General features: G+C 33.7%; 16 protein-coding genes across 29 annotated transcripts in view; 6 read left to right on the plus strand and 10 right to left on the minus strand.

Annotated features, from left to right (window-relative positions):
- The first annotated feature begins 385 nt into the window (after positions 1-385).
- LOC125839412 (transcription factor GTE4-like) lies at positions 386-6,549 on the plus strand. Its single transcript, XM_049518396.1, has 5 exons — positions 386-2,784; positions 2,904-2,949; positions 3,045-3,149; positions 3,270-3,343; positions 6,138-6,549. The coding sequence occupies exons 1-4, from the start codon at positions 769-771 to the stop codon at positions 3,329-3,331; spliced, it is 2,229 nt and encodes a 742-aa protein (XP_049374353.1). The 5' UTR covers positions 386-768; the 3' UTR covers positions 3,332-3,343; positions 6,138-6,549.
- Positions 6,550-6,994: 445 nt separating this feature from the next.
- LOC125839330 (malate dehydrogenase 1, mitochondrial) lies at positions 6,995-10,197 on the minus strand. Its single transcript, XM_049518331.1, has 7 exons — positions 9,816-10,197; positions 9,116-9,289; positions 8,838-9,006; positions 8,661-8,722; positions 8,379-8,500; positions 7,994-8,111; positions 6,995-7,398 (listed from the first exon to the last, which is right to left on the minus strand). The coding sequence occupies exons 1-7, from the start codon at positions 10,068-10,070 to the stop codon at positions 7,258-7,260; spliced, it is 1,041 nt and encodes a 346-aa protein (XP_049374288.1). The 5' UTR covers positions 10,071-10,197; the 3' UTR covers positions 6,995-7,257.
- A 770-nt stretch (positions 10,198-10,967) lies between these two features.
- LOC125807068 (uncharacterized) lies at positions 10,968-16,478 on the minus strand. Of its 2 annotated transcripts, XM_049486838.1 has the most exons (6): positions 16,344-16,478; positions 14,553-14,740; positions 12,970-14,371; positions 12,730-12,834; positions 11,629-11,777; positions 10,968-11,547 (listed from the first exon to the last, which is right to left on the minus strand). In XM_049486838.1, the coding sequence occupies exons 2-6, from the start codon at positions 14,640-14,642 to the stop codon at positions 11,347-11,349; spliced, it is 1,947 nt and encodes a 648-aa protein (XP_049342795.1). In that variant the 5' UTR covers positions 14,643-14,740; positions 16,344-16,478; the 3' UTR covers positions 10,968-11,346. The 2 variants fall into 2 exon arrangements, with proteins under 2 accessions (XP_049342795.1, XP_049342786.1); XM_049486829.1 differs by lacking the exon at positions 16,344-16,478 and having other exon boundaries at positions 14,553-14,856.
- A 4,624-nt stretch (positions 16,479-21,102) lies between these two features.
- On the minus strand, positions 21,103-22,065 carry LOC125807963 (UBP1-associated protein 2C-like). The gene has a single exon (XM_049487727.1). The coding sequence runs from the start codon at positions 22,063-22,065 to the stop codon at positions 21,103-21,105; it is 963 nt and encodes a 320-aa protein (XP_049343684.1).
- A 5,034-nt stretch (positions 22,066-27,099) lies between these two features.
- Positions 27,100-29,200, plus strand: LOC125840333 (ABC transporter G family member 10-like). The gene has a single exon (XM_049519297.1). The coding sequence runs from the start codon at positions 27,265-27,267 to the stop codon at positions 29,125-29,127; it is 1,863 nt and encodes a 620-aa protein (XP_049375254.1). The 5' UTR covers positions 27,100-27,264; the 3' UTR covers positions 29,128-29,200.
- Positions 29,201-29,664: 464 nt separating this feature from the next.
- Positions 29,665-33,850, minus strand: LOC125807215 (cold-responsive protein kinase 1-like). The gene is made up of 7 exons (XM_049486942.1): positions 33,766-33,850; positions 32,682-32,826; positions 32,114-32,229; positions 31,823-32,033; positions 31,495-31,732; positions 31,012-31,162; positions 29,665-30,332 (listed from the first exon to the last, which is right to left on the minus strand). Exons 2-7 carry the CDS (start codon positions 32,752-32,754, stop codon positions 29,964-29,966), a joined length of 1,158 nt encoding a protein of 385 aa, XP_049342899.1. The 5' UTR covers positions 32,755-32,826; positions 33,766-33,850; the 3' UTR covers positions 29,665-29,963.
- A 5,455-nt stretch (positions 33,851-39,305) lies between these two features.
- Positions 39,306-43,544, minus strand: LOC125840760 (protein DJ-1 homolog B). Its single transcript, XM_049519736.1, has 8 exons — positions 43,344-43,544; positions 43,028-43,228; positions 42,121-42,270; positions 41,836-42,018; positions 40,989-41,069; positions 40,239-40,439; positions 40,022-40,162; positions 39,306-39,688 (listed from the first exon to the last, which is right to left on the minus strand). The coding sequence occupies exons 1-8, from the start codon at positions 43,512-43,514 to the stop codon at positions 39,491-39,493; spliced, it is 1,326 nt and encodes a 441-aa protein (XP_049375693.1). The 5' UTR covers positions 43,515-43,544; the 3' UTR covers positions 39,306-39,490.
- A 7,728-nt stretch (positions 43,545-51,272) lies between these two features.
- On the plus strand, positions 51,273-61,776 carry LOC125840466 (increased DNA methylation 1). Of its 2 annotated transcripts, XM_049519471.1 has the most exons (10): positions 51,273-51,395; positions 52,525-54,107; positions 54,288-55,069; positions 57,820-57,940; positions 58,235-58,317; positions 58,816-59,057; positions 59,567-59,653; positions 60,597-60,696; positions 61,005-61,206; positions 61,304-61,776. In XM_049519471.1, exons 2-10 carry the CDS (start codon positions 52,682-52,684, stop codon positions 61,720-61,722), a joined length of 3,462 nt encoding a protein of 1,153 aa, XP_049375428.1. In that variant the 5' UTR covers positions 51,273-51,395; positions 52,525-52,681; the 3' UTR covers positions 61,723-61,776. The 2 variants fall into 2 exon arrangements, with proteins under 2 accessions (XP_049375428.1, XP_049375421.1); XM_049519464.1 differs by having other exon boundaries at positions 52,525-55,069.
- Positions 61,777-62,237: 461 nt separating this feature from the next.
- LOC125840674 (probable beta-1,3-galactosyltransferase 14) lies at positions 62,238-68,493 on the plus strand. The gene is made up of 7 exons (XM_049519648.1): positions 62,238-62,710; positions 63,934-64,086; positions 64,170-64,252; positions 64,370-64,469; positions 66,928-67,041; positions 67,543-67,685; positions 68,243-68,493. Exons 1-7 carry the CDS (start codon positions 62,343-62,345, stop codon positions 68,332-68,334), a joined length of 1,053 nt encoding a protein of 350 aa, XP_049375605.1. The 5' UTR covers positions 62,238-62,342; the 3' UTR covers positions 68,335-68,493.
- An 18,753-nt stretch (positions 68,494-87,246) lies between these two features.
- LOC125840507 (TPR repeat-containing thioredoxin TTL1) lies at positions 87,247-91,169 on the plus strand. Its single transcript, XM_049519480.1, has 7 exons — positions 87,247-88,419; positions 89,274-89,469; positions 89,559-89,740; positions 89,817-90,150; positions 90,270-90,474; positions 90,558-90,664; positions 90,765-91,169. The coding sequence occupies exons 1-7, from the start codon at positions 87,497-87,499 to the stop codon at positions 90,915-90,917; spliced, it is 2,100 nt and encodes a 699-aa protein (XP_049375437.1). The 5' UTR covers positions 87,247-87,496; the 3' UTR covers positions 90,918-91,169.
- A 9,435-nt stretch (positions 91,170-100,604) lies between these two features.
- LOC125840661 (ubiquitin-conjugating enzyme E2 36-like) lies at positions 100,605-106,104 on the minus strand. Of its 2 annotated transcripts, XM_049519642.1 has the most exons (9): positions 105,923-106,104; positions 105,729-105,756; positions 105,413-105,499; positions 104,544-104,602; positions 101,403-101,444; positions 101,243-101,316; positions 101,004-101,101; positions 100,790-100,870; positions 100,605-100,687 (listed from the first exon to the last, which is right to left on the minus strand). In XM_049519642.1, exons 1-8 carry the CDS (start codon positions 105,956-105,958, stop codon positions 100,833-100,835), a joined length of 462 nt encoding a protein of 153 aa, XP_049375599.1. In that variant the 5' UTR covers positions 105,959-106,104; the 3' UTR covers positions 100,605-100,687; positions 100,790-100,832. The 2 variants fall into 2 exon arrangements, with proteins under 2 accessions (XP_049375599.1, XP_049375596.1); XM_049519639.1 differs by having other exon boundaries at positions 100,605-100,870.
- Positions 106,105-108,541: 2,437 nt separating this feature from the next.
- Positions 108,542-109,374, minus strand: LOC125840655 (anther-specific protein LAT52-like). The gene is made up of 2 exons (XM_049519634.1): positions 109,154-109,374; positions 108,542-109,076 (listed from the first exon to the last, which is right to left on the minus strand). Exons 1-2 carry the CDS (start codon positions 109,305-109,307, stop codon positions 108,721-108,723), a joined length of 510 nt encoding a protein of 169 aa, XP_049375591.1. The 5' UTR covers positions 109,308-109,374; the 3' UTR covers positions 108,542-108,720.
- A 1,104-nt stretch (positions 109,375-110,478) lies between these two features.
- On the plus strand, positions 110,479-114,977 carry LOC125840622 (uncharacterized). 2 transcript variants are annotated; one of them, XM_049519589.1, is made up of 6 exons: positions 110,479-111,028; positions 113,170-113,320; positions 113,439-113,723; positions 113,807-113,978; positions 114,312-114,390; positions 114,474-114,977. In XM_049519589.1, exons 1-6 carry the CDS (start codon positions 110,499-110,501, stop codon positions 114,664-114,666), a joined length of 1,410 nt encoding a protein of 469 aa, XP_049375546.1. In that variant the 5' UTR covers positions 110,479-110,498; the 3' UTR covers positions 114,667-114,977. The 2 variants fall into 2 exon arrangements, with proteins under 2 accessions (XP_049375546.1, XP_049375555.1); XM_049519598.1 differs by lacking the exon at positions 110,479-111,028 and adding an exon at positions 111,725-112,316.
- A 96-nt stretch (positions 114,978-115,073) lies between these two features.
- LOC125840517 (dol-P-Man:Man(6)GlcNAc(2)-PP-Dol alpha-1,2-mannosyltransferase) lies at positions 115,074-120,044 on the minus strand. 2 transcript variants are annotated; one of them, XM_049519491.1, is made up of 10 exons: positions 119,672-120,044; positions 118,973-119,060; positions 118,690-118,849; positions 118,202-118,419; positions 117,569-117,864; positions 116,892-117,006; positions 116,674-116,812; positions 115,754-115,950; positions 115,554-115,643; positions 115,074-115,471 (listed from the first exon to the last, which is right to left on the minus strand). In XM_049519491.1, the coding sequence occupies exons 1-10, from the start codon at positions 119,944-119,946 to the stop codon at positions 115,340-115,342; spliced, it is 1,710 nt and encodes a 569-aa protein (XP_049375448.1). In that variant the 5' UTR covers positions 119,947-120,044; the 3' UTR covers positions 115,074-115,339. The 2 variants fall into 2 exon arrangements, with proteins under 2 accessions (XP_049375448.1, XP_049375457.1); XM_049519500.1 differs by having other exon boundaries at positions 118,690-118,844; positions 118,968-119,060.
- Positions 120,045-120,808: 764 nt separating this feature from the next.
- On the minus strand, positions 120,809-126,924 carry LOC125840486 (phosphoenolpyruvate carboxylase-like). Of its 2 annotated transcripts, none has more exons than XM_049519474.1 (11): positions 126,751-126,924; positions 126,346-126,549; positions 125,219-125,610; positions 124,957-125,041; positions 124,252-124,474; positions 123,917-124,020; positions 123,728-123,815; positions 123,304-123,458; positions 121,898-122,896; positions 121,395-121,781; positions 120,809-121,296 (listed from the first exon to the last, which is right to left on the minus strand). In XM_049519474.1, the coding sequence occupies exons 2-11, from the start codon at positions 126,511-126,513 to the stop codon at positions 121,003-121,005; spliced, it is 2,895 nt and encodes a 964-aa protein (XP_049375431.1). In that variant the 5' UTR covers positions 126,514-126,549; positions 126,751-126,924; the 3' UTR covers positions 120,809-121,002. The 2 variants fall into 2 exon arrangements, with proteins under 2 accessions (XP_049375431.1, XP_049375429.1); XM_049519472.1 differs by having other exon boundaries at positions 126,346-126,533; positions 126,751-126,833.
- Positions 126,925-131,230: 4,306 nt separating this feature from the next.
- Positions 131,231-141,646, minus strand: part of LOC125840531 (cytochrome P450 CYP72A219-like) — a 61,095-nt gene continuing 50,679 nt past the window's right edge. For 4 of the 8 annotated variants that reach the window (XM_049519547.1, XM_049519542.1, XM_049519524.1 and 1 more), the window contains exons 4-6: positions 133,105-133,247; positions 132,454-132,838; positions 131,231-131,987 (exon numbers count right to left, since the gene is read on the minus strand). In XM_049519547.1, the coding sequence (XP_049375504.1) occupies positions 131,562-131,987; positions 132,454-132,838; positions 133,105-133,247 (954 nt within the window). In that variant the 3' untranslated portion in view covers positions 131,231-131,561. Of the gene's footprint in view, positions 131,988-132,453; positions 132,839-133,104; positions 133,350-134,087; positions 134,306-135,021; positions 135,394-136,090; positions 136,624-137,602; positions 137,988-138,204; positions 138,348-140,004; positions 140,273-141,646 lie in introns of those variants that run through there. The other 4 variants (XM_049519555.1, XM_049519537.1, XM_049519529.1 and 1 more) reach the window with 4 other exon arrangements.

Below are 141,646 nucleotides of genomic sequence, written 5' to 3' on the forward strand. Positions count from 1 at the left end.
AGAAGTTACTTCTGATAGACCCTCAACTCAAGGGAAAAATTGTCCAAAACAGACTAATATGATAGTTGAAGTACAAGACAAACATACTTCGAAAGATTAAAAATTAAAACTAAGCTGTCAGTATGACAGATAACGCCGCAACACATTGCTACCTACTAACCAACCTTCTATCTTAATTTATGTCCTCCATAACCTCCGATTTAAAATCATATTTTCAGTAAATTAGAACTGCTTCATATCCTATCTAATCACTTAATCCCAAAACTTCTTCATAAAAAATAATACGTATATATATTATTATTTTTAATGCATCGTACCAGACAACACGAGTACATACCAAGTAGTTAAAAGAAAAGTAGGTGAGTAGAGTTCGGATCGAGGACACTTTCTCTCAATTGCTTTTCCTCTTTTTCCCCGAAAAAAATAAAATCTCCAATCTCACTCCCCAAATTCACAAAATCCTCAAAATTTAGTTTTCTTATTTTCTCAATAGATCCTTTTAACTTTTCGAAATTTTTGTTTTTGTCTCTCTGTTCGGAAAAACCCTAGTTCCCTACTTCTTCCATTTTCCCTGAAAATATCGATTCCGATCCAGCTAAGGTTTCCAGTTTTTCCTTTCAAATTCATGGGGTTTTAGGGTTTTAGGAGGAAAGTTTCAATTTTTTGGCTTTTCCAATCCCAGTTGTTGTGTTTTGTGTTTCGCTTGTTTTAGGGTTAGGGTTTAGTTTCTTCATCCCTTTTGGTTGTTGTTGGGTTGTGATTACATGTATGGATTCAGATGCAAACGATTTGAATTCAAGAAATAGGTTGCGTTGGGGCGATAATTACAAAGTTTATACCCGGAAGCGCCGTAGAACCCTAGAGAATACTAGTACTGACGTTGCTCCGGCCGCCACAGCCACCGTTAGCTCTACCGCAGCTGCACCGGAGGTTACCTCGAACAGCGGGAGGGATACGAACGAGAATGATGAGGTGCCGGAGCCGTCTTTGCAAACCCAATCGCGGGATTGTTCGGCTCTTAAAGGTGGGACAGGGGGTGAGCAAGTAGCTGTGAGTAATGGTGGGGAAGTGCGGGAATTGACGGAAGATTCATGTGGTAGAGATGAACCTAGAGATGGAGGTGTCGGACCACTGGTGGAGCATAGAGATGGGGAATCGGCTGAGGGTTCATGTGGTAGAGATGTACCTGAAGTTGGCCGGGGCATTGACACTGGTGCAGCGGTGGTGGTGTCTAGTGGTGGAGAAGTCCCAGAAGGCAGCAGCGGAAGTCAGCCAGCAATGCAGAATCATAGAAATGAACCACAAAGTGACAATCTTGAAATGGAGAATGGGTATGGTAAGCCGGTTATTTCAAGAATTAAAGATAGAATTAGGATTAATTTAACTGGAGTGAGGTCCCGCGATGAGATTAGAGAGCTCGGTATGAGCCTAGAGAGTGAGCTTGATCAAGTTAGGGGCTTGGTAAAGCAGCTTGAAGCTAAACAGCTTCAGCTGACAACATATAGGACTAGTATAAATGGTGGTAATATTAATGCTGGTAGTGTTACTACTTTCCCTGGTAGTATTACTACTGTCCCTGGTGGTTCTATTAGCTCTTACAGTCATCCACAGTATATGGATGATGGTGTGATCAAGAATAGGTCTTTAGCGCGAATGAATTCAGAGGTGCGTTCTGCTGGGCACATTGGATCAAGACCATTCCAGCGACCTAATTTTCTGATTGTGGAAAACAGCAATGGTTCTACTGACTTTGTGGAGAAGGAGAAGAGGACCCCAAAGGCTAATCAGTTTTACAGGAATTCCGAGTTCCTCCTTGGTAAGGATAGACTGCCACCTGAAAGCAATAAAAGACTGAAGACTAATGGCTCTGGGAAGAAGCACAGTGCCAATTCAGAGAATGGGTTTGGGCTTGATAAGCATAGACTTCAGGTTTTTAGGAATTGTAGCAGCTTGCTTCAGAGGTTAATGAAACACAAGCACGGTTGGGTGTTTAATGAGCCAGTGAACGTGAAATCACTTGGGCTACATGATTATCATGACATCATTAAGCATCCTATGGATTTGGGCACCATTAAGACTAGGTTATCTGAGGATTGGTACAAGTCTCCAATGGAATTTGCGGAGGATGTACGACTTGTCTTTCGTAATGCCATGACTTATAATCCTAGAGGGCAAGATGTACATGTTATGGCTGAACAGTTATCAGAGATTTTCGAAGAGAGATGGGCAGTTATAGAGGCTGAGTACAATTCAGATTGGAGGTACCAAACGTATCATGATGTTGGTGCTCCCACTCCCACCTCAAGAATGACCTCTTATGCTCCTCCTTTTCTCCACACCCCAGTGTCTTCTCGTTCTCTTGCTCCACATGCCCGTCAACTGCATCCTTTGGATAGATCTGAGTCAATGACTAGGCCGGTTAATCCCAAGATGAAGACTTCAAATGTAGCTCATGTTACTAGGACACCAGTTCCTAAGAAACCGAAGGCAAAAGATCTCAATAAGAGAGACATGACGTATGAGGAAAAGCAGAAGCTTAGCACTAATCTTCAGAATTTACCTTCAGAAAAGCTTGATGCAATTGTTCAGATAATTAAGAAGAGGAACACTGCACTTAGTCAAGACAACGATGAGATTGAAGTAGATATAGATAGTGTTGATGCAGAAACACTCTGGGAGCTTGATAGATTTGTAACAAATTTCAAAAAGAGTTTTAGCAAGTACAAGAGAAAAGCTGAACTTCTTCGAGCCAGGGAAGGAGCTGCTCAGACTGCTCGAAATGTGGTGAGCTTTGTTCTCTAATGTATCCTTCTCTTATCCCCTCCCCCCCACCCCCCACCCCCCAAGTACTCATTGTGTGTTTGTCTGGTTGAGATTCTTAATGTGTGAAAATTACATTGCAGAACCCTACATCAATGGTTGCTGATGCACTGAAAGAAAATGGAACTGGTAAGTGTCTCATAGGAGGAATTGTTGCCTCGGATAGGTTTCAAAGATGCATTGGGTGAAAAATACTTATTGTTCCTGCTGTCATGTATGAGTAGGTGAAAAAGATACAACTCCTGCTACCCTTGAAGGTGGAAGACCGGTGGATAGTGCAAGTAGCAGCTCAAGTAGTTCCAGCAGTGATTCAGGCTCATCCTCTAGTGGTAATTATGATCCTCTCCTCCAAGTCTCAATGCTGCACACATAATGATTGTTCATTGTTTAACTAATTTTCAGCAAGTTCTTCTCAGTATCTCTAATTTAATTTGCTACACTATGTGCAGATTCTGATAGTGATAGTTCTTCGGCATCTGGATCAGAGGCGGCGCAATCACCTAGGACATGACAAGCTCTTGATGTGAGTAAGACTGATTTAGCTAGTGCACGTGATCTTTCTATTGTTGTGATGTGAACTTATTTTTTTCCCCGTAGAAGCATCTTTCTTTGTTTTTATTCTTATATTTATTTGAAATGTGAAGTTTGGATTCTGTGCCATGTGCTTTTTTGAGTATGCTGTTTGTGTTAAGTTCTCTTGATTGCTGCAGTTGTTAGGTTGTTATTTGATGAAATGGTATGATTAGGAAAATACTCTTTGGCATTGGTTTGATGGTGTCTGTGATTCCAGTTCTAACTATTTTTGGAAATATGGTTGAGGACTATTACTATGTCTAATATGGTGTTTTGCAAAATAACATATGAGATGAACAGAACCAATAACCACTTGTTTTGATGGAAAAATTTTGTTGGATTGGGAGCATGAGATTCGTTTTGGTAGGAAGTGGAAGTCTGAGAAACTCTTCATTGTGAGGAGCTATGTTGCGCAGACTCTTATTTTTGCTGCCGAACCCGTCTCGACGCGACACTGGTGCGGGCGCGGGTGCGGGGTGCGTGTCGGATTCGGTCAATCCGATCCGGATACTTTGACCAAAGCCAAGAAAAAAAATGGGGAAGAAGAGATCAATTTCATGGCTAGCGAAAGTTGACGACGACGAAGTTGTCACAAGGTCTGGCTGCTCCATGGAAAAGAATAATGAAGAGGCAAAGCTTACAAAAATAGAGAGAGAGCAGGCAGATCTTTTTTCTTGTACAAGAACAGAGAGGAGGCGAAGGGCTCCATGGGAAAGAACAAATAATTCAAAGTTTTTTTCTTGAAAAAGAAGAGAGAGCTTTTTTTCTTGAAAAGTAAAAGAGCAGGCTAGGGTTTCTTGGGAGATGAAAGGGCTTTCTTGGGAGATGAAGGGCAGTACACAGAACTTTAATGAATTGTACTATTATCTAATTTAACTTAGGCTATATATATATATATATATATATATATAAATGATTATTTCTTTTTTATAATAAATAAAAGGAATTATAATTTTTTTAAAATTAATTAGTAACAAGTAATTAATTTATACTTTTAAATTTGTATATCTATAATTGGTATGCTTTTAAGTATACCGTTTTACAAGATATTTATTATTATTATTATTATTATTATTATTATTACTATATTTTATAAAATTGAATAATTTTAGCCGAATCCCTGCACCCGTATCCATACTCGGATTCGCACCCCCGAATCTTAAAATTTAAATTTTGCCGAATCCGACTCTCGGATTCGCATCCGTCTCGGATACCCGCACCCGAGTCCGAGCAACTTAGGTGAGGAGGGGTCATTTTAAGTCACCTTAGATTGGCTTTGATAGAGTAGCTTGACAATGAATGTTACGACTGCATGAGAACCGTAAAATAGTTTGGGTAGGACAGCTTCTTTGTCTGATAGATGTGGAGTTGATGTTATATCCAGTGGTGTAATGAGACAACTTTTCATGACAAGTGGAGAGAGTCTTTTTAGAGTTGCACATTTTCTTTTCTGGTTTCCGACAGCTCTGTTGTGAATGAAGCTGACAGTTTGAAACTTCATTCCTTGTGTGGGCTTATATAGCTGATGATTAACACACTTAGTATTAGGCGTCTCAACTTGGGCTCCATTTTTGTGGTTGCTCAAGTTGTATCAAATTTGTGAAAAATACCAGCCTAGTTTGAACAAGTTGAGCAACACTACTTCTCTCTGCATATCTAATATGGTCAACTGCAACCATTGATTTCAGAACCTGACAAGATCTGATATTGGATTTGTTCAATAAGTTCGATCATTGCATTTAATTCAAACAGATTGGTGATATATGTGAAGAACCAATGCTCACCTACTTTCTTAATAACAAATTAATAAGTTGAATTACCAACCGTACAATTTTATTTAGCAATGTGATTATTTTACCAGATGAAAACATTTATCACTTGAAAACCACTCAAACTTTGTGCTTCTGATCAAGAAAAAAAGAAAATTTTCAGAATTCCTGTTCCATTTTTCGGCTACTGTTTCCAGTTTTGTTATGTTAGAAGACGAGTTGTTCTAATATCCTTTAAACCATCAGTAAATCATGCTTTTTATCACATGAAAGCTCTTGGTTCTAAGGTTCTGCTTTTTACCGTGGTGGTGCATTCACTTTTTGGGCCTTTTCTTTACCGAACCACCATGCAGATTGGCCATTTAAGGAGGGCATTTTCATAGCCATGGTTATCCGTTGCTTCAGTGACTTAGTGAATGTACTGTCAGTATGAAGGAGGTGAATATTATTTAGTAGTTTCAGAGAAAGTTGAATATCGCTTGATCCAAAAAAGGAAGAGGTTATATAACAGCAGCAGATACACCCATTTTCTAGGCCTGTTTCCTTAGGTATACTACTGTACCCAGCAGGACAGCATGTGCAGCAAGTTTCCCCTCCCTAGAACTAAGAATTCCTGCTGTTTTCCTTTATATCGTCTATCCACTCTGTTATTGTGGCTCCCCGCTTGTTTCATGCGCCTAGGGACACCATTTTATAGTGGAAAGAAGGGGAAGTTTTGTTACTTTTTTTGCTTGTAATGCTTCTTTCCCCTTTGAATTTAATGGCTAAACTGCGGCGGAGTAATTATGATGTGGAAGAAGTCAGTGGAGGAACTGTTAGAGTGTTATTTCATTGACTATTTCTTGATTTATTTCCGTTGGTTTGAGGCTCTTTATATTCTATGATTCTTTGCCTTCTATTTTACCGTTGTCATGGTGTTTCTTGCCTATGATGAGAAAGTGTTGTGTAAATTTGTCTATTTTATAATTCTTGCAGGAAATTTTGATTATGAATGCATTGGAGCAGGCGCCTGTTCAAACACTCGTCTGAAAGACGTCTTGTGGCTCTTGCATGATAAGTTTCTTTCAAGAACTTTCAAGTATGGGAGGAAGTCCTAGTGATTCTGGGAGCATGTTAGCTGTTGGCTCTCACATTCTTCTCGTCATAGGTGGTTATGATGGTAGTGTGAGATATTTAACACCTGTTTGTTGAATTAAAATCTTGTGCTGAAAAAATCTATTTTTTCAGTATCATTGTCAACAATTTGGCAGGATCATGCAAGGTCCTGCAGCTGTAACCTGGGTGTACAAAGAGCATAATAGGCTGATGTGTATTGTTTGTTTGCTTTGGGAGTATTTATTGCATTGTAATATCACCATCAGGAATTTAATTGGAAATAACAGTAGGGTGTACATATTTTCTCAATTCTTGTCTGGCGGCAAGTTATTAACTTAGCATCGATGGGAGATTTTCACGATGTATTTCTGTGTTTTGAGCTCTTATAAACGCACTGTTGGCTTGCTGCGTACTTGTGAAGTTGGGTTTCTCCTGGTTCCATGTTTTGTTTCTCGTGCTTGCATTGTAGTCTGCTTAGTTCCAAATTGGGTCCCTCCTGTCATATTCAAAAGTATAACGACAGAAAATGGTTAATGAATTGCAATACAGTAATTGGTCATGAACATTCTTCATTTCAAATCAATTGTCTGTTTCTAACCATAATAGGAAAACGATCCATGTGAGAATAACACCTCCACACTACTTGCATTGTAGTCTGCTTAGTTCCAAATTGGGTCCCTCCTGTCATATTCAAAAGTATAACGACAGAAAATGGTTAATGAATTGCAATACAGTAATTGGTCATGAACATTCTTCATTTCAAATCAATTGTCTGTTTCTAACCATAATAGGAAAACGATCCATGTGAGAATAACACCTCCACACTAAGGCAAATGGCATAGACGCCAGTTTGCCATACATTATTTTGTAGAAATGTTGGGTATATATCGAAAGAGCTAAATCTAAGCCTCCGGCTGCAAGAAACTTGCAAAGGATACAACACAATTGCACAAAAGGATCCAAAACTGTCACTCTAGAAAACTAGACCATAATTTTGTTTTTAGTTCTCTTTGGCAAACTTGATTCCCTTCTCAATGGAGGAGAGCAGCTCTGGCTTCAGAGCCTCAAGTCCTTGCTTCTCATACTCGTTAAGTGGACCCAACCCTAGGACTTCCTCCACTCCATTTTTCCCAAGTCTCACCTACAAGGGTAAAAAAGCAGAGTGACCAAATCAGAATTTGATGGCATGTAAAAGTACAGACTGAGCGAGAATATCATGCAAGCATTACGAAAAGAGTGACCATATGGTGATTATTTTGCTTGACCAAGAAAACATTTGCAGTGAAGAACCTATTAGTCAGTTGATAACAGAAAGTGTCAAATTTAACCCGTGATCTGAACTTAACAAGCTATCTACATTCAGATGCGTGTGCGACTAAGAACAAATAATAACCTAGACTATCAACGTAGTTCTTAAAACATTCGATTTACACTGTTGAAAAGCTACCCATCACCATTCCACAAGAGACACATGCATAATCAAGACTCATGATGTCAAAACTATCTCTGAACACATCCAGATTTTAATTTTCATTCTTAAACAGACCATCCCGTTTCTGGGACCTAAACTTGAACTATATAATTTGTTTTTACCTCGCAATCAAGCAATTTTCATACCCACATGATAAGAGGGCAATGACCAAATGAATCAGACAGTTCAAAGAAAAAAGTTTAGTAACACATCTGTAGTATACATGACCTCGAGTGTCTTTGTAGGATAAGAAAAGTATTATTACCTTGGATGCAAAGAAGGGAAGCTCAGTAACATTGGACTGCACAAAAGCACATTCAACAACATCGGGAACTCCATTCAAACCCTTCAAGCAAGCATCGGCAAAAATAGCCCCAGCATAGCTGCAGACGTAAAATTAACTGCTTAGAAGCAAGTTTGCAAACAGGAAAGGCCAGTAATTAAAGTGGTTTGGGCCAGTAAAAGCCAAAAAAAAACTGTTTTTTTTTTTGTTTCTCCACATCTCTACATCCCTAAATACTTGATTATGGGCAGCATCACAACTTAAGCAGGTATTCGTACCCAGATATAACAAAATCTTGCAATTAAAGTGAAAATCTTTTAGGGAAAAAAATAAATAAATCAAGAAAAACATAAAAGTGGAAACATACGCCATTGAGAGGGTGGCTGAACCCTTTCCAGCCTTGGCCTCCACGACTTCTGTGCCACCATCTTGGGTTCGCTTTGTGAGTGCAACAATTTCCTCATTTGACAGATTTGCCTTTGGAGTGGCCTATATCCAAAATTTAGGGATGAAAACAAGACTCAGTAATGCCACAATATGGAAATCACCAATAACAACCTAAATAATACATACTAAAAAGAGTTCAACCAAAATAATACATACTAAAAAAGAAAAACTTTATAACAAGGGACAAGAAAAGAAAAATTACTTGAGAAAATAATGGGAGGATAGTTATGCCAGCATGACCACCAACTACCGGAAGATTGACCTCTGAACAACGAAGCAAAAAGTAAGTAAAGTAGACAGACATCATTGTATGAATTTACTGTTTAATGTAAAGCGAAACAAAACCAATTCAAACGTAGAATTAGATAAAAGGACGCACCAGCAACATTTACTTTAGCTTTTCCAGCATAAAATGTCTTGGCCCTAACCACATCAAGCATGGTAACTCCAAAGAGCTTCTTTTCATCATAAGTTCCAGCCTTCTTAAACACCTCAGCAGCAATTGGGACAGTGGAATTCACTGGGTTGCTTATCATATTGACCAGAGCCTTTAAGTTGATCAGAACAAGCAGCAGATGAGAGAAGAAATCAAAAACTTTTTCTAGAATCTCCTATATAACCCCCCATAAACAAAGATAATTACACAAGTTTACTCACATTGGGGCAGTACTTAGCAATGGCCGTGCAAAGAGATTTAACAATACCCGCATTAATGTTGAACAGATCATCTCGGGTCATACCAGGCTTTCGGGGCACACCAGCAGGAATGATAACTATATCAGCTCCTTCCAGAGCCTTCCCTAGCTGCTCTTCTCCTGCAAAACCGACAACCTGCAAAGTCCACAAATATATTTACAGATCAGAATTGCAGGGAAGAGAACCACGAACTGGCACAAACACTTTTTAGATAGGTTTAGGACACAAAAGGTAGATGGGCTTCGAATCATTAACTACTGGACACCTCAAACAACATTGTAATCAAATCATCTTGAAATTAAAACAGGCTACTGATGCAAAGAGAAATGGTCTCGTGTTAAACTCTTCATTGCTGATAAACACCTAGTTTTCAGCACAAAACTTTGTACTTGTGTAACTCATTCACGAATCTATGTATATTTATGTGATACACACTCGAAAAGTAGAGTAAATAGTGGAATGAAGTAAGCAACAAACTCGAACTCACTAGTGAAATCGAGTAACGTAAATCGGATTGGAGCTCGAGATTCAGGAGATCAAAAAGCATGTTTACAGAATCAATCAATCTACCAGTTACGTCTTAGTTCCAATTTAGCTAATGCTCATACAAATGAACAAAAATAGGCAGAAAACGAAAGGGAGAGAGAGAGTAGAAAACAACCTCAGATCTGGTGTTGATGTGACTAACATCGGCGGCAACACCGGGAGTGCCGGCGATATCGTAGAGTGAAAGGCTGGATACTAAAGGGTTAAGCTTCATTAGAAGAGATAAAGGCTGTCCAATCCCTCCGGCTGCCCCCAAAACTGCAACTTTCCTCTCTGGTGCGGATCCCGATGCGAATCCACGGCGGGATACATAGGATGCTCCGGCAGTGGAGCTCCGGCGGACGATGGATTTCAACATGGAGGTCCTCATTTCGGAATATACAAAAGAAATGAGGAAAAGGTAAAAGCTACGGCGGAGAAAATAAATTAGGAGTTGTGGTGTGTAACTGTGGGCGCACTATTTATTGGCAACAAAAAAAGCCTGTCAAAACTTTCATTTGTGATTTCGAGGACATCTTATTTCTTTTATCATATTAGATCTCGATTAAATTTGAAACTTCTTATTGAGCAGTGGATCCTTGTATGCAAAACTTGAATTCAAACATGTGATTAAAGACCATTGTTCGTATGTCCAGGGGATGAATCTTGTTTGAAATAAATGGTATGAATTTGTCAAATATTCAATAAGAAATTTCTCAGGTTATAACCAAATTAGTTTTCTCTAAACCTGATTGGTTTTCTCGCGTTCTTTAATTTTCTAGCTAGCAACTACAATAACTATATCTCAATCCCATAATTCAACAAGAAATTGTTCAGTGATCATAAATAATTATTGATTTCTCGGGTTATAACCAAATTGGTTTTCTCGTGTTGTTTAATTTTCTTGCTGGCAACTACAATAACCATGTCTCAATCCCATAATTATAGTTAGTTTTACGCTGATTATCATCTTAATTGATTACACATGTATTGTTGAAAACTTCAAAGAAACATGGTGCTTCTAAGAACAAGAGACAAGCCCCTAGATATGAAAGGTGGAGATCAAAGATTGGTTGGTAGTCAAGTATCATCACACTTTGTGTATCTTGCTACCATGCTTTGATCTTTTTTCTTGTCTGTCGAATCAAAAGACACTATCAAAAACAGTCTCTCCACTTCACAAAGGTAGGGGTTAGGCTTGCGTATTCTTACCCTCCTCATACTCCACTTGTAGGATTACGCTGGGTGTGTAGAAGCAGTAGTAGTAGTATACTGACACAAAGGAGGAGAACAAAACATAACCACTGCATATAGATTGACATTAGAAATCTGGGCACATTGCTTAGAATCAAGAAATAATCCTCAAAACCAGTTGGCTTCTTTGATCATGTCTCCAAAACCTTTATGCTGAGACAATGTCACAAGTGGACAAAAGATATCAAAATGCTCATAACAATTGAGCAGAATGATATTTATCCAAAATTGTTTTCTTAAGCCTTGACAAGCCTGTTAAGGGAAAAATAAGATGTAGTTTCTACCATTTATCTCACAATAAGACTAATGATTAGCTCAATTATGCTAACCGTTATCGCGGAACCTTTACAAAAGAGAGAATTCTCAGCAGAAATTATTATCATGGGGTTGTTTTCACAGGAAAAAAGGCTCATTTACAGGAGCTCCCACTCAGGTTCACAGATGTTGCATGTGGACGATTCCATCGAGTGTAAACATGGTGAAGGAAGAGAAGGCAATTGTGAGAGCTCAACGTGCTGGCTCGTTTCAGCATCCACGTCTGCATACAAAACAGCCAATTGCTCGTATTCCTTTATTCTTCTCTTTCTAGGAGCAAATGCCTCCTGTATCAATTCCTGTAGCATGGCAGATAAAGTTGAACGTTAATTGAGTTCAGGATTTGAAGTAGAAGGGAAGCTTACAAATAGAGACGCTACCTTGTACGACTTATATTTTCTTGGCCTAGAAGAAACGAGATGGTGTAATTTATAGTCAACGAGGGCACAACTTTCCTTGGGTATTTCCTTATCAGTTAGATCAATTGTTTCCATGCCCGGAAGATCAATGGAGCTATCATTCATACATCCTGCAAAAAAACATCAAGCAGTAAGTAGATCTCAGATGAAAAGCAAAGATACAGATGCTCAAATTTGAGAAGCAAGCCATCAATCTGAAGAAAGTAGTATATATGACCATGTATAATTCCATGTTTTTTGCTCTCAACCTATAAACCGCCAATTTTTTTCTAATGGATCCGCATCAATCCTCGCTGTTACATTTCCAAAGAAAGAAAGAAATAATTTATACCTCTGTGAAACAGATCGAAACTTATTCATGGAGACTTGGCAAATACTGATATTAAATCTCAAAATACTACACGTTCTATGAAATGATGAGGATATAACATAAATGAAGTAGCGATGAACTGGTATGATCTTTCCAAAGGAGGTATATCATCCAGAAATCTTCTGTCAATTCTATAAAAGAACGACCCTTTTATTCTTCAACAACAATATACCCAGTGAAATCCCACAACCTTTTTTATTCTTCCATAAGTCTTTATAGTTGAAGCGATACAGTTGATCCAACAATATTCATTTCAGTATACTGAAAAAAAGTAGACAAAGCATTCGAGTCAGTATCATCCCTTCACCCTCAAATTTCCTTTTTCATTTTATTTTTTATATGGGAGGGGAGGAGAGCAAGGAAAATCTGGGACTGATTACTTTTATTTTGATCATATGATGCTGCATTATAGAGCTCAAATTTGCAAACCCACAAATTAAACTGTGAACTCTCCTTCCGGGAAAATGAAATGTTATAGCATCCCTGCAGCACACACAGGCAATCAACTACTACGTAATAAGCATGTATTGCAGCAAAAATCCGAGTTTGCACTCATTTCTCATTATTCTCATCGTTTAATACATGCATCATCATCTCGGCTACATTGCCATAGTTTATTTGTGACTTTGTTAGAAACACATGAATTTCAAAGGAAAGAAAGAAAAAAAAAACAAATTTCCTCCATGTAGTACCTATTTCTGCAGGACATATCAGTTGAGGGCTTGGACAACACTCGAAGTCATTTTGAACTGACCTACCATTTCCAACCAACTCGTGAGAACTCGAGGCATTTACTTCTGCAAAAGGAGAAATCTATTGAAGCAATGGATACAACAGAAAGAAAAAGGAAAGTAGAAACAGAGAGAACAAAAAATTGGACAGTGTTTATCGTTTACTACTAGACCAGAGGGTTGAAAGAGGAATCCACTTACCACTGAAATCTGTCAACGGAGTACTTGAGAGAGCTGGAATGACAGAAACAACATTGTTTGCACTCGCTAAGGAAGTAGACAAGGCAGATGAGTGGCCAGTGGAGATACTTAAATCAGACTCTGCTTCCTGCATACAGTTTCCAATTGAGGAAGTTGACAGGCTTGAAGATTCTTTTAACAGAGAACAGTTTGATATTCCAGAGTCAACATCCATGCTTTTGTTCTCCATAACTCGAGAAAGTACAAGTTCAGATGACTGAAGTGTGCTTGGAGCATCTTTTAATGCCAAGGTCGTACTAGATTCTTCAAATACAAAAGTAACATCACCCAAAAAACTCTTATTCACGGTAGTGGACACCCCAAATCCTGCATCATTTCGTGAAGGAGGTATAACAGATGCAAATGCTGGGGTTTGTGGCAAAGTTTTATCTTCGACAGAACTTGATTCCTTGGATGCAAGTTGATCCTCACTGGTTATATTGTCTTGCAAGTTCGTCGGAGTTATTGAAGCATTGGAAATGCTTTCATCCTCTGGGAAGGTCCTAAGTTCTGTATCATAATTTGAAGTTGGATGCCGTAACTTAGTCATGGTGGAATTTCCTCGACTTTCCCCCATTGAAAATGGTAATGACTTTGATAGAGCCATCTCTCCAAAATAATTTGATTGATCAGCGACTGGTTCCACCTCCCTAGTGATGTTCCGTTGCAAAACCATTTGACTACTTGGTACATTAGAAATACAGTTGATAGCATCAGGAGAACTATCAAACATTTTTTCATTCATAGACGCCGTGAGTCGTGATAAAGACAAAATATCCAAAAATGAACTTGATCCCTTAGCCAGTGGTTGTTCCTCCCCGACCATATCATCTTGTAGTATACTCTGAGAGCTCGATACATCAGAAAAACACTTATCATCATCTGAAAAGCTACAGCACATGGTATCTTTTGAATCTTTGTCAGAACAGGATTCAGATGAAACTCTGTCTTCTGAAGTACTTGGTTCGTCAACTACCAGTGCTTCCTCCCTCGTTATATTCTCTTTAAAAAACTTACATGAGTTCTTACAATTCGCAGTGGCACATTCATTTCCTACAGAAACATCAATTTCTGCTTCTTCAGAAGCTACCACACCATCAAGTTCAGTTGAAGTTGAAGCAGCATGGCTTTCAAGGGAATTTTGATTCTGACATGATTTCTCTGGGATAGGGTTCTGCGTAGTGTTGGCCACTGAACTAGTATGAGTGCCAACGGCGTGCTTTGGCTTCTCATTGACAGCTTGTGCTCCTTTTTTTACATTACTATCCACTGGGATAAGAAAATCTGGCACCACACCAGAGTAAAACTTTTTCATGTTTGCACCAACAGTTTGCACCTGATTCTCAACATACTTAACTGTGTCCTAATATTTAAGAAGTAAGTCAAATTAAAATCCGAACTACTTGTAAGATAGTTACAAAGTTCTGTCCATTCCAACACACTATAAACATATAGATTCCAAGGAAACAAAATAACCAGAGAGAAAGCAGATATACCGAAGTATTGGAAGTAGTAAATGGCCAAAAAGGATCACATTTACATACCTTAGTTACAAATTCATCAACCTCCTGACACACAGCCTCAAACTTGTGGTAGATGTTCCCAACCCAACTTTTGCTTCTGCTTTTCTCCATTGGTGCAATCTATGAATCAATTAGGAGACTATATGCTGATCATACTTCACGATCATTTAAAGACTAGGCAGTGACCTAATCCAAAATAGTAGTGTCACCTGCCAAAATCAATGATCTGCATAAACATCATGATTAAGCATTTTGACACATAACTCAGGAGACATAATTCTAGGCAGCCAAGCACATCACTGAGCAAACCCAATGCAGCTTAATTCAGCTTGCTCAAAAATCTTCAGAAGGCAAAAGTTACAGACATAATTTTAGAAGTTATGGTATCATCTTAAAATCCTTACGGGAAATTTCTTTGCAACACAAGATAAATCAATATCGACTACCTTGGTATCTAAGTACAACAGAAAGCTGGAAACTTCTCAGACTTATCAATTAGAAACCACTTAACAAGTAACCAATCTATAATACCATTAGAAGATAGAGTACAGAGAGATTTCAAGTACAAAAGGGGTACACCACACTACTAAAAATTGAATTAATATCTCGCAAGTCGATGGCCAAATATCAAACTAATAAGAACAAATACTACACACTATTAAGGGATGAATAGATTACAAGTTTGGGGTGTTTGAGTAGGAAAAAAAAAAGAACTAGTCCATACAAACTTAAGAAGCAAAGTGGACAGCAAAGCATTTGTCATGATCAAGCTCTTACAATTACAACAAAGGGACAATATGAACAAAGATTCAATCTTTTCAACAACAACAAAATAATCATTGTAGTCCCGTAAAGTGGAGTCTGGAGAGGGTAGATTGTATGCAGACGTTACCCCTACCTTAGAGGTAGAAAGATTCCATCTTTTAAGGAACACAAAATCTTATGTAAAACAAGACATCAAAGCCAACGAAAAAACATAATCACACATCAAAAACCAATGATCATCACCTTAATGAACTAAATTACAGTAGAAGCCAGTCAACATCATCATCTGATAATTCCCAAAAAAAGGAACTAAACTATCACAAGGTCTCCACTTTAATTTCCATACTAACCTAACAAAAGTAAAAAATTACCCATATCCTCTACTACAGTATACACTAAGAAAAAAGCATCAGATAGAGTACATAGAGATTTCAAGCACAAAGGGGTACACTACACCATTAAAAATCAAATTAATATCGTGCAATTCAATGGCCCAATATCAAACTAATAAGAACACATACTACACACTATTAAGGGATGAATTGATTATGAGTTTGGGGTGTAAGCATTTGTAATGATCAAGCTCTTGAAATAACAAGAAAGGAACAATATGAACAAAGATTCAATCTTTTCAACAACAGCAACATAACCACTTTAATCGTGTGGGGTCTGGAGAGGGTAGAGTGTATACACGGACCTTACCCCTACCGTAAAGGTAGAAAGATCCTATCTTTACAGGAACACAGTATCATATGTAAACAAAACATCAAAGCCAAGGAAAAAACATAATCACACATCAATAATCAATGATCATCAGCTTAATGAACTAAATTACAGTAGAAATCAGTCAACTTCATCATCTGAAAATTCCCAAAAAAAGAACTAAACTATCACAAGTTCTCAACTTTAATTCTGTACCAACCAAACAAACAAAAGAAAAAAAATTACCCATATCCTCTACAAGGGCTTTAGGCCCCAAAAAATAAGGGCTTCTCAAAGAACCAAAAGAAAACCCCAAATTCAGTTGACTCAAATACGAAAACATACCGAAGATGCACAAAGAAGACATAAATTCGACCAAGAGGCAAATATTAAACGAAGAACCAAAAGCACTGAGCAGAAAAGATGAAGGAGATACATACATATAAAAAGAAAAATATTATTAATGGTGACAAGCACCGTATTAACAAAATACTTTTGCTACACTAATTAATAACAGATGAAATCGAATCGGAAGGAAAGAGGTGAGGATACCATCACGGCTCCTTCTGCTTCTCATGTAGCTTGCTCTATGGATTGACTCCTCCACAAAACCTTTACTTAAATGACTTTCTTATTTCTCAATCTTAAACCCCACATTTTTTCGATTTTCGTGTGCTATAATTTACGAATTTTTTGGTGAACCAGAATTACGACCTCATTTTTGTCGTAATTTTTCGTGGACGTTCATTAAGACCTTAACTATGGAGCCAGTTGGCCATCACGATCAAAACGACCCATTTTCAAGGTAAAACGAGCCCCAAAGCAGGTAAACCTCCATTTTACCGATTTTTGTGTGCTATTAATCCATGGATTTTTTGGTGCATGCGCCCGCCGTCCGCTTGGCGATCCGCAGTAGGGGCCTTTGGCCCCCAAGAGCACGTGTCGTTGGCTAAGTCGCCACGCACGAATTAGTAATGCACAGATTAGTAATTGAGTTTGAATTTTTATTGGGATGGTTGTTATTTTCTTTAAGAATAATTTTGATAGTTGTTATTTCTTACTTCAATTATTTGAGGGTAAGTAATTGTCATCTTAATAAATTGATCACTAACAAAATATCAATTGTCAATGAAAAAAAAATAGACCATCTACTTTTAAAATCGAAAAGACGGTAAATGATAATAAAATCGAAAAGACGGTAAACGATAATAAAATCGAATAAACCATCTACGTTTACACATAACAATTGCAACTTGTAGTTTTATTATGAATGCAACTTTATAAATTGTTCAAAATACAAATAATTAGAAAATCATTTTTTTTAAAATATATATATATATATATATATATATATCAACAAATAATACATTCAATTAAGATCACAAATGTCAAGCGGTGATATATTTACATTTTCAATTAGTAAATGTTAAACAACTCGCATTTCAAATATTGTATTGATTTGTGTTGGATTTATCTATCAACAAACAAATTTTTCTAAATAATAAAACTTGTAAGCTAATTTATATAAATAAATTTAGTAGTACAAATATAAAACACAAAATCAAGAAAATAAATAAAATATTCAAAAAGATTTGAGGGGTATTTTTATCTTTATATAGATTAATCACGTGGTATTAATACCATCAAATGAAAAGTATTAGTTATACAATCTCTAATACCTTGTAGTGTATATAACTAATACATGTATTAATCATACATAGGCCAAAAATTCCTATCAAGCATAGTGGTAAATAATACTATACGTAATACGATCCCAATTTCTCTCAATACTCCCTACCAAACGACACCTAAGTAGAATATAAAAAAAAATGTATTTATTGTTACTATTAATTAATTTTTTCTCAATAGTTTGTTGCTAATCTCTTACTAATTATGCACATTGAAATTTCATTATTGTTGTGATTATATATAATTAAACATAGTAGACAATTAAATCTATAGTTACTTTTTATTTCTTAATTTATCTAATTCACTCCAATTTGAATTAACCATGTTTTAATACTGACCTTGTAAGATTGTCTTCAATTCTTTGATATGTTCAACTACACATTTCAAGCTCAAACTAATTAGATTATTAAATAATTAAAAATTAAAAAGATGTGTTCTTAACTTTAAACCTCTTCTAAAAGGTAACAATTACTATAATATTGATTTTGTAATTAAAAAATATTACGAAATATTATATAAGTGAAAAAAATGATGCTTTAACTAACATATTCAATGAAGTGAAGTCTTAATTTTATTTTTAAACACTTTTATGATAATTTTTACGATTTGTGTAACAATTGATTTTATTAAAAAAGTTTTCAAAACTAATCAATAAGAGAAATTTAAATATTTGTCTTGTTATGTAACGTACAATAATTTATATATGTTTATTCTTGTCTTACAATATATTACAAGCAATGTTATATTGTTAATTAAAAAAAAATTAATTATTAAATTATAATTGATTATAATAGGTTTTTTTTTTAGAATTTATGAGAAATTAAATAAACATAATGCTCCTTTTTTTAATTTTGACATCCATACTATTGAAAAAACTAATAAATTAGGAAAAGGGGGTTTTGAGTTGTACAAGAATTTCGCTATATATATTCTTAACGATTCCCAGGAAATTTCAGAATTTTTTTTGGAGTTTTGTGTTCTTATGGAGTAAATGAAAATTTCCAAGCAATTTCCTAATGTTAATAGGAAGTTCACTTTTTGTTTTGTTTATAACTATTGTATTATAAGTAGGTAGTCGATATCTTTTGACTTTTTGGACCACTCATCAACTTATTCCTATTTTGAGATAAATCGAGATACATATGGAAGTAACAATGATTAAGTATAAAAAGTTTATTTATAAATAAATATATTGTATTGTGTATCTTTTTATTTGATATACCATATACATATTGTGTGCAAGTAATTTTTTGAATCTATTCTCAACCTTTATTTTGGTGCAAAATTGTTATTCTCTTTTGTTTTGTTAATTATAAAATCGCCCTCTAATTAATTAGTGGAAATTTCATTGGTACGTTTTCTTAAATTTAAAAAGTAGTACAATAATTTCGAATGATAGATTACAATTTATTGGTAATATGTTAGGAGATTAGATAAGATATGTTTTAACATTTTTCATGCGGGATTTTCAAAATTTTCATATATCTTCATTAACAATAATAATGTACCCAATATAATCACACAAAGTAGGGTTTGAAAAGAATAGTGTGTACATAGACGTTATCACTACATTCGAAGTGAAGATGTTGTTTCCAATAAAACCTCAACTCAAGAAAGAACAATCCAAAGCAATATAGTAGATAAAGAAATAACGAATATAGAGGCAATCATGGCCAAATATGATATGCAATAATCCCGATAAATCATTCTAAACAATAGTCATAACAAGATATAATTATAATTGAAGTGTAAGAAAATCTCAAATAATAACCGAACTCAAAGAACAATGTACTATAAGAGTAATATTATGATTAATAGCACAACTAACATTATAGAAGAATAAGCGAGATAATGCTTAAGTACTATCTTTAGCTGAAAAGAAAAATAATTGTCGTAAATTAATAAATACTTTTTCATTTTTAATTAAAGATCTCGAATTCAAATTCAAGACATGTAATTACTTTAATAAGAAATACTTTACCCTATATTAAAAACTTTTCAAAATAAATTTGAATTAGTTAAATTTCAAAATGATTAGTGAACCCCAAGAAAAAAAAGTTGTTGAAGTCGTTGGTCATCAATATCAATGAGTGTGAACGTGTGCACTTGTGTATCGATAAACTTGACCTACAATTAGTAGATAAACTTTTTTAATAAAACAAAAACATGTGATTATTGAGTTACAACCATGTCAACATTAATGTCCATTTGCTTAAGAATGAAACAAATGTTTATTTAGTGGTATGATTGAACGTATGAATAAAGTCTTTCAGATATATATAAATGATATAAAAATAATCTATATAACAAAATAAGTATCAACATAAGAAAATAATAACATAGACAACAAATGAAATCATCCTTCTACATTTTAGTATTGTTAAAGGTCAGACTTATTCCGAGACCTAGCATTATCGAAGATCAGACTTAAAAAAAAAAAAATCTCACTTTTGATGTTATATACCTTTCTTAGAGTCAACATTGTCCCTTTATCTAATTGGAATAGCTTTTCTAACTCTTTTTTTTTTTTTTTGGTTTATTTCTCCTACTTCACCATAACCACTAATGAGCCCTTGATGTGACCAAATTTAGCAATTCTATCCTTCAAAAGTGACAGATTCGACATGTTTGGTCCTTTTCACCCTCTGTTGACTTGATACATCAATATCACTTTTTTCATCCAGACCCTAATACTTGTACCAAAAAATAAATAAATTGATTTTTAAGTTATTATATAGTGTAGATAATTCTTTACACTATTAGTTCGATTTAACTAGCTATAGCAGGTTATTACTCTATTTTTCATGTTTACAAGAAGGCTTGTTAGTATAAACTACACATATTATTAAAAGTCAAATGAACGTGATGATGTGATTTGTCAAAAATTTATGTATTGACAATTTACATAACTTAAACGTGGAAAAAATTAAGTAATATTCCCTCTATCTGAAATCTTTTGTCACTCTTCGTATTTCATCAAACTACATGAATTTGTTGGATGTATTTTTTTTAGAAGAACATAATATTTTTCATAATAATTTTCAAATATCTAAATTTTAATTTAAAAATCTTAAATCAGTCAAATCGACTCATCTGCTTTGTATAATTACTATGTTGTTGTCTATCAAAAACATTCTCTCCACCTCACAAAGGTAGAGTTTGGTCTAGGCAAACATTTTACCTTACATTAGATATGTTATCGTTGTTGTTTGACTCTTGTGAAGTGAAAAGTGACGAGTATTTTGAGACGATAGGGAATATGAAGCAACAAGATGCTAATGAAAAACATTAATAAATCTTCATAATCAAGATTCTTCTCAACTTTCAAAAAGGAAACTACCTAGCCTAGCTAGTACACTTTAGTTAAATAAAACTATTTCATCTCATATCTACTAGCTAGCAAAATGTGAGCAAATTAAAAGAGTCTTCTTGATGGACCATCAATACCATAATGGTTTGGGCCTTGGAAATTCTGGGCCCAAAGGTTATAATCTGCATATCCCATATTAAAACAAAGCCCAGAGCCCATGTGATTGAGGCCCAGCCCACAATCACATTTATGTCCATACATTTGCCCATTTCCCTGATAAGATTCATACTGAGTACCAACTTGTGACACTTCAGGCCTCGAGCCACAACCATCGAACCTTGATCTTGCATTATTGTAACGGACTTGAAAATCGGGTCCAAAATTGAGATTTAAATTAGGACCAACCCGCGATTTTTTCATCATTGTCCTCGGAATGGCCATTTCACAAGTCAAATAGTATCCATCAACACACTTATTAGGTTCATAAATTGCTGATTTTGCACCTTCAATTGTTTTGTACACGAAAATCGCGTACCCTCTTGATTTTCCTGTTTCCTTAACGAAACCAAATGGACCCTTTTCTATCACACCATAAGACGAGAAGTACTCCAACAATTTACCTGAAAACATGTCCCGTGGCATGTTGGACACGTAAATAGTACGTAAAGACTCGTCCTCTACGACTCTAGTTCTCGATTTAGCAACTTTTGTAACGGTCATTTTACCATCGATCATTTTATATGGCTCTTTCAATGCCATTAGCGCGCTTTTTACATTTTTGAAATTTATAAAACCATACTCTTTGCTTACACCGGATTTATCTATAGCCACGAAAGCCTCTTCGATTTCTCCATAGGGAGAGAAAATTCGATAGAGAGTCTCAGACGTAGTTTGAAACCCGAGACTTCCAATGAAGAGTTTACGATGAGTAAATTCATCGTGGGATGACATAGTTTTAGTCTCCAAAAGTACATTTTGTAGTACCTCGGGGACTAAAACAGAGATGCCTTCAACAATTTTGTTGATTTGGTCATGAGAAAGAGGTTGATTTATCTTTTGTAGGCTCATTTTTTGCTCATTTTTTTTGTTCAAATGAAAATTTAGCCATATTTCTAATGCATTTAGGAAATGCAAACATTTAAGGAAAAATATTCTTGAAAGATCTTTGAGTTTTGAAGTGAAAACAAATTTAAAATTTTGACTCATTTTTTACAAAGTCAAAAGGGAAGTACTTGCGCATTGCAAGATTCGGGGCTCCCAACAAGATTTTTTTCTATTTTCAAGGTCTTAAATTCGAAACATCTGATAAAGACGGAGGATCCTAACCATCCCACCACACGACCCCTGTTTGGTACATTGGTGGGATATTTATTTTTTTCATCCAGTGTCCAATATCCATATTAGAGTCTACAATATTTAAATTCGCGAATTGTAGAACTTATTTCTAGGAATTTGCTCCCAACAAAAAAAAATCATTTCAAAGACTCAAATCCAAAACACCTAATTAAAGACGGAAGATCATAATTCATAACCATTCCACTGCCACCCCTATTTGGTATGTTGATGGGATATCATATGTCAATTGCAGGTCTAGGCAGTCAAAGTTGCAGAATATAATTAATCATATTAACTAGAAAAGCAATTGATTTTACATATAATCGAAAAGCTGATGAATACTTATGAGTTTTTAGGGTTGCTAAGCTGTGCATTGTCAAATCCTAAAAGATCATCCAGATTAGCATTCCAAGAAAAACTTAATTTTGATTAAATTATAAAGTAACAACAATAACAATTACGTTTCAATCTCAAGCCAGTTGGGATCGATTATAAGAATAAATAGTGAATATGTCGCTTCATCTTGAGTCAATGTTAGACCAAATTCAAAAATAAGAAACGAAACGTACTAGTTAGAAGTTCACTATAGTATATTTCTACTAGCATATAAAACTCTGATAAATGAGTTTTGCTCACACTATCGATTTCAAGCCTGAATAAAAGAAAAGAATTATGATAGACTGATAACGAATGTAAAGTTGTCAATTTATGATAAATCCTCGTAACACATTAATCAAGTAATAGTGACAATAAATATTTTTAGAACTTATTTTATTTTTTTGGTTCTTTTCATGCATTTATGGGATTTCAGAAGGGGCAATTTTACTTGCCTTTCCTTGCACTTTCAGTAGCTCAATATATTTGATGCAAATTTTCAGAAAAAGATTCTGCAAGATTAATGGAATTAAATTTAGTTCATAAATGTTATTGTAAAATGTGTTATGTGTGTAGTACTTTCTTTTTTTGCTTGTAATTTGTTGGACATAAGCAAAAACGATTTAAAACCTCATATTCTAAGATTATTTATATTGCCTCTGTAAGTCTGTTTCATTTTATACGACGGTGTTTTAAAAGAAACTACTTCCTTTACTCCATATTACATAATATTTTTAGCTTGAGTACATCTCTTAAAAAAATTATTCTAACTCTAGAAAGTAAAAAAAATATTTCCACAAAATTATGCTTGATTAAGTAGTATCTATTTAATATGATTTCTTCATTACGTAAGATTAACTTATTTAAATAAACATAAAATAGAAAGAAAAATATTAATGTCTTCTTGATTATGTAAAAACATCGTCCATATATAATATAATATAAACCGGAGAGAGTAATAATTATTGCTTTCTACATAACTGCAAGGTTAAATTTGGTAACAAAAATGGAAAACTTACAGAAGTAGACTGTAGGCCTAAAGCAGTCAACATAGCAGTAAATATGATTTGCATATGATAGAAAAAAGCAAACAAATGAAAAATGATCAATTTCGCGTTCACTATATTGCATAATGAGATGATAAAACTACAACGACAAATTCAAAATTTAGACGTTATGAATTAATGATCCAGCCATTTGACGAGCAATATAGTGATTAATTAATAAATAACAAATTGTTATATGTAGTGTAGATAAATGAAGTGTTATGCGGCGATTAACACAATAAAGGAATTATTATTAATACTATAAAGATGAGATTTACTCACAATTTTCTCTTAAATATACTCTAATTCTTGTATTGCTAATAAGTAATACCTATATTCTTATTCCATATTTTATCGCGTATAAATAATTAATACATAAATCCTTCGTAACTCAATGTGAGTGTTATTTGATACCGTCAATTAAGCACTGCAGTAAACTATGCAATAATTATTTTTTCTTATTCGACCAACTAAATAAATATTATAAGTAGTAATTTATGAAAGATTTTAAAACTAAAACTAGCTATACCACATATATAATCAACCAAATAAAATCAAATTTTTCTTAGTTCCTTGGTATGACTTTTTGAGAAGTTACTCATAAGTTACAACGATTCAACAACTAATATAAATGTATTACAGTATAATAAATAATATTTTCTTATATTAATACCCAAAAATAATAATAATCTAGTTTCTGATATATTCAAGTCATTTTGACCATAATCATTGGGCTATATAGAGGTTTTTTTGTTTAAATAACCGTGGTGTTCGGGATAGGATAGATTTCCCTAGTGGCATTTCATGTCTTTGTTGAGAATTGAACTTGAAATCTTATCATTCTCAATCACTTTATTAATCACTAAGTCAGATCTTTAGGTGCGGATCCCTCCATGGTTTTGATATTCATATGTTTCTAACCAGGGGCGGAGCTAGCCTTCTGTTATTCTGTTAGGGAGTTCATCCGAATCCCCTTCAGCGGAAAATATCACTATTTATATATGATTAAAATTATTATTTTTATGTATATATAATAGATGTCGCATCCCCTTCGATTAGTTCGTGTGTTTAGTTCTTCAAATTTTGAAACCCTTTATTAAAAATTCTAGCTCCGCCATTGTTTCTAACTATCTATGCCCTTCCCTTAACAAAGCACATATGTGAGCCTAGATTTGATTACTATTTATCCACTGATACTTGTCAAGACCTAACTATTGAAAAATATTATTGAACCCTATAAGTCCAAGTTGTGACTTTTTTTTATTACTACTCTCTACCTAAAAAAAGTGCAGAAGAATAATATCTGCATTACTATTACTTTGTTTCTTCCAAATTCAAGACAAGTACAACATCTTTTATCTAATACTTGTTTATTGTCATGGTCAATGAGGTGGAGAGAATCATTTCAAATTCTAGCGGAGATAAAAAAAAAAAAAACAATTTATGTGGGTGATAATTGTTTTATATTTGTCAAAGTTTTGATGGATTATAGCAATGTTATGATTTTGAATTTATGAGTTCTTGATTCTAGAAATGACAATTTAATGTGTTATGACTAAATTACTTATAAATATTTAGTAAATCTTTTAATACAAACTTATGGTTCTAGGCCAAAACTACTCCTTTTGTCGAACACATAAGTAGACTTACAACGTTACCTTTATTGGTAGAGAGAATTGTCCGATATTCATGTTGGTTAAATACATGACAAGTGACAACAGATATCGATGAAATAATCGAGGTACGTGCAAGCTAGTTCACGTACCATCGCGATTAATTAAGAAAAATAAATTGTTTACTAGAGGGATGGCTTGCTTGGACACGTCATTATTTTGCTTGGAACAATCTATGAGAGTTGGTTTGGATTATGACGTTTTATTTACTGTTTATGTTATGCTATTATTGCTAAAGCGTGTGGAAAATATGTAGACCTAATTTAGGAATGCATTTTTATTATTATTTTTTTCTTCTCCCCTCTAACAAATTATCATAAGATATTTATGGACAAATTTCATATTAGGACTAACGATTAATCATTATGGAATTATATTAAGATTAACTAAACAAAGCAAACTCATATTAGCAAAATATTCATTTAAGTTGTACCAAGAATATGGTATGATTATTTTAATAATTTGAATATACCTTTCTTTTATGTTTTTATTAATTATTAAATATTGATGGATGAAGAGACACCAAACTATACTAATTAATTTTCACCCATAGTTACACCAAACTATACTAATTTATCATTGTTAACTTATAAAATAAAATGAAAATATGTATTAATAATCTATAATTTCGTGTTAAGAATGTATTAACTACATGTGTCATGTATTAATTACGTTATGTGCATATAAGATTTTAATACACAACGAATGTTGCTCGAACTTTTTAAAACTATAGGATCCGATACGTATTGATTAATCATCATCATTAGTGAAGAGTTTAAACAACATAGCTATTGCATGACACAATTTCCTTACTAGGGAGCAGATATTTTGATTTAATAATTCCTAAACAATTGTGTGATTGTAAATGGATTTAAGTGTCAAAAAGAAAATTCAAAAGGAAGAAAAAAATATTATTCCCTTCGTTCCATTTTATACAACACCTTTTTTTTAGTCCATTCCAAAAAAAAATACTCCTTCCATCCACTTTTATTTGTCATGTTGCGCTTTTTGAAAGTCAATTTGACTTATTTTCAAAGTTAAATTAGATTACATTAATTTAATTTTTTAAATAAAAAATTTAGATATTCAAAAACTATACGAAAAATACTATACATTGCAATTTTTTACATATCAATACGATGAAAAAATATATCCTAAAATGTTAGTCAAAGTTTTTATAGTTTGACTCTAAAAATGGAAAGTATGACAATTAATAGTGGACAGAGGAAGTATCACCTTACTATAATTAGAAATAATTTAACTTTAAAATTCTCTTTTTTATCTAAGTATTGTTTTAGACCACAAGTTTTAAAAGGAACTAATTGAGATGCGTGAAAGCTCACCCAGACCCGGACACCGCGATCATTTAAAAAAGTCTTTTTTTTTTTCTTACCCACCGTGCAAAGCTAAACGATGTCACATAGAATGAGACGGAAGGAATAGAATGGAGACAAGTAGAAAGAATAGAGGTGGCAGGTAGAGAAGAAAGAAAGACTAGTTATGCAATCAAGAAAAGAGGCTGCATGGTCAACAATACAGTTTACCTGCAAGACTAATCACAAAGAAGAAACCTCTTTTTTCTCCTTTATGCTTCAAACACATTAGCTTCAATTCACCAAAAAAAAACTTCATTTTACTTCTAATAATCAACAACAACAACAAACAAGTTTTTGGGGAAGCCAAGAAGTTCAAGAAAGCTCCTTTTAAACACTTAACAACTTTATTTTCTTCCCATACAAATATTACACAAAGGGACTATTATGGTTGGTGTGTTAGCTCATCTTCTCACCTCCCTCTCTAGATTTTGATTCTCTACCCTCTTTTCATCTCATTCTACAATGGAACTTCCGGTCACGACACCGGATTCTGGTGGCAAGAAGAAAGGTTCTTATACTATAGAAACAAAAAATCTTTCTTATGCACTTCCTAGTTTATATGATGAGTTGAGTTGGATTTTTTGCTGCAAGAATCCTAAGAGACCTCAGAAGTTCATCATAAAGGATGTAAATTGTGAAGCAAGGCCAGGAGAGATTACAGCTATTGCTGGTCCTAGTGGGGCTGGAAAAACAACACTGCTAGAGATTCTTGCAGGGAAAATATCACCAACAAAAGTTACTGGAGAGGTACTAGTTAATGGTCATCCTGTGAATGCCAAGTGTTTTCGGAGATTATCCGGTTATGTGACACAAGAAGATGCCCTGTTTCCTCTGCTCACAGTTGAAGAAACACTCATGTATAGTGCTCTTCTGAGGCTACAAGGTGGGAAAAAAGAGGCTGCAAATAGAGTTGGAGTGTTGATCAAGGAGCTTGGTTTGGAACAGGTTACTGGTGCAAGAGTTGGGGGAGGATCAAACAGGGGAATTTCGGGTGGTGAAAGGCGTAGGGTGTCGATTGGAGTTGAGTTAGTACATGATCCTGCTGTGATTCTCATTGATGAGCCAACTTCTGGGCTGGATTCAGCATCAGCACTTCATGTCATATCACTTCTTCAAGTGATGGTAGCTCATCAAGGCAAGACAATTGTCTTGACTATCCATCAACCTGGTTTTCGGATTCTTGAACTGTTTGATCGACTTGTTTTGCTCTCGAATGGGGGTGTACTTCACAATGGCTCGTTGGAGTATCTCGAAGAGAGGATCAAGTTTTCCGGTCTACAGATTCCACCCCACATCAATGTGCTTGAATTTGCTATTGATGTCACAGGCAGCCTTGTCATTCATACTTCAGAAACTCCCAATGTCCATTTCCAAATCAAGGATCATGGCGAAAAGAAGGAAAGTCTAAGGAAAGATGATGAGGGATTTACAGTTTCCAACCACAATGATATGGTAGATAAGTGTCCTTCCTACGCAAATTCCTACGTTGAGGAGATTTCAATACTAGGAGGAAGATTTTGCAAGAACATATTCAGAACCAAGCAACTTTTTGCAACCAGAATAATACAAGCATTGGTAGCAGGCTTTATACTGGGATCAATATTCATGAATGCTGACAACAATCTAGGGCAGGTTGCTTTACAAACAAGACTAGGATTCTTCGCGTTCAGCCTAACATTCTTGCTGTCCACCATGACAGAAGGTTTACCCATTTTCTTACAAGAGAGAACAATCTTTATGAGGGAGACTTCAAGAGGAGCATACAGAGTATCCTCTTATGTTGTGGCAAACACAATTGTCTTTCTTCCATTCCTCTTAATGGTTGGGCTTCTCTACAGTGTCCCGGTTTACTGGCTCGTTGGTCTGAGGGGAAGCATGGATGGGTTCCTCTACTTTGCTATGGTGGTCTGGATAGTTCTCTTAATGTCAAATTCTTTCACTGCATGTTTCAGCGCACTTGTCCCAACCTTCATCATGGGAACATCTATTATAGCTGGCTTGATGGGGTCTTTCTTTCTGTTCTCAGGCTATTTCCTTTCAAAAGAGAAGATACCTAGTTACTGGATCTTCATGCACTACCTAAGTCTGTTTAAGTACCCGTTCGAGTGCTTCTTGATAAATGAGTATGGAGGCAAGGGAGGGAAAAGATGTTTAGAAAGTGAAAGAGGAGAGTGCAAGTTGTTCGCGATTGACTTCTTGAAACAGCAAGACCTCAAAGAATCACTGAAATGGACCAACTTAGCAGTGATGCTGAGTTTCATCTTGGGTTACAGAGTTCTCTGTTATCTAATTTTATGGTGCAGATGTTACAGAACCAGAAACTAGGCTTTTCATTCTTTTGTATTTTTACAGTTTTCATTTGTTCGTTTTCTGATGATTAAATTGATTGGACAAGTACATGTAGTTTACACTGAAGAAGATGTATTAGTCATTGAGGTGAATATTCATTTTTCATGTTCTGAGTTCATATGAAATAAAAGTTTCCAACTGTTATAATTCTGTAAGGATTAGGTCCTATAAACTTTGGTCCAGGAGCAAACCAACAGCATAAGGAGACTCATTTCTTTGTCATTCACTATCCATGTCATCTTATGTCCTTCAGGCTATGTTTGCTAAGACTCTTCAAAAATATTGTCGGATCCTCCACAATAGTACAGTCCAACACAGGTGCAGCACCACTTTTGAAGAATCCGAGCAACATAGCCTTCAGGCATAGGTATAGTTTAGTGTGTACTGCTGGTGACCATGTGAATACTATTGTAAGATAATAAATGATGCTGGTGACCATGTGAATAGTATGGCAAGATAATAAATGATGTGCAAGGAGAAATTGCTCAAGGCATTTGTTCTGTACTTGTACACTAATACTGGAAGTTCCATGGAAGCTTTATGCTTACAAGTTACAAATGATTGCATTTCCAAGATAAATTCTCTCGTGGTACAATTGCGACATGTACTTAAATAGAAAGAAAAAGGAAATAGTCTCAATGAATACCTAATCTAATTATACAAATTCCAGGTCATATGTACAGCTTAGAATATAAATGAAGTGAAAAAGCTTCTAATTCCACACGCTATGGAGCAAAATCCTAAAAAGTAATAAACTCAACAGATATAAGGAAGATAGTCAAGGAAATGTGATTTACCATGATGAGTTTAACTCAGCTTTTACGGTCATCTATTGTCGTAAAAGTCATTGTTCCATGTGTCACTGTTGTGTTCGCAGTTGAAGAAGAGTCAACTTGTTTTCCCGAGCCAGTAGATAGCGAGCCTGATGATGTATTCTTCTGATTCCTGAGACTCACTAGATCTGATAACATGCCTGGCTCAGATATCTCTTCATCATCCACTTGCATCTCACCAGTCAGCAATTTCACCACAGTGGACATGGATGGTCGGCATTTGGGCATGACTTGGGTGCATAAGAGAGACACCTTCAAGAATTTGCAAGCATCATCAACATCGAAGTCATCTCCCAATAATGCATCTACCAATTGAATGAGCTCCCCCTTCTTGAACAGTCTCCATGCCTGCATTTCAAGTTATGAATGTAATACAACTTCCTCTATAACTAATTTCTATCTGAATTCCATTTTCAATGGTTGGATAAATGTTTGCTCCATCAACTGTCAAAATTTCTATTTTCTTTTTGTTCTGTTCTTGAGCAAGCAATTATGATTTTAACATTATATTAATAAGCCCACTTGAGAAAAACAATATACAAACAATGGAATAGATGGGCTTGGGACTATATAAGATGCTTCAACTACATTACTTGCCATTTTAGAAGGTTAGGTTCAAGGATGTTGTCTGCACAAGGGCAAACAAGAATGGGCTTCTTTCATTTTTTGTCTTGTCGACCAAACTTAATTACCGGCACTACCCAACTATACAAAACCTATACATTTGCAGGCTAGTTTGTAAACTAGATCACCCAAAAGCACTGGACTGTATTTATCTCAATAAAAAGAATGTCATAACCATGCAAACATAGTGTCAGGATAATACACTTTCTTAAAGAAATGACCAAATAATTTAACAACCCCTGCTGATCTTCCCATCATGTTCTATGAGCAGTCGAGAATGCAATGGCCATAGATCCCTCATATTTATTAATGTATAGAAACAATTATGTTCTTCTTAGATATTTTCGTTCTGTAGGTAATCGGGATCCAACAGAAACAGAATATGTTAAAAGCAACTCCATACCCGTTCAAGAAGATATTGTTCCTCAATAGGTAAACGCTTGTTTGTGTTGCATCTTCCACTAACGATTTCCAAAAGGAGAATCCCAAAACTGTATACATCTGCTTTCCGTGTCAACTGCCCTCTCATTGCATATTCAGGGGCCAAATAACCTCTACAAATAAATAAGCACGTTAGAATTTATACACAATGATAAACAAGTAAATAATGATATACTATTTCCAGTTTTAGCTGAATGTATCACAAGACTATCAATAGCCTTTCTACATTTTCTTTTACAACATTGCTAGATCAGGAAAAATGGGAGCTCTATAAATAGGAAAAAGATGATGCCAATGAGTCATCATCTTGTTCTTTGGATATTATTAGCCAAAACATTCTCGATTGTTTCTGAATGGCTTACTCATTTTAATTCATAACCCATAATCCACCTAGAGAAATTTGTCTAAGAAGATAAAAGAAAAGCATAAGAATATGTAAACTTACAGTGTTCCTGCCACACGGGTGCTAACATGGGTCAAATCAGCTGGAATAAGCTTAGCAAGACCAAAATCTGAAATTTTTGGGGTCAGGTCTTTGTCGAGAAGAATGTTACTTGCTTTAATGTCTCTATGAACTATATAAGGCTGGACTTCTTCGTGAAGGAATGCAAGTCCTCGTGCAACACCAATGCATATTTTAGTTCGTGTTATCCAGTTAAACTGGAGGCTACTATGTGCACCACCTGTGAGTAAGCAAACATAAGTATACATTGCCACAAGTACAAACCAAAGAATAGTTGAAAATAACAATGACAAAGGACTTCACAACTCACCAAGCAGAGTTTGGGAAAGACTATTGTTTTCCAGGTAGTTATACACCAATATTCTATGATCCCCTTCCGCACAACAACCGTACAACTTCACCAGGTTTTCATGTTCTATATTTGAGATCACCTTTATTTCTGTCAAAAACTCCTTTACACCTTGTTTTGATTCAACAGAAAGTACCTTAATAGCAGCCATTTTTCCATCTCTAAGCCTCCCCTAACAACAGAAACTTAAGTTAGCTTATTTATTGAATGGAATTGCATAATTGAAAAATATTTTTGTAGAGAACAAAATACCTTGTAAACAGAACCAAACCCTCCTTTCCCTATTTTGTTTACAGGGCAAAAATCTTCAGTTGCAGAACGCAATTCCCGGTAGCTGTACACCCTTGCATTCTCAATGGTTGAAATTTCTGCAAAAATTCTAAATCTAGTGAGGAACCTTAACATGTCTTGATTAATAGCAACAACTTGAATCATTTTTATGAAGGTGGTATCCTAACCAGCTTGCGTGCACCTCTATTATTCCACCGAGTACCTGTTACCTCCCACCAACACAGGTACCGGATAACTCTTCCCACCAACGAGGCAGATAAGAAGATGGTGGCACCTAGTGATTTTTGGCCTCAACTGGAATTGAACATGAGACCTCTTGGTTCTCCTCCCATTTCATTGACCACTAGACCACAACAACTTGAATTGTTATTGAGAGATCGTGTATGGGAGAGGCAATGTCCGTCCATGCTTAAGAAGAACAAAGAATCCTAATTGTAACAACATGCTCACATATGCTATACTATCATAGAAGCTGGCAACAATTGCCATAAAGAGAAGTGAAGGTTGAGAAAAAGTTAAATTTTTTAACCTTCATCAATTTCAACTACACGGTTGTGAGGGGGAGATGCCTTCCCTCCTAAGCAGAGACCAAAACAAGTCATTTCACCAGTGTTTTTGTTTCAACAGAAAGAAGGGCAGGTCAACCCACAGAAAAAAGAACTCTGCTGCCAATCCTGTTACATAACAAAACAACATATTAACAACACTTCATTACCAAAATTTAGTTCTAGCGCTGGTTCAGAATGCACATAACGGTACCTAAGGCGTTTGGCCATGAAATTTTTTCACTTTTTCCAAATTTGATCTTCCAATCTCAAATATCATACTTCACTTTTGAAAACAAAAACTATTTTTTTCAAATTTTGCAATAAAACATGGCCAAACGTCCATAAACGCATCGGTGCGCCTGAATTCTACCCCAAAAACGCATTGAATAAGAAGTAATGCGTTTATTTCCTCTATACCAAACCCTAAAAACATTCTCAAACAAGCATAATTTTGAACCTACTGCTCAGACGCTACATTTCATCACTACTAACAATACATCTAACATTGTAACAAAAAGAAGGAGAAATAAACCAAAATTCCAGACACCCATTTCCAAAACTCAACACGACATACCAACAAAACAAACAGAAATCAATTACATCAATAACAATCCAAAGCTTCAAAGAAAAAAGTTCAAAATTTATAGTAAAATTGCAGCACTAGTAAAATGAAACACAATTCCCGTAAAGAGAAATGCCCCTTTTATTACAACAAACACAAAACCAGATCCATGGCTTGAACAGTTACGAAGCTAGCTTTTCGCAGCTGGTTCAAAAAACTTTCAATTACTAAAAAAAAAGGAAAAAATTCAAACTTTTACAGATAAAATAACTGTATGTACTCCAAAATAATCCATTAACTTCTTCTTTTCAGATCCGCCTAAAGAGAAAACACTAACCTGATTGATCAATCAAAAAGCACAAAAAACTCCAAAAGAACTGAAATTTAGCTCGTTTTAAAGGTAAAAAACAGCTAAACTTAGCTCAATTAAAGTAGTGAAATTGCAGGGAAGAGAAGAAAGATGAAAATTTAAGAGAAAAAGGCACAAAATTGAATTTACGTACTTGTTGAAGCAGACAGCAGAAGAAAATGGAAGAGATAAAAAGTTTTTGTTCGACTATTATTGGGAGAGATGAGTTCGGTTGCTTTATTTTTAGACTATATATTAGGGAAGTTTGGTTTACGGATAAAGTCATATCGAGAATAATTATGTCGGAATTAGTTATAGCAAATTATAATTTTACATGAAATAAAAATAATAAATCAAAATTAAACCTAAATAAAGTTTTTATAAGATTATAATCGGGATTAGTTGTCCCTATCCCTTATGAGTATGGTAGTATATTAGTCGGTTCGATTCGATTTTGAAGTTTATCGATTTAACTTATTGATTATCAATTTGTAGAGATGCTAAATCGTTATAGAATCACTAAGATATTGGCTTATCGGTTTTTAGTTTATTGGGTATTGATTTTTTTTCAGTTCGGTTATTGATTTAATTGTTAAGATTTGACACAAAAAGAATTATTGAAAATCTCTTATAAACAAAGTGATAAACCAAATAAATCATGCCCGTGAGTTCACAAATCGCATCTTGCTCAAAAACAAGAATAAAAGAATTTGAAACCGTAGAAATAAAAGTAAGAATCGATATCGGTTAAGAATTGATAATCCGAAACAAAAAAATTAAAACAGTTATCAAAACCACTAAACCAATAACTCATTACTGATAAACTAATAACCTTTTTTTAGTTCGGATTATCGATTTCACTTCGATTTTAAACTGCCATACTTGTGAGAGCTTGTTTGGTTCGGAGATAAAATTATATCGAGATTATAGTTTTGAAATTATAATTTGAAACTATATTCAAAATTAAAGTTGATATTAAATTTATAGTTTATTTGATTGAAAGTATAAATTTGTAGAAACTAAATTTATAGTAATATTTTCAACTAAATAAATTAATAAAATATAGTTTTAATTCCATAATTTAATCCTGAAATATTTCCACTTATTAAATAAAAAACCTTAAAGAGTTGCAGGCCATTGTTGTTGTGTTAGCACGTCATTAGCAATATCTTAGAAATATCCCTCCCTTATTAAAAATAATAATATTAATATTCAATTGTGTCTTTTATTTTTTACGTGGAAAATATGGACAAATGTAAACATCAGTAAAGTCAAAATAATATATTTAATTCAAAAGTAATACTCTACATTTTTATTATAACGAGAATATATTCGCAGCCACTAATGATTTGATTAAAATTTAAAATCAGTGCAATGGACTATTGACTATTCGAATGACTTAGAAAAGTAAATACTTTTATTTGTTGACAAAAGATTTACTTGGATGGGTGTTTGGTTTATTTGAAAAAAACGTGATTTGAAATTAAGTACGTAATAAATTATCAAGAGTCTTTTAAAAATAGTTTATTTGTTTATATAAGGTAATGATAAAGTTAATACATATATTGGACCTTAAACTTGGCTTCAAATTTTAACTTTGACCTTCAACTTTCATAGTGCACAAACAAGCACTTTAACTATCCAACTTTTTAATAAATAAACACGCGATTTTTGGAGCCAAGAGCGTGAAATGCAAACGCTACCACGTGTATTAGTGAGCCACTCAATGGCTGCCAACTAATTAAACACTTTACACGTGCATTTTTTAACTAAAAATAATAATAATTAATTAAGGGTAGAGTTGTCATTTCAACATTTTTTTTTACTGTTGTAGGCCTCAAAAATCACTCCTAACTCGCGCAAAAAACGTGCAAATCACGCGTTTTGCCAGGTAAGACACGCGTGTTTATTTATTAAAAGGTTGGATAGTTAAAGTGTCTGTTTGTGCACTATGAAAGTTAGAGGTCAAAGTTAAAATTTGAAGCCAAGTTTAAGGTCCAATATATGTATTATCCCTATTCTATATTCATCCGTTTTTTTTGTTGTTGAAACCAAGCATAATTTACTAAAAAGGAAAAGAAAAGGACAAATGAATCATTTTTCTGATTTTTTTAATTTTATCTTGCTACTTTATCATGAAAGCATAAATTTAAAATAATAATTTGATGAATATTATTATGTACAATCTCCTATTTATTACACATATTTTTATCTTTCAAGTTAAAAATAATTCAACTCTAATTTTTTTTCTTTTTCCATTTAGATTTGAAAAGTCAGTTTAGACATTGTTTCTTATAAGAAAATTCTACTTTTCACTAATTTGACTAGTGAAAATATTTTAATTATTAATTTTCTATGAGAAATCATTGAATTCTCTTGAACTTTTTAAGTCTACCACCTAATTTATTCTTCTTCGTTTTCAACTAATTCTTTCAACAATTAATTTAGTAATATTATTATCCACTTGCCCCAATATATATTTTTATAATAAAAGAAAAAATATATAGAGGAAAAAGATAAGGTCGGCTGCACCAATCATTATATGATGACAAAATTCTATATACTCTTTCTTTATTTTTTTATTTTATTTTTCATGATGTTTTGTATATTAAAATTTGAATTCACACACACAAAAAAAAGTATAATTCATTGATAAAGTGTTTTCTAATTAACAATAAGGGTAAATTAAAAATTAAAAGAGTAAAATTATTCATTAATTTCATAAAGTAGATAAATATTGTTGGATATTCTAAAATAGTATAATGGACAACTATTATTGAACGGAAGAAGTATCAGACAAATACTAATCATAATTAATCAAAAAAAAAAAAAACACATAGTGACATCTTCCCTCTAATCATTAAGAAGAAGAAAAATACATTAAAGTACTAATTAAGTACTGAGATTGTGCTTTAGTACCGCACGATTGCCACTTTCCTCTACTTTTACATGCTCATAACTCATAAGTAGATTCTGAATTTTAGCATTTTTAAATTATTAATTTTAATTTATAATCTATATAATATTCCTCTTTTTTAATTTATCTCTCTTATTCTGACTTGATACATTGTATAAAAAAAACAATTATTAAATCTTATAGTATTAGATTAAAAAAATTATCAAATATATTGTACTTTTTTTTAAAATACGTCACGAGAAAAGTTACTCATCATGTCAAAATGAAGATTTTTGAAAAAGAAATGCATATTTTTTCCATATAGTTAAACAATTCTGCAGATGTAAAATAACTAAGGCATTTTCCCAATCCTTGAAGAATAATTCAAGATTAAAGTAAGGTTGAGTGAGTCATAAATGAAAGCTTTAATAAATACATTCACACTGAAAATATCTATTTTTTAAAGTATTTTTCTTAATCGATCGTTGACATGATCAACTTTTATCACTCCTTTCATTTTATATAGTTACGTATTATTTATTTTTTATATATTTTTATAAAAAATCATAAATCATAAATATTTTAAACTATTTTATCCATATCTCAACAAAACTAAGTTAATCTTATTTCAAGAACATATATATATATAGTAACACTGACAATTAATATGAGACAGATGGAGTAACTTACAAGTTACAAGTAGTTGAATCAGTTATTTAGCTTCAATAATTCAACCTGACAAACACAAACATGATGTCAACTCAATTAAATTTAACATCATACAAGAAAAGGTTGAATTATTCTATGAACTCAAATCAAACTACAAGAATTCATCTAGCTATTGGAGACTTCTCGAGAAACAACAATAAGAATTCTTTTTATCCTTAATTAAAAGATTCGGATGAATAGAGTCGCATTTGATAGAAAATATTTTATTCACGAGATAAAAAAATTCGACGTGAAGCTGGATCAATAAGAAAAAAAAGGAGAGAGGAAGAGTACACAAGCCTTGTATGCAAATCAAAATTCTAAGTAATCTTCTAATTAATGGAAATTATAATTAGCACATGGGACACTAAGTAAGTTGCTTAAGTATCTAGCTCCCTTTTGTCCAGGTTATCGACCTAAACCACAAGTGGTCATAAATATATTATAACAAAACTTAATAAGAAAATATCTCACGAACTTTATGACGATCAAATTATTATTTTTACTTTGATGGATTTCAACTTCTTCAGCAAATAAAGTCGATTCGGAATATTATACCATGCTCAACCCCAACAAAGTTTTATTCACATGCGATTCGCCCGATATAATTGGCAATGGACATGAGCATGCTTAAACCTTTTTGACACAAGATTGCCTAGTAAACATTTCACTATTTTATCCTCCAAAAAAAGAAAAAGTTTTTTTTTTTTCCTTTTTGGTTCATAAGGCTAATCCACTACTAGATAAAGTTTGGTGGAGTGGTGGAAAAAGTAGTAAATGAGATTCAAGTGCATCCAAATAATTTTAATGTCTTTGGACGTCTAATAAAATATATGTCTATCTCAAGGTATATATATAATTTTTCGAAATTAATGGATGCACGTGCACCCTCACTAGGACACGTGGGTCTGCCTCTGACTCCAAGTGGAAAGATTTTTATATTATTTTTTTAATTTTTCTGTACTACTCAGATTTTTAAAACTCAAATTTAAAATTTCAAAGCATCACTAATAAAATTAGCAGGCGTAAATTAATATAGGAGGGAGGGAATAATTGACTATAGTTGGAGCCAATTTGGAGTCGATAACAGTGAGTTAGGTTGTAGGTAGTGCCATGAAACTACAAAGAAATTCATTAATTGGCACAAATTTTGAAGACTTGGAATAGTCAGGTCTTTTCCTACACTTAAAAAGATGGTAGGGCAAAGGCATTTGTTCATTAAAGAGTCAAGACCTACCAACATGATTGTGGTGCGGTGATGAGAATGTTCAATCCTTAATTAAAGGTTTCAAATTCGAGCCGAGTATAGAGAAAATTTTGTTGAAAGCGTTACTCCTGAATGAGCCATGCAATGCGCAATTCAAATTTAATTAAGATTTCAATATAGGCTTCAGACACACATGACGAAAACCAAATAAAACTAAGAAAGAATCAGGACCTTTTTTGTCAACTCAAATTGATGGAGTGGACCATCACCAAGTGTAATCCCCCATCACAAACCTTTTCGAAAAAACGTGCATTCCAAAATTCCACAGAAGAAGTCAACCATGGCGTTATTTTCAAGCCACAAGCCAACAATACACACACAACATTTAGTTGTAAACCATCAACGAATGTGGTGTAGTAAATGAGACTGTTCCTTCCTCAATTAGAAATCTCGCGTTTGAATTTTGAATATGAATTTCTTTTTATAGAAAGCATTTCACATTAATTGTGTCATCTATTCTCACCCTCCAACATACCTTATTGTCACCTCACTCCCATAGCCCTCATCCCACCACCCCTATCTCCACACCCTATCTCTCGTAATATTTATCTAAATTATATATAAATATTTTTAGGATAATTATTTTTGCTTACTTACCGAATATAAGTAAAAAAATCCACTTATTTTCCTTGAAAGAAAACAAAGAAATATTTTCAATGGAGAACAAGTTCCACAAACCAAACACACCCTAAGTAAAGGCAAAATGAGGGGAAAATATAAGATAAGGAAGCAATCACAACAAACTGAATGTTACACAAAAAATGAGGCTTTTTTGTCATTACCTGAAGATGAATTTAACTATACAATAAAAATAATAATTAAATAACTAACAAAACAAACATTGTATTTAAACTAACAACACAATACAATACGTACGATGAGTAACAACCATCCAAACAAAGTTATAAGTGCACACTGATATAGCAAAGTTTATTATACTACAAGTTTACAACTATGGGTGTGTGTATGATGCTAAAGACGGAACACAGCGGCAAAAAATGTAAATACTTAGAAAATCATCTCCTTTGCTAGCTCTAATGTTTCCTTGTGCCCAATAAACTTATCTGCAATGGCCAGTGCGAACTCCATTGTAGTTCCTGGTCCTCTGCTGGTAACGAGATTTCCATCAACCACCACCCTGTTTTCTGCTTCGCTTGGATCGGAAAGTTTGTTGCACAAGGCTGGAAAGGCAGTAGCCTTTTTACCCTGGATAGCAAGAAATGCATGTCAATTAACAGACCAGAAATAAAGCAGTCAAATGCATAAACAGTGTAATGCAAAGCATGCTATGCTGCAAGACTTGCAACAACAGGCCCCTTGTATATTTAATAATGTAATACTGTTACTTTTTTAAACCTATTAAGATGAATCAATATAGCCTAGCTCAATAAGGTTAAGGCCAATCAAGACCTTTAAGTCGTGGCCTTTTTATCCTGATAAACCAAGGTAATGTACAAATTACAGTACTCGAGGTAATATTCACTTGCTTTAAAATAGTTTTAACTTTCAAAATCGAAGAGCATGAGTATGTCTTCTTACCTTGAGAAGCCCATGGGGCTCTAGGACTAGAGCTGGAGATGCACACATTGCTCCATATGGTTTGCATGACTCCCTCTGCTTTTTCAGCATGTCAACCAACTTTTCTGATTTGGCAAATGTTTCGGCACCACCAAGGCCGCCCTGCATATTCATATATTACAGTAAGACAAGAATTTCAAGGAGCTTTAGAAGCAGAGTTTCAGAGGATTGCACTCACTGGTAGGACAATGAGATCGTACGACTGTTTAGCAGCTTCATCAAGGAGCACATCTGCTACTAGTTTAACTTTTCTGGAAGCAACAATCTCCAATTTATCTTCCAGAGATGCCACAACTACTTGAGCGTTTGCTCGCCGAAGTACATCAATAATAATAGTAGCTTCCATTTCCTCAGAACCATTTGCAATAGGTACAAGAATCTGTCAAACAAGTAACTCTAAATAATTTTGGAAATATTAAGAACTTAATATTTTTTTGACAAGTTATGAACTTGCATATTAACATGGTGGTGATTCAGCTCCAAAACTCAAAAGAACAGTTCATAACATACTATAAGTACAACATATTGCTGTTACTTCATAAGCTAAACATTCTACCTAGACATGGGACACTGCTATTACTTCCAAAGGTAAAAAGACATCTATTAATGATGGTTTGCATAAAAGTTTGCTAACCCTTCACTCTGGGGACATGGTTATACATGGATGTGCATAGAATACCTCATCCTTTGCTTTTTGAGCATATATATTATGACTCACAAAGTTCTCCTACAACATTTGCCAGCTCAACAATGTATGTATCAACATACACATACTTATAAAAAATGTATCAACATACACATGATAGTAGAAGATCTTAATATATGCAAAATCCAAGTGGTCACTTGTAGAGAAATGATTAATATATTATGTACATAAATGATTGTGTAGAGAAACTGACAGAGTTGCACCCCTCAGCCAAAATCTTACCCGTGGCTTACTCGTGAGTGTCCAATTTACTGAATTAAGCTCCGCAAATGCAAATTCTTCACTGTGATTTAGGCGCATCACCTGAATAAGAATAATCTCAAAATTTCATAAATAAATGGCACCGAGCAAATACCAGACCACCAGAACTGCAAAATGAAAACATCTGCAGGTCTCCGATACCAAAGCTAAAAAGAAAAAACTTTGACAGAAATATGGACTATGAACAAACATAAGATTCAATACCAGAAGAAGAACTAGCTAAGAACTAATTTCCACAACTGTACACATAAAAATAATCATCAGGACAAGATAATTAAGTGGGCCAAGATGATATATGATGAGAACAGCTACGAGGCCACAATGTTGCATTCTGCATCTTGATCTTGAATAGAAATCAACAAAGGTGAGACCGGGCTCTGATTTTCAACACTATTTGTCATAACCACTCGACTCTCCTCCAAAAGATCAGATTCTAAGAAGAAGAAGATAGAGATTTTGCTACCCCAACCTTCAGCCAATTATGCATCAGTTGAACACCCGCAGTTCCTCCAGCTACTTGTTCACATAACTATCACATAGAATAGAAACAACCTTCTTTCCTTTTGCAGCATAGTAGGATACATTTTAACATTTCAGTTTAGTTTATCTCCTCCAAAAATAGAATCATACATAGAAGAGACAGGAATATACTTTCTTGTTTCAGCACAAACATGTTAACGTAAGACACGGATGCAAATCCAAGTCTTGAATTTCCCAAATTTTAGGTCTACAACACCATGTCCCACATCATGCCAATACATTGCTTCCACTTTTATGATAAAACGAAGAGATTAGATTGGAAATATACCAGTGGGCCAGAAACTTCATTAGCCTTCTCTTTTCCATACAACTCCTCAACCAATGCAATAGCATACTCGATGGATGTTGCCGGTCCACGACTTGTCACAACTTTCGCATCCTTTTGGACTCTTGACTCAACAGCAATGGCATGAGATGATAGTTCCTCCATATACGATGGATAACACGTTGCCTATAACAGAACAAAGGAAAAACACAATTCTAACTTTCAGTCCCTTCAAAAGAAAAAGAACATACTTGAATTTTAAGCAGGGAAAGAAATGAATGAGCTCACTTTCAGCCCCTTCAAAAGCCCCCATGATCCAAGTGCTACCGCAGGAGCAGCACATATTGCAGCATATAGCTTTCCATTTTCAGCTTGTTTTTTTACAATGCTTTCCAAAATTTTGCAGTTCCCAAGGTTGGCTGCACCAGGTATCCCTCCCTGAAGAATGGTGAAAACATTAACCAAAAAAAGAATCATAACTACAGAAGCTATCGTCATGTGTTCCTGAATGAGACTTGACGAGTATCAAGAAACATTTAAGTATCATACATCATGTTGGCTCAGGAAAAGGGACAGGACATGTAAGAAGAGATCCTTCTTGCAATATTCATCATTTCCAGTTACTAACCAATACAACTATAAAGGATTTACTTGCTTTTCCAATACAAAGATCTGGAAAATGGACAAGAATTGTGTAGGCATCCTCTTTTGCTTCTTTTAGCACGTCTCTTTTAAAATCATTAGAAGTAACAAAGATAATGTAATGCAAAACTGTTAACTCTTTAATTGAATTAACAATTTTCATGGACACACACAAAAATGGACATGATAAAATAATCATCATAGCATCTGCCTTCTTCCACAAGTGATTGCAATGGTCTTGCTAAAACTAAATCACATAATAATGAACATATGCTTCTATAATTCATGAGTAGTTTATACTGACTCTTCCACCAAAATATCAGACAAAAGAACTAACAGACTAGTAATACGAGCAGGCTCAAAAGAGAATGATCCGTGTCCAATCAAACTAAGACACATAAACTAACAGGAGAGACTATAAATTATGCAGGTAAAGCTATTCCAAACTTAACACCGGGAACTAAACAAAAAATTTAGGACAGATTGAACCTGTTCAGCTAACCAATGTTCAATTCAGCAAAGCCTAATTTGTGAGCTTGAACAACAAACATACCGGAAGCGAAATAAGGTCGAACTCAGTATCTACACAATCCGAAATTAGAGCATCAGCAACGATCTTAATCCCATACATTACTTCAATCTGAAGCTGATTCTCAACGGAAGCAACAATAACCTCCGCACCAGCTCTCCGCAGTATATCTATCGGCACTATAGCCTCAATCGGCTCTGTACCATTCGCAATCGGAACCAATACCTATAACAAACAAATGTATAAAGGAACCGTAAACAAATCTACAGTTATTATCATATATAATAAACTTCAAATTCTGAATCTGTCTCCAATAGAGAAAAGTATAGATAATACGAACCTTCTTAGTAGCAGAAGCCATGGCTGAAACTGAAATTGAAGTTCCTCGAGAGAATTTTCTAGAGTTGGGATGAGTGGAGAAAGTGAAAAATGAGTGAATTTTGGGGGTTTGGTTGAGTTTTATAAAGGAAGGGAAAGGAGTAGTGAGGTGTCGCAATATTGGTGCTGCCATTTTTATAATACGCTTGAGCTAAAGAAGGATCAAAGCCCGAGGATAGAAATGGCTAATAAAAATTGATCATGTGTTCCATGGATGCATTGTGTTAACACGTTATGGGGATAGTTGTGAAACACGCGTGTCGGTATCGACCCGGGTTATGATGTAATGGTAAAACTATTTTTCAATAACTAAAAATTGTTTAGTATGAACACAATATTTTTTTCTTAACTAATATATTTTATTTATATTAAATAATATAAATATTAAATTAAGAATACAATTATTATTTTGTGAAGTTATCATTTTATAGTTTAAAACTCATAAAAGTAGAATTTCATTACTTGAGATCTATTGTTACATACTAGTGAGAATTGCTCCATAAAATTATGGACATACATGCTTATAATATGTTCATAACAAAATTAGAAAGTTCTAATTTACTACAATGAAGTAAATATTGGATTGAGAGCTTCAAATTAATGATTTAAAGTTTGGTGCAACTATTAAACTGAAGTATTGAAGTTTAAAATAATGTTTTAGAAAGTGAGAACGTAAAATTAAATATTTTATTTAATACAAATAATGCATAAGCTTCGAGCCTTCGAGGCATTAAGTGTAAACCTTATGAATCTCTAAATCATTTTTATTTATCTTTGTTATTTACTTCTTCTTTTGACAGAAGACGATAGTAATTTATATTAATCAACAATATGCATCATATATTAGGGTGACCACGGGCAAGCATAATTCATTGTAGTTTCCATCACTGGTACGGTAGTAAGATTATAGTTATCCGATATACATATAGCAGTAAGATTATAGCTATTCGATATACATATTAGCCTAAATGGGTTAACAAAAAGAGTTTTAAATTTGTCTGATTCAAGTCATCAACTACAAATGAAATTCTTTTTTTTAAAGTAAAAAGATATAATAGAAACTTAAAAACGCAACATAACTTAAAAGTTAAAAATTATTAAGCCCCCTAACAAAAAAGTAAAAGCTAATTCTCTTATATTAGAAGCTGCAATTAACTGCATAAAAAAAATTGTGAAGGAGTAGATCGATCGCTAATTTTATTTAAAAAAGTAGTCAAACAACAAAATTCCTTTCTAATAACTCTTAATATTCAATGTATGCTTACTTAAAATCTATCCCTTTTTTTTTCAAATAAAAAATGTCACCTTAATTGATATTATAATATGTTGACTTTTCTCTAATCTTAAATTATTGTCATGATCTAAAGTTTGACCTATCACGTTTCACTTTTTATACTAAAATTTTGTATTTGCACTGTTATTTTAAATTTCACTCTTATTAATCTAGATTTAATAAATACTAGTATATTACTTTATTACTCTTATTTAGAAGTGAGACTTGGGTTGGGACTAACACAGCTTTAAGAAGTGATACCAAAAGCAGTTCAAGTTGTACTATAATATCAAAAGCATTTTTTATTTTACCCTTATATATAAGGAGACAAACAAAAGGACAAACAAAGCAACACGAAATTGTACCAAAAGTAACATAAATTGTACCTTCACTTTGGACCCATTTTATTTCTTTTATTTTCTTGCCTAACCACGTGTATGCAGTCCTTTTCTTTGGCAGACACGTATTACATCTTTAAGTACTTACTTATTTGCTTTTACCTTTGTGGAAAACAGTTGGTTCTCTTTAATCACTTAACAGTCCCCAAAATATTGATCCAATTTTCTTCAGATTTGTTCCTTCTGCTTCTCTTTTCTCTGCAAAATTGATGCAATCTTTCGCGTTGGTAAGAGAGCTTTTCATCTTTGTGTGAGTTAGGTTTTTCCTTTTTCTTCAACAGTTTATTTTTCATGGCCTCTTACTGTTTGAAATTTCTTGAATTTTACATTTATAAGGAGATTCAGGATTGTGAAATGGTTATTCAAAGTTATTGCATGTGAGTGTTTCACCAAATCTTGCTCATATTTTGTTCAAAAATTTCTGAAAGTTGAACTTACCAAATTTTGTTATAAATCTGCGAACCATTGAGTGTTGGTGTGACAAACCACATAACAATTTGCAAATAAAGGTAGCTTGTATTATAACAACAACTGAAATACAAGATCAAGAAGGAAAAATCAATGGAACAGTAACAAGGAAAGAAGAAATTAAGGAGATGAGAAAACACAGAACAGGGAGATGAGATAACAAGACTCAAATTACAAATCCTAATTAATTCTAATCTTCTTTTGCTATTTATGAAATCTAGTACTTCACGAGCCACACGTTCTTGCCCCTTGCCCACGTTCTCATCGTTTAGTTCCCACTATGAAGTCAGTTATCCTTGTTGAAGGGGTTCTCACGCGCTTACTTCTTTTCAAAACCCCACTCTTCTGCTGAGTGTGTTTCTCCACGGTGGCTGCTGATGTGTCCTCCAAGTCAACTTGTGGGGTCACAACAGTTGGACCTAGCATTGTTGTGGAAATAGTTGTTTCTACACTCATAAGTTCCTACTTTGTGGCGTTGTTACATATTAAGGTTCCAATATCATGTTGGAGCAGAGATTGGACTTGTTAGTCCTAGACATTACTTTAAAACATTTATATTAGTGACAGTACTGACACTGTTATGATGCTTATGCTACATCAATTCATACTTTTATAACATGCTAAACTGATTCGTGGCTATAATCGGCATGCTTAGGACATAGATTGTGCTCCTTACCCCTCTATTATGCAGTTGAAAGTTCAAAATTACTACAAAACTTTATTTCAGTTGAAATATCTATCAAGTTGCTTCCGATAACTCTGGACGAGTTAGAATTCATAAAATAAATAATTTAATAATGACGATTTGAGATACAAAATTAAAATATTGCCTGAAAATTACAAAACAAATCTGTTATGGAATTCTCACCATTGATTACATACTGTTGTTTAGTTTGTTTTACTATCAAGTGTTTTGAGGGACGAGGGAATAGGTTGAAATACATAAAACAACCATATATGAATGCCAGTTTTCTCACAGAACAATTTCTCAAGAGCACAAAGATTGCTTATATATTGAAACAAAGTTTGCTTTTTGCAGCTGATGTGTATTAAGTTTTCTTGCTTGACGTTATTTTTATTTATTTTACTATTTATGGATATAAATAAGTTAACTTTCTAGCTTTATATCCTAAAGTACTGAAATTACTAATAATAGTTATTGTTCAACAAATGTTCAACAGAACATTGAGTGTATTGCCATTGTGTATCATATAGTGATGAAAACGAATACGTTGTTTATGGTATTTATCTATAGGTAGCTATTCTTGTGAAGAGGCAGATCACAACTCACAAAAATGTAAGTGGTGTGATTAAGCCCTGTAGAATTGAATATGCTGTAGAGACTTTCAAGTTCTGGAAGACTACTTTGTTTTCACTTTTTAGATTTGAACAAAAAGCTCGATCAGGCCCTAAAGGTGAGATTTTTCAATCCATATAAATTGAAGCTCTCTTCTTCTTCTTTTTGTGAACTCGAGTTACTGGTAAGGGAACCTATAATGGAAATGGGCTACATGAATTTGTACCACAAAGAACAGTAGCTAAAATTAGCCAACATGAATGTGTAGGAAAGAAATGATTGTAAGGGGAACTTCGAAATTTTCTCCAAGATGTCAATGATTTGGCTCTAAATTTGGTTAGTGTATTCTTATAGCATCTTTCTAAAATAACATTCAATAAACTGAATTTTACATCTTTTTTGTGGTGAAAAATTATAAATATGGTGTATGTTGGATGAACTTACTTAATTATATCAACTTTTCAAATATAAACTTATTTGAAGGTACAACATTCATCCAACAAGAAAAAAGTAAAGGTTACTATGACCTGATCTTTTATGTGAATCATATTCTTGTAACAACTTTGAATGGTATCCACCATACTGCTCTTTTTTTAAAAAATAAAAAATAAAAAAAAAAATAAAAAAAAATATATATATATATATGAGTAGCGAAAGGGGAAATGTAAAGAGGATTACAAGAAGGGTAATTGAACCTTCACCAATAAAGTGAAAGTTCAGATAATTTACCAATCAAACTATAAGATTCCCACAAGTTCAAATAATCAACCAATCAAACTAATAAGATTCTCCCTACCAGTTTTTCAACTTTGACTGCTACATAGTAACTAAGAAGCTGGCATACACACCTACAATGATGACATTGCAAGTAAGCATATTGTGAATATAGTGTCTCATGATTTGCTTATTTTTCTCTTCAACTTGAGCTTTAGTCTTTACACTAAGTTAGCTCAAAGACTCGAAATTATGATGTGCCCAAGGTTCAAAATGTTGCATACTAACCACTAATTTTTTGATTTTTGTGTTTTTTTAACTGTCTAAAATTTATGATTTTCTAATTTGCTTCACTATTGAGCATCAGTTTAAATACTCTCGCTACAATTTTCAGATGGAACATTTTATTCATGGGGAGTTTTTGTCGACTAAACATTCTTATTGTGAGATTTCCTATAGCCACAAGTATAAGGAGGGATATATGTCACCACAAGCAGCAACAAGATGCTCTTGAAAGTTGAATGTGGAGAAGAATAATGTGAATATGAGAACTACTATTTTATCATGCTTTCTGCTCAAAAGAAAGATAGTTGAGCAGGTTGTCCATTTAAGCTAATTATATATTGAAAATTAACTCTGAAGTACCAATATTATTCATAACAATTGTCTTCAACCATTATTTGTATGGTTTCACATGTTGTATCTAATCCCATTAAAATACTTATTGCACTCATAATTGGGATAGTTATCTCTTTAAAACACTTATTCTCTGCTACTATCTACTCTAGAAATTAGTCACGAAACAATATTGTAGGGTAAATTTATTAGTCCCAAAACAATACAGATGTAAATTTTATTTAATATTTAACTAATATTGTTCTTAATTTTGTTGCAGGTTACACATGTTGGCCAAATTCAGATATCGACAAGTAAATTTGGTATCGATCCATGTGTGCTAGAGGGCTAAACAGATTCGACAGGGACCAAATAACACATTCTGTGATGTTTGTGATTAGTTGAGTTATTTTATTTTACATATGGTTAGTTCCCCTTGTGAATATAAAGGTGATAAAATGTTCCCTCATAATTGAAAGTATCCTCTAAAGATTGCCTCTTTTTAGGTTTCTTATTAGTGCATAAACAGTAGATCCCGTATCATACGTATTTACAAACTGAAATTTCATTCTTCCATGTAGTACTTAGAACACGTTATCTTCTGAATATGATAACTCTCCTTTTAGGCCTTATCTGTGCAATTCAAAGAAAAGGTCTCATCGATACATCAAAGAAAAGATCTTTTTATTTATCTATATACAAAAATAAAGTAATCTCAAATACATACCACTAAATCTGTTTTTTTTTTCTTTCATACTCTAGAATTCCACTTGTTGGGCCTGTGCTCAGCACAGCCTGATCCATCTAGTAATAAACTAAGTCATAGTCATATATGATTAGTGTCTCAATAAGTTAGTTCAATTATACTTTATTTTTTTCATAACTCTAATTCTTTACTTCAATATATCAATGTCTTCATCCTATAGTAATAGGCTAGTCTAAAGTGTAAGACATATTAATATAATTTTGTTGTTTTTAAGATTTCACCTATAAAACTTATCTAATTTAAAATGAAAGAAATTATGAAAGAAAAAATTGAAAATTAAATTATTAGAGGAGAAAAAAGAGAGATAGACAACGAAGAAGACAATCAAAGTGCAAGGAAATAAATGGTAAAGGGTATGAAGACGAAGAAATTTAGATTTATTTAGAAGGAGGAAAAATAGTAATTGAAATTGATTGCTATGAAATCATCGACATGTTATTTAACAAAGATAGTTTCTATCAAACTTTGATTGACGATTGCAGATACCTACTGCATGCATGAAGCATAAAGGCCGGCATCAATCAAGTATGTATATAAAAGCTAATTAATGGAGTAGCGGATCAGTTAGCAAAAAAATGATGCGGACTTCATATTTTTGAAAGCTTGATATTTTAACCTAACTCCCCACCCCTCTTGTTATTTCTATATTACTGAAAAAGGAGAAGGGAAAGAGAAAAGAGGAGAAAAGGTATTAGAAGAAGCAAAAAATGAAATAAACAAGGATGAAAAAATAAAAAAAATAAGTCTCCTCTATTAATTGTGATCATCGTCAATTATTACATTACAATCATGTTATTTGTAATTATCGACCAATGATATTTATAAAATTTTAAAATGTGTGTTCATTAAATAAAAACAATATATACAAACATATGCAAAGGTAAACTAATACTCTATTAAGCATCTTTGTAAATATGATATTCATTACTAGTATTAATTTACTTTTGATGAGTTTACTAGTTTTCAATTAAAAGTAAACATATTTACGGCATGAGTAAGCACAAATTTTAGTTATTTAATTTTTAGACCTAAAGTATAATATACTACGTAATAATTAAACTGAAGTCTCTTAACATCAATAATGCAAATCGAATATTAAATTATTTTTGCATTGATATTTGCTTAGATTCAATAAAAAAGAACTCAATTGAATTATTATTTTTCATAGATCAAAGAATTAAATAAATTTTCAACATCATTTATAAATTAAATGGCTTAACTCTACAAGAAAATAAACTTCATAATTTTAACTGCATTTTTTTTATTAGTAAACTTGCTCCATATTTATGATCGTCATTCATCCGAAGAGATATGCATATTGATTTGCCTTCTTCAGATGTAAATGATAGTGATATTATTAAATTTCAACAAATATAAACAATCTTTACTAACGAACCTAAGGGCTAAGACGATGACATTGCAGATTTTTCTCTTTAATTAATTAACAATAATAAATAAATAGTTTGTTTTTTGTTCTAACTTTTGATAGCCCCTTTCTTTTGCTAATTTGAGCCTTTATTTAATACTTCAATCATTTTTCAATGAGATTTGTTATAAGCTTTAACAAATACCAGAATATCCCAATCTTCATTTATCCTTATAGTTCCATCCATGAGCAACATCTCAAGTTTGAATCTTCTCACTATCAACATAATCAAGTTTTTTCTTTCCTACTCAAGGAGACAACCACAACATTAGTTTAACTTGTTTAAAAATAAAATCGTTAATTTTCTTAACAATTTACTTGCATATAATTCAATTGACATTTTAAATTTTCTTTTTTATATATACTAGATAATAAAAAAATAAAAATATAGCATCACATGAATTTCGTCATGAATTACTTATGATGTCATCAAGTCACTTTAATATATCTCGAATTGCGTTCACATAACGACATACGTCTTTGTCCACACTCCTAATGAAAAAAGAAAAACAAGCCCACAGAAATGCTCAATACAACAATTCCTCTAAAAAAACCATCCAACTCAAATGGCGAACACACGTCAAAAAAAAAAACAAGCCCACAAAAATGTTTAATAAAACAATCCCACTAATAAAACCATCAAAATTCAAATGGCAAAAAAAATTAAACAAAGCGGTAAATATTTTTTTCCTATTTTTTTAAAGGAAAATAATAGTAAATGCTCAAGGAGAAAATTTAACAAACAGACAAGCAAGTGCTAAGTGGGTTAACAGTATATAAGGTCACTCACGCACATGGCGGACGAAGTAGAGAGAGAAAGAAGAAAGTGTATTCAGTTGTTAATGGTGTTTATCTTTTTGTACTTTTTAGTGAGCGATTCGTTCATTCCAAAGCCAAAGCCTTTCACACAGTCATTTCTTCACTTCTGAGTTTCCCGGCGATAAAATGGTAAAGTTTTACCGATGAACGACCTTATCGTCAGATCCTCTTCGTCCTTAACCGCACCGGAGTTTCCCAAACCCTAACAGTCATCGGAGAAATGCATTTCTAAATTCAGGTATGTTTTCTGGTGAAGCGGTGCAAGCGGCGCTGCGGCGGATTTGTTGTTTTTTTGTTTTAATTGAATACTTGATATCTATCTATATGGATTCGGCTTTATGGATCCGGAAAATTACTGAATTTTGTGCGTTTTTGATTGAATTTCGATGAATTGTTACTTTATATGTTTTCCTTTTCGGTCATTTCCAGATATGTTAACTTTCTCGGAACGGTTTTCTCCTTTTTCGGTTATTTTGCTGAAGGATTGAACAGCAGCCACTCTTTCTGTATATGTTAGTTTTTTTTTTTTGCTAATGCAGCTTTTGTTAGATTTTTGTTTTAAATTTGATTGTTTTTCCCTTTTGTGTTATACAAATGCATCAAATTAGGAAAGGTAGTATTTGAGTATCTGGACTTCTCGATTATCTAATTCTGTATGGCCTAACACTTAACAAAAAAGAGCAAAAGGTCTATAGTATATTGTTTTATGAGTTTATGCGTCTGCTTGAATTTAACTGTAATCGTTGTCTACTTTTAACTTCAAAGACATTGCATAAACAAAGAAAGACTTGATTTTGATGCACTGGTTCTGTGCCCTGATTAGGAATAATTAGCTTTCCTTAATTTGTCAGTTCGTTACTTCGTTAAACCCTTGATGTTGCCTCATTTGGTTTCAGTTGCTTCCTGCTCCTGCAATGTTTTCTTTACTTGTTACGACAGCCGCCTCTTATAGAATTAAACGAAACATGTCTTAGATGACATCCTTTCCTTGATAATGATCAAGCCTCATATATAATTCTGAAGAATCAGACAGGAACATCATATTCCTTGGTCCATGAAACACTATTTGCTCCATACTAATTACTCCAACCCTCTCCCCCTTCAACTGGAATCTTTTGTATCGTGCTTATGACTAGGGGATTGAAAGAAATGATAATTTAACCTTGAAATTGGAGGCAACAGGCCAGTAGCCGTTGTGGCTAAATAAGTTTCTGGGCTTTGTTTTGTAAAAGCAACCGGCATTTGATTTTTCAGAATTGCATTAATTTAGCGTGGAAAGAGATCTGCTTGTTGACTCATTTGTCATGGATATGAATTATTGCACTGCTGTGAATTTCTTAGAATTTTGTGTTTCTGTTTCTGTGCAGATGCATACAAGTGGATATTATAAGTCCAGACTACAGATCATTCCGAGATGAGATTTATTCTGTAGTGAGGCTTGATGCTGGTCTTTCATTCCTTTTTGATTTGACCAAGGATACACTAAGAACTTTAGGATTGTGGAGAAGTAATAAGTCAGCAAAGATGCTGTTCAACAAAGACATTGAAGGTCTGCGTGATGATGGCTTTGATGGGTCAGTGAATGAGACACAGATATTTGCAAATGTGTACTTTGGAAATGAGGGTGATACCAAAAGGTGTCTTGTGACCGGAATGATCAACTTTGAGGGCGACCTTACTAGCCAGACAGATGAACCTGGACATTTGTGTGGTGAAGATTTTGGTTTGACAGTACATCATGATTCTCATGACATAAAGGAAGATTCTGGTGAAGACCCTTGTGAACGAGAGCTAACCAATAATCATGTGGAAAAGGAATCCGAACCATTACCTTCCTTGGACATAGTACCTGCAGATATAACTCCGCAACCTTCTTCCTGCCCTTCTTTGAATGTAATTTGTCATATAGTTGAATCTTCAAACCAAGGTGTTAAATCAAGTTCTTATTTGCAGAAGCGGCACAATGTGCTGGACAAAAGTCATGTGCTTGGTGAAATGGAGTCATCAATATTAAGATCATCTAAAATAGAAGGAAATGGATGGAAGGATGTTGTTGGCAAAGTAATTGCATCACCTGCTTCTCAGGAGAGCTATGCAATTGGCAGTGCTGCGAAGTCATCAGGAATTCTTCGACCTAACAAGCCAAAGTGGAGGGACCATTGCTTTGTAGAACTGGATGAATCTGAATTGCTAACGATTAAGGATTCTCCAAATGACCCTCGCCCTCTTCTACGGCACCACATCCATCGTTTGCTCAGAGCAGCAGGCTGGGTAATCGGGAGGCGTAAACGCAATAATAAATTTCATGGAATTGGTGAGTATGTTTACAAGTCACCTGAAGGAAGACCAATTCGTGAATTCTGGAGAGCCTGGACCTTGTGTGGACAGAGTTTGCTTACTTATGCAGATGGTATTTTTCCAGAAAAGGATTGTAGGTTGTGGTCTGATATGACACAATTTTTGAGTGACCTCTCAGTTTCAGTGAAGGAGATTGATAAAGAACTGGCTACCTTGGAAACAGCTTCTGCATTGGCTCGGCTTTGGAGTCTCCTCGATCCTTTTGTAACTGTGGTGTTCATTGACAAGGTATTGCGCTCTCTCAAAGAAGGAAAAACAATTAAAGCCAAAATGACTTTGGCCACCGCTCCTGTTAAAAATAACATAAAGAATGTAGACGACACAGGAAATATGTTTGCTGATGAGAGGGCTTTGCAGAATCAGCCTTGCAGCTCATCTTTTGTCTCAGATAGTGCATTGACAAGTACTGAGACAGATAAATGGATCCACGAGGAGTATGGTGATGAAAGTTCTCTCAACTTAACAGAGCCCCAGATGGGTGAAGGCAAATGTATGAATGGTGTATCTTGTTATTATCCTAATGAAAGATCCATGTGCTTAAGGGATACTGTCAGTGAGGGTGCTGATAAATACAGAAAACTCTTAAAAAATGGTAATGATCTACTGGAATTAGCTCCTTTACCATCTTGTGGATCTGAAACAACCAGTGAACATATGGAATATTGTTTGTTTGAAGTTCCTATTTGTTCAGAAAATGCACTAACCTCGATTGGAGGATCTGATAATATGACCAAATCTCTGACAATAATTTCCGATGGTATACCTCATGCAGAAAGTTCAGTCTTGAAAAGGAAGGTCCTGAAGAAATCAAAGAAGTTATCAGAAATGGAATTTGCTAATGGTTACCAAGATGACCAGTTTGACCCATCTTATAGGAAGAGTGGATTTCATGAAGTAATTACAAGCAAGCACAAAATTGGGCCAAAGAAACGTAAGACATGCTGTCTTAGTGACGATGATCTCTTAATTTCAGCTGTATTTAGAAACACGACATGCAAATCTGGCAACAAAAGGTCCTCTGGTAAAATCAAACCTCTAAGGAAAAGGAAGAACCAGAAAAGTGGTTGTAAGTTGCTTTTACGTTGCCTCAACAAGGGTGGAAAACACTTCCCCGAAGAAAAATGGCCTACCTTTGCCTCAAGGACTGTGTTATCCTGGTTAATTCATTCTGGGGTTGTCTCCCTAAATGAAGTGATCCAGTACCAGAACTTGAAGGATGATTCTGTGGTAAAAACCGGCTTTATTACCACTGATGGAATATTGTGTAATTGCTGTGACCAGGTGCTCTCCATCTCGGAGTTCAAAAATCATGCTGGTTTTAAGGTCAATCGTCCCTGTTTGAATCTTTTCATGGAAAATGGTAAGCCATTCACCTTATGTCAGCTTGAGGCTTGGTCAGATGAATACAAGGCACGGAGAGCAGTTTCTCAGACTTCCCAAGCTGAGGAAAGGGACCAAAATGATGACAGTTGCGGGCGATGTGGTGATGGAGGCGAATTGATTTGCTGTGACAACTGTCCAGCTACATTCCATCTAGCATGCTTGTTCACACAGGTTCGTCTTTTGACCCTTTTCACTTAGTTTACTTGTTCGAGTCAGTTTGATGCCTTTATCTTGCCTTGAATAAATAATTTTCTTTCTCAATGTTTAAGTTTAATCCACTTGTAAATTGTAAGATGTCAAAAGATTTGTCCTTGCGCTTATGCATGGGTTCTTATATGATTTTAGCTGACGTTATATTGTGAAAGTATTTTTCCCCTAGGAAGGAGATATATTCTCTGAACCAGTTTCTAATCCGTCTTAATTCTTTCAAAGATGCTGATGTGTTTTATCATCAGAGTGCTGGTGAATGCATCAACTTTTAACTTTCTAAATCAGCTATCCCATATGTAGCTACAGGTTCCTTGGACACCCTCAGTGACCAACATATAGTGGTGGTTAAGTTTGATTTTGAGGAAGTAATTGACCTCTTAAAGTTATCATTGAAATGTTGAAGGTGAAGCAGTATCGTATGCATTTCAGTTACACCTTTGCCATGAACCATTTGAACCATTTCAGTTGAAATGGACCTAAGATACTTGATATTTCCTTTCTTGGGTATGACTTGAGCATCTTTCTTCACTTCCACTTCCGTCTCATGCGTCACTCACTGAACTTGCACTCTAGGTATATAGTACTAGTAGGCATCTTATATTATACTTTAGAAAAGGAAGATTTTGGTCCTTTCAAGGGGTGAAAACGAATATTGCCTGAAAATTGTTTTGCAGATAAATACTCCCTACATGACCTAAATATAGTACATCTTTGGCAAGTTAGAGTTCTAAAGAGCATGTTTTTAATGATTTAATAGGTGTTTGACATTGGAAAAGCCCCAAGTTTCCAAGCATTATTTTGTAGACGCTTAGAATTATCCAGCTTAGGTGTATTGGAGGTGATGTTGGAAGCTCAAAAAGTTATTGTGCGTCTCTTATTGAACAGTGGACTACATTTTTGGACGTCCAGAAAGTAATGTATTAAACAAATGTTGGATGGAGGGACTGCTGCCTTTGTAGAAGTTAAAAGAAAGATGTTTTTATATTATATAGGATAGTTGTGAAATGAACAAATAGTATGCGCTTTATAAAAAAATAATAATATCCTTTACTGTTTTATGCATATAAGGACTGTTGTGGCGCAAAGACTCCCAGTGCTTTTCTAGTGGTAATAGCGCAATGTGTGATGTATGGGTTACATGTACGTACATCATAGGCTTGAACCCTGCCACAGAGAAAACATGGTGTTTGAGTGGATAAGAGTTAGAGGGACAGGCTCATTATCCACTAAGTTTCGAATGTCTGCCATGGAGCCTCGGGTTTTTCTCGGTTATAAAGAAAAGGACTGTTTTGGTGGAAAGACGAGTCTTTAAAGGGAAATAATTGAGAGTAAGGACTGAACAGGACATGCAACTTCTTTGGTGTTCTTTTTATATGTACACAACTTCTTTGATGTATGGAAAGGTGGACTTAATAGTTTCAGAGCTTATTCCTTTTAACAAAAAATTGAAGTCTCCTATTTCTGTTGCTGAACATCTTAGGATCGATGTCAAAATTGGTTTTGCATTTCATGTAATTACTTGTGATCTAAGTTGTGCGGACTCTTCACTTGATGCAGCACAGGTGTCGATTCTCCAAAAATACACTTCTTTTGGAGAATCCGACACACATCTGCTGACATTTTTGAAGAGTCCGAGCAACATAGCTTGTGATCCTATTGTTATGACATTCACAGGTTGATCAGCTTTAAAATTTGTCTTACATTCGGTGGTATTACTTGTAATCCTAGTGTATAAAGTTAACAGGTTAAAAAAATTATTTATCTAGTAGTCCTATGAGATACTGATACTTGGTCCTAGGACAGTTCTCAACACCGATTTGGTAACTATTGGCATTTCCTGAAAAGAAACATTTAATTGTTCTAGTTCTATTCTATCAAACAGATTGTTGAAGTTGTGCCAAAATTGAGCTTTACTCTTTTTCTGGAATTAGCAAACTAGTCCTGCTTGTCTTTAGAGGTTGTTTGGTTAACATGCTACTTCCATGGTGATTATATTTTGGGGACTGTGCAATGACAAATTATAAATGAATTTTTATGCTGCTATTAATAATGTAGAGATTGTTATGTGGTGATCAATAATGATGGGGGATTGGTTTTTTAGGAAGGTAAAGTGATGGGATTGCTGTGCATGGATTTCTTGCTTTAATGACATTTTTGTCTTTAGTACTTTAATCTGCATATTACTTTACATGAATTCTTATTTCTATTCTATTCCCCATAAAATAATAGAAAGGTTTCACATAACTAAATGCGGGTATTTGTCTAATATCGCCAACCAAATGCTGCATAACATTATGCGAAATGGAACATATTTGCACTCTATTTAGTTGGGGTCAAATATGTCCTCGTCTGCACTTAAATGGACTATATTTGCCCTCATTTTCTTCTTAATTACTTGTTTTACTTTGTTTTTATTGCTTTTTTACCATTTTCGTTAGTCATACCATGGGTTCTCTACAAACCTGTACTCTATTTGTTTGCCAATATTGTTCATTCTCAAAAAAAATAAATTATTTACCAATATTGTTTTGGTTTTGTGTCTGCACGAGGCATGAATGTATGATTCTTCTAAAATAACACATCTGCTCATATGTCTTGGTTTCCCTTTGATTTTGTTGCGTATCATATGAAGTTGAGTACTGAATTTTGTTTAACGACACTGGACAAGAGATATAAATTCTAGTAGATTAACTTATTATTTCTTGTTTCAGGAGCTTCCTGAAGGGAGCTGGTACTGTTCACAGTGCACATGCCAGAAATGTGGGGACGTGGTCAAATGCAGTGAAGCAAGTTCTCCTGGTGGATATAAATGTTCACAATGTGAACATAAATGTGCGTTCTCCCATGAACTTGACTTGTTTGGTTTCTATTCTTTTCCCATTGCAGGCCTGAAAATGTCCAAATATTGGTATTGGAGCTCTGTATTCTTTTCTTACCCCAGAATGCATGGTCTCAAATAATACTAAGATTTTGCATTTGGCAAACTTCAGAAGCCTCGATCAGAGAATTATCATGTTCTTTCACATTTGTTCAGTTATGGGGGCGGGAAAATACATCTTCCTTCCCAAAAGTTTCCTTGGTTTTCTGTTACTAAATTCCTCAATGGCTTTGATGATTTGTGAACAGATCATGAAGCATGCAGTAATTTAAGGATTACAAAAAGTGGTCTGGCCTCTGATACATGGTTCTGCAGCGAAAGCTGTCAAGAGGTGAGCTAGTCATCTCAGCTTTACCTTTTTCATTACTATAAAACAAGCTTGTTCAATGATGTAAGTCCCTGACGCAATTCAGTGTAACATAAAACAAATCAACTTTCATATTTTTGTCTCTTCGAAGGTTTTAGTGTGGAGTCTGAAGTTCTATCAATGGTTACTAGTTCCTTTGAATGTGATATGACATGGCAGGAGAATGTGATATGAAATATGATTGTTATATCGTCAATGTATCATATGACTTATGAGTAGGTCTATCTAGAAGTAACAGCTAAACTAAGAACAGAAATTTTTGCACCATGTATAGTAATAGTAAAAAACACCTGCTTTTCACTGCAAAGTACTGTTCTGTGGCCTTGGATTAAGTTCACCTGCTTGATCTTTTCCTTGATACGTGAAAGATTTTAGCATGAAAGAATATCAACTTCATTGCAAGGTTGACTATGAATTATTTTAGTTGTCTTACAGAAAAACTTAAGCGATATTCTTTTGCAGGTTTATGAAGGTCTTCACTCTCGCATTGGGTTCGTTAATCATCTGGCTGATGGCTTTTCGTGGACTCTTCTGAGGTGCATTCATGGTGACCACAAAGTTCATTCTCAGCGGTTTATTGCTTTGAAGGCAGAATGCAACTCCAAGTTAGCAGTTTCCCTTACGATTATGGAGGAGTGCTTTCTTCCCATGGTGGATCCAAGAACTGGCATAGATATGATACCCCATGTGATATATAGCTGGGGGTGAGTATTTCTGCTTCCCATCAACTCTTTTCTATCTTGGCATACTGCTGTGCTTACTGCTTACCTGTGTGGTTGGGTATATCGCTTAATGCTTATTCTTCCACATTCTTCAAAAGCAGTTGTGAGATTAGCTACAGCCTACACGTTTTGCCAAAATTCCTGCACTTGATAGATAAGGCATTATTCCTAGCATGTCTTGTTCATTCAGTTCTCATTCAATTATTTTGAATAATTGAATGGAAGGTTGAACTATAAATTTAAGAATAATATATTTTATGTTGAAATGACAGAAAAACTTTATAAGAGCAATTTTATCTGAAGCATTATGTTGTAAGGAATATAATGACAATATGCAAAAAATGGAATAAGTTTCATCTATTCAATGAGCCAAATCAAAAGGTGCCATTGGTCTTGCATCCATGGTGTCATTTGACTATGTTCATATCAACTTTACAAAATACAATGACACTTAAGTGGTGCTGGCAGACTTATCTTTAAAATCTTTACAGATCACAATTTGCTCGGTTAAATTATCTTGGATTCTACACGATGATCCTGGAGAAAGATGACATATCAGTAGCTGTAGCATCAGTAAGGTAATTCTTTACAATCTTGAATGCAATTGTCCATTGTCATTGCTTGTTCTATAAACTCCACGGTCTATTGCAATGCAGATATTCTTGGAGCATATGTATCTTTTCTGATTTGCTTTGTGCTCCTTTACCTTTTATTTGTGGCCTGTTTTCTTTTGTTTATTTTAAAGAAAAAAATATGTCAGTGTTATTGGAGTTGGAACTTTAGAAGGAAAAACGATACATTTGGAGTTGAAGCTTCCTTTAAGTACTTTAATATGACATCTTAAGCTTGCGATTTCAATTTCACGGTTCCATCTTGACCTGATCTTTTGGTTTGTATGCTATGTTTGTGTTTCTTACTGTACGCCTTTCAATTACATCAAGTATTTTCTGTTCTTGCGAGTACGCCTTTCAGTTACATCAAGTATTTTCTGTTCTTGCGAGTATTAGAAGTATTTTCTCCTATCGGCTGCTTAATATTAAGAGGCTAGTCTGTGATTTAGTAAGAGATGCCTTTGCGCATATTGCATGTGCATTGCAGGTTGTTTCTGTTATTTATGCTTGGTAGACTATTAGGTATTTTTGGAATTTCATTGAAAAAATATTAATTTTTTTTCATCTGGAGGTTTCTGAATAACTGGTGCATTCATGTCTGTTACAGAAGGTGCTTTGAAGAAACTTACTTTAAGTATTGTCGACTAGTATATAAATTTCTCTGACCAAAAAAAAAAAGAAAAAGACTAGAAATTTCTTAACTATCACTATCCAATCCCTACATTTACTATATGGGGATGCCAAAAAGAGTTAAGTTTACTTGAGACTTTTTTCCCCATAACCTCGATCATTAATTGTGACTAGCAAGCTGTGGCCTCCTTGCTGTCTGTTTGATAAAACCGTCTCACTAAAATCAGGATTTTTTCTGCGGCGAGATCTTTCTCTGAATCAGAATTTGGTTCTTATGCAGGATCCATGGGGTAACAGTTGCTGAGATGCCTCTGATTGCAACATGCAGTAAATACCGCCGCCAGGGAATGTGCAGGCGCCTACTAAATTCTATACTGGAGGTAATCTGACAGGAAACAATGTTTTAAATGCCGGGTGTCCCACTCAGATGTTTTACTTAGTAGAGGGTGGGACATAAGCCCCAAAAATGGGTGTTAATCCTATGGAATTTTAATTTTATATGATAACAAATTATAGTTAGTGTTGAATTATTTTAAATAAATGTTTAACATGCTATACTTATGAAACCCCTTGTTTGTTCCCTTCTTTTCCTCGTCTCTGGGGCTTGCGATGCACATTATCTTTTATTTTACAGTGAAGCAAGGCTTTGCCATGTATGCTTACTTGTTTCCCTTGTGATGACTTCCAGATGCTAAAGTCGTTCAAGGTTGAGAAACTTGTCATATCAGCTATCCCAGGTGTAGTGGAAACATGGACTTGTGGCTTTGGCTTTGAACCCTTGGAAGATCATGAGAAACGAAGTCTAAGTCATATCAACCTCATGGTGTTCCCTGGAACTGTATGGTTGAAGAAGTCTTTGTTTCAAGTTGCTGATGCAGATCAACCGAGTGGTGAGTATTTAGTGTTTGATGTTCTTCAACTTTAAAGATATCTTCTCTTTCTTAAACACTACAAACTGGAATTGATATGTTTCATTCTTGAAATCAGTTTGTCCGGGTGGAACAGTATCCTGCCATGAAAATGGCCTCACCATTATCGAGCCCATGCAACATTGCGTGCCATCTCAAGATGTCAACGCAGGAGCTGATGTCAGACACCCACCTCAGTCTGAGAGTTTGCAATTCTGTGAAGATCAAGGTGGTAGTAATCTTGCTGGTCATGAGCCTAGGCAAGGCTGTGAAGGAAACACCATTAATCCAGAGCATCAAACTGAAACCAGGCTGCCGGACTCAAATGATTTACAACCAGTGGAAGTCCAGTATGTTGTTGATGCTCTGCCTGGCAAGTGCTCAAAACTCTCCGAGGAACCGGTTCTGACATATATCAGCCATGGGGAAGCAGGTTGTAGAGTAGATAATTTGCAGATGAATGTGGATAGTCATTTTTGTTTAGATGAAGTGAATTAATGTGTTGTAGGTGAATGTGTAATGACGTTGATAATTTATAATTTCGTAGCTATACACCAGTGACTTTGTCAAGCGGGATAGGAAATAAGCAAAACGATGCGGAAAATGAAAATCTGGGCGAATTGCTTTCTCAAGTCATTTTCATTTTTTTAAAGTTCTTATGGTTTTTTTTACAAAAGATTTTCATTTTTACACCTAAGATATTTGAAAAAACTATTTTCTTTTTATCCTTTTATATGTGGTCAAAAGATTTTAATTCCCCCATTGAAAAATTCACTATTTACTTTGAACATGCATCGTATTTGAAAGATAGTTAAATTTTTTGATAACTCTGAAATATTTAAGAAAATCTAATCAAATTTCACGACAACGTAACAGATATTAGAAGATATATTTTCAAAATCTAGAAGCAAACGCTCCCTAAATATACTAATAATTCCAGAAAGAGGACAAAAATGGAGGAAATGAAATACACCTAACATTGCAATTTGCAAGAATTCATCAAACAGAGAGTGTAACTTCCATAACAGTGCTAAAATCTCAACTCCCCAACACCAATTTTGAACCTTTGTGATCTTTCAATTTCTGTAAATTATGTGCTAATTTTCTCATAATTTGAAATGCCGTCATCTCCTAAATCTTTCAATGCTTGGCCATCTTCTTCTTCCTCCTCCGTCTACTCCCGCAGATCGACGGTCCTGATCCTCTGTTCTCTCATCGGTGTAGCTGGGTTTATGTTCGGTTTTATTGCAATTTCGAAGCAGGGTTTGGGATCAAATTGTAAATATGCTGAACCTCGATCTGTTTCTGTTGTTTGGGATAGAACTGGTAGTAAAGAAAGTGAAGATACTGGTGGAGTTTCAGATGAAGGGCAAAAGAGGCATAAAGTTATGGGCTTTGTTGGGATCCAAACTGGGTTCACTTCCACCGGTCGACGCCGGTCGTTGAGGCAGACTTGGTTTCCTTCTGATCATCAAGGCCTTCAAAAGTACTACTACTACTCTCTCTGTAATTTGTTATGAATGTGGAATTAAAAAAAATTAATCTTTAGTTTATTGTTGTGCGTTTGAACCCGTCTCTCTACCTCTACGAGGTAGAAGTAAGGTTTGGATACACACTACCTTCCTCAGATTCCACCTAGTGAGATTACACTGGCTATTTTGTTGTTCTTGTTGTAGTTTATTGATGTGATTTACCTCCATGGTGTAGAAGTAAGGTTTGCATACACCGTAGCCTCCCCAGACTCTTACACTAGCTATGTTGTTGTTGTTGTTGTAGTTTATTGATCTGCTGTGAGATTTTATAAAACCATGTATAATTAATACAAACTTAGTTAAGAAAAAGACACAATGGAAGGGATAGCTATGAGATTTCATAAAACCATGTTTAATTAATACTATCTTTGTTAAGAAAAAGATGCATTAGAAGGGATAGCTCTGAGATTTCATAAAGCCATGCGTAATTAATACAAACGTAGCTAAGAGAAAGACACAATGGAAGGGATAGCTGTGAGATTTCATAAAACCGTGTGTAATTAATACAAACTTAGCTAAGAAAAAGACACAATGGAAGGAATAGCTGTGAGATTTCATAAAACCATGCGTAATTAATACAAACTTAGCTAAGTAAAAGATACAATGGAAGGGGCTGGTGTGAGATTACCTTCATTTGGAAATTCACATTATCTTATAGATAAGCATTTTAATCGAACTGACGTGAGGTGTTTGGAGTATTTACTGTGTAGTCTTTTTTCTAGTAATCAACTTAAAAATCTATTTAGTTAGTCGATTTTATGAGCATTCTATCATTTTTTTGTTTTTTTATGGTAGCTTGCTCTTGTAGTTTTATATGCCTGTGTGTCAAAGGGAATAAATTGATGTGTCTGACTTGCGGTTAAAAGACATTTTCTTAATTAAGGATGTGGAAATTGAGTTATTCATAGAACAATTTTATCATGCTCTTGTTGAATTGAACTGGAAGTTTCCTGCCATATAAATCCAAAAGGCGATACCTTTTTTTGTCTCCTTTTGCGGAAAAAAAAGAAAAAAGGAAAAATTGTTTCCTTTTTCGCTAAGCACTTAAAACCAGATATTTCACAAATGAACTCAATGTTATTCCTTTATTTATTATGTTTATAGGTAGTTGTGTTTCTCTGTCTCTATGCGTTTCTTGAATCTATACTTCGCTAAACCGACGTAAATAAAATTGCAGGTTAGAAGAAGCTACTGGCTTGGCTTTTAAATTTGTAATTGGTAGAACAAGTGATCAATCCAAAATGGCCGAGCTTAGAAAAGAGGTAGCTCAATATGATGATTTTTTACTATTAGACATTGAAGAAAAGTACAGTAAGCTACCATACAAAACGTTAGTTCTGGCTGCTCTCATGTAGTAATTCATCATTTTTTTCCTTTTTTGGTTTCCTATACTTACTCAAGTTGTTTTTGCAGCATAGCTTTTTTTAAAGCTGCCTATGCGCTTTATGACTCTGAATTTTATGTTAAAGCTGATGACGACATATATTTGAGGCCAGGTAACAAGAATTTTGAAGCTTTTCTATTCTTACTGTTCTTTACATGTGGTTCTTGTTATGCATTTACCATGTCCTGTAATTTTGATGTACTTGAGTTGCTTTAATTTTCCATTATAGATCGCCTTTCACTGCTCTTGGCCAAAGAGCGCCCTCACTCCCAAACATACCTTGGATGCATGAAAAAGGGTCCAGTTTTCACTGACCCCAAGCTCAAATGGTGAGTCTCATAATTTGCCTGCATGCGATATATTCCCAATGTAATGCTGGTAACTAGTTTATTTACTCTATACATGTAGAAACTTAGTCCCTCCATTTCTAGTTGAATGCCTCAGTATTATTTTGGAGGACTAATAGGGGCCGACCGAGGTACTACCCAAACTCACATTACTTAATTTTACAATTTGACTCTTAAACAGACCATGGTAGCGAATCTAAAAGATTGTAATAAATTCTTGCACCAAAAACAGAAAACTATATAAATGTATGAAGGGGTTGAAGATAAACTAAGCACAGTATTAGCAGTCTTGTTTAAGTTTAGGACGCCACGCTTACATGCGTTTAAGTGTAGACACTCAAGACCTAACTGCTAAGCCAAGCATTGCATCACCCATTGGCTCTATATGGAAAAGGATGGCACTAAACAACAAGCATAGCTAGCAAAGTGTAATATTAATTGTTAAGTAGCCAGTATGAATGATACTAACTAAAAATAGGAAATTAGAAATCTAGTAGAAGAAAACCAGTTGCTAAATCTATTTTAGAAATTCAAAAATGCATCTTTGCGTTTGAATTAGAAATGTGAAGATGGTTTTTGACCTTGATTCATATGATATTTACTTCATATATTTCTTTTAATTGTTGTTCTTCTAATTCTTTTGCCCATATAATTATTGTTTGAGTCTATAGTTATTTTCCCTTTCATTAAATATATAGAAATTTTTTCATCTTCTTTTCATCTGTGCGTTTCTTCACTAATGTCGGGCATTAATTGTGCTGTGTGCTGAGAGCCTCAGCAGATTTTGGCACTTTTCGATGCATTTTTACCTTAAACAACACTAACACTAATATAAGGCTCCAAAAGGAAATGGTAGCTTGAATTTGAAGGTATAAAAAACTGTTAGTGTTTACTATAGTATTTGGTGGACTGCACAAAATCCAGAGGGTCTTCTGTGTATATATTAATACTGACTTCTGCTATTTCTTTTGACTTAATACCTCTGTTGAGAAGAGCCTTCCTTTACACCCAACTCATTCTCCCTGCAGATATTTATATTATGAGAAAGGATCAAAACTATTTAAATTTAAGGTTTTGGAGTTGTATCACAAACAAATTGCATCAATGACAATGTAGCTAACAAAATGGCAACGTTCATTTGTGTCTTTTACAGTTTCCATTCTATATTTAGGAACTCTCTCCTATCTTTTTTTTCTACAAGTAAATGAATTTTGTTGGGGAAAAGGTGGAAAAATCCGGTATTTACTAGATGACTTACAAATGAATTCATTCTTCTTTTTTGTTTGCGGAGGATGGGAGGGTGATAAAGTATTAATCATTAGCAGTTTGTATGCCTGCTGATACATTATTTCATGCCTGTGATGATGGTGGGATAAAGAATATAAAGTTTGTTTGGGTCCTGTGGAAAGAAATCAAATATGCTCTGAGAAACTAATACTATGTAAATTATATGAGACCATTTTTCTCTATGTGATTTTATGTCTACCTCACCATTTTAACACATTTAATCATTATAGTATTGCACCTATATGGTAGAGCATTTAAATGCATTTAAATGTCAACGTTAGATATGGTTAAACCATCTCAGATGACCTTCTCTCGTTTTAGATATGCTGCTACTATAGGCTCAACATTTACTACCTTATGGGTATTGTTGGTCTCACAATCATACTTATCTTTCACTTTTGCATAAATCTTCCAACTCCTGTAGCACTCCTCTATTTAAGCCTCTCTTATTTTAGATCTATTTGCAACATCTTTAAATGTCATGCCATTCTCCTGCAAACTGAGTCGAGAAAGAAACCTGAATTGTCTGCATTTAGCACTATAATCCCGTCTAGTATCACTTTATTCATTCTTCTGGCAGGGGCTAAACTTGTAACACTTTTTTTTTTTTTTAATCTTACCTTTAACTTACCCTAAAATCTTACTCCCTTCGAGTCATTCCAAGTTTTTTGTGACTTCCTTTCTGGTTATTACAGTTGACACAATATCATCCGCAAGTAACATACACCATGTAGTTTCCTCTTGTATATATTATTGATTTGCTCATTCAGAATTATGGTAAACAAGTATGGTCTAAAGGCAGATCTGGTGTAAACCTACATTATGTGAAACTCCTCTGTATCTTCTCCAATTATTTTCTTTCTTCTGATAGTTCTATTGTACATGTCCTTTATAGCATTTATAGATTTCATATGAATCCCTGCTTTGGAATACAACATTACCAGTTGTCCAGTTTCCCAAAAAAAAAAAAAAAAAGGCTTTGATATGAATCCCTTTATTCTGCAACATCATCAGAGGACTTTTCTCAACTCCCTCATATGCTTTCTATAGGTGAAAATTTATCATGTGAAGATCCTCCTTCATTATACCATAAATTTCCATCCATTTTTTTTAACAAAAACAATTAAATATATTCTCTGTGAAACTGATGCAGGTATGAACCACTTGGATATATGCTCGGGAAGGAGTATTTTCTCCATGCTTATGGTCCTATTTATGCTCTTTCTGCTGATGTTGTTATGAGTTTGGTTGCCCTCAGGAACAACAGGCAAGTTGGTTTTGTACAAAATTCTGTAATTCATCTATCCTGAAGTGCAGAATATTACTCCATACATTTTTATTTTCAGAAAGGTAGTTGTAGGTCTTGTTTACTGCTGATGGGTATATTACATCTAGGCAGATGTTTATTTTTTTTCTCATCACATAAGAAGAAGAGAAAAAGACCCTAACTTCATTAGTGTCATATTTTCACTTTTTTCAAAACGTGTGTTGCATCTTCATCTATCACACTAATATCTTGAAAGATTTGCCTTAGTTATTTAAATTGTCTGCATTAATTAATTCTTCAATTTGAAATTCTTAATAGGCGTAATAATAAATTAAGATAGCATAAGATCTTTGATATAATAGCTGGATATAAATTACACATCACACTGCTTTTGCCTTGCAGTACCTCTTTCTTTATTTTAATTCAACCTTGTGTCTCTGCTAATTCCCAGTCAAAAGCATAATAGCTAATAAGTTATCTCCCTTGCTGTTGAATTTTCAGCTTCCGAATGTTTAGCAATGAGGATGTTACTATTGGTTCCTGGATGCTTGCGATGAATGTCAATCATGAGAATAATCAACACTTATGTGAACCAGAGTGTACCCCTTCATCCATTGCTGTGTGGGACATTCCCAAGTGTTCAGGTCTGTGCTCTTGTTCTTTTGAAAATCAGTGCTTCACATATGTTCCCTTGGTGATTTTGTTCGGAGACAAATAGCCTGCGAACTTTTGCTTTGATGCATATTGAATGATCATGAATTTGAACTTGTGGCATGGGGATAAGTGACAAAAAAATCTTTTGTTGTGAATTGTGAGGCATGTTAGATCATGAATTTGAATATGCAGCACTCTCTATGGAAGCTGCTAGTTTCGGCCATTTCCTTAAATGACACGTATTTTAGTAACACAATATAGGATACAATATTATTTAGAAATATATTATTGATAATTAGTCACAATCTCATTATATACTCCGTTCCAAGGCTATTGAATCAGTTGGGTTTAACATCTCGTTGCATCTTAAAAACTTGATTTCTTTATCTCTGTGTAAATGTGAATCTCAGTTGTCTGAAAGAACTGCACTTGATACTCGTGCTTTTTATTTTGGCAATTAATTCATCACTACACCAGCTTATTTCACTCACAGTACTTGTTCTTGCCAACTAGCTGATACCGCCCTTGACTTAACTTTATCCTCTAGGGCTATGTAACCCTGAGAAGAAAATGTTGGAACTTCATGCGAAAGATGCCTGTTCAAAGAGTCCTACTCTGCCATCAGATGAGGATGATTAGAGCTCATTGCTATCAAGCACAGTAGGCTGACGGATTATTTACAGATTGATTCATTCCTTTTGGTTAAAGAGCTCTGTCAACGTTGCTGCTGGAAACTTGCCTCCGCTAAATGTCACGTGCATTTTGTAAGTTACCTGTGCAACAGTAGTTCACGTCCATTTTTGTACGTTATACTGTTCAACAGTAGTTAGGAATATGTTTTTTTCCCGGTTGTTGTTGCATTTAGAGATCAGAGTTTTGTAGCAGTAGGAGATTTATGGGAGTAGTTTGTACGAGCCAAGAGATTACCTTAGTTCTCCTGTTGAGTACATTACACAGTTGTAATTTTGAGGTCCTAGAGCTGTTTAAGCACTGTTGAGGGAAAATATAGTAGTTCTAATATTCATATATGAACAATCCAAAGGTTTTTTTAGAATTCATATGTAAATTATGTTTATGGTTGTTTCTATAGCAAACCAGAATCATAAAAAGATATAAATTTGGAACGATACTTGAGTCGAGGGTCTTTCAGAAACTATAGGGATAAGGTATGTGTACATTCTACCCTACGCATACTCATCTACACCGGGTATGTTGTTAATATACATTTGCAAGGAATGGGTGAACTTACAAAATGAACCTATATGCTATCTAGTTTACAAAATATGTACACGGTCTACAAGTGGTATATACCTTATACTAAATATACATATATTATATCTAGCTACTTATACACAACATATACAACCAAAGTGTACATGTAGTGTACACTCTCCTAGAGAATACAATATCTTAATTATAAAGACGTTAAAAGGTTGAAATCATAGAGTTTATATATTGAATCTGTCTCTATTCGGATATATCGGAAGAAAAACTATTCTAGTCCAAATTCATGTATAAGAAAACTTAACATAATGATATTTTAGTAAAAAATTACGTGCACTTTGTATTTACATCAAGTCAATATATATATACATAACACTACATATTTGTACATAGATTTTTCGTGCGTAGCCATATTCAATTTAAAATGTATTTTCACCTCATTAAATCACTTAACTATAATACAGTAATATGATTTTATCATATTATAAATGTTATTTCCAAAATTAAATATTTATTTTTTTATTTATATTTTTTTCCTTTTTAGGGTGGTGAAGGAGGACCCCACTATATTAAGGAGCAGCTTGTGTATAGATCCTCTTTATATTTATTAGTATATTGTAAAGAGTATCCTAAGTCAATATTCACGAGACAATGGTCACCATATTTATGGTTTACCCAAATTGTCAAATTTCACATGACCAATTCTTTCACAATATATTCCTCTAAAATTAGCAATAAATTATACTATTAATGTATTATAAATTGGTATTAAAATAAGGATATATATGTATTAAGTAATTTGGTTAAGGATATATATGTATTAAGTAATTTGGTTAAGTAAGGGATATGAATGAACTCATGCATCTTTAATTTCGCCCTTTAAATTTGGTGTAAAAACATATTATATTTTTTAAAAGGATTCTGAGTTGAGGTTAAGGGTGTGTTCAGTATCGATTTTTTCATATTTGGTTGTCAAAAATTTTGAAAAATATTTTCTATAGAAAATAAAGTTTCTTAAAACTATAGAAAATATAAATTCTCTAATGAAAGTAGAGAAAACAAGTTCTACAAGTGATATCTCACGTTGATTGTCCTCTTTATCCTTCAACAGACCTTATCTTCACCGCACTCCAGCTTTTCATATTATTTGTCTAGATTATATACAAACAACTTTAGAATAATACTTTTTATTTAGTAACGAACACAAAAAATAAACAAAAATCTACTCATTTTATTTTTAAAAAAATAATATTTTTCATGCCAAACACTTCCAAAGTCTAATCTAGCCTAAGCATTTCTGACATCCCTATTTATGTCCTTTGGTGTACAATACAATTATTATTTTATGTTATCATCTTTTTCTCCAAAAAAATTAACTCAAAATCCAACAAAATGTCATGGCAGAGGCATCTTCTCTGAACAATAAAGATTCACATTAAATATAAATATATACAAAGTTCAAAAAATAAAAACAAATAGTAGTAAATTGGACCATAGTGTCCAATAGGTAGTGAAGAATACTAACCAAAAAAACACTTGATGACAAAAAATGTTCACAACCCAAACATGAGGAGAACTCCATTTTCTTGAATAACTTAAATTACTCTGAATTTCTGATCATGCCCGTACCCCCCCCCTCCCCACCCCCCACCCCAAACAATAATAATAATAAATTCTCAACAACCCCTTTTATTTTTTTAAATCTTTTTTGTGTGAATTTAAGAGGAATCCAATGAACCCCATGAAGAGACAATTGGGATAATTACTACACTGGTTTTAATTTTTTATTTTTTAAAATGTTTTTATCTTTGTGATTTTTTATTAGATTAATAAATTAAATCTGGCAGGGAAACAGAAGTCAGAAGAACATATACTAGCATAGGCTAGCTTCTATAGTTATTATTACTATTATATACTTCTTTTATAAGTTGAGAACTCAGATTTGTTACTATGTTAATTAGTATATATATATATACTCCTAAAAAATAGTTTTAAATTAACTCAATAATATAGTTATAAAGAAGAAACTAGACTTATCATGATTTCAAATAAGCTAGGAATAATGAATATAGGGTTAAAAGTGTGTTAATTAAGTTATGGGAATGTTAACATTAACTCATAGAGATGGAAGTACTAATTTGAGAAAAAAAAAACATATTCATAACTAGGTTCTTTTTGCAAAAAAATATCTCCATTTTTTAGTTCTTTCATTTCTGGATGTTCATTTTGAATTTTGATTAATTCAGATTTTCTTACGAACTCTCATTCTAGGAGGTAAAGACACTCTCTACTAAAATCGATTGCATATATTATATTTAGGGAGTCATTTGGTAGCTGATAAGAGTTATGTAGATATTAGTAAATAGTAATGTTGAGATTAATCATGAGAGAATTTATGTAGTACTCCTTACATTTCATATTAATTGAATTGTTGAGACATTTTTTATTTTTCAAATTAAGTTAATTGTTCAATTTTCAAGACTACTTTTAGAATGTTTTTCCAATTTTACCCTTCATTAGTTAGTATTGAATTAGTTATTAATTAATGTTTAGTTATTTTAATCATAATTTTGATAATAATTAATATGGGTAAAAATGGAAAGTTAAGCCTAAATTATGTCTTAATCTTCTTTTCTTAAAGGGTGTGAAGCACCTCAACAATTCAATTAATATGAAATGGAGGGAGTATTATTATAGCACGTATTAGCTTTATAAGGATTGGTTATTCGTGTATCAGTTATACATGTATCTGTTATTTCACCTTTTATTCTATATAAAATAATACATAAATTCTCTTATAACTTATGTATGTATTAGTTATCGATTTCTAAATTTTAAACTAAATATTATAATTTCTTACTTATACAGAATTTAATACTTACCTCAAATTACATAACTCAAGTAAAAACTAATTAGTATCAAACTCGATCTTATTTAAAAAAGCTAAAACGATAGTTAAAATAAAACCGAGAAAGTAACTAGCTTTCTTAAGAGGAAAGTGTGAAAACTGATGATGATCATTATATTGTCTGTAGTTTTTTTCTCCCTTGAACTTTGTGAAAAACGTACTCTTCTTAGTCCTTTCATTTATTTTTTCTGTTCTTTACTTAGGTTTTTTTTTTTTCTAATTATTTTAAGGTTAAAAAGACATCCTAATTGGATCAGCCTTTTGTCTTTCTGGTTCTTCAATCACGTGGCATTTCAGTTTCTTGGGAAAAGAAAAAAAAAGGAAAAAAAGAGAAAAAAATTTAAATAAATTCAGTCTAACATAGCATTGCTAGATTCTTGGTATTCAGTATGGGAGTTTTTGGTGATGATAACAGTATCTATCACTATTTTCTTGTTTTTGAGTATGGGAGATGAGTCTAAGTTAAACGTATTTGAAGGGTGTGATCATTTCATTTAATTAAATAATATTTTTAACATGTTTTTTTATGTACGGGTATGATTCTTCTTTATGGATCAAGTACGTGGAGAATCTTTTTTAATTTTGATGGCGATGAGATTGAATCTCAAGACTTTTGTTTGCTTTGATACCATGTTGAATTGTGCAACTATAGTCTAAAAGCTTATAAGTAAATATATTTGTGGTGATAGAATTCAAAAAATATTTATTACTCTATTTTTTTAATTTTTGTATCAATCAAACTAAAATGGAAACATAAGAGTAAGGTTAACTAACAATCTAACGTATATGTATCATAGATTAAATTACATAAATAATGTGTAATTGTTTTTTTTTTTGGAATTTAGGATAAGGTTTGAGAGAAAGAAAGGGAAAGTTCAGAAAATGTATGTAAGCTAAGAAAGGCACAAGCTTTTTCTTCTTTTTTATCTGAAAAGAAATACCACAAATTAACAACTCCCATTTCTCTACATGAAATCCATAATTCCATATTCCAAAAAGAAAAATTAATAATTTATGGGGAGCTTTTTGGGGTGGGTGGGTAGGTGGGGTGGGGTGGAGTAATTAGTTGTTACTATTTTCGTTTCAATTTGTTTATCTTAATGAAAGTTTGGACATAGAAAAAGTTTAGTTTAGGAAAAAGTGCTATCCGGAAATAAAGTTCAATATAATATTTGAAAATTGGAGTTATGTTTGGACATGAATACAAATCATGGTTATTTTTGAATTTGTATGAGTGATTTAAATTGACAATTGTGAAAACAACTTCAGGAATTTAACTTAAAACTATACTAATTCTATGTCCAAACAATTTTTGGATAATGTTCTCGAATAAAATAAAAAATATTCATGATCAAACGGACACTTAGTTATTATTTAAACGGTTAAAGAATATTTTCTTTAGTCATAGATATTTTTCTAAATATGTCGAATTATTTAACTATTGTGATTGACTTACAATTCTATATACTTAATTTTAAAATATTTAAAAAACAAAAATTATAAATCTTAAATTCAAATTACATCAAAACATTAATTAGTTTGATCCTTATACTCAAATCAAGTCAAACAAACTTAAATTAAAGGTGTAATATTTATGATCTCTAATTAACAAAAGGTACAATAAATTAAGACATTCTGTATAACATAAAAATGTATATTTTCTTAATCAGTAATAAAAGAGAATAGTAATTCTTTCTAAAATACGAAAAAAAGTCGTAAAACATTTTTTTTGGGTACATTGGAAGACATTTAAAAAAGAAAGAAAGTGGGCATACGCGAAAATAAAAACACACATTTATTTAAGGACAAAATTATTGACTACAAATTTCCATCTTTAGACTTAATTAAGTTCTAACTTTTTTGGTTAAATTAAGTTCAATCTTGAAACTATAAAATTGGCCATTATTTAAATGATAGTCATATTCTAATATATTTCTTTCATGTGAGGGTAGAACATGGTGTGTTTTGCTAGATCTAATGATTATTATTGGCTATCTTTGCAATAATTTAAAATATAAAACTCCAAATGGAACTTACTAATTAAATAAAATATGCAAAAAAATATCCATTTCTTTCTTCCACACTCTGAGATTTTGCCAAAACCAATACATTCTTTAGTTTAGTTCTCACTTCTCCTTTCCATATGTCAATCACATGGCACCTCAGATTTTGGAATTATCAAATCATGTCTATATACCTTTCCACTCTAATAATGTTCGTTTCGAATTCGAGTCCTTTTGAGTATATTGTTCTTTTTATTAGAGAGCGTTTTATTTTAATATGAAATTTTTCAACGTGTATTGAAATTTAATTGAGTTTCAATGTGAATACCTAACATCAAATGGAAAAAAAACAGAAGGATATTACTACTATGCAAAATAAAAAATTTAAATTTATGAATTTTGAATTTTTCGACATAAATATATGATTTGTGTTAAAGCTATCAAGTTTCGTTGAATTCGTGATCAAAATGTTTAGATCACTCTTGCTTATATTACTCATTTTGGCCTAATTTATGTGGCACACATTCTTTTTTGATCTCTCCTAAAAGTTTTAATCTTTCTATAATTAAAAATATTTTTAAAGAAATTAGTTTTATCGTTAATGAACTGATTTATAGCGAAATAAATATTTTTGGGAATTCAAGGATAACTTGCAACTGATATAACTTCTGTCACAACCTTTATCCTTCGAATGAGCATTTTGTACGGATTAGATAAACCTCTCATTATGTAATAGCCTACAAACCACACAAAAAATATTAACTGCACTAGGCAAGCCATATGCGACAGACTTACCTCAAAATTTACCTACTCTTTTCTTTTTCATAGATTAATCGCTAATCAACCTACTGATTAGGGAGGTTTTGGTAGCTAGTTAGGTTCTAATCTGTGGGCTAAGGATAATTAAGGGTTCAAAAAAGCTGATTAGGGAATTTAATATTGATGGACCAATAGTTTTGTGGGGAATTTAACTAGGTGATTTAAAATTATGTCTACATATATAGGTACAGTTTGATATAACAAACTTTTGGTAACTTTCACGTATGTTTATTTTATTTTATTTACTGTCTAATAAAGCTACTCTACTCCCTAATATTAATTCCTCTTTTAGTGGTACCTCTTTTTCTTCTTATATAGAGTATGCTTTTTTTTATTTTATAATCGTGGTATTCAGATTAGTTTGAACACATTTCAATTAATTTCAGGAGTTATATATCATCTTTCACCAATAATAAATATTGTTCATCTCTTATTCCTGAAATTTGTTAATAAAATTTATTTAAATAGTCAAATTATAATCTATGTTACTTGAATATCTAGACATGTGATAATGTGTTTGTAATAAATACTGTAGGATCATATTTCGAAAAAGTTTATGCATGTGTCGCACTCAATCACATAAAATATGTCTTCTTTTTTAATTATACATATATCAGCATCAATTGGAACTTGATGTTTTACTGCTTATATATTGAGGCTATAATGCATATAATCAATTACAATAGATGACATATTTTAAGTGATTAATGTATCTACGATTCTACGCAATGAATGGCTGAGAACACACCAATAATTGAAACACTTTATTATGTGTTCAAATACTAAATATGATCAAAACATGACATAGTTCAAATACCTAAATGATTTTTGTTGGCGAAATTATCAATGTATTTTTAGATTGTAATATAGACTAAAGAAAGAATCAGATTCGTCTGCATATATATTTTTTTTGTCCTAAATAATTAGTGTATAATAGTAAAGAAGTGATCAATTATACTCAACATATATATAATTATTAATTTGACGTGCATAAAGTACAAAATGATTTGATTCACAGGCTGTAAAAATCATCCTTCTTTATTTTTCAGGCTGTAAAATTCAGCCTTTATATATCACCTTTAGGTAACAAAAATGACATGACTTTAAAACTTTTTAAATTCACGTCAATACTTTATATTATGTTTTTGGTCGTTGTTTCATGTAACATAAGGATTATATATACTGAGGTAACATTCTTATAATGTATACAACTTATATTAGGAATCCCATTTCAATGGCTAAAATTCAACATTTCACAAAGATTTTAAATAGTGATCATGAATATAAGTTGTTTGTTGACATGTTTGTTAGAAAAATTGATATTTGAAACTAAATATAAAGAAGATTTGAGGTGTGAGAACAACCTTTTTTTTTTTAAAGAAGATATTATTTGTATAGCAAAAACATTGTTATTTATAGAACAAAAATCAGACCTATTCGAAAAAGACATGTATCTTACTGGATAAACATATTCAGTTTTATCTAAATTCAAACAAAATTAAATTTCAATTTTACATGAAAATATTCGTAATTAAATGAATAGAGTAGATAGACCACTTATGTGAGTATCTTACTAGATAAACACATTCAACTTTATTTAAATTCAAACCAAATTAAATTTTAATTTTACATAAAAATATTCGTAATTAAATGAATAAAGTGGACAACCACCTATGGGCGATGGCTATCAACCACTGATGTGAGAGAATTCCACTTTTTTTCTTCTCAAATACGTAACAAAATACAACATTTTGATATATAATTAATTAATGAATATCTTCATTACCTGCTACGATAGGAGGGATATACGTATTTTATTGTCGTGCTTCTTTGAATAAATCAATCATCAGTCAAGGCTAAACATGACGATTAGTTGATTACCTGTGGCTTAATTAATTACCTGGTGCTTAAGCATGGTCATTAAGGACGATTAATAATTAGTCTCCAATTAGGATCAGTTGTTTATAAATAAGGGCAATGTCATTTTTCTATAATAGTTTATTTCTACATTTCAGAAAAAAAATATAATAGCATAAAATATAAGCATCATTACACTAATAATAAAGAAAATATGATTTTTCTTTAGAGCAAAAATGGTTTTAAACCCCCCCTCCCAAAAAAAATATATTAACTCCTGGACCTACTTTTTTACGCTCGGAACTTAGGTCCCAATTTTAATACTTATGATCTATGGACAGTGGCGGAGCCAGAAATTTTAATAAGGGGGTTTAAAATCTGAGAAGTAAACACACGAACTAGTGGAAGGGGGTTCGACATCTATTATACATACCTAAAAAATAATTTTAATCATGTATAAATAGTAATATTTTTCGCCGAGGGGGTTATATGCTGCCTCTGCCCCTGCCTATGGATCTACACCTTCAATTTGCACCCCGAAGCGTTTTTTGTACACCCCACTCCAAAACTCGCCTCAAAAATATTTTGAAAACACTGATTCAGACAAGTTTCAAATTGTAATTAGTCAGCCCTACAACAAGTAACAAAAAGGATAAAAATTTATTCGAATTGAGTAATTATTTCATCATATCAATAAATGAGGAATTAATGAAACGAATTAAAAATAGGAGTATATAAAATCATAAAGATTCACCTGATCTTGGCTTATTTGGTCCCCATCATGGCAATAATTTTATTCGTTTTTTTATTTTATAAAAAATAAAAACATAAATAATCAATATGATGCCAAATGTAAATTACAAGCAAACAATGAACAAAGCGACGCCTTAATTAATTCACATAATTAACGTGAGCTAACTAATTAATACTTATATTCACATTGAGTAGGCTCTTTTCGAACAATAATACGATAATTAATTTATACACATTGGTTAAACTTAGCTTTCTTTCTAATTTTGACCTAGTTTTCAACCTTTATAAAAATAAAATATGCTAAATTAAAAATCATCACCTAAAATAGATTTTTAAAATAGTAAGCCTGCTCCCTTGCATCACAATACAAAATAAATAAATAAATAAATAAATAAATAAATAACATACGTGATAAAATAACTCATTGCGATTGCGGTCACCCTCCTCGCGATCACACAAGAGAATTGACCTTGGTTAGACCTGGTTGGCCTTCTTCTCGATCACGTGTCTTTAACTCTCGAAAAATGAAACATGACAAAGTATTTTTGAAATTGAGTGAATAGTACATTATTTGTCTTTTGGCTTTTCGGTCCGTTACACAAGTAATACTATAACTGTTAGAATCAAATGTACTAATTTTTTATTTTTTTAATATATGTAAAATAAATAAATAAATTTTGTTTTACAAAGCGCCTGCCGTTTTTGTTATATCATAATTAGGGCAATTAATTTTGTTCCTTTGCGTGACGGCCCCTTAAATTAGGGAACACATTACAATTATTGTTTGAAAAATTAGCATTTAAAAATGTCGTTATTCAATTAATCAAAGAGTCATTTACTCTGATGAATGCAAAAAAAATAAGCAAAAAATGATATACTAATTGCAATTAAACGACAACAATATCTGAATTACTTGTAACTTAAGTCACGTTTTGACTTAATTAGGCTAAAGATGCACATTAATTTTCAAAGGCAGAATAAAAATGGTTGATTCTGGGTAAAGTAAATCTCCACCAATAAAGTTAAAATTGAAAAAAATGAATGCTGTAAAAGATTGTTTAATGATATAAATTTCGTTTTGAAAAAAAGAATTCAAGCAAGAATCATTATACCACTTACAATATGGTAATCGAAAGTCTTGTGTTCGAACTCTAGAAAAATTATGTTGGAAACACCACTTTGAATAAGTTTTGTAGTGCGCAATTCGGATTTAATCCTGACTCAAATGCTGATTGTGTATTGTAATCAGAAGTCTTGTGTTCGAACTTTGAAAAAATCATGTTGAAAACGCCACTCCCAATAAACTTTGTAGTGCTCGATCCGAATTTAATCATGATTCAAATATTGACTCCGAACACCAAATATAAAACAAATAAATACTACTTACAATACTTCTCATACATTTTGAGTCCATTAGACTAAAAATGGGATAAACATGATAAAATATAAAACATGTGTTTGATGTATATTAGATGATATAAATCATGATTATTAAAAACCCATTGTCACAAAAGAGAAAATCATAAATTTTCTAAACTAGTATTTCTACAATTCTAAAAGTAGGATCAAGAAGAAATTAATTCTTAGTACTTATTAAATTTATTTTTAATTTTAACCTTTTGATTTTTTCGAAGAATTTGGTGAAAAGAGTCTAAAAGAAAGGTCATTTTTGTCAGTGTAGTGTTTAATCTCAGAAATATCATCTCACTTTCAACATGAGCTTGAAAAATATCACGATTATGATATAAGTTAATAATTTCAAAATTATTATTCCTTATCCCATCGATCGAATATGCATCCACGTTGGCATAATTCCAGCTGTAAGCCACCTCAGGACCATGTGGCCCAAAAGCAGCATGGGGAACACATGGCCACCTTGTTGCCAAATCACACACTCCCATTTATTTGCTTGTAAAGTTCTTCACCATGTGCTTTACCTTCTTTTTTTTCACTTCCACGTCACGTGTTAAATAAATATTGGTATACTTTTAAAAAATAATAATTATAAAAAATTATATCATATTTAAAATTATAAAGTTTCAATATAATTCTTCTTATCATTTCCATAATATGCAATGAAAAAGGTATTTTGAAATATTTAAACGATATTTGGCTACACTTCTAAGCTAGTCACTTTAAACTTGTAATTTTATAGCTTATAATATTTTTTTGTTGATTTGATCAAGTATTTTACAATTTTAATTCTACTGTTTTTTGTAATCTCTAAAATACACTTCTTAGATTATAATTTTAAAATTATTTTGTTGTTTTATTTCCATCATTCTCCCTTTTTATTATTATGAGAATATATGGCTTTAATTTTTTATTTTTTTATTTTTTTGGGGGGAATAATCAAACACACTAACCAATCATTAGAGTAGTTTCAATATGTTGATTCAAACACATAATTACTTATTTATAAATTTAATTTCATTACCTCACAATAATCTTCAGCAAGTGATGTTTATCAACTAGAGTATTTTTGACGAGCTAATCGAAAAAACGCTCTTTAGATTAATTCATTTCATGTGTCTTAGAGGTCGTTTGATATGAGTAATATTTCACTTTCAATATGAGATAGTATAAATGATGAAATAAATAATCTCGAAATTAACTAATATTTCGATATATTTGCTTATTGATGACCTGGCATGGATTAAGAAGATCGCCAGGTCATCATTCCACGCCTCTGTCACTTCCCTGCTGTCCCAATTGTTAGCCTTTAACGTTACGCCTCCATCAATTAACTGGATTTTTATCCTCTATTGAACCAAAATATACTACTAGTTTTATTTTAGACAATAATTTAAGTTTAAATTAAATTTAAAAAAAAAAGGAAAAAAAGGAAGTATTTAACAGTTCAAAATTTTAAAAATGTTAAATAACATTTTTTTGTGTATTATAATAGATGTCGAACTCGCTTCGACTAGTTTGTACATTTACTTTTCATATTTTTGAACTCTCTTAATAAAATGAAGACGAAAAAGGACAAACATACCCCCGAACTATCGTAAATGGTATGCAGATACCCTTCGTCATACTTTTGGGACATTGGTGTCCCTGCCGTCCAAAAACTAGAGCATATATGTCCTTCATTCTAACGGAAGACTAAATAGGGACACATGACACAATCTTATCCGTCGATCCGATATAAATAAATATCGGATCGGTGGATAAGATTATGACACATGTATGTCCGTTAGTATAAAGGGTATATGTGCTCTAGTTTTTGGACGACAGAGGAACCAATGTCCTAAAAGTATGACGGAGGGTATCTGCATACCATTTACGATAGTTCGGAGGTATATTCATCCTTTTTCCCTAAAATGAATAAGATCACACACTCGTAATAAAAAAAATAAAATTCAAAACTTAAGCATGGGAAATTTCTGTTAGAGAGTGTTTCCCGCTTAAATGAAATATCGAATATCGAGTGGCGTAAAATCACAATAACAGTGTCGTATTTCCGCGTTATCTGCTTAGCTGGATGCCACTGTAAACATTTTTGCTGTATGGGGCCAGCTGGCAAAATACACTATCCAGCACATGGCCAGCTACTACCGTCGAAAACTTTACTATATTGCCCTTGTTTGAATGTGGATTTCACGTAAATGCCAAGTTAAAAGGATTTGATTAGACATATTTGACGTGGACATTTCCACGTCACTCTCTCGAGCTCATCAAACTGACCACGTGGAATATCTTTTTAAAAAAAATAATATACAAATTCATAATTACTTCCCCATTTTATTTATGTGGTTGCTTTTTTTAAAATAAGAATGTCAATATATACATAATTTTCTATATGAATTCAGGTATGAAATCTTTAAATTTTGTTTACAAATCACACAAAACTATCAATAAGAAAATCGACATAATATTCGTTCATGATATAATAGTGGAGTATTATTTTTGATTGAGCGATTGAATGTATAATTGCTCCAATATAATATATGCTAAATTTTTATGTTTTTTTAAAATCACACAATTATAGTGATAGACAGAATTAGAGTTTTAGTTACGAAATTGACCTAAGTTAATTACTTTGACAAAAAAATCTTTATTTCTATTAAGATATGTCCTCAGTCCTCTTAATTCCTTTTCTTCTTTTTAGTTTTATTTTTTTCCCTTTTATGTTTTCAAAAATGATGAATTTTGTAACTAGAGTGGAACTTTTCCACCGTTACTTTGTGGTCATAAAAACTTGGCTAGCTCACTGAACCAAAGTTGGTCAAAAGTTGGATACGAAAGTGAGATGGAAAAGGTAATATGTAACATCAAAATACAGTAATTTTATTGTTATTGTTATCGAACATGGTAGATTGAGCATCGATATCTCGTAAATTATTTCACACCGAAAAAAGGAGTGTATACCTTCAATTACAACAAGAATGATAATCTAATCGTTTAATCAAGTTCTAACTAGCACTTACCATGAGTATGATATATAAACTTAATGGACAATCTTTTTAGTTTTATATTGACAAATCGTAATGTATATGATGGATTCAAATAGAGAATTCACAGTGTGTGTAAATATTTTGTTAAATATCTATAAATATTAAAATGTGAATTTAGTTAATTTTGAAAATCTTAATAGTTCAGCGATTGTCTTATATGAACTTTACCTTATTGGTGAGCGATCAATTCTCCACATTATAATCATAAAAATCTATAAATTTCAAATCTTAGATTTGAAATTATATTAATCATTGATTGTAATGAAGTTAACAATGAAATTATGTGACTTAAAGGGCACCTTGGTAATTTGAATGGCCATCCCAGTTCCTAGGCTTCCATGTGAAACAGTGAAAGTGAGAATAAGAAAATGAATAAAAGAAAATATTTATACATTAATTTATATAAATCGATAATGTAAACTACTTAATGATTAATTTAATTAATATTTTCTTTTAATTTTAGAAATTATCATATAAGTAATCCAATTGTATATTTTTTTTTCTATACCACCAATGAATAAAGTAGTAATGAAACTAAATTTAAAAAGATTACGAAAAGAGAGAGGTGTTGAAAGCATTCTTAAACTTGATGCAAATTATTAGTTTCACCCCCGAACTATTGACAACCTTAAAATCATTCTTCTACTTGACTAACTAAACTTAGTGTTTGCAACAAATTTTAAACATATGGAAAATAAATAAACCACAAAAATAAAATCTGAAGAAACATAATTTTATTCATCAAGATATTGGGTAGAATTTTGTTCCTCCCTTGATTCTCCTCTCCTAAGATTTATCCATGATTCGAGGGCCGTTAGTGGTGTATTTCTCGAACTAGGATGATTTAGATTTGACCTCTATAAGAATATTTCATGTCTTTTGTGGAATATATCGAGGTCTTGATCTCTTTATGGAATTTTTGAGATCGCCTTTTACGGAAATTTAGTACCCTTTATATAGGCATAAACTAGGGTTTAAGGTTGAGTGACCTCCAAGAATCATAATTTGAGTTGAACACAATTAGTAGAGTCCCAACTCTAATTGAACACATCTTGTAGAGTCCTACAAAATTTCAATGTCTACACTTAGATACACCGCAGATCACCGTCGATTTGCCACAAGACGTAGCAAGTGATTTCAAACTCTTGTATGACATGTAACTCTTAATAAAAAGTCGAGAGAAGTGTTGAAAACACCCCTAAACTTGGCGAGAATTTAGGAATGTATTTCACTCATGTTGTAAGATCGGGGTGTATTTAAGTTCAGTTAGTCATGTAAATGGGTGTTTTCAAAGCTGTCAATAGTTTGGGGGTGAAAACTAACAATTCACACCTAGTTTATGAGTGTTTTCAATACTTCTCTCTTACGAAAAAAATGATAATTGAAGAAGGAAAATATAATACTCTTCTTTCTCAAATTATCTCGTATTTCTCTTTTACACGTTCTTTAAAAAATATAAATTAAAAAGGATTTTGACTATTTTATCCTCATTTAAGATTTTTGTCGTGAACTTCTAATATGACAATAAATTTCAGATAATTATTTTATAATAATCACGATAAATAATTTGAGACGGAATTAAGGAGTATGTGGGTCCAAGTGAAACTCAAAGTCTTGGTTAGGTTTCTGTTAACAACAGAAATTAACGGAATCATTGTCTCCAAATTACATAGCAAATTCAGTTTTTTTGTTCTTTCTTTTAATTTTTTTTGGAAATATATTATATTTTCTTTTTAAAAATATGGACCCTATGATATGATGGAGTAGAGATGCTTTATTAATGCGTAATCTTTAAAACATTAGTAATTTATATCATGTCAATAAATTGACGTTATAAATTGTTTGTCTAATAATTTATGTTTTGTTTGTTGAATATAAGAAGTCAAGTTATAAAAAGAATCAACCCTTAATTTTTTAGAACAAAAAAAGTTGAAAATTGAAAAGTAAATTAAATAATGATATATTTCACTGTTTCATTAACTATAAAGTTGTCGTGATTGACAATTTTGTGTTGTTACCTTAGTGTGTGTCCAGGACGAAAAAATTTAATCAAACACGTAGTTTGCAGAATGATTAAATTAGTTTCACTAGCTAGTTTAATAGTACTATACTTACATGTTTACGAAATTTGAATTACACCAAAATAGTCACGGTCTATAATTATGTACCTATTACAAAAAAATGTTCTTCATTTATGGGAAGAATCTTCATTGAAATCGTTTACAAGAACTTGAGAGATTGAGAGAAGAAGAGAGGATTGTCTATAAAGTTTTTTTCTCAGAGAAAAAGAGTTGTTAATTTGTTTTACGACAATTTTTTTATAATTTTAAAGGGATACAACTTTTCAGAAAGAATCTCAATAGTTGTATCTCTTCCCTTTTACATATAAAATTACATAATACATAAATTTTTTAGACATAAAATTCGTATTGAACTATATAGGTGATCTGGTCCAATTTCTTTTATGAAAATGAAAGATGTTTTTCAATAAAGCGTTTTCTTGCAAAAAAAAACAACAACGAATTTCTTACTTATTTTTCAATGCTCGCTAAGTAAAACAAATAAATATTATCTAAAATGTATTTATACATAATCTAACAAAATAATTGAAGTGGAATGAGGTGGACAATGGGGTTCAAAGTTGACGAGGGGTGGAATGGTCGAGGCCTCCAGGGTGGGGAGGCAATCATGGTCATCCAACTTTTCTCAGCTTGTATTTATGTCTTTTAACTTTGGGTGTGCAGAAATAGACACTTAAATTTATATAAAATTAAACAAAAGACATACATATCATATATGACATAATACACCAGTAACATAAATTGCCAGATACTAAAAGATGACTAACAAGCCTATTTATTTACCCATGCTATTAGGTTAAGGTGTGTTTGAGGATAGAAATGTGTCATCCATATCCAACACTCGAACTCACGACCTCTAATTAAGAAATGAGTAACTCCATCTACTACACCACATATTCTTCGTAGAGAGCACTATCCCTAAATGAAAACCTACCTAATGCGTGTACTGAACACCAAATGAAATATATATATAAAAAAATTCACTACACAAATCAAGTCCAAATGCTATTGTTAAATGTGCATGAAGCTTATGTTAATTAAAATAACATTTGTGCAAAGCTTTTTTTTACAAGACATGTTTCTAACATAGATGGATAAGACCATGAAAGTTAAAAAAAGAAGAAGAAGAAGTTGAAGTTATTTAATTAGAGGTAAATCCAAACATAGGATAAAAGAAGTACATGCATGATGTTATGTTTGTGCCCACAATGGTACATATAGTTACAGTTGGACCATTGAAGAAAAAGCCTGTAACATTTCTTATGGTAAGATTTACTATCATACCAATAATGCATATTATATGTTTGCACATATATATATACGTACTTTTCTCACTTAAAATAATTACTAATATACATAGATTCTCATCCTAGACACGTTACGGATAATTTAAAATTTATGAGTTTTAAATTTTAAGATAAAAACCTCATATATGTCGGTAAATTAGTTTGGGATTTTATTTTTATACATTTTATTTAGTATATTTCTTATATAAATATACATTTAGGTCAAAATTACTAAAAATCATCCCATGCACAAAAATTGAGACAAAAAGGACTCGGACTACAATGATATATATGATGGTACTTGACTTTCTTGATATGAGAAGTTGGTTGAAGAAGAGAGTTAAGAAGGGTGAGATTCCTTATGTTAGGGTGGGGCGAATAGTTCAGAGTGAAAAATAAACGTTAAGATAAAAAATACTGAAGTTACGTTGGACCAACAACTTTCGAAGAAATAGAAAGATTGGAGTTGAAGAGTCATAGTCAAAACAAGAATTACTCACTTTTTTTTTGTTGAATTATATAATGAACTCTATATCAACTCTTAATCTTACCTCATTAGGTCACTTGATCATAATATATTAATATGATTTGATGTAAATACTTGATACAAATAAGTTTATTCTCAACTCCACTCTATTTACCAAAATCGAGCAATATAGTCCTATTCAACATATATATTTTTTCCTTCATTGCCCTAGGTATGATTCAAAATTATATAGGGCAAAGATAATTGATATTATTTGTGCTAAATATTCACGAATAACCAAAATCGAGCTCAGAGAGAGAGAGAAAGGTATGAATATAATAGTCTTATGTTATGACCGCTTCCCAACTTACCGTCTTTATGCTATTACTATTATAATGTGAACGGTTCATGAAATTCGTCAAATCTTTCTCAATTATTTTAATCGGCTACTATATTATGTGTAGTGTATGCTAAAAGAAAAATACAATCCAAGGAAATGGTTAAGATTTTTTATTTTTAAAGGGAAAAATGATTTATCTTTTCATATGATTATCCAATACAAATTTGAATTAGTTGTATTAATGCGCTTCAAGTGAAGAATAAATAAAAAGTAGAGTAAACAAAATTTTAAAAAGAAGAAGAAACAGTGATGAAGTTGAATTGTTCTATCTTAACTATATGGTTAAAGTATTTGAGAATAGAAAAATTATTTATAAAAATGCCACTCTCAAAAATAGATCCTTCATCTCATAAATTCCAATTTAATCAGATTCTAATATTAATATTAAATGATTTAAAATCCCTCTACTTTAAATTAAAAAATTCAAGTCTTTATAAAAAAAAACCCCTTAATATATAAATTTAATCAAAATCTTTAATATAAATATCAAACTCAAAATTAATTATTATTTTTTTTAAAAAAGTTGAAGGTGTAGGATTATGAATATATATATATAAAAGAAACAAAATAAAAACAAGGAGTAGTAAATTATTGAGGAGGAAAAAGAGGGGTCAAAGGAGAAGAGTAATATATAAATTTAATCAAAATCTTTAATATAAATATCAAACTCAAAATTAATTATTATTTTTTTTAAAAAAGTTGAAGGTGTAGGATTATGAATATATATATATAAAAGAAACAAAATAAAAACAAGGAGTAGTAAATTATTGAGGAGGAAAAAGAGGGGTCAAAGGAGAAGAGTAAATGAGGGAGATAGAATGGAGGAAAACAAGAGTGACAAAGGCAAGGTTGTCTCGTGAAGCACCATCCCATGAACCCCCAACAAATTCTAGTTTTATAATGTATTGTACTGTATTATTTTAATAATATAATTAAATAGATTATATCAATTTTTCATTAATATATTATGGAATTAGAAATTTAGATGATGAATCCACAAGAAAAATAAAATATGAAATTGAGCTATTATAAAAATATAGGATAAAAAACACAATGAGAAGAAAAATACCGTAACCATATCGAATCGATCCTTACATACAATATGACTTTTTATTGTGTTATTTATCGATGGATTTAATCAAATACGATAAAATCAAATTGATGTAATAATCTAAACAAACATTATAGATATATCATACATTTTTAAAATGACAAGTAAAAATGAACACAAACCATAATATACATAAATCAACTTCTCTTTCTTCATCTTCTCTCTATAAAAAAAAAAAAAAAACTCCATTTCTCTTTCTCTCTCTTTCTTCCCAACGCTCGCATTCATTCTTTGCTTCTTCCTTTTATATATCACGAGATCCCCATCTCTGTTCCTCTCTTTCTTTCCCCCATTTTTTCCCTCTTTTACATGTCTTCTTCATACGCTTTCTTTCAATTGTTGAGGTTCAGTTCTTTATACTGAAACACTCGGCTTACTGGGAACTATTCAACTTCATATTTTTCCGGCAAAAGAACTGAAAGGGGTTTCGAAAATGTCGGAATCTGGAAGACACATGTCGGAAATAGGACTTGATGGGGTAACTGATCGCTTGAAGAACTCATTGACTTGCGTTGAAGATGGAAATGGAGTTGAAATTAACAAGCCCGATTTTCGAGAACTCGATCTGGGTTCACCTGTTTCTCCATTACGGAATCGACCGCGTGGATTCACCGCTACTACTACTACTACGACGACGACGACGACTACGACTACTACTACTAGTAGCAGTTCTAATTCATCTGGATCTGGATCGGTGTCGGGTCGGAATGGATCTCATTTGGGTCCGAAAAAGTCCGAATCCAGTCACTCCGGTGAGCTTTCAGGTTCAGTTGAGAGCTCACCGAAGGCGCGTGGGTTTAAGCCAGGTCACGCGCGGTCTTATTCCAGTGGTGGCATTGCCGTTAATTCACCTCCGTTAAATGTGCTTCCCACCGGAAACATCTGCCCGTCCGGGAAGATTTTGAAAACCGGCATGGCTAGTAAGTCATCGAAGTCTGACGTTTTAGGTTCTGGAACGGGTTATTACGGTCACGGAAGCATAATGCGTGGAGGTGCCGGTGTAAAATCTGGCGGCGGTGCTGTCGGTGGGGCTGATGCCGGTGCTACCCAGACGGCGAATTTGAGAGGGGTAATGGCCGGAGACACAATGAAAAGAGGAATGTTGAATACTGATCCAGAGGAGTTGAAGAGATTAGGAAATGAGAATTACAGAAAGGGTTATTTTGTTGAAGCTTTAAATCTGTATGATAAAGCTATAGCTATTTCTCCAGGCAATGCTGCTTACCATTGTAACCGGGCGGCAGCGTTGATCGGTCTGAAGCGGTTACCGGAGGCGGTGAGGGAGTGTGAAGAAGCCATTAGATTGGATCCATCATATGTAAGAGCACACCATCGATTGGGATCTTTGTTACTTAGGTAAGTTGAATAAAGTCTTAATCTTTAGAATGTTTATGAATGTTTTGCTTGTTGATTAGTATAAATCTTGGCAATGTGTGAATAATTTGTAGGTTATACATGTCTAATGCTACAATTTAACACTTCCTGTGTGTGATTTGACCTATAAGAAGTCCAAAATTTATGAACTTTGATGATTTGATCTTCACTTGTGCAAAGGGGATGCACTAAATGTAGTTGTTTTAGCCGATCTGGAGTTGATGGTTTGGCCTCTTTTGGATTGTTCTGGACATATTACTGTTACTTATTCCCTATGTTTGCCCAATTTTTTCTTTTTTCACTGTTACTTATTCCTTATGTTTGCCCATTTTTCACAGGACAGCCCATTTCTCACAGGGTTATCTTTCCACCATTTTTCCTGTTGTTTTACCCCCCTAAAAACTGTTTTTTCCTGGTTCTTAGCGGTCGAGACACTATGTTATTGTTCAATCTATTTGTGATTGCTGTAGTGGCTTACTTTGTGGTTTATTGATTATCTTTAGTAATCGGTGGCAACATCATCCTAGTTCAAGTTTATGTCTTATGATGACGCTTGTTTGCATAAATGCAATGGGTGTTAGCAGGCCAAGTGTTTTTGTAGTCATCTTTATTTCCATTTGACTTCAGCTAAAATCTATTCCTTTTCCAATGTATGTACCTCTAGTTAGATGTTGATAGTTTTTCCACTAACACTTCTATTGTTGAACACATAATTTTCTTCATGAATTCCCAGTTACATGCTTGTTTCAGCATCATGTGCGTCCTTATCTGAATTATGTTCTTGAAATTCACCTTGCTTATTTTGCATTGTGATGTAAGCAATCTAATTCTTGCAGTTTCGGGCAGGTTGAGAAAGCCAGAAGTCACATTTGTTTCCAAGGGCATCAGCCAGATCAAGCTGAGTTGCAGAAGTTGCAAGCAGTGGAAAAATATATTGGCAAGTTCACTGACGCACGAAGAGTTGGTGATTGGACAAGCATGTTAAGAGAAGTCAATGCAGCCATTGCTTCTGGAGCAGATGCATCTCCTCAGGTAAAGCAAGACTAGTGGTTCAAATGTGGAAGAAAATGATGCATGAAAGTTGAATGCTGATACTGAATTACTGAAATTGAATTTTACAGCTATTTGCTTGTAGAGCGGAAGCTCTTTTGAAGCTACATCAAGTAGAGGATGCAGAATTGAGCTTATCAATTACTCGGAAGCATGAACCATCTGCTGGATCACCACAGTCAAAATTTTTTGGGATGCTTTCAGAGGCATATGTGTTCTTTGTTCAAGCTCAGATTGACCTGGCTATGGGAAGGTCAGTATAGAATGATTTGCTAAGTTTTTATAAGGTTGTGCGGGAGTAAGAGAAGTTGGATCATGGATATTTGCAGGTTTGAAAGTGCAGTCAGTGCAGTAGAGAGAGCTGGACATATTGATCCTCGAAATATTGAAGTATCAGTTTTTCTCAACAATACGAGGTCGGTGGGACGGGCTCGTACCCGTGGCAATGATCTATTTAAATCCGAAAGGTATACTGAAGCTTGTGCTGCTTATGGGGAAGGTCTCAGGCGTGATTCTTCAAATTCAGTTCTCTATTGTAATAGAGCAGCTTGCTGGTATAAACTCGGGCAGTGGGAAAAAGCTGTGGATGACTGCAATCAAGCGCTCACTTTCCAGCCACACTACACTAAAGCCCTTCTTCGAAAGGCTGCCTCAAATACCAAGGTAACATGCCATATTAAAATCTTTTCTAGTATATGTGTTCCTAGAAGAATATTAATATATTATCGCTTGCTTGTTCCCTTCGTTGTGTAAAATTAATTTTAACTGTTAATCAATTATAGCTTGAGAGATGGGCTGAAGCTGTTAGAGATTATGAGGTTTTGAGGAAAGCGCTTCCATATGACACTGAGGTTGCTGAATCGTTATTCCATGCTCAAGTTGCATTAAAGAGATCACGTGGAGAAGACATTCACAATATGAAATTTGGTGGGGAGGTGGAATTGGTTTCTGGTCTCGAGCAGTTCCAAGCTGCGATTTCATCACCTTGTATGTTTTCCTGCACTTGTAACTTGACCCTCCTTATTCATTTTCTGCAATTCAGAGATTAATTATTATATTGGAAATTGCAGGTGCATCTGTGGTCCATTTTAAAGCAGCATCTAACCTACAATGCAAGCAGATATCCCCTTTCTTAGATACTTTAACCACCAAGTATCCTTCCATAAATTTTCTCAAGGTAATTTCTTTTAGCAATGCCTTGTCTTGCCGCAATTTCTGATTATTTTATATGCACAGCATACATAAACCTTATATTCATTTCCTCTTTTGTGTTGAAGGTGGATGTGGAAGAGAGCCCGGCAATTGCTAATGCAGAGAATGTTAGAATTGTACCAACATTTAAGATATACAAAAAGGGAAGCCGCGTGAAGGAGATGATCTGCCCAAGTCAAGAGGTGTTAGAATCATCGGTGAGGCATTACAGTATTTAAGTGCCATGATTGCAATGTCATCGTGCTTCTTCGTGTTCTCTCATCATTCCAATCACCCGGTATTCTTGCCATTACCTATGACAAAATTGAGCTACTACTACATAATAATCAATCTCATTAAGGAGCCAATGCAGCCAAATGCCAGCAACCTTCAGAGGGATTAGTTTAGTCTCCTTTTTTCCCTTTTAATTTATTCATTCATTGCTGTCTTGGTTCCTACTTCTTCCCATCTCCATTAATCTTTCTCTTTTCAAATCACTTTTCTTATTATAAAAAAAAAAAAAAAAGGCTGCCTGCCTGTCCTTAGTATAAACTTAAGTTGTGAGGAGAAATAGTGAACATTGTAAAATTGATTTTTATGGCCATTTTAAAGAGATGAACAAGTGGCTGTGGCTTTGGATGAGGATCATAAACATGTATATATATGATTATATATATACAAAAACCATTGGAGGGCCTAGTTGGGGGTTGGGGGGTTTGGGGGGTGGATGTATGGTGGCTATTTATGGTTTAGTGAAAGAAGGATGAATATGAAGATGTTATTGATACTATGTTTCTTTGCTCAACTATTCTATCAATAAAGTTTCTCATTTTTTTACCTTTTAATTTCTTATTATGTTGTATTATATGATGTCGATATAGAAAGGTTTGATTGTACACCATTTAACCATTGCGTTATGTATAATTAATTGTGTGGGGCTATAACAAGTTGGTCACTATAATATTTGTTTCTCAATGATAAGGTATAGGGGTAATATGGTCATTGAATATACAGATTCTAAATTTCCAGCTTGTCACAAGTACACAAATTTTAATTGATGGTCGGTTCTAATGACGTGGTAGGTCTTGTGAATAGAGGGTAGTGTCAGGGTTTGATAGAATTAATTACTCTCTTAAGGGGGGTTGTTGCTCTTGTCCCTTTCTATGGTTTGTCTATTTCCATCCTTTAAAATCTTGTGGCGTTCGAGTCATTTTGCATAAACGATTGTTTTATTGAGTTTGTTACTAGTTATTGATATATGTATCAAGTAACTACAGTCATTTACATATGTAACTATTTTATTGAGTTTGTTAACAATTATTGATATAGATATTAGATAACTCTATTCACGAACAATATCATTATCTTATCCATGTTAGGTTGTAGTTGGAATGGCTAGCATTTTCAATGTAAGGCATGCTTGTATATTACTACTCACATGAAATACACACGCTCCTTAATCTATTGTCCCCTTAACCTACCTCATCTTGGCTTTAAGTGGGGATGGGTAAGATTTGACATTTGAATATGGGTGCCTATATAAGGTTGACTTAGTAGTCAATGAAATAGGTGATTTTAAGTTTTAATTCTAACAAAAGTAAACACAATCAACTATTTCATTCCATATGTTCAAGTCTTGATGGACAATTATACTGGTGCGAGGTGGTAAGGGTTAACAGATACTAGTGAAAACTAGTTGCATTATACTCAAATTGATTTGAACACCTCAATTATAAAAATCTCTATACAATCAATTTTTTTATAAAGATGTTTTTCTGAATATTTTTTTGTTTTCTCAACCAAAATGCTTATAATAAAGGACTTATAATATAACATAACATGAAAATTTGTTTCAAGAAACTTGACTATTATAGTGAAATAGTGTTACAAATGATGAATGTTACAATGAACTCTAACGGGTCATTTGGTTTGCGAACAAGATACAACACCAAATTTGAGGTATAAATTACTCTAAAATTTAATTAATTTAATCTTGAAATATTTCGGGCAAAACATATCCCATGTACTTGCAAATTGGATAAGTTTGGGATAAACTTAATTCCCATTTTAGTTGTTTTTATTTGTATGTGGGTTGAGTAAAGTTTCCCTCTTCTAGAGGGTTATACTTTTAAGATTTCATCTTTTTTTCAATTGTAAAAAAAATCACATGTAAGCATTTAATTTGCCAACTTCCAAAGAGTCCCCACTCCCAATAATAATGAAAATTGTGCAATATTTGCGCCGACTTGTCAGTCGTAAGCTCATTTTTTTGTCTATATATTTCTATTTTCTATGACTATAGGAATTTTGTTGACTTTGTAAGAGATTTTGAACAAATATTCGAATCTTGAAAATATATTTAAAAATAGATATCAATAAATAAAAATTTAATTTTCAATAAATTAGAGCCCATGGTATGAATTTATCGAGAAGGCTAATATAGTTGGAATGGATAGTTATGCACATGTATCATCAAAGCTTTTGGTGAGATGATAAGTATTTTTATGTTTTCTAAAATGACGAGAAATATGTCTGGAGTTAATTTTGTAGCGAAATTAAAGCTTTTGAAATTCGATTAGCTCGTTTTTTTACTCTTGTCTACTTAAATATCAAAGTTAGTTCGATTGGTGCAAGGTTCGAATTTGTGACTGAGGTTAAGATACAAATCCTCAATTTTTACCAATTGAGTTAAACTTGTAAGCATATAAGTATTTTGTCATTCTCCGATCTGAGATGGACGTAAATTCGTAAGGTACCATAGGTAGGAATAATTGTCTAGGTCTTATTGTGAAAGAAAAAAATTGTCCCACAACAGTAGACGGGTTGCTCTTCTGTTATCGCTGGGGAGTTCTTAGCGAGGAGACCTTACGATAAGTTGCGAAAACAAATGGGATGAAAGGATCGATCCGTTCAGATAATTTCAAAGAAAGACTGTTGACAACAGATAGAGAGATTTTTTTCCCTCTTCAAAACACAAGGAAATGCGGGAAGGGTAGAGCTCAACATAGGGTTCAAGAATAGAGTAATTCTTAAGATTCATATAAGAAAAGAGTTTCAAGTCTTTATGCTCTGTACAAGTTATTCCACATACAAGTTCTGACTAGGATGATTGAGAAAGAAGGTCTTACAAAAAATAAATTAGATTATTTTAACAAGCAAATTCCAATTGAATCTTATAAAGTCGTTTTAATTTTTTAAAGCAAGACTATTTAATAAGAATCTAAATTAATCAAACTCAAAATCGATATAAACATATGATTAGGGGTAATTTTGTTATCAATAATTAGCTCATGGAGGCTCCAAGACAAAGTATTTTGTGCCCATATACTAGAACTAAAATGCAAAAAGGTGGTTGAATAATTATTTAAATGTAATTAAAAGAAATATTTGGGCGGCTGAAAATGACAAATACCTTTCGGCTGAGGAAACGTGATATTCTTTTAACTTATAAAAATATTATTTTATGTACTATAGTCTATATATTTATTTATTTTTTGCATAAATATTTATTTTTTTCATTTTATAAATATCACTACTTGTATACCTAATACATCCACCTTGTATCCTCTGATATTTTATTTGTTTTCTTTTTGCAATTAAGAGAACGGCATATCTGCGTCCCTACTATCGGCGTCTTTATTAAGTTTTAAATATTTGTGTGACTATGAGTTTTTTCACTAAAGCTAAAAGAGACATTTTATCGTTATATGATTCTAATTATAGAAATATATGATATTCTTTTTGAGACAAACTAAAAATAAATTGCTATAAATTAAGACAAAAAATAGTTATTAATATACCTCAATTTGACATTCAACTATAAGTATTAAATTAGCTAAAATAAGTTGATGCATAAATCAATTTTGGATAAGTTTTTTTTTTTCCGGTGGGGAAAAGCAGAACAAGGAGCATTAATAAGATATTTTATTAAATACGTTAAATCAATAATCAAATTAATAAGATATTTTTTTATCGATTTTTGACTTATCGATTTTGATCCTTAACGGTTCAATTTTCGGCTTAATCAATAAGAAAATCCTTATAAAACAAATATATGACTTCTCTAATAAATTTGACGTGATAAGACAATAATGTGACTTTACAAATGCTCATAAAATAGAAACAATAATAACAAACATGAAAAGAACTATACATGTGTAAAGAGAAATTAAAAGGAATATGGTTCTTGCTTTAGGTTTTGACAAGTTGTATAATGTGAAGTTGTGAAATCAAATCATAGTGAAGTATGAATTGAAGGCTAAATGACAAATACATAACTAGTAAAATATTGAAATTAATATTTAATATTTATGTATAGGTAAAAATAGTAAAATGCTATAGTCTTAATGGACTATCACTTTACCCAATAACCCAATATTAAAAATCAATACCGAACCGATAACCCGGTATTTTTTCTTATAAAACCATCAAAAAATCGTTAACACAATAACCCAATAGCAATAAACCAATAACACTTTTTTCGATTCAATTTATCGATCAGTTCGATTTCGCACACCCCTACCCCTATTCAATGACATAGGAGAGATTAACATGACTTGTGAGAGATTAGGTATGAAGTATGTAAAAAGTAGAAGTATGACACATTCGAATTCAAATCATCCTTCATTATTGCCCTCTGTAAAATGTAATTGTTACTCTCGTGGATATATAACTCATACAATAACAACATATTTGGAGATACGAAAACTAATTTCGATAGACTATTGACTTAAAAAGAAATATACTCAAAGTAGTTCAAAAAAGAAAATAACAAAACTAAAGAAGTCATGATAAAATGTTATGATAACATAACACAATATTCTAAAAGAATAAATCATCTAAAACATGATAGTACTATAATTGAAGTAATAAATTAATTATAATATTTTATAGGGATAAGACACAAGTAGTCCCTAGACTATTATCAAAACACACCTTGTTAATGTGACATTTTAATATTAATAAAAATATATGGCAAAAGGTTCTGGTGGACCCTTATACTTGTATGAATTTCTATTGTGCATTCTCTACTTACCCCTTTATCTATTGAACCCTTAAACTCAATAAAATACAATTTAACAAATCTTTCTGACCGTTGACCAGACTTATGTGTCATTAGGATGTGTGAGTTGGCAAAAGTGTGTAACTACACGCCTCTTAAGGCGAGTGAATAACATTTTTACTTAAAAGTATTAAAAATTATAAAAGAAATAATTTTTTTCAAAAACAATTAATTAAAAAACCCCTTCTTCTTCACACATTACACCTATTTTTCAGCCATCTCCATCCCCTGCCCAACCCTTTTTTCATTCTTTTCCACAATCTATTGTCATCTATTTAGCAGATCTAGGGCACTTCCTTGAGTCCACTAATTCACCGATAGAGGGAGAAAGCGACACTGGTGGTGCTCGCCGAAGACCACTGATAGGCAGTGGAGTGTGAGAGAGAGGCGTGACTGGTCAGCGAAGGGAAGAATGAGGTCGGTGAGGGTGCAATGATATTCTAATCATAGCGGCGAAAATGGTGATAGTGTGCGGTAGAGATAAAGACCAAAATGGTAATGGTGTTCTGCCCGATCTAGTGGTGCAGTGGCTTTATTTTTTGATTTTGTGGAGATTGGAGAAGGGAAGGAAAATGGTGATATGTGCAGCGGAGATGCATGCAAATGAGGGAGAGAATATGGGTGGTTTCGTCGGCAAAAATGACGACGGCGGCGACGGCTTTGACGTGAAACAATGGGAATGAGAGAGAATGTATGGAGTTTTATTTTTTTAAAAAAATTAAATTTTATTATTTTACCTTTTATTAAACAATTTTGATTAATAAATTTTAAAAATAATTATGACATGGCGTTAATATATCTGATGTGGATATGCCATGTCATTTACGTAAAGGAGAGTGAGCTACACACATGGTTGTCGGGGTTTAAAAGACTCATTTTAATTGAGTTTAAGAGTTCAGTTGACAAATGATAAAGTAGTATAGTTCATAATACAAATACATACAAGTACAAGAATCCACCAAACCCTTTTGCCAAAATATAGCATGTGTCACATTATGTATCACGTTATGTCCATTGGTGGACATTACATTTGTGTCTCTTTACTCTCATCAATTGTGGAAGAAAGTGGTAATTACTTGTTAAGTAACTTACGCAACCACCAACTCTTCATCTTTATTCTTGTAACATATAGGCCATTCACCTTTTCTATTAGGCATAATACATAAATATTCCCTTCAATTTGGCTTCAAATCTCATTTATGTCCTTCAACTTTGGGTGTGCACAAGTACACACTTAAACTTGTATAAAGTTAAACAAATAGACACACATGTCTTACATGACATCATACATGTCATTTTTTGTCCTACGTGGTGTCCTGCGTGTATTGTGCCACGTAGGACTCATGTGTCTACTTGTTCAAGTTTATACAAGTTTAAGTGCCTACTTGTACATACCAAAAGTTGAAGGACATAAATGTGAAATGATGCTAAGTTAAATGACACATTTATGTATTATGCCTTTCTATTAATTATCCCATTATCTTTCTATTCATTATAAGTAAGATCTCTTCTCCGCTATAAATAATGATTATCTTTCTTTGAATTGAATACAACAAGAGATGTACAAGGAAATATAGAGTGAAAAATATGAGTAATATTATATTGTGTATATTGAGTTAGTGTAGTGAAACAAAGAATTGAGATAAAGAAAATATTATGCATAATACATAAACATGACCCTTCACTTGACTTCAATGGAAAACCATGCCCTCCAGTGTGTACAAGTAGACACTTAAACATATATAAAATTGAATAAGTAGACACACATGTCCTAAATGACATAATACATGTAGGATGCCACGTAGGACGCAAAATTGCCATGTAGGACGAATGTGTCTATTTGTTCAATTTTATACAAGTTTAAGTGTTTACTTGTGCACACTCAAAGTTAAATGTTATAGTTATCAACTGACGCCAATTAAGTGTCATATTTATGTATTATGCCAAAATATTATAAGTCTTCAACTATATTAACTATACAAATGAGAGTATTTAATGTTGAAGGAATGTGTTCTTTTGTGGAGCTTTAGACTCTTCAACTAATCCAGAGTTGTTTGAATTGTACGACATTATTGAGATATTATATCCTAGAGGGGACAAATCATGAAATATACTGATGCATCAATGTAGATTATGTCACAGGGCTTGAATCTCCTTAAGAGAGTGAGATATCCGCATCTCAATCTAAGATTATTTATTTATTTTTTGTCATTTTATTTTCAACTGTAATTTATTTTATTTGTGGTATATTTTACCAACACACCTTAACTATACTAAGGCCCTTAACTCATTATTTTTGTAATTTTATATATTTTTTGGCTTATGTGGAAGACTTCGTAACTCGACATATTTGAGACGTGTGAGAGATGTTTATGTGGCAGGTAAGAAAAAAAATGTACAAAATTACAAAAAAATGAATTCGGAGGTAGTAGAACCCTAATTTAATTAAGATGTGTTTCTCAGATTTCGATCATACTCTAAGGGGATACTTGTGCCTTATCCCTATTTTATATAAAGATGTATGTCATATTTTTATTAATATCGCGTATGGATAAATTTTTACTGTGATGCTCCACTATAGTAACTCCAAACGTCATAATCCTTCTTTTCTATTTGCTTTGATTTCTATTCACTCTACTTTCATGACATGGCACAAGTCATGACTTAACACAAATTAGTAATGTTTGACTCGAACGATGCACATTATATTATGTTTGTTTCCACAAAGTTGATATTCGTAGCAATAATTATGGCCTGTTATAAGTAAGTCGACTAAAAGTGTAACTATTATTCGCAATTAGTGTGGCCGCTAATAAATTGGCCTAAACTATATACCAGTGGAAACAACTATAGTTGCCACCAAAAAAAAAGAATTAGATCAATTATATCGCCACTAAATGTTAGTATTAATTGCAAAATAGCGCCAGTCGCAACCAAAAACTGAAGTGGCAACTATTGTCTCCGCTAAAATATGTACTCCTACCACTACTACAAAGTAATCATTAGTAGCAACTTTAGTCGCCTCTAAAAATAACAAACTCGCCACCTGAAGTTCGTATTAGTGGCAACTAGCGTCGCCGCTAAAGGTTATATTTGTCGCCACTAAAAGTAATAATTAGTGGCAACTACAGTCGCCACTAAAAGTATAACTGTTGCCACTAAAAGTAAGTATTGGTGGCAACTAATGTCGCCGCGAAAGGTTATATTTCTCGCCACTAAAAGTTGTTAATAGCGGCAATTATAGTCGCCGCTAAAGGTTATAATTGTCGCCACTAATAGTTATTATTAGTGGCAATTAGAGTCGCCGCGAAAGGTTAAACTGTCGCTACTAAAAGTTTGTATTAGTGGCAAATACTGTCGTTGCTAAAGGTTATTTTGTAGCCACTAAAAGTTTGTATTAGTGGCAATTAAAGTCGCCGCGAAATGTTGTAATTGTCGCTACTAAAAGTTTGATTAGTGGCAACTACTGACGTTGCTAAAGTTATTTTGTCGCTACTAAAAGTTATTATTAGTGGCAATTAGAGTCGCCGCGAAAGGTTATAATTGTCGCCACTAATAGTTTGTATTAGTGGCAACTATTGTCGCCGCGAAAGGTTATTTTGTCGCCACTAAAAGTAATTTTTAGTGGCAACTATTGTCGCCGCTAAAGGCTATATTTGTCGCCACTAAAAGTAAATATTTGTGGCAACTACAGTCGCCGCCAAAAGTTCGTTTTGTCGCCACTAAAAGAAATTATTAATGGCAACTGCAGTCACCGTGTAAGGTTATATTTGTCGCCACTAAAAATATTTATTTGTGGTAACCTCAGTAGCCGCTAAGATGTTTTGTCGCCACTAAAAGTTAGCGGCAAGTTTTGTCGCCGGAAAAAGTTATATTTGTCGCCATAAATATTTAATAGTGGCAATTTTAGTCCCGCTAAAAGACTAATCGTTACTAAAAATTTATATTAATAGCAACTTTTATCGCCTACAAAAGTGTATATCTAACCTTCTCAAGTCGCAGACTCGCAGTTATGCTTAGCATTATTAGCAACTTTTGTTGTAGCATTGATTTTGCTAAGATCTATAAATAATTGCCACAAATACATTTATCAGCTGCCTCTAAAAAGTATGTTTTAGTAGTAACTCTAATCGCCATTAAAACATGTAATATGTGATCTTTAATTGTGACATGTCAGAGATTAGATAAAAAGTTTATCAGATGTATAAATTCTCAATTAATAAACTATAGTTTGACTATAAAGGAAATTAGACAATAGTCTAATCCGTCAAATTACGTTAAAGCTTCTCCTGTCATATTATCTATCCTGTTAATCGAAATACACCATTTGATTGATCTCGGAATTTAACAAATTAATTTAAAATAATTTTTTAAAATATAACAATTGCAATTTATTGTACTTTTAAGATTAGTCATGCCATTCCCTTGACAAGCCTAATCACTTGAAAAGGACAGGTAATATGAATAGCAAAGGTGCTTTTACCAAACCAGGGGAACTACCAATAGGTAATGCTATAGTCATGGTAGACCTTATAATTCTACTTGTTCTTGACAATATAACCAGACAAAATCCCATGGGTGCATATTTACAGTTCGATTATCGTCGTTTCACATTGTTTTCGGGTTTATGTACATTAGATTGGGAATGGTAGGACAAAAAGGTTGAATGAAGGACAATTTATCTGAAAAAAGGAGAAAAAGCAGCATGCAGAACCCGAACAAACAATGCAGGACAGGGTGGGCGGGAAAGAAAGAAAGAGAGAACAAAAAGGGTCAAACAAAAGATTTCCCCTTGCAAATTCAATTTCCTGAAACAAATCTATGGAGGTTGATAGCAGCTGCAGCAACACTAGTTTCCAATTCCAACCCACAGATCTGAATCATTTACTACTCTTTGCAGTGACAAAATCCTTACCATTTCCAGTTTTGTTGTAACAAAGTTCATTCCTGAACATTAAAAAACCAAAGGGTGTCATGTTCAATTATACAATTTCAAGGGTGCTATCCGGGCGTCATATTGATAAGCCAGTCAATATTAATATTGATTACATTCCATGATTTTTGTTATTTTGAATATTTCGTTGCTATATCTTCATGCACCACTAGCATATAGGCGTGTCCACTCCTTAGCTGGATCATTGAAGAAAAAAGAAAGTCAAATTAAGGATTGAACAAGAATGTGTATACAGATTTGCATAACCAAAAGATGTTAATTTTCTACTACTTTTGCAGCTCAACATTGAAAGACCAGAACACAACTTACCCGTTTCAACAGCCTCAACTTCATTTGACTTCCAGTGCTTAGCAATGTTTTCAGAGAGTGGATCATCAGGATTTGGAGCACTCAAAAGTGCTTGAATGCTGAAACAGTAGTAAACTTTTTGAACTTCTAACACTTTAAAAGAATCTGGTTCTCATTTTTGTAGTATTCATCAGTCTTGCATCTTTTGATGTACACAGAGATGAGAAACATATTTCAAGGCATGATATATTATTTAATACCTCAAAAGTACTGTACGGATCTGAAGAGCAGGACTCCATTTGTCTTTAAGAATATCAAGACATATCCTTCCAAGCTTCACATCAAAAGGCATAAATAAGCAAGGTATTTTATGGCTTATATCTATGTATGGCTATGAAAGAGTTGATAAGGACAACAGACCTTATCGATGTTCGGATGGTAGATTTTGGTGAGGAATCGAACCTGTTGGGATGCAAATTGATCAATGACTAACAGACACTATACGCATAGCAAAACTTTACAATAGGTTAAATGCGTACAAAAAAAAAAAGTGTGCACAAGCACATAAAATCTACAATTATTAAGATCAAGGGTACATGTCATGTTTCAGTAGAAGTCCAGAATCATTTGGAAAAGTAAGTTTCCAGCAAAAAGCTAAGCAACACCAGGTACTAATTCATCTTAAAACCTACCATGAAAAGCACCCAGGAAAAGTGGCAATATTTTACCCCAACAGTCTTTCCAGATTTAGTATCTTCATGCATCTACAAATAAAGTAGGGAACCCTAGGCATTTAAGGACTGTGTAACTGTGTCCACGGCAGAATTAAGGTCATGACATCCTTTATCTTCAATGATCCAATGGATTGTAAGTCTGAATACCAACTAAACATAATAAATCCAAGAAACCCTCACACAGAACATGTCCGTATGAACCACTGTCCTAAGTCATATTTGTTAGAATATCTAAATTAAAAAACATAGAATTACAGCAGCAAATCCAAATTTGACAAACAGTTCTTCTCACAACCCGGGTTTTCTTAGTCCTATCCTTCTCAGCCCCCAGGATTCTAAATTTTTTGGTAGAAAAATCTACTCCCAAATAATAAATCTCATCACAATTCTGTTTAATGGCTGAACCAAAGCTGCAACCTAGTACCCAAGAGAAGAACAGAGGATATGCCAAATGAAATAGGGTTTGCAAAGTTCATAAACAAGCATCTCACTTATAAGTTCAATTGAAACCAAAGGTACAAACAACTGTGGCCAAAAGCGGTCTGAATAAACCTTACATGAACGTGAGATTTAAATTTGAGATTAGACAAGACGGGATTAAAAGATGTCAACCATGAAGAGCAGTTCAGCAACAAAAATAATAGTCTATGAGAACACAAGCTACAATTTTCCTAATCACTATAGCAACCAGTTAATTTCCTTCAATAGCTGATATCCTGATCATGGACAATCAAATCATTTTCCAGAAGAAAAATCTAATCAGAGTCCTGAATCAAACTAGTCAATAATACAAAACAAATTGATCACTTATATATTTGGGTTTAAATCAAATTCCTAGATGAAAGTTCCAATGTTATTTGCACATTGTCACTGCCACAGAGAAACAGACTTTAAACATCACAACATTTTGATAATTTTGATCATTAGTACTTTATTTATTCCAGCACTAACATGTATCTTGACTCATAGTTCCAGTAAAACCAATATCCAGGTAGCCCAAGTGTACTATATTTTCACAACCCCACACTGCATATAAATGGAAGCAGAATGTGGGGGAAACAGCCATTTAACCAGTACTCCTAGAAAAGCAACCTTAACATGTACAAGGTTGTGAAACATGATCCTGGATCAATAGGCTTGTCTCTTAGTTTTTCAACTGTCATGAGCTTCTTTGTCAATGCATCTCACATCAAGCTTGAGCATCTATTAACAAATATCATGATCAAATTGCAAGATAGATTTTTACCTTCTTTTCCTTGTCAAGAAAAAAGTACAAACTACATAAGCATTTCACCTAACATATTCACTTAGGCAGCAGTAAATAACAGATATTATCAATACATCAGTGTTTACCCTAGTTGAGAGAATGATAGCTAGGGCAAAATGCTGGACATCAAAATTCCTTACTTATAGTGGTAGACTTCAACTCATAAAGAGTGTCCTATTTGAGATGCAGACTTATTGGGCACACATCTTTTTATTGCCAAAGAAGATTACAACAATGGGGACAACTGTGTGCAGAACCTTCCTCTGGACTGGTAGCAACAATTGTTCAAAGACAACACTGGTAGCATGGGAAAAAGTTTGTATTCCCAAGGCAGCAAGGGGACTAAGTGTGATTGATGGGCATATATGGAACAAGGCAGCTCTATCTAAACTGTTATGGGCACTAGGATAGAAAAAGGACAAGCTGTGGATAGTGTGGGTACATACTTTTTACTATGACCACCCCAGTTGAATGAAAACATTTGGTGCAGGTCAAAGGTCTGCTGCCAAGGCATCAATTCATTTTGTGGATGGCATTACAGAGGAAACTATCAACTGTGGACAGAGTGCTGAAATGGAGAATTTTGATCACCTGTTCTATCAGACCTGTCCTTTTTCTTCTTATATACGGACAGCAATACTGAACTGGTTAGGTTATAACAGACAACTAGGCAGCTGGGACTGGGAAGTCAAATGAATGATAGATAGGATCAAGAATAGTAGACCAAGAGCTGCAATTTTGGGATTTTGTTTTGCAGAAACCATTTACAACATCTGGACTGAAAGAAACAAAATAAGATTTACTACCACAAGGGCGAGCACAGCACAGAGACTAAAGGAGATTGCCATACAGGTGCACATTGAAGGCCAAAGACACCACAGTTAAAGCCTCATCTGGAGCAGCTAATAGGATATCCTAGTTAAATGTTTTCTTTTACATAGTTGATAGGTTACTACCTGAATTAGCTAAATTGTATAGCAAGGTTCTGTGAGAGCTAGCTCCTATGTCCAAAAAGAGCTTGCTGATTTATATGGATAATATTGGTTGAATGAAAATGTTACTAGTTGACCAAAAAAAAAAAAATAACAGATACTAACAGTGTAAAAGAAAGCAGCAAAGTTTTAACATCTGAGAAGTTTCAAATCCAGAATGATACATCAGGAAGTTAAAATGTCGCAACATATTGCCAGACATAAAGACATAGACATCAAACTATAACTTCCAGTGAAAAGGCATATTCAAATTGAGCTATACACTCCACCAGGAGAGAGATGGCAATATCAACAAATAATAAAAAAGAGCCAAATATTGCTAGAAAAGGGAAATCGAAACAAGGAAAAATACACATGCAACAACTGCAACAGCCGTGTCGATTACAAGACATTTTAAACTGTATCTTGATATTTGCTTTCAGAAAATATCAGTCAAAAACAAATAAATCTTTATCCATTCCAAAGCTCTGAGATACCATTTCAAGAACCAAAAATCCAGAACATCAACTGGAATTTGTTAAAACATCCATTGCCAGAAAACTTGTCGATCCTTAATGTGTGTACATACCTTAGGAGCAGCCATTGGGTACTCTTCAGGCAAAAATAGTTCGAGCTTGAAGACACCTCCTACACAAAGAAGGTAAGGAGATTAGGTAAAAGGAGAAAACGAGGGGAAAAAGTGTTCTGCGGTCAGAACATATATTGTTCAAAATACACCTCTAGCGGTATCCCCTAAATCATTATTCAACAAAACAAAGGAAAATCAAAAGAGCTAAAAGAAAAGAATGCTGCACATGCATTATCGCAAAAACATTAGAAGGTAGTTGATGGGTGTCTTGCAGTTGAATGCTAGCTATTAGCAACAGTTTCTACTAGACAACAATATTCGACATTTTAAAGTAAGAGTAGACAGCTTTCTGCTATGCTCCTGAGGATCCAAACAACATTAAGACATTCATAACAAACATGCATACAGTGATGCTCATATTACCGGGACTCCGGGAGTTGCAAATGTAAGTTTATGTAACTACTTAAAATTTTCCAAATGCAGTTCCCATCTCACCATCAGTAGTGTTATAAACTAGTCATGTTAACTTCATATTCTGCAGGATTAATTAGTCCAGAAAATTAGCCGGTTTTCATGATTGGTTCATTTAGTATACAGTTACGGAAAAGGTAGATAAGTGCCCAAGACTATTTAAAGAATGAGAATAGAACAAATTAGAGGGACAATTTGGGCCAATTAATGTTCAAGTAAAATGCTAGAACAAAAGAAAAACTAGCAACAAAGACAAACTTTAGCCAATACAATACACCAGCCAATATAAAGGAGTCAATTTGCACCAACCAAACAATATGACGATCAACAAAACCAACTAAACGCTGCAAGCATATTTCCCTGCTTACTCAAATATTATAATTGAGCTCATCCATTACCTTCATATGGAGACTGTGTTGGACCAAGTATCATGACATTAAAGTATCGCATATTTTCTTCAGACGGCGACGCACTTATCCCAGGCGCTGCACCACAGTTAAATCAGCATTAGATCCTCCTAAACCTTTACTACCACCATAACTAATATACATCAACACTTACTGTAAACTTCAATAAAAAAAAAAAAAACTCATACATACTGAAATCAACAATACAAATTACATCACAGAGCATTCAAAACTCATAAACGAAGCTCAAAATTCCACACGGCTATACGAAAAGAAAAATTCAAAACAAAAATTCCAGAAAATTTACCAGGTTCGCTGAGAAGACGTTGAGTTTCCTGTAAGATGAGAATAATAAATTATCAGCTAAACCGAAGTTAGATCATAAACCCTACCGAATGAAGTGATCAAAACCATCAATGGATTAAAAAAAACAAAGTTTATGTATGAAATCGATATGCATCGAGCGAAAAAGAAGAAGATCAACATGAAGGAAGAAGAAACCTTGATAATTCTTCGAGGAAGATTGCTGTTAGCCATTGAATTGAAAGCCTTTTGGGGTTCTTCGGTTCGCAGAGTTTACGCTAAGGGTTCTTCTTTTCTAGAGAGAGAAAGGGTGAATGGGGAGCAAGTGGAGAATAGTTTGTGAGAATTTGACAACTCTTTCTCACACTATCACTAAAATATATGTGGTGAAAAGGATTGGTTGAGAATCTTTAGGGGTGTATTTTATAGTTTTTACGTAGTAGTGGGGGAATGGTGCCAATTTTTTTAAAAATGTAAACCATGCATATTATTTTATTTTAAGTTGTAATTTTTTTGGTCCTCTATCTTTTACCAACTTATATCTTCATACATATTTTTTGCTTTTTCGAATAGAGTTTTTGTGAAAATAGTCTTTCTATTTAATAAGGTAAATGTAATATTTATACACATTCTATCCTCTCTGAATCATGTTTATAAATATTATTGAATATATTATTATTGTTTGTTTCAACTTGATAACGATTCAATAATACTAATTGAAATTTGCTTATATAAATGATCAAATAGAGATGTGTATGGTAATAACAAAAAGAACCATCAATTGTATAGTGAATTAACATTTTTTTAATATATATTGAATTGTTTGTCTCAAAACCAAATAAATAGTAAAGAATGTGCTAGTGAGTTTCAAGCTAGACAAATACGCAAAACATAGAATATATTGAGTTCAACCATATATATGAAATACCTCAAATGATAGTTCTTTGACCTATTCATCATCTTCACACATTTACCATCACTATTACAACCAATTCTTATTACATAAACACATATCCACCATTACAATTAGCAATGTTTTATGATCATCATCATCAATATTGTCACTAGTAACATCAACCAACTTCACCATTACAATTACTACCAACCACTAATATCACGTCAGTCAGTAATGCAATATCACCAACCTCCATATTATAACTATTACCACCATTATTACTGCTCCATCCATTCACTTTTAATTGTCATAATTTCTTTTTTTAGAGTCAAACTATAAGAACTTTGACCAACATTTTATGATTTATTTTTTCATCATATTGATATGCAAAAAAATGCAATTTATAGTACTTTTCGTTTGGTTTTTGAATATTTTTTTTTTTTTAAAAATATTGAATTAATGTAATCTAATTTAACTTTAAAAATTAGTCAAATTGATTTTTGAAAAGCGAAACATGATAAATAAAAGTGGACGGAGAGAGTGATTAATAGTCACTAACACCAATTATTGCTGCCACCACTACAAGAAACTATCTCCATCATCAATAACATTTTTTAATATATATTGGATTGTTTGTCTCAAAACAAAATAAATAGTAAAGAATGTGCTAGTGAGTTTCAAGCTAGAAAGATACGCGAAACATAAAATATATTGAGCTCAACCATAAATATGAAATACCTCAAATGATAGTTCTTTGACCTATTCATTGTCTTCACGCATTTTTCGTAAACATCATCACTAGTAACATCAACCAGCTTCATCATCACAATTACTATCAACCACTAATATCACATCAGTCAGTAATGCAACATCACCAGCCTCCACATTACAACTACTACCACCATTATTACTAGTTAATAATCACTAGCACCAATCATTAGTACTATCACTACTAAAAACACTCCATCATCATAATCAACATAAATGTTTTAATTTTTTTAATCAAATAGTGATTTTATTTTATTAAATTCATATATTTTTGCTAATATTTAATTACTTTTATTTGAAGTGCATATTTATTATGCTTACAAATAAAAAAATTATGGATCTTCAAATGTTGAAAAACAAGTGTTCAGATTTATGGATAAAATTCTAATAATTAAGATATACATTCAAATTCATATATCGTAATCTTAATGAAAAGGAATAAGGCTAATATCTCGAATCTAGGATTTTAATTTGATGCTTTCAACATTTAAGTTTTTATTAGAGTACAAAAATCTCTACGCTTTTAAAAAATATCTCTTCAGAATTTAACATCTATGATAGTTCTAACGATTTTTCTCATATATCTCTACTTTAGTTCTCTCTATCTGTTTCTCAATATGCTACTTGTGTGCACAACTTCAATGAAAGAGAATTTATTGACACAAGAATCCAATTGTGCAAAAAGGCTTAATTTCACATGATCATGCATGATTTGTCAAATGATCGCTCAATTAATAATTAATTGAGTGATTATCTGATAAATCATGTCATAGTAAATATATACAGAAAAAACAAACTAGTCGAAGAAAGGGGAGGGGGTTTCGAGTTCAATTCTCGGTATGGAAAAGATCTTGGAAAATAATACATTTGATTGAGTGCCCAGAAAAATTACATGCACTATAGTCAAACATTATACAAAAAATAAAATAATATCCACTATTTTGTATATATGTATATCAATTTTTATATATAAAAAAAGTATGTATTTATCAAGTATTATTTTGATGGGTGGCTATACAGTGTAGAAATAGCAAAACTATCATTAGAGAAGACTTTTTAACCAATCAGTATTGATGTATATATCAAACATCGAGTGAGAAACGAGAAAAAGAAAAAAAGAAGATAGAAAACGATTTGATAATCAAACACAAAAATTTCTAAGAAGCTATTATTGATGATCTTCTCATTCGAAAATCACGGAATTTTTTAAAGTTTTCCATGTTGAGTTACACATCGAGGAGAAATTATAACATATTTATTCTTCTTCTTCTTAAAAAAAATCGCGAATAAATAAATGATGAAAGATGCAAAAGCTCTATATATATATTCTCTCTTAATTCTTTTCTTTGTCATTTTCAAGAATTAAGAGATCAACAAGCTCCATCTCCTCAACAAGTTCTCTGCAACCATTGATAGGTTTGTCCTTTTGGAAGAATAATGGGTTAACAAAACGAACAGCGTTGTGCATCCCAACATTTTTACTGCAAATAACTCTGTTGTTAACCATATCTGGAACAATTTCCTTGCAATCATCTTTTGGACTGTTTACCAAAGTAACCTCACAAATGTCATTTTCATGGTCACCTTCAACTGTCAATGTGTATTTGCCAATGTAATCCGTTTTGCCTTCAGTTGTAAACGTCTCGTTGTGTGTTTCCATGTCCTTGCATGTTAAACGCACAGTGGCACCTATAAACGTCAATGTCAAAAAACGAAAAGTGTCACATAAATTGAGACAGAAGGAGTAATAAAATTAGTAGTATTACCTTCAAGGGTATTGCTGAGAGAGGTGACGAAACCGAGACGGCATGTATCACAAAAGACTTTGCCTTCGACGTCGAAGATTTCGAAGTCGGCGACGGCGAAATTGGCGACAGCCAAGACGCAAAGAGCGGAGAGGAGAATGATAGCTTTTGCCATTTCTTATTTTTTTAAGTGTGATTTTTGTTTGTTTATTTATTATTCTCCTTCTCTGATGTGTGACTGCATTTTGTAATACAATGAAATACCTTACTTATAATTAAATGATTTGAAGGGAAATATGGTTGAGCGTTATTTTTGGTTTTCTTGTTAGTATATTGGATGGTTCTATTTTTGTTATGAGATTAATGAAGCTAATGACCCGTTCTTTTTGTTTATATTTTTATTTTCGTGGCTGAGGAAAAAGAAGTAAAGTATATACAATTATTTAATGCAAAATTGGAATAAATTGTGTACTCTAATTTGCTATATAACCTATTTGGTGGTTATATAGCTTAGTTTTGTGCATTACATACATATGTTTATGTGCAGGGATGGATCCGAGTTTATGAATTCCTTAATACGAATATATGGTATGAGTAAAAGTGATTAGGTTTGGGTGAACTCATACATATGTGTATGATCATTTTATAACATATTTTAACAATAATATATCGAGTGAAATTTCATAATTTAGTATAGTGATAGTAAAGTACAATATATGCAAACTTTACTCCTACCGCATAAAGGTAGAAAGATTATTTCAGGAGAATCCTCGTCTCGAGTACAACATAGATATAAAAAGAAAAAAAAGGATGGTGAAGAAAACATAGCAACTAATCAGGAAACAATAACAACACAGAATAATGCAAAGTAATTTTCTAAAACCACCTAACGTTTTTGAAATTAAAAAAACATTTTAAAATATTTTTTCTAAGTCATTAATGAAAATAGTAAACATGCACATTTGTTATGGGCATAATATATAAACATGATTTTTAACTAGGCTTTAGCGGACAATTATGCCCTTCAACTTTGAATGTGCATAAGTAGACACTTAAACTTGTATAAAACTGAACAAGTAGACATACATGTCCTACATGGCATAATACATATTGGACGCCATGTAGGATACAAAATTGTCATGTACGGTGCCATGTAAGATGAATGTGTCTATTTATTTAATTTCATATAAATTTAAATGTCTACTTATGTATATAATTATCCGTTCGTTAAATTTCATTTTTATGCCTGATGCGACAAACATAGATACGGGTACATTTTTCCGCGAACCAAAGATACCACAGGTGGGTCACACACTTTGTTGCTAGCCGGTCTCTTCAAACTCTGCAATATTGATTCTGTTTATCAATGGCTTCAAAGTTCAATCCTCCCCAATATCTCCCATCAACTCCAAGAACCGAACTTTACTTTCCCCAAAACCCAAAAGCCTTCATTTCTCCTCCTACAACTCTCATTCCAGATCCAAAACTTGTTATTAATGGTGGGTCTACACTCTCTGGGCATGTCACTATTAATGGGTCCAAGAACTCAGCTTTACCTATTCTAGCAGCAACCCTTTGCTGTTCTGGATTTTCGAAGCTTAAAAATGTACCCTGTTTGTCGGATACTACAACAATGGCTTCAATTTTGGAGTCTTTGGGTGCTCGGGTTACGAGCTTTGGTGGAGATATTGTTGTTAATACAGATGGGATCGTGTCATTAGAGCCTGATTTGAGTGATATTGGAAAAATTAGAGGTGGGTTTTTCGTATTAGGGCCATTACTGGCTAGATTTGGTGAAGCTATTGTTGGGTTACCCGGTGGATGTGACATTGGGGCCCGACCCGTTGATCTTTATATTCATGGTCTCCGTGCTCTTGGTGCTACAGTTGAGTTGAGGTTAGTGAATTTTCTAATATTTCATTTTTCACATACTAATCAAAAGGAGAGATGTATATGTCTCGGTGAGGAGGCGTGAGAGGTTGACAATGATAGGCATTAGGAGAGGTAGAGAGGCACGTCGAAGAAGCTATCAAAGACTAATAGGAAAATTTCCGTACTTAAGAGTGATTAATCAACAAATTTTGCTCACAAAATAGTTTATTGTCTAGCATGAGCACTTGAGAAGCAAGCTAGGAATGTGTATCTTCACTCCTCCTAGCTTGAGGGGAGTGTTACTTGATATATTAGCTAGTTCACGACGAAGAATATTCATGATATTCGGAAAGATTTATCTAGTCCCAAAATGCAGAGTTAGTTATTTAACCAACACTGCTAAGTTCCTAAGTTAGATGGTTTAGAGGTGGTTAAACCTAATTAACCAATCCATCTTCTATCCCACATCAGATAATACACAAATTTTTTCATAACTTGTACATGTATTAGTTATACGGATTTCTAAATTGCAAAAAAAGAACTTTGCATTAGTTTTGTATTTTTGTACGTGAATAACTTACATTCTAACTATCAAACGTTGAGTAACTTATGTAGAAATTATTACATGAATAGTTACCAAATTATTGGTTACCAAAGGACCCTACATGAATTTGATGATGTCAGATTTGATGCAATAATGCACTGATCACATGAAAATAACATGTAAACCTGAAGATACTGTACACTGACAATAATTCATTGACATTCTCTTCAAACTTCAACTCCTCAATATCCCAGATTTTCTCTTTTTCTGCTTTAGTTCAATGGGTACATTTTGTTTCTGTTCATCAATGACTTCAAAGTTCAATGTTCCCCAAGTTCTTCCACCTTCAGACCCAAAATTTGTTGTTAATGGTGGGTCTACGCTCTCTGGCCATGTCACTGTTAGTGGCTCCAAGAACTCAGCTTTACCTATTCTTGCAGCAACCCTTTGCTGTTCTGGATCTTCCAACCTTAAAAATGTACCATGTTTATCTGATACTAGAACAATGACTTCAATCTTGGAGTCTTTGGGTGCTCAAGTTATGAGTTTTGGTGGAGACATGGTGGTTAATACAGATGGAATTGTGTCTGTAGAGCCTGATTTGAGTGATGTTGGAAAACTTAGAGGAGGGTTTTTCGTAATAGGGCCATTACTGGCTCGATTTGGTGAAGCTAGTGTTGGGTTTCCTGGTGGGTGTGACATTGGGGCCCGACCGGTTGATCTTTACATTCATGGTCTACGTGCTCTTGGTGCTACAGTTGAGTTGAGGTTAGTGAACTTCATTCGAGTGAATTTCTATTCCTTTTTCGCATACTACCTAAAAGTAGACTGTAGATGTCCCGGTGAGGAGGTGTGAGAGGTTGACAATGATGAGCATCAGGAGAGACACGGGCAAGTCGAAGAAGTAGTGGCGGAAGTGATTAGACATGAAATGACGCATCTTAAGTTTACCGAGGACATGACCTTATATATGAGGGTTTGGAGGTTGCGTATTAGGGTAGAAGGTTAATTGCTACTTGAAAGTTCTCTTGCTTTTATGCAGGATAAGATTAGTGATAGTACTTGGACCTTCTTTCTTACCAGTGGTATTAGTACTATTCTCGTAGTTTTGTTCTTCGATTTCGATTATCACTGTGTTTTTTTGTGCTTCGGTTATCGCATTATTTTGTAGTCATTACTATTTTTCCCTCTATGTTGTGTGCGTCTCCCATTTCACATCATTTCGTTGTTGTTACTTTTCTCATTTCGGTAGTCCCTTTTTTCACGTTGCTTGAAAATGTTTTATTTTAAGCTAAGGGTCTATTGGAAACTCTCTATCTCTCTACAAGGTAGGGGGTAAGGTCTGTGTACACTCTATCCTTCCTAGACCGCACTTGCGGGATTACACTGGCTATGTTGTTGTTGTTGTTTTGTTGTTACTAACAGGGGTAGCCGGGTAGGCGAATTTTGTGAATATCTTGTCTAAAAGTTTTAGCTTTAGACACACTTTTAGTTATATATATGATTACCAGTCTTGAGATGGTATTATGTCCATTGCTTCCAATTTTGGTTGAACCAATACTGATAGCAAGTGAGTTCATTCAATAAAATAAGTAGTTACTAACTTTGTGAGTCCACATAGGGATGGAAAAGTGAAAGCACATGTATCAAATGGTAAAGGTTTGACTGGTGCAAGCTTCCGACTTGGCTACCCCAGTGTAGGAGCTACAGAAACTCTTATGATGGCGGCGTGTATGGCTGAGGGAAAGACTGTAATCTCAAATGCAGCTCAAGTATGAAAGCGTACCGTCTTTTCAACTTCTATGATAGTTTCTTGAAGTGCCTATTTGATAAATCTACAATCTTAGTTACTAACCCTCAATAGTATGTACTTTGATATGTACCACATAGGAACCAGAGATTATTGACCTTGCTGGCTTCCTAACAAATTGCGGGGCAGTCGTGGAAGGAGCAGGAACAGACACACTCTATATTACTGGAAGGAGAAAGTTGTATGGTTCCGAGTATAGCATAATGCCAGACAGGATCGAAGTCGGCACCTATATGTTGGCTGCTGCAATTACTCGATCATGTATCTCAATTTCACCTGTGCCCCACAGCAATTTAACTTGTTTAGTAGACAAGCTTTCAGGGGCTGGTTGCAAAATATTACAGCTTAGTGATGACACTTTGGAGGTATACTTAAATGTAGCTAATCTCTTGCTTTTCTTCCATTTTGTGCACTGAGTTCTTATGGTTATTGTGGTTCACGAGACCAGCTTTCAGCAGTACCTCGGACGATTGGAGATGATTTGCGGGGGTTCAATATCAAAACAAATCCATTTCCAGGATTTCCGACAGATCTCCAGCAGCTGACAATGGCATTGCTATCAACATGCAAGGGTGTCAGCATCATTGAGGAATCTGTCTTTGAAAATCGTATGAGCCATGGTATGTGATAATCATAACGCCTGGCTACTTTTAGTTGTTTGTCTACATTCTAGTTTCTTTCCAAATCGACTTCATAGCTCATGTTGGACATTTAATAATCCATATTCTACGAATATGGATTATTAACTAACCATTCTCGTTACTCATTCCTAACGTACTACAAATTTTTAATAAGTTGAGATTCTAGAGGTCGGATCTTTCATGATCAACTTAGTCTCACATGATTGCTAAAGAATATCTGGTCAGAATGCCTATAGAACTGTTTGCTATTTTTTCAACAGATAATTGTATTCGATGTCTCTTTCAAAGGTTTCGTGATCTACTTTTGTGCAGTAACTGAGCTGCAGAAATTTGGAGCTAAGATTCAGGTCTGTGGAAACAGAGCAACTGTTTATGGGAAGGGAAAGGCAAGGTAAGTTTATAGTCCTTGCTTGATTTCCTGATGTTCTATACAAACGACATTGCGTATTGATGTTGTTGTGGATCTTTTGCTAGTCCACTCCGCGGTTCTCAGGTCAACACAACTGATTTGCGTGGGGGAATGTCATTGGTTTTGGCGGGTTTGGCTGCTGAAGGAATTACTGAAATCAGTGGAATCTCCCATATTGATAGGGGTTATGAAAGCTTGGAAATGAAACTTCACGGTCTCGGTGCCAACGTCATAAGGACAACAACATTCCCCGTGTAATCCCACCAGGTGGGGTCTGGAAAGGATAGTGTGTATAACTTCTGGGTTTACTCATATAGGACTTACAAGTAAACACGTGCTCCAAAAAATCAAAGAGCACGCTTGAAGAATAGCTGGGAATGTTGAAACTGTGAGATTATTCATCGCAATAGCAAGGTACTGCAACAGTGGCCAAATTTTGCAGCTTTAGACAAGGCTCATTTGTCGATTTCTGTAATTAGCTTAATTGTCACTATACATACTAATTCATAACTGCTTTGATTTGCCCAAACTGATTTGTATATGCTACAAAGGATACATGTGTTTAATTACTCAACTTTTTACAAGTTTGACTCTCTGCTTGTGCACACCCAAAGTTAAAGAGCATATATGGCAACTGAAACCAAATTAAATGACATATTTCCAATGATGCCAATAAGAGATTTCGACTATTTGCTTCCCAATCAAAATTTAAACATCCATCTGTGTAATCTACACCAACAAAAAAACAGTACAAAATCTGACTTCCAAAATTAATGGAAGATTCAATAACTTGCTTAATTCAACTTGCTATCCTCGAAAGTGTAGGCAGTATCAAACTACAAAAACTAAACTAGTCAAAATTAGCGTACTTCTATACCCGGGAGAGTTAAAAGTTGTTGGACAACAGAAAATTCAGCGTGTACATCTGCAATCACTTTTGTATTCTCCTAAGTAATCTGTATTGGCCAAAGACATTCTTCTGCTGCCATTGATTTGGAATAAAGAATGAACGATACAATGGAGGAGATAGTTCCCTGTCCAGATATGGAAGTACTGCAACAATCTGTAGGCAAAACACTCACAAGTTAATAACATGCAGCACAGGGAGGGAGAGAGAGATGAGCTTATGAGGTTGAGCCAAGTACCTCCCATGTGGTCATGTCACTCCCTCGCGTAGGATAAGGACGTTGAAGTTGCAGCTCTATCAGCAAAGTGCATTGCTCAGGATCCTTAAGCTATAACATTATTAGCAGAAGAAACTGAGTGTCATCTCATAGTTGAATACATTGCACACTAAAAATAAATGGACACTCTTTCTGGTTAAACATTACAGGAGAGTGCTTACATATTGCCTCTCTGATGCCTTGTTCTTATTATTGAAGTAAGATGGTGCTGCCGAGGTACCACCCAAGCTAGAATTGAACGGAATTGGGAGAAGGCCTGTGAATCCATCATCCAACCATCGAACTTGGCCCACATAATCAGGAATGAAGAAGGAAGAAGGGAACCGGTGCCACTCACTACCAACGCAAAGGACAGAACCTGAACCAACATGGAGAAGTTTAAAATATACACGGGGAAATGGATACTGCATGAAACTTTCAGAACATGAAAAGATGATGTTGCATCCAGCTTCATGCTAAGCAAAGCACCAGAAATGCACCCATCTAGCAAGAACAGAATAAATGGAGGAGCAAGAACATAGCGGTGGCTGTAAAATGGGGGGAAAATCACATACAGATGTCCTGAGGAAACTTTTAGCTCACATTTGAGAAAAAGCTCATAATATAGGGCATTAATATAAAGACCAGATAAATGGAGACCACATGATAACAGAAAATCAACGTCTCATATCTCGACATGGACACCTTTTTATTCCTTAATAAGTCCATGTCCATCTAGGTTCAAATAATTAAATCAGGTATTCACTTTCAAGTTTCAACCCCATGCATGAAAGGCACATCTTCGGTTCCAAAAAATCAGATTTACAAGAGAAATCGTTTCATCTTTTCGGTTATCCAGTATTGGCAAAAGTTACTGGATAAAAATACTCTTTACAACAAAGCTGAAGTTCAAAGAAAAAATTATATGGTCTTTTAATTCGACAAGTATCTTAATGCCGAGATCATACAATGCATGTCATCCTCTGAAAAAAGACTAATTCATGCATCAAGATTTATACACCATTCATCAGAGTTAAAAGTTCTGAAGATGAAAATTTAACAAGCACATATTCAACTTGTCATTAAATAGGCTAATCCTCACCTGGTCCAGCATCATCATGGTAGTCCAAATGCTTGTAAATCTCAATAGGAGCTGAATAACCATTAATAAGTGAAAATGTCCGAGCGTGGGAGACACAAAGAATCAAACCAAGAGCTAGAGGTCTGAGAATTTTCGCTATCTGCATAAGCAAAGCAAGTGAAAATCTATAGGCACTGTTATTGAAGCTTGTCAATTTCTCTGTGGACTTAGGAAATTACCTTAACCAGAGTGGATGAACCATTGGGATTGTACTTATCCCTGAACAGATCAGGAAAGCTATCAATCACAGCAGAAGCAGCAACACAGATAAGTGGATATATTGGGTACAGAAATCTGCACAGGCAGTAAACAATGAGTTGCTACATCAGATTTTATTTGCAATTCATGTTACTTTCAATCTCAGATGCAGTAAAACATAGCTTCATGTTTCTTGGATACAGAAATGACTTTGACCAAGGAGTCTTATCATGAGCCTTATCCAATCTGTTTTAGCAATGACACTAGCACCTTCCAGGCAATTATCATTTCGGGTAAAAAAAAAAAACTAATACATCAGATGTCAAGAACAGTTCCCAAAATTCAAACGATAATAGGTGGATTCCAGACAACGAGGAGAGACATACAAATTCCTGATGGGATCTAATTTCAGTATAGCACTGCAAAAAAAGAAATCTGAAGAAGACAATTATAGCTTCAATTTTACTAAATAAGGATTTTAGTAGAGCATGTTGACCAAATATCTTTCCAGCTAGCACACTTGTCATAGACGAGCCACTATAAAGGTCTTTTTGGGTTGAGCTCAGAAAATCAGGAGTTTCAGCATAATATTCAAGTAGACATATATATGATATCTATATATTGTCGTGACAAGAAGAAACACTCAAAGAGGATTAACCTTTCTTCTTTGTGTGGCTGTAAGGACATAAAGGCAATCCAGAGATAGACAGGTGAAACAACAACGAGCAACTCAGGAGCATACTTCTTCTTAGCAACGGGTAGTATAGCTAAGAACAGTAGAGCAAACACAAAACAGAGGTTGAAATTGTTAAAACCATTCCTCAAATAAAATGATGCCCCTTCAGTACCATAGAGATGACTTTCACCACCCCCTAAAACATTGTACACCAGCAAGTTGATAACAGAGGATGTCCACTTCTTATAGTAGTCGTAGTCAACAAGAACTGAGAGTACCTAGAACAATTTGTACACCAAGTTGAGTCATCAGGCAGCATGAATAGGTGGTCCAGGGAGGGAAAAAAGCATGTGAGCAGCAACTAAACGGGTAAAAAGCCTATTATGTTAAGTAATTTGAAATTTCAATGTACGACGACGGACTTGCATATTGAATTTTAGCAACATGAACATTTGGTAGATGATCTTTGTGCATTACGGTAAGCATGAATAACTCTATACATTGGAAATCCAATACTAAGTTTTTGTCCCCTTAAAAGGAACCTTCCCAAATTTTAAGCTTGAAACATGAAAACTCAACATAGCAGGAAACTTAATATGATATGATTGAACTTACCACAAGGACGATAGAAGTGACAACACCTGTAAGAAACACAGGTTTGAAGCTTTTAACCAGTGAGTAAATTGTCAGTGGAAGAAAAGCAAGGATCGAAAACGGCCAGCCCAGAATCACTCCAGTGGCAGCAACAGAAACTGCCATGGCAGGCTTATTAAATAGAAATAGTGCTGAAGAAAGAGACATGGCATACATTGAGAATGAACTTGGAAGGAAACCTGCGTAAAGGAAACGTAATAGACATTAGTATTATGAGAAAGTTGACACAGGGTATGACAAACAACATTAAGGAGTCACCCACACATATCTAGCTCACATAGTTTGAATGCAAAGAGAAAAACAGCTGAAATTTAAAAATCACTAAATTGTTTACCACCGGTAAATAAAAACCTCAAATATAGGTTACTGAAAGTAACACACTCATGCTTCATTAATTGTTTACCACCAACAAGGAAAAACCTCAAACATAGTCTAGTGAAAAAACATACTCGTGCTAGCAAAGAAACAACCACTTGCTAAGCATAGCATTGCGAGTGCATATGATGCAAGACGCTTTCCATATTTTCGGGAAAGGGCTACAACTAGAGCGGCATCACAGATGACAGACAGCCCTGCAAGAAAAATTCTCACAGCATAAAATACTCTCACCTGTCATGTTGAAAAATGGAGAAATTAGAGAATGAATAACTGAAAGAAGTAATGATGAGATTTTTATTTTATAGATCAGTGAGTAATGATGAGAAATATCTGGGGGAATAAAAACAACATCACCTTTTCCTCTCCAAACCACCAAGCAGCAGGCCAACCCACCAGTTTGTGAAGCAGAATATACAGATACGACCGCAGGGCAAACTGCGAACTGCAAAGACAAGTAACCGAACTTTGTAAAGTATTATCATAACAAACTGAGCTCTAGTTACAAAAAGGGAATCATACTAATATCATCAACCAGTCAACTGTGCTTCAATCCCAAACAAAATTCAGGTTGGCTATAAGATTCCTTCATAACCATTCCTCTCTATACGACCCTAAATTATTCCAATACCAGTTTGCTAATAAATATTTCATCTAATAAGGCCGGGTTCTCTAAATCACAAACATACCCCCCACACTGGCACACAAGTCTCTGACCAAATTAGAGGACCCTCGTCAAACATCCACCTAATGTATATGCAACAACAATGACTAAACCTTAACCTCAACTAGTTGATATCCTCTATATGAATCGTTGGCTGCCAAATCTCAAAATATATGTCCAGGAAGCTACAAGTAAAGTTCAGGATAGTTACATATTTAGATTGCAAATAAGGATGAGTGACTTAATACTGTATCAACTTTGTTTAATGGAGCAAAAAATTGATAATTTTAGGGGAAATTAAACCAAATCTTACACATCAGCTAAGAAAAATCATTCCAAACAACATTTGACAATGCTATCATTGTATAGTACAGAATTGAAGATGGTGAAACCTGTATTCCCAAGTTTGGAAACCAGACTTGTAAAGCAAGTAGTGAAGAGGCTCCCAGTAATTGAACACCTCGTCACAATCGTGAATAATATTTGACGTAGCGCTCATGTGCCTCAACATCCCTAGGCAAACCAACGGCAGAAGCCAACCTAGTCCTTTATCGACGCCTTCATTTTCACCGTCCGATCTCTCCGGCTTATCTACCTTTGTATACGCCGGAGATGACGCCGTCTCCGGAGGATCCGACGTCAAAGCTCGTCTCTGCCTCGTCGCCATAGCTATTTCACTGCTTAGCTTCCCTTTTTCTTCCGTGTTTCAATTTTGTATTTCTCCTCTACATTTGGCGGAGCGGTTTTTTTGCAATTGAAAGGACTTTTCGGTTGTTTTGAACCGGTTGGGGGAATCCGGTTCAGAGAGATCCTTTGCTTCTTCTTAAAGTTTAAAGAAAATGAAAACTCTGGTCCCTTATGTTTAGAAGTAGGTTCAAAATGATACATAATTTTTTTTGTGTAGATTTGGTCCTTTATGCTTGCTAAAAGCGAGTATGTTTGTCTCCGTCAGATATCAACAAACTTTGATCGTTAAATTTAAGGAAAAGACTCAAATACGCCATCGAACTTTGAGAAAAAGCTCATTTATGCTATTTTCGTTTGAGAAAAAAGGCTCACCCATGCCATTATATGTTAACTCAAATGACGTAGACGAGTCAAACTTTAATCGATGATATAGATGAACCTTTTCTCAAAGTTCGATGGCATATTTGATCAATTTCCTTTTAAGAAAATGATTTAATTAATAATGTGGTTGAATCATAATTACCATGTGTAAAAATATTTTTTGCAAAACCAAAACTTTTTTCGGTTAACTAATAATGGGATGGGGCTTTTCTCAAATGGAAATGGCATAAATGAGTTTTTTCTCAAAGTTCGATTACATATTTGAGACTTTTTCCTGCATTCTTATATATATTCTATTAATTAAATTGCATAGATAAGCCGATTCCTAAACGATTCAACTTGTTTAGGAGTTAGGACTGAGATATTGTAGTTAAAATTCAAGTAACCTAGACCTATTGCAAAGCATAAGGTGCTAAAACTGAAAGATTGGAACTGAGACTAATTGCAAAATAAATAAAGAGAGTACTCTTTTACAGCATAATTTTATTCAAGAAGCTACTAAACAGAGAGGGGAATAATTATTCATCCATTTTATGGGGTAACTAAACTAGAAGTTGCAAAAAAAATGTACTTAAGGATACATGATTCTTAATGTATACTTTAGGATGGGCAAATACTTTACCAACCATGAAAACATAAAAACATAGTAACAGATTTAACCAGTATTCTGCATTCCAGCAGCAATACCTTTCATGGTCAAGATGAGTGTGTCTTCCAAGCCGGGAGCATATTCGCTTTCTGGATTCAGGCTCACGAGTTCAGCAGCAGGTTTCGATTCTATGTATTCCTTGGTAATGTGAGGCCTTAGAGTGACGTTGTAGGTTGGATCACGAATCCTCTTTAGTGTGTAAGCTTGGCACACATTTAGAGTAGTGATATAGGAATCACGCAGCCTGAGTCGTTGTTTTAAGCAGGGGTCTCCCTCTAGAAGTTCCTTGTGTCCAGCAACCTATACAAAAGAAACATAAAGAACATGGATATCATGCGATCAAACATGATGAGTAACAACGTATGCCAAGTGCAAGAACTTGGTCAAAAGTAATTTACCTGAAGCAGGAGGCTCTTTGTCTCCTCATAGTCGGACCTCAAAAGCTCACCGAAGGACCACAAATCTTCAGAAACCAGAAGCTTGTCGTATAAAGCAGCAATGCCGGGGTCTCCCTTGGCAAACACCATCTCAATCAAATCAGCAGTAACTCTAAAGAATGGCCATTTTTTGTGCATGTCCTGCAGCATATTGAGGTTTTTTTTATCCTTGTTCAGTGCATACTTAAATGCTGCCCCAAAGCCAAGCCAGACTGGCAGATGAAACCTAGTCTGGGTCCATGCAAAGATCCATGGAATAGCTCTAAGTGTTTCTATGCCTCCACTTGGTTTACGCTTTGATGGACGGCTACCAATGTTCATTCGACCATACTCCAGCTCGGGTGTTGCCTGCAATTGTGATCCAAAAGAAGAAATAACTTATTAAAGTTGCAGAAATATTTGTTACCTTTTGGTAACACCTATTGTTAGAGAAGTAATATAATGCATTTTTCTAGCACACTGACCAGGCGGAAGTACTCGACAAATCGGGGTTCCTTGAATACTATTGACCTATACTTCTCTGTAGCAACGACAGAAATTTCATCCAGAAGTGCACGCCATTCTGGCTTTGGGGGGAAAGGTGGATACATTCCATGTTCTAGGGTGGCAGAAGTGAAACGCTGGAGTGTCCTAAAACACAAGTGTTCCTCCCCAAATGATTGCTCAATAACCTCACCTTGAACTGTTACACGAAGAGATCCCTGAATTGTATCAGGTGGCTGAGATAATATAGCAAGATGGCTGGGACCACCTCCTCTTCCAACTGTACCACCTCTGCCATGGAACATAATTAGCTTCACACCATATTGTTTGGAAACTTTTATAAGCTCCTCTTGAGCCTTATATAGCTGCCATGCTGCCGATAGCCGACCAGCATCCTTTCCAGAGTCTGAGTAGCCAATCATGACTTCTTGCTTCCCATTAATGCGGTTTTTGTACCACTCAATAGAAAAGAGACGTGCAATAGCAGCAGGAGCAGCCTCCAGATCATCCAATTTCTCAAAAAGTGGAACTACCCGTAAAGGTTGCTTCCCGTGGCATTCACGCTGTAGAAGCTCAACAGCAAGCACATCAGATGGTGCAGTGGCCATTGAGATGATGTATGCCCCAAAGCAGTCTGATGGAAGTTCTGATATGACATGGAATGTATTCAAAACATCAGCAATTTCTTCAGTTTTTGGTAGATCGGGTCCAAATAGAGGTCGCTTGCCGCTGAGTTCAGAGAGAAGCCACTCTTGTCTACGTTCCTCAGACCACTCTCGATATGAACCAATTTCCAAGTGCTGGGTAATGGCATCAAGGACATCAGTGTGGCGATCCGACTCTTGTCTTATGTCAAGTCTCACAAGTGAGAGTCCAAAGGTGGAAACTTGTCGTAGAAAATCCAGAAGGCTTCCATCAGCAATTGGTCGATCCCCACAAGCACAAAGAGATCTGTAGCAGAGCTCAAGAGGTTCCAAGAACTACACAGAATGTGCAATCACTTTAGTAACTTATTAATTCAGGCAAAAGAATCAGTTAGTGGGGCAGAAAATCAAAATACATGCAATTCTGACAGAATACAAATGTGCATGCCAATGATCACATAACAACAAAGAGACGTGGCATATTCACTTCTCTAGTCCCTTAATCAGGAATAATATGTCAAGTTGAACAAAGAATAACAATGCTGCTTAATTTTAGAGGCTCCACATTTACAAACAAGGCATGGGAAACAAAGAAGAAGAAAGATAACAAAATAATGAAGTGTTTCTTACAAGAGTAGTGGAGTGGACCCATCATCCACCGAAAACCACTAGGCACTGGGCCACTGGCCCTTAGGGATTTCTCTGTTATGAAAAAATACTAACAATAATGAAGTGTTGCACACCTGCTCGATGTTAGTATATGTTGCCTCCTCGGGAATTTCAGAGAACCCATTGGATAACAGCTGGCGAGTACGCTCACGTGTATGATATAGTTTATCTCTCACATCACCAATGATTACACGATACGGTTCACTTGGTGGAACTTGTTTCCAGAATTCTACATCAAAAGTAAATTTTGAAGGTCCAGAGTTATGCAATTGCTCTGTTCAGCAGAGGTACATAGAAAAATTCATGCAGCTTCTGAAGACTGACTAAAGCACCAGATGCTAAAAATCTTTTCTATTGAAAATCATAGACAACAGCGTGCATTTTTCTCACTTGAAATGGAGAACATGCAAAAGGTTACCTTAAATCAGGACTCCTAGCAGTGCTATCAAATTTATATGGAACAAGCAAGTTATTTTAATTAGCATTCATGCTAGTTACCTATGTAGTGTTTTTCATCTCTCTTTAATGAACGGTGTTGTTCATCTGCCCGATCACGAAGCTCGTCATTGCAACGCCACATAGATAACTGAAATAACATTCTAGTTAGAATCATCTATAGGGTGTAGAAAATGATGGCAACTTTTCAAAATAGACAACAAAGAAAGTTATGGAAGCGTTGCAAATTACCTCAAACATTAGATCATCTATCTGAGAATAGTACAAATTCGCTGCCATCATTCGAGCCAATAAGCAAACATCTCTAGTGACCTCAGGAGTGACTCTTGGATTACCTGCATTTAGTGGCAGACATATCCTGAGTGACTGATGAAAGAAGTATTTACATGATCTTCTATCAAAAAAATCTATGAAGCAATATCTTTAGAAGATATCTCGAGAGAAGAACTTTACTTCCGTCCGATACCCTTCAAAATGTATCATGATTCAAATATCATAGGTTTTATGTTCTATACTGCCAATTAAAGTAACTGAAAACAACATTGTTAAGAGGAGAGGAAATGTACCATCACGGTCGCCACCCATCCAAGATGAGAACTGGATGAGAGGAGCATTATAAGGAACTCGTTCATTAATCCCAATGTTTTTAAGAGCTGTGTCTACACGTCGTAGAAACCTCGGAACACCGTTCCAAATTGTTTCATGGAAGTAACTCATTCCAGCTCTCATTTCATCTTGTGGTGTTGGAGGGGTCCTTCTGATTTCATCAGTGCGGAAAGCAGCTTGAATCTGCAGAGGTGGTAAGCAGGATGCATTGTGAGAAGAGAACATATCCGTCTTACAGAAACATTATAATTCACAGTGTTGGTAAGCAGGATGCACCCTGTATAGATACACAGATATCATCCGTATTCTGGAGAAAAGACAAAAATGGCCTACATTCTAATCAAAGACAAGGAATCCTTGTATTCATATAAAGGCCATCTGATGTCCCAAACCTGAAGTTCTGTAGAATTATTTTGTTTGGAGATGAAATTTGACTTCCTAACAACTGAAACGACAGATTGGTTGCTATGTTTTTAGTCGAAGTGATATCTCTCTGTTGGGAATAGACCAAATAAGGGGTGAGAGATGAAGACAACTTGATAGGAGATTAAAGCACCCATATATTTGTTCTTAGAGCTGGACAGTCTACAGAAAAGCATCAAAATTTGAAGAAGCAAAATGATATTTATATCACATGTAGCCAGAAGGTGCACACCGATACTTACCTCCCTCTGTAAAGCTTCATCCAGTTCCTCTTTATCGTCGGGTGTAATGTCTTTAGCATACAACTGAGCCAAGCAATTGCGGATCCTAAACAGTAGAAAAGTCAGCACTAAAGAAGTAAAACAACTGAACAAAAAGGGAAAAAGAAGACTTACATGAGTTATGAATAATACGATAGAAATAATAAATAACAAAATTCAAACTTGTAAAAAAATGTGTAACAAAAGATGCAAATTTCTGAAGTGTAAAATCTAAAGACCAGACCTTGCATGCTTCTGAAGCAAAGATCTCCGGGTAGCTTGAGTCGGATGAGCAGTAAAGACCAAATCCACTGTCTGATTCTTCAGAGCTTCAAAAACTTCTCGAGGAGACTTCTTCAAGTCCACTACAAGTCTCTTGAGTGTTTCTTCAATGTCGGATTCAGTCATCAAGTTGCTCTCATCTGAAAAGTCGCCCTTTTTCGACTTTTCCCTCCCACTATTGGCAATCTGAACCTCCTCAGCTAAGTTGGCCATGTTAAGCATGTGAGAAATAGATTTAGCAACAACAATTGAATCCCCTGGATCCAAACTTGTCAACACACTGCCAAGCTCCTCCAGCTTCTTCTTATCACGCGTGTTTTCATACTCAGCAGAAAGCTCATAACATTCTTGGACCTAAAATCACATCAACAAAATCCAGCATCATCAAAGGAGAAAGAGTAAAGAAGTTCTAAAGTCTGTCGGGGCTTTAAGAAGAAATGGAGAAAAAAAAATACAAATATGCATGTGTCGTCCAAGACAAATAAATATAAGAATTTATTTCAAACATATGAACAAAGAAATTGGATTTCGCTCATTGGCAAGGAAAAACATATGCTTAACAACCTTGATGATGACACTAAAGTGCCTACTAATCTTAGCGAGGCAAAACGCTCAACATGTTTTTGCGCCTCACTTCAGGGATTAATCACATATCAAGTGCACCTCTGATAATACTAAGAAAATCTACTATAAAACTCCATCAGTTTTTCTCAGTATATCCCAATGAAGTAACAATTAACTCAAGCTACAGTTAGTGAACTTCTTCTAATCCTAAGATACTTCATGATTCTTTCAAAAGAAAGAATTCACAATCACTATTGAAGACACAAAATGTTCAACTGAGACTATAGTAATATTTTATTAAAACTTCTTTTTATAACCATCGTATCCAAACCAGCCTGAGCACACCTCGACTAATTCCACAGAATACCTATCACCTCCCACCATTTCATTCACCACTACGTCACACCATCCTCCCACCACTACATTCACCACTACGTCACACATAATACTATAACACATAAAAAATCAAATCTTTAGCTAAAACACAGTTAAAAAAAGATTGATTTTTTAAATGCATATACATACTGTTTCTTTGATACCCTCTCCATGCAAATCCTCAAGAATATCAAGAAAACGATCCAAAAGCAAAGCATCATACTCAACAAGCTTATCATCTTCAGACACCTTAGTAGGTACCAAAAGCCTCAACTGTGCATCTATAGATGCCAATTTCTCCAAATTACGAGTAGCCATCAACCCCCTTTAAACTCCAACTACAAAATCAAGATCCTGCCAAAAAAAAAAAGTGGGACATAACATAAAGATCATAGCTTTTTAAGACAAATTACTCCACAGTATCTTGATAATGACCCCATCAAAACAGATTTTTTTTAAGAAAAAGGGATTTTAAGGGGTCCACATGAAGCAGAAAAAAAATCAAATTTTGAGCATATGGCAATGGAAAAAAGAGTATTATAAATAATGGGGTACCTGAATCTTGATATATTTCAGAATCCAGATGATGAAGAAAGGAAAAAAAGAAGCGTTTTTCCAGTAAGAAAAACAAAAATCAATTTTTTTTTTACATAGAAAAAATGATTTGGGTTTTTCTTATTTGTTTTAAGGGATGTGTGATCTAAAGAGACAGAATTGGTTCACTATATATATAGACAAAGTGGAACTCTTTCACTCTTCTTTGTCTACTAATCTCTCACTTTTTCATTATTCATCTTTATATTATATGGTATGTATTATATCGATGGTTTATATTAAATCTTCCGTTTACTTTTACTTATTCATTTACATACTTTTAGCTCTCAACGAATATTTTCTATTCAATTTTACTTGCCTGATTTAAACTTTGATTGACTCTTAAAAAATAATGATGGACGTGTATATATTATCATAATAACTATATTAATTGATGTTTAGTATAAAATCTTGAAAAGTAATTTAAAGAATAAATAATTAATTATGAGGTAATGAAGAAAAAAAATTGATTTTCCCTTTATATATTAAAGGTGATAATTAAAGACGTAAATTTACTTTTAGAATATATAAGTAAAAAAAAAAGTAATACAACAAGTGAAGTGCAAATTCAATATCATTACATATTAGTTGGTCTATAATCTTTAATTAATTTGGAAAATAATTTGAAATTTGTAAAACACTAAGGTAAATCAGAAAAAATAGTTATATTTTCTATGTATTAAATAATTTATTTTTAATATAGTAGATAAATAAAAGTAAACAATGGACTAAGTATATGAACTGATTGTAAATTTTGCTAGTTTCACGCCTTCACTCAAGAGAATGATAAAAAAAAAAGTGGTTAACTGTCCTGCATATACCAATATGAGATGTGTAAGGAAGAAAATTTGGGCACATGTTTGGTAAAATAATTTGAGATTTAAATTTTATGAATTTAAATTTAGACATGTCTTGTATAGTACAAATATTTTGGGTGCATTTTTTCAAAATTTTCAAAATAAGAAAAATAACTTCTTCCTTTGAAAAAGAAATTTAATAAGTGTTTTTTTCGAAGAAATCATTTTTTTAAAAACTAAATAGTAAACACACCCTAAATACTTGCACATATTTTGGTTAAATTGTTATACATAATTTTAATCCGAATTAAAATATTAAATCTAAATGAACCCATAACTTATCCTCGCTACGTCATCCTCTATTGGCCTCATTTTTAAAGGCATTGAGCCTCCCCTACAGGAAATAATGTCGAGATCTCAAACCATTTCACCACAATTATTTTCAGGAGTTTGAACTTGGGATCTTTGAATGTCAGGATCTCGTACCATCTCACCACAATCCATATATTGATTGCTGCTAGAGGAGGAGCTAGGTAGGATTAAAGAGTTTATTTAAATTATTCGTTCGACGAAAAATTACACTATTTATACATAATTAAACTTTTTTATTATATATATAATAGATTAAATCTCCTTTTGACTTTTTCTTATGCTTACTTTTTTATATTACGAAATCTGTAATGAAAATTCTGACTCCGATAATCATTATTGGTTTCTTATCTTAACATAACATTGCCAAATCACCAAGAAAAAAATAATTAGGTTTTCAATAGAATACAAAGTTTAAGCCAAGGAAAAACACTTTTAATTAAAGAATTGTTATATGACCAAAACAGAAACTGATTGTTTACTAATGTTCTAAAGTTCTATAAAAGGACAAGTGACACAACTCCAACAACCTCACTTTTTTAATTTGAGAATAATACAATAATTTATAGACAACGTGCGTGATCCAAACACCTGTTCTAGTGTTTAGATTACGTGTCTCTATTTTTAAAAAATGATTATATATATTGACAAGACACGTGGTCAACTTAATAGCAAACACGTGGAAGGTCGAGTGTGCAATAGTCATGAAACATCGAAGGAAGCATGCATATATACAATGTTGAATATTTGTAATATATAGATGTCTTAAATTGAATAGACAGATGTGTTCGTGAAAGAACATGATTGTTAGAAAAAGTCATATGTTCATGAAAGAACATGATCTTTAAGAAAAGTCATCCGTTAATGAAAGAGCATGTCTCTTGTCTAGTGAAGAGTCATCTCTTAAGTTCTATAAATATTAAAAAAATTTAAAAGTAGCCTAAGAAAAAGCTGCATGCATAAATAAAAGGCTTTGTTGTATCATGAAGGGTTTTGTTTGTATTTTCTCTAGTATATATACAGGCAATATCGCTTTTAAAAAAGTGATTAAATACACGCATATTTCCTACTATTTTTTCTAACATATTCTACCTCGAAGCAGTGTCGGATCCATGATTTGATGGTCGTGTGTGCTCAAATCCTTTAACTTAAAGTTGTTAGTCAAAAAAATTTCTTTAGCTTCTAATATTTTTATAGTTTAGTTAGTAAATAAAATACAAAAATAGAAAAATTAAAAAAAATAAAATTAAGCAAAGAGTCGACAGTGAAAATGTATAAAAAGAAAAGTTTTTTAAAAAAGGGATAAGGATCTGAAAAATACCTTTTGGTCGGATTTGTTGTTGCGATACTAAACTTTCATGAGGACCTATTACCTCCCTAGACTATTTAATACCGTATTTTTTACCCCCTGAACTATTTAATAGTGTATTTTAAAGGTATATATGTGCACACGTGGACACATTACTATTTATAATTTTGCATTATTTTTTATGTCCACGTGGGCAAATATATATGTTTAAAATACGGTATTAAATAGTCTAGGGAGGTAATAGGTCCTCATGAAAGTTTAGTATCACAACAACAAATCCGACCAAAGTTAGGATATTTTTCAGACCCTTATCCCAAAAAAAACAAAGAAAGAGTTGAGTTAGCCTTTTTCAACAAAAATATAAGCTATTACAGGGATTCGGCCCCTCAACTAGAGACACCAATGACCTTAGAATTCTACTCCTGAACCAAAGTACCTACAAGACATATTGTTTAATAGGTGCTTGCGAGATGTTTATATCCATTTTCAGTATTTTTTATATATATTTACAAAAATTTTATCGGGATCAATTGGTGCTCGAGCATCCGAAAGTCTTTACGTGAACCTACGTGGGTCCATCCCTTCTTGAAGGAGTGAACCGGATTAAGACTCGAACACTTAAGAGGAAAATGTTAGTTTCTTTTCTTGAGCTAACCTCCTCAATCACGTATTCACGCTTTTATATGCTATTAAGAGAAGTCAATTTGTGCAATACGTAATCATGAACCCAAAATTCTTAGAATTTCAATACGCTTGTTGAAGTGTTCCATACTTAAGTTGGAAGTATTTTGTCCATAAACTTTTTCCGTGTTAAAAGATTAACAAAATATTAATAATGATCAAAGATAACTAAAGCAAAATAGTGGAAAAGACATGAACATGTTATCAAATATTCCAATATATCCAACGATAATTGTCCACTATTGACTTGACACACTTTTTAAGAAACTATAAATAGAAGGATAATTTTACTATATCACCCTTTGAATATAATTATAAATACAATGTCTTGAAAAATGTAATAGGAAAATGACTATAATTAATGATAGGGATAAATTAAGAACTAAGTGTAAAATTATTCATGTATTTCATAAAATGGACAAGTATTGTTGGACATCTTTTATTAGTACAATGAACACGTATTGTTGGACAGAGGGAGTATCAACTTATCATTCGTCCTTGAAGATAAAAAAGTTAGGCACGCGAGCGCTTACCTCTAATATTCCTTTTGTTTCAATTTTTGTAACATTATTTAAATTTTGAGACTCAGATAGTTTAAGTTTAATCAAGAATCTAAATATAGAATCTTTAAGACTTTTGAAAACTATGTAAAAAGTATTACTCCATAAATCACAATAATTGACAATTGAACCTATTTAAAAGGCATACAATATTACGGTTAAAAATAAATTTATTTGACTTTCAAAATTCAAAAGGTATTACATAAATTAAATTGAGACAAAATGAATATTATTTTACTAGCAATGTAGGCAAGGGAATTGAATCTTAAACTTAAAACCTTTAAAATAAACAAAAATAATGCAAAAATACATTTAAATTTGTTTATTGCAATGGTGGTTGATTTGATCGGAAATTGAACTATATATACCATAAGTTTCAGATCCGCATTAACCGGCACAATATCTTATAAAAAGACAATAAATATTATCCATTTGGTATTTATGGTAAATATAAATAAAAATTATAGTACTATATGTATTTTCACTCTTTTAATTTGTATTTTTTCCAGTCCATATTATATGTTTTTTTTTTCAATTTAGGTTCTCACTTTTTTTCTCTCTCTAATCTTCTTTTCCTTTAGTTGGCTCCGTCTTTTTGGTTTTATTTTGTTTTTTTTTCCCTCTTAATTTCCTTTTCCCTTTTTGTTTAATTTATCTTCTTCTTTTTGTCCCTTTCTCTATTTATTTAAAGATAAAAACAAAATACAAAGATAAAATATTGGCAAAATTTTTCAAAATTTAATTAAAATACACGACAAACAAAATAATTAAACTACGACAAGAAATAATTAAGAAAAATACTAAAGTCAGTACAAGTTTGATTGATGAGAAACGCGACAGAGTTAATGATATAGTTGGAGGTAGATCCTAGAGTCTAAAAAGGTTTAAGTTGAACAAGACTAATGTATAAGTGATGGCTGAAATCATGACTAATGCTCCATCAAAAGTTACTTAGTTCATCGAAACCCATATTTCGTATTGCAACACCGCCCCTGATTGATTTGAGTCTGAATAAACTCTTATTACATTACAAGACACCTCTCACAAAATACCAAATTATAGTTTGTGCAAAATAAGTGGAGCACCATACTGAGGCTGCATGGTTACTATGGCTTTAGGAGCATGTGTGTAGGATGGAGACAATTCAAAAGAAAAGCTTTGTAGGATCATACACAAAGCCATCTTTGCTTCTAACATGGCAAAATTTTGTCCAATGCATATTCTTGGACCCCATGAAAATGGAAAATATGTAACTTGACCCTTTGTTGCACTTGATATTCCTTCTCTAAATCTCTCTGGATTGAACTTGTTTGCATCTTCACCCCATACTTCTTCATCATGATGCAATAAAATCACTGGCAAAGAGACTAGTACACCAGCTGGTAGAGACAATTCTCCTAATACAATGTCTTCATTAACCTGCCGGTTAAGTGTTATTAACGGGGGATATAGCCGTAATGACTCGTACAAGATCATTGTTACCTGCAAAAAAATGCTTCTCTGTCAGGTATATCTTAGCATGAATAACATTACGATCACCGTTCACTAGAGTACTAAAGTCGTGTTCTTTGCGTCATGTCTTGTCTAATCACCTCTAACAAGTACTTCTTCGGCTTACCTCTAGTACCCCTCGTTAAATCCACCCCCGTCAACCCCTCATAACTCCTTATCGGGGCATGTGCACACCTCCTCTTCACATGTCAACACCATGTCAGCCTCACCTCCCTCATCTTGTCCACCCCACGATTATTGACAGAAATTCACACGTGCTTGGAAACCCCTCCCCCATCTTTAATTAGGAAATCATGGCATCTTCTAGTCCACAATCAAACGTTAGTATCACAAAGCTCCAATCTTTTCACATTTATGTAATCAAGCAATAGCAATAACAATGAGAGAAGGAACTCGTGGCAAACCAAAAAAAAAAAAAAAAAAACAGAATACTCACAACTTTTAGATGATTTAATCCATCAAAATCTGGTTTCCGACTCCCAAACACTTGCAAGACTTCTTCTCTGGCCAGTGTCTGCCAATCTTGATTCCTACTCAACAACACCAGAGTCCACACGAGCAAGACTGATGTAGTTTCTTGGCCAGCAAAATAAAATAACTTGCATTCTTCGATGACTTCTTCGATGCTCATTCCAAAATCCTTGTTTCCATGCTGTTCAATTTCTTTAAAATTTGATTCAAGCAATATGCCTAACAGATCCTCATTATCGGCATTCCCTGCTTTCATTGCCTTCATTCTTTTATCAATAATACCTTTAACTGAGGTCCGAACTTCGTTTTTTATTTCCTTCATTCTTCTGTTCCTCTTTGTTGGCAAAAATCTTAGAAATTGTACGATAAAACAGAAAGCCAAAATGCATTAGATAATAAAGATGAAACGAAAGCTATGTGCATCTCCTAATGAACTTTGTAGTTTGTAATACAGTACTTTGGCACTATGTTGTTTGGATTCTCCAACAAAGTTACTGCACGCATGTCGGATCCTATAGAAACGCTCTAATATGTGGAGGATCCAACATCATTTTTGAAGAGTCCGAACAACATAGCTTTGACTATAGTTTTCTGATACCTAGGAAAATTAATTTACCTCCGTCCTGGGATATAAACTTCGCGTACAGCGTTGATAAAATTCTGAGCTTGTTCCTTTTGAAGTTCAAAAATCTTTCTACCTTCTTCATAACTACTTCCAAAGGCTGTCCGAGAGATTACATCACAAGTTAATTGCTGAAGGTGAGGCCATACATCTATCTCATGAGAGCTGCCAACTGGAATAGCATCTTCTAATTTGCCCAGCATTTCAGTACAGCTCAAGTGAAAAGCTGGGAGCATATGCTGTTCGACAAATGCCGATGACATAACACTTAAACAGAATTAGGAATACAGATATAGTGATACCATCACCATCTAGTTCGATAAAAAGAAAGAGTTCAAATAACAATTAAGGTGAAACACGGTCAGCAATATTACAAATCTCTTTATAATAAAAAGAGATCCATTCAGCTGTAATACATCTAAGACATTATTCCACCAATGTAATCCTCTCTGCATAACTCAAGCCTATGAACTTATGCAGAAGAGTCTTGACAAATGATCTAGACAAGATTCAACATTTTTGAACCATGAAATAGGAAGCAGAAATCACTTGAAATAGTTATATGTGGTATACATGCAAGTCCAGACTGAAAAAAATAAGGTAAGTCAAAGCGGAAAAAAATCTTTAGCTGGAACAGTAGCTAGAGAAGAAAGAGCGAGCATTTTATCGTTTAGTGGATAAAGAATCTACAACATTGAATGATGATGCATATGAGATTTGACGCTGAAGAACCATAATACCCATCTATACTTGTCTAACTCAAGTTAAATAACAGGATTTACTTGCAATAGTCATATGCAGAATACAGAAAAATATTAGATTGAAAGATAAGGATAGCAAATCAAAGGGGATAGAAAGACTTAGAGGGAGCAGTAGACAAAGAAGCAAGAGCCAGCATTTTATCCATCGTGTCCGAACATAATAATTTCTGGTTGACCAATCACAAATTTTGAAGGAGGGCACGGAAGAAAAACAACCTTAATCTTCTCTAGATGGAAAGCGGGATTGATAATTTTTCTATGTTTGGCCCATTTATCTTCTTCATAGGTTGCTAGTCCTTGTACCAATAATGCTGCAAATGGATTTCCACCAGGCTTTTGATACAAATAGGTTTTCGAGAGTACTTCCTTAATAAGCTCAGGGTCCATGATTATTACTTGTGGTTTTGGACCCAACCATATAAAACATTTTTTCCCTGCAAGCATATGTCTCAGGATTAACTACTAGTACAAATCATTCTCAATTAAATCAGCTTCATTAATCACAATCAATGTTTGATTCACTTTAAGAACCAAACATGTGTATATCCTTTTGATAATAGGTGTGTGGCGGTGAGACTCAAACCAGGACCGCTGTAAAGATATGAAACCTGAGTCTAACTCATCTTTGCAAGCTCATGAGAAGAGTATTATCCAAGCCCACCGCCATATAAGCAGATCACCCGTCCAATCCCCAACTAATGTGGGACTTTGACCTATCCTAACAACCCTATCACGCCTAGGCCCAACTATAGTGTGGACCGATGCCCAAACGGGAATGAACCTGGGCTCTGATACTACAACGTGCAAAGATATAACACTGGGCATAACTCAACCAAAAGCTAGCTCATGAGAGGAAGATTGCTCAGGTCAACAACCTCTGCCTGATCGTATATCAGGTTGTGATTGACCAACTCATCCAAAAGTTTAAGATATTAAAAAAAGCACACTTTTTTTATAAAATTGTACAAAACTTTAAACCATGATCTTCAGTTTTCTCAAAAGTATCTAAAGTCAATGTATTGCAAAAGAAACAAAAAGATGGTCATTTACTAAACAACTATTCCACAAAGAGACTTTTTCTATTTAACATACTCAGTGTAATTCTACAAGCGCGGTCTAGAGAAAATAGAGCAATAAGCAAAGTATATACCATATTTCTTGATGGTCTCAAGAAAGAAAGGCACCAATCTTGGAGCTATATCATCAGACAAATTCATAGGCTTTGAAGTAGCTTCCCTAATCATTCCAATAAAATCATTCAAATCCCCATACAATATTTTGTAAGAATTCCCATTTAGCCCTTGTTTCCTCAACAAATTCTCCAACTTCTTTGGATTGAACCAAACCCAATTTAGTACTTTCCATAGACACACAAACAGAGCAATTGCTATGGCAGAACAACATAATGTTACAATCATTTGAATTTTGTCCATTTTGTTTGAGTTGAATTTCTGTGTCACTATGAATTACACTATTTATATCTACTATGGTCTATGTCTCTGGGAATTAAGAAACGATGTCGTCATCAATGATGGGCAAAGGTAAATATCTTGAGGTGTTTTCGTAATTATCCAAGACACCATGAGTGGCTCTGATTTAATATTTTTTTTTTTACCATTTTCATCCATTTTTACTTGTCATTATTAATTGGTGTATACACTCCCGACATATTCTGTAAGGTATAAAATATTTTAAATTTTATAACATAGAATCACCAACTTCAAAATTTTCTCTTACAAACTCGCGAAATAAAATCTCATAAGATTTCTCGATTATAAACTTTTTTCTTAAAAAGTCATTCAACTTTAAATTTAAACTCAAAAGTTATTCTAATATAAAAATCTTACTTCCAAACTACTTAACATATTTAATTGTTTTTTCACTAAAATCTGGTGACATAAATTTTTTATTTAAGAAACCAAAATTTTAAAAAATAAAAAAATATTGTGTACAAGTATATGTAGTGGTTTCATTGGCCAAAAGGACGGCTGTGCTTACTGCTTACTAGCATGCCACATGTTTTTGTTGTGACCTAAAGGACAATTACTTTTTCCACAAATTCTTTAGCTTGTGTTTTGTTTGTAGAATATCCCAAGGGCTCTTTCTAAATTTGTCACTACAATAAGCTTCTCATTGGTTCTTGAGCTGAACTAATTTGCAACATGATATTAATCAACTATTTATATTTATTTAGTGGATTTTCTGATACAAATATAAGGTCTAAACAAGAGTTATTAGGTTTGTCTGAACATCAACATATCCAGTATGGTCCTACAAGTGAGGTCTGGAGAGGGTGGGGTGTACGCACATCTCACGAAATATTAAATTATAGTTTGTGGAAAATAAGAGGAGCACCATACTGAGGCTGAATGGTAAGTATGGGTTGAGGAGCATGGGTGTAGGATGGAGACAATTCAAAAGAGAAGCTTTGTAGGATCATAGACACAGCCATCTTTGCCTCTAGCATGGCAAAATTTTGTCCAATGCATATTCTTGGACCCCATGAAAATGGAAAATATGTGACTTGACCCTTTGTTGCACTTGCTATTCCTTCTCTAAATCTCTCTGGATTGAACTTGTTTGCATCTTCACCCCATATATCTTTATCATGATGCAATAAACTATCTGGCAATGAGACTAGCACACCAGCTGGTAGAGACAATTCTCCTAATACAATGTCTTCAGTCACCTCTCGGTTATGTGTTATTAATGGGGAATATAGCCTTAATGACTCGTACAAGATCATCGTTACCTGCAAAAAAAAGGCTTCTCCTTCAGTTATATCTTAGCATGAACGGCCATCGTTCACTGGAGTACTCCACTAGCTTGTAACCAACATAGAGAGAAGTTCTGGAAATGAGATCAATCCCGTTGTTAAAGAGATGGTCACACAATTCAACATAGTATCAGACCGAGCAGAAATTCTGAGTTCAAGTCTCACCCCATAATTACAAAAACAACATACTTACATACCCAATGTATTCCCACAAGTGAGTTTGAGGAGAGTAGAGTGCACGCTACCCCTACCTCGTGGAGATAGAGAGTTTTTTCTGAAAAAATTCTTGGCTCAAGTAACACATAACACAACAGTTCAAAAAAAGACAATACAGAGGTAGAATATGGCATAGCAAATAAGACAAAACAAATAGTAGAGAAAGCGTAACTGATAGTCCAAACCAGAATAATGTGATAAGTGAAGCACAAGAAACAACATGTATTAGCAGTAACCGAAGAACAAGAAACTACGCAAATAATGCTAGTACTATCTTCCCACCAAGCCTCCCTGCAGAGGAGTGAGACAATCCTCAACTACCTTCTACCCTTCCATACTAATTCACGACCTCCATATCCTCGATAAGTTGGAGTTTGTGCTATGTCCTATCTAATCACCTCTCCCAAATACTTCTTCCGCCTACCTCTACTCCTCATTAAACCCACCCCTGTCAACTCCTCACACCTCTTTAATGGAGCATGTGCACATGTCCAAACCATCTCCGCCTAACCTCCCTCATCTTGTCCACCTCACGATTATCAAAAGAAATTCACACTTGCTTGGATAAAGCCCATCCCCCCTCTTTCATTAGGAAATCACGGCATCTTCTAGTCCACAATCAAACATTAGTATCACAAAGCTCCAATCTTTTCAAATTTATGTAATCAAGCAATAGCAATAACAATGAGAGAAGGAACTTATGGCACATGAACTGAACCAACAAAACCAGAATACTCACAACTTTAAGATGATTTAATCCATCAAAATCTGGTTTCCGACTCCCAAACACTTGCAAGACTTCTTCTCTGGCCTGTGTCTGCCAATCTTGATACCTACTCAACAACACCAGAGTCCACACGAGCAAGACTGATGTAGTTTCTTGGCCAGCAAGATAGAATAACTTGCATTCTTCGATGACTTCTTCGATGCTCATTCCAAAATTCTTGTTTCCATGCTGTTCAATTTCTTTAAAATTTGATTCAAGCAATATGCCTAACAGATCCTCATTATCGGCATCCCCTGCTTTCATTGCCTTCATTCTTTTATCGATAATACCTTTAATTGAGGTCCGAACCTCGTTTTTTATTTCCTTCATTCTTCTGTTCCTCTTTGTTGGCAAAAATCTTAGAAATTGTATTATAAAACAGAAAACCAAAATGCATTAGATAAGAATATGAAGTGAAAGCTATGTGCATCTCCTAATGAACTTTGGTTCTATGTTTTTCGGACTCTCCAAAATAGTTCCTGCACCCATGTGAGGCCATACATCTATCATTTTTTAAGAGTCCAAACAACATAGCTTTGGCTACAATTTTCCGATTCTCAGGCAAATTAATTTACCTCCATCCTGGGATATTAACTGAGCGTGCAGTGTCGATATAATGCTGAGCTTGTTCCCTTTGTAGTTCAAAAATCTTTCTACCTTCTTCGTAACTACTACCAAAAGCTGTACGAGAGATTACATCACAAGTTAATTGCTGAAGGTGAGGCCATACATCTATCTCACGAAAGCCTTTAACTGTAACAGCGTCTTCCCATTTGCTCAACATCTCACTACAGCTCAAGTGAAAAGCTGGAAGCATATGCTGTTTGAGAAAATGATGTAAGGGAACAAATGTCAATGACACAACACTTAAACAGAATTAGGAATACAGATATAGAGATACCATCACCATCTAGATTAATAAAAAGAAAGAGCGTTCAAATAACAATTAAGGTGAAACACGGTCAGCAATATTACAAATCTCTTTATAATAAAAAAGAATTATTTTGTTGTAATATATCTTAAGACATTATTACACCAATGTAATACTCTCTGAATAAAGGAAGAGAAACATAGACTAAATGCCCCATCCGAGTCTATGAACTTACGTAGAAGAGTCTTGACAAATGATGAATTTACTCGAAATAGTCATACGCAGAATATATAAAAGTTTAGATTGAAAGATGAGGATAGCAAATCAAAGGAGATAGAAAGACTTCGAGGGAGCAGTAGCCAAAGAAGCAAGAGCCAGCATTTTATCCATCGTGGACTAAAAAATGTGAACATAATAATTTCTGGTTGACTAATCACAAAGTTGAAGGAGGAAAGGTGAAGAAACGTATGACAAACCTTTAGCTTCTCTAGATGGAAAGTGGGATTAATAATTTTTCTATGTTTGGCCCATTTGTCTTCCTCATAGGTTGATACTCCTTTTACCAATAATTCTGCAAATTGATTTCCATGAAGCTTTTGATACAAATAGTTTTTCGAGAATACGTCCTTTATAAGCTCCGGGTCCATGATTAATACTTGTGGTTTTGGACCCAACCAAATAAAAGATTTTTTCCCTGCAAGCATATGTATTAAGGACAAGTTTAATTTGGATTATGTTAAGCTTATATTATCATTAATCACAATCATTGTTTGATTCACGTGTATATTCTTTTTGATAATAGGTGTGTGGCCATTAGACTCAATCCAAGACCTCAGTAACGATATAATACCTGAGTCTAACTCAACCCAAAAAGCTAGTTCATGAGAGGAAGATTACTCAAGTCCATATAAGCAAACCACCAGTCCATTCCCCAACCAATGTGGGACTTTGACCCACTAGACACTGTAACAACCTCTACCTACTCGTACATCATGTTGTGAGTGACGACCAACCCATCTAAAAGTTTAAGGTATTATAGAAAGCGCACTTTTTATTTACTTAAAACATATCTTCAACTCTTGAACAAATACATCCCCTCCTCTACCTAAGAAGCATCTTTGAGTACAATCCATACATGTTTTGCTTATAAATTACCTAATCTTACTGACCAAACATAAAATTGACTTCTAACGTTTGCATCAACGTACGAAACTTTAGAGCATGATCTAACGTTTACTTATAAGATCTTTGGTTTTCTCAAAAGTACCTAATATTACTAAACAACTATTCCACAAATGGACTTATTTATCTTTTAACATACTCTGTGTAATCCTACAAGTGGGGTCTGGACGAGAGCATGCACAAACGTTACCCCTCCCTTGGGGTAGAGGGATTGTTTCTGATAGACCTTGACTCAACGAAAAGCATATCAAAGCAGATACTAAGGAAAGCATGACAAAATCATTCTCGAAATAAACAAAAAAGAAGGACATTTAGTACATACCATATTTCTTGATGGTTTCAAGAAAGAAAGGCACCAATCTTGAAGTTATATCATCAGACAAATTCATGGGCTTTGAATTAGCTTCCTTAATCATCCCAGAAAGATCTTTCATGTCTCCATACAATAATCTGTATGAATTACCTTTTAGCCCTTGTTTCCTCAACAATTTCTCCAACTTCTTTGGTCTGAACCAAACCCAATTCAGTACTTTCCATAGACACACAAACAGAGTAACTGTTATGGCACAACAACATGCTGTAACTAATATTTGAATTTTTTCCATTTTGTTTGAGTTAAATTTCTGTGTCCCTATTACTTATTTATATCTGTGGGCAAATATCTGAGGTTTTTTTAGTAATTATATATCCTAAGATAACAAGAATGGCTCGGATTTTCTTTTACTTTCTAATTACTCGTTTCACTTTTACTTGTCCACTTTGCAATCCCCTTCTCCACATTTTTTTTTGTGTGTTTTAACCCAGGACGTTAAGAAGATGGTCCCATGTCTGATCAAACTAGTCCTTTAATGCAAAAGCGGTTGAGTAAAAAAAAATACGAATGAGAAGGATCAAATGTATCCCTACATGGGGAATTTTAGTAGCTTAGTTGATTGACTATTTAAATTCCCACCTTGTTAGTGAGGATTTGATTCCCCACGTTATAATCTCCTCCACATTTCCTCTACCCCAATTATATATATATATACCCCTACATGAATTATTTCTTTTAATTAAAATAAATATTTTCACTCACATTAGAAGAAAATGGTATATATGAGTTATTTATATAATAGTAGAAATATATATGAGTCACTTTTATAATGAAAATTTTATCAATTCTAAATGACAAAGATGAAAATATATCAGATCTTTTTTCCTTATTTATTTAAAGTTTATATTGGTCAATGATAATGAGTAGAAGAATAAAAAACAAACCAACCCCTATACATTAAAGGACTAGTTTGATTAGGCATGGGACCATCTTCTTAACTTAAGGACCATTTAGATTAGACAATAGATGAGTGTCATTTGTATAAAAGTAGGGATATATATATATATATATATATATGAGCCACTTTTATAATAAATGTTATATCAACTCTAAATAGCAAATATGAGATATATATCAAGCCTTTTCCCCTAGAAATAAAAAATGTGGTCAATTTAGTCTGAAATCTTAATTCTAACAAAATTTTCAAAACAAATTATTAAGTTTAACACTTTTTTCCATGCCATTCATGAAACAATTATCTTTAATGGATTTCCTGATATATTTATATATAAATTTATTAGATTTCTTGATACAAATACAAGATTTAAACAAGAGTTGTTGACACCCAATTTTGACCCTCCCCGATGTAAATTAATTTCCGAGCTTCTTAATTTCAAACAATTTGGAATAACTAATTTGATAAAAATTGTAAATGTTTTTCAAGTTAATTTTAGGTAATTTTAGTCATTTTATAATTTTTAAATAATAAATATATTTTTATGTAATTAGTATATTTTGTAAATATTCAAAAATCGCGTCAAAAAGATTTTACTTTTACATAAATATTTTGTTTAGTTTAAGTTATAGTTAATATTCTTAAATTAATTAGTTTGATTAAGTTAATTATTTTATTTTGTCAAGATTAAGAAGT

Source organism: Solanum verrucosum, unplaced genomic scaffold (genome assembly GCF_900185275.1).
Source record: "Solanum verrucosum unplaced genomic scaffold, falcon-dt-bn FXZP01000277.1, whole genome shotgun sequence".
Lineage (NCBI taxonomy): Eukaryota > Viridiplantae > Streptophyta > Magnoliopsida > Solanales > Solanaceae > Solanum > Solanum verrucosum.

Bases quoted from the DNA above. Each gene is read 5' to 3' on its own strand.
- LOC125839412 (XM_049518396.1), top strand. From the start codon at position 769: ATGGATTCAGATGCAAACGATTTGAATTCAAGAAATAGGTTGCGTTGG. The intron at 2,785-2,903 runs GTGAGCTTTGTT...ATTACATTGCAG, and splicing joins CTCAGACTGCTCGAAATGTG to AACCCTACATCAATGGTTGC. The intron at 2,950-3,044 runs GTAAGTGTCTCA...ATGTATGAGTAG, and splicing joins ACTGAAAGAAAATGGAACTG to GTGAAAAAGATACAACTCCT.
- LOC125839330 (XM_049518331.1), bottom strand. From the start codon at position 10,070: ATGAGGACCTCCATGTTGAAATCCATCGTCCGCCGGAGCTCCACTGCC. The intron at 9,290-9,815 runs GTTGTTTTCTAC...TGGACTTTGCAG, and splicing joins ACATCAACACCAGATCTGAG to GTTGTCGGTTTTGCAGGAGA. The intron at 9,007-9,115 runs GTGAGTAAACTT...ATCAACTTAAAG, and splicing joins TTGCTAAGTACTGCCCCAAT to GCTCTGGTCAATATGATAAG.
- LOC125807068 (XM_049486838.1), bottom strand. From the start codon at position 14,642: ATGGAGAAAAGCAGAAGCAAAAGTTGGGTTGGGAACATCTACCACAAG. The intron at 14,372-14,552 runs GTATGTAAATGT...CTTAAATATTAG, and splicing joins TTGATGAATTTGTAACTAAG to GACACAGTTAAGTATGTTGA. The intron at 12,835-12,969 runs GTAAGTGGATTC...CTCCTTTTGCAG, and splicing joins TCCGTTGACAGATTTCAGTG to AAGTAAATGCCTCGAGTTCT.
- LOC125807963 (XM_049487727.1), bottom strand. From the start codon at position 22,065: ATGAGCCTACAAAAGATAAATCAACCTCTTTCTCATGACCAAATCAAC.
- LOC125840333 (XM_049519297.1), top strand. From the start codon at position 27,265: ATGGAACTTCCGGTCACGACACCGGATTCTGGTGGCAAGAAGAAAGGT.
- LOC125807215 (XM_049486942.1), bottom strand. From the start codon at position 32,754: ATGACTTGTTTTGGTCTCTGCTTAGGAGGGAAGGCATCTCCCCCTCAC. The intron at 32,230-32,681 runs GTTAAAAAATTT...GAATTTTTGCAG, and splicing joins TGTAGTTGAAATTGATGAAG to AAATTTCAACCATTGAGAAT. The intron at 30,333-31,011 runs GTATGGAGTTGC...CTTGAAATGCAG, and splicing joins AACAATATCTTCTTGAACGG to GCATGGAGACTGTTCAAGAA.
- LOC125840760 (XM_049519736.1), bottom strand. From the start codon at position 43,514: ATGGCAGCACCAATATTGCGACACCTCACTACTCCTTTCCCTTCCTTT. The intron at 43,229-43,343 runs GTTCGTATTATC...TGTTTGTTATAG, and splicing joins TGGCTTCTGCTACTAAGAAG to GTATTGGTTCCGATTGCGAA. The intron at 41,070-41,835 runs GTATATTTCCAA...ATTCTTATTCAG, and splicing joins ATGAAGTTTCTGGCCCACTG to GTGATGCGCCTAAATCACAG.
- LOC125840466 (XM_049519464.1), top strand. From the start codon at position 52,682: ATGCTGTTCAACAAAGACATTGAAGGTCTGCGTGATGATGGCTTTGAT. The intron at 57,941-58,234 runs GTGCGTTCTCCC...ATTTGTGAACAG, and splicing joins TTCACAATGTGAACATAAAT to ATCATGAAGCATGCAGTAAT. The intron at 58,318-58,815 runs GTGAGCTAGTCA...ATTCTTTTGCAG, and splicing joins GCAGCGAAAGCTGTCAAGAG to GTTTATGAAGGTCTTCACTC.
- LOC125840674 (XM_049519648.1), top strand. From the start codon at position 62,343: ATGCCGTCATCTCCTAAATCTTTCAATGCTTGGCCATCTTCTTCTTCC. The intron at 64,470-66,927 runs GTGAGTCTCATA...AAACTGATGCAG, and splicing joins ACTGACCCCAAGCTCAAATG to GTATGAACCACTTGGATATA. The intron at 67,042-67,542 runs GCAAGTTGGTTT...TTGAATTTTCAG, and splicing joins GTTGCCCTCAGGAACAACAG to CTTCCGAATGTTTAGCAATG.
- LOC125840507 (XM_049519480.1), top strand. From the start codon at position 87,497: ATGTCGGAATCTGGAAGACACATGTCGGAAATAGGACTTGATGGGGTA. The intron at 89,470-89,558 runs GTAAAGCAAGAC...TGAATTTTACAG, and splicing joins GAGCAGATGCATCTCCTCAG to CTATTTGCTTGTAGAGCGGA. The intron at 90,475-90,557 runs GTATGTTTTCCT...TGGAAATTGCAG, and splicing joins AGCTGCGATTTCATCACCTT to GTGCATCTGTGGTCCATTTT.
- LOC125840661 (XM_049519642.1), bottom strand. From the start codon at position 105,958: ATGGCTAACAGCAATCTTCCTCGAAGAATTATCAAG. The intron at 105,757-105,922 runs GTTTCTTCTTCC...CTCATCTTACAG, and splicing joins TTCCTCGAAGAATTATCAAG to GAAACTCAACGTCTTCTCAG. The intron at 101,317-101,402 runs GTCTGTTGTCCT...TTTGATGTGAAG, and splicing joins ACCATCCGAACATCGATAAG to CTTGGAAGGATATGTCTTGA.
- LOC125840655 (XM_049519634.1), bottom strand. From the start codon at position 109,307: ATGGCAAAAGCTATCATTCTCCTCTCCGCTCTTTGCGTCTTGGCTGTC. The intron at 109,077-109,153 runs GTAATACTACTA...TGACGTTTATAG, and splicing joins TCTCAGCAATACCCTTGAAG to GTGCCACTGTGCGTTTAACA.
- LOC125840622 (XM_049519589.1), top strand. From the start codon at position 110,499: ATGGCTTCAAAGTTCAATCCTCCCCAATATCTCCCATCAACTCCAAGA. The intron at 113,724-113,806 runs GTATACTTAAAT...TCACGAGACCAG, and splicing joins TTAGTGATGACACTTTGGAG to CTTTCAGCAGTACCTCGGAC. The intron at 113,979-114,311 runs GTATGTGATAAT...ACTTTTGTGCAG, and splicing joins TGAAAATCGTATGAGCCATG to TAACTGAGCTGCAGAAATTT.
- LOC125840517 (XM_049519491.1), bottom strand. From the start codon at position 119,946: ATGGCGACGAGGCAGAGACGAGCTTTGACGTCGGATCCTCCGGAGACG. The intron at 119,061-119,671 runs GTTTCACCATCT...TTGTCTTTGCAG, and splicing joins TTCCAAACTTGGGAATACAG to TTCGCAGTTTGCCCTGCGGT. The intron at 115,472-115,553 runs GTACTTGGCTCA...TTTTGCCTACAG, and splicing joins GTGACATGACCACATGGGAG to ATTGTTGCAGTACTTCCATA.
- LOC125840486 (XM_049519474.1), bottom strand. From the start codon at position 126,513: ATGGCTACTCGTAATTTGGAGAAATTGGCATCTATAGATGCACAGTTG. The intron at 122,897-123,303 runs GTGTGCAACACT...CATTCTGTGTAG, and splicing joins CATATACTAACATCGAGCAG to TTCTTGGAACCTCTTGAGCT. The intron at 121,782-121,897 runs GTCAGTGTGCTA...TCACAATTGCAG, and splicing joins TTGTCGAGTACTTCCGCCTG to GCAACACCCGAGCTGGAGTA.